This window comes from Oryza sativa, chromosome 3 (assembly GCF_034140825.1).
Source record: "Oryza sativa Japonica Group chromosome 3, ASM3414082v1".
Taxonomy (NCBI): Eukaryota; Viridiplantae; Streptophyta; class Magnoliopsida; order Poales; family Poaceae; genus Oryza; species Oryza sativa.
In genome coordinates this window covers 35544119-35679009 of record NC_089037.1, presented here as the reverse complement: position 1 = coordinate 35679009, position 134891 = coordinate 35544119, and the positions used below count along the sequence as shown (strand labels likewise).

The following is a 134891-nucleotide window of genomic DNA, read 5'->3' as shown; positions in this document are numbered from 1 at the left end:
TTTTTATTGGCCACTTTGGTTTAGCCCCGCTATAATTTTATTCTGGCTCCGCCACAGTCAACAAGCCATGTAAGATGAAACTGCCTCCAAAACTCCTTTTGCACCAGTTTCACTAATTGGAAGCATGAAATACCTGGTTTTATGGTTGGGGAACATTAATCTTACCCGGGCTATAGTTAAGGGAGACAAAATATACTTTCTGGAATGGTATTCTAAGGCCCATCTTGTCTTCCTAGTTCCTACCCTTCTGCCAGAAAGGAAAATGATGAATTTATTTTTACCCATTAATGCAATTGGGCAGCTACTGGTACGAGTGCTACCACCAAATCCCGTCCGTAATTATGAGTGATCACGGCCTGAATCATTAATTTTTTCAGACCGTAATTGAATGAATACCGGGACCGCCAACAACACTCACTCACTACTCCCCTCTCCTCCCCTCCCGACTCGACGAGGATCCTCCCGTCCCCACGTCGGCTGGCGATTTTGACTCGCCCGCCGCCGCCTGCGCCGATCTCCCTCCGACGACTGGCGGCGGCATCTTCTTCCGCCGCTGCATTGAGCACCCACGCGTGAGGCATCCTCTTTCTCATCTCTCTTTCTACACGGTCCTAACCTTTTTTTTCCCTGTTTAAATTAACCTCTGCATCTCCTCTGGATCTGGAAGCTTTTTTCTTTTTTCCTCCTTTGCCTTAACCTGTCTAGGAATAGTAGCACTTTGTTTCCCAAAAGATATAATAATCATAATAATAATAATATTGGGGAGCCCCACGTTAGGTCCGTCCCTGGCCTTTTGATGCGTATTGCGTAGAAAGTGCGTTTAAATGCAATAGTTGGGTGGGTCTATGTGTATCTTGAGGACTTTGTTATGGTATGCATTATCCATTATGGGATATTATTATTATTTTGATGATATTATTATTATTTTTTTTGTTCTAGTACTACTGATTTAATTGAATTGCTTTAGGCAAGAAATATTGGCGTTGTACTTGGAGATCTAGTGCGCTCTATGTTCTTGGGACAGTTTGTTGTGTTGTGATTTGTGATGTTCAGTTCAGCACAAGATGCTCTCTGCGAGCATTCATTAGTTAAGGGAAAATTTATGCGCATTTATTAGTTTTCTCTCTGTATAGAAGTATAGAACCCCCATAACTTTATAAATGTTCCATGAATATGTGTAGGCAGAAGTTCTCTTCACCTGTGGGATGATGTAGCAACATTTTATCTCAACTGATCCTCCATACAGTAATCTCCAAGATGGAACAGATTTCAGTGAGTTAATTCTTTCTCTTTCATTGTATTGCTCTTGCGATGAAATGTCAAAAGTAAAGATTGAGAAATATGTATCCTTTTTTGTTTTTAATAACTTTTGTAGCTTGAGCATCGGTACAAGGAGTGCAGGCCACGAAGAAATAACAGCTGTCCAACCAAAACACTTGTCGGGAAGGATCAGTTGAAGGAATTGGAGCACAGGAGACCATCACCTAGTGTGATTGCAAAACTGATGGGACTTGATGTGTTGCCACCTGCTTATGTAGCCCACAATCAGCACCAGGAATTCAAGGATGTATTCGAAGTGTCAGAGGAACCACAAGAGGCCGTCACGAAAGAGAGATCACATAATTTCCCTAAAGGGTTGCCAAGCTTGAAGCGAAGTGCATTAAAGCTAAGAAAGCTTATGCCATCAAAGTCTCCCTACGGCGATGAAACATTTGATAACAATGTAGTGAACCAAGATGGTTTTGATCGCTTGAACTCGCTAGAGATAAATAATCCTTTGTTTGAGAAGCACCCCTATGATGTGAATTGTTCCCCAAATTATCGATATGAGAAAGATAGTACTTCAAGTACTTTCAGGAAGTACCCTGTTGGTTTAGGTAACTCTTCACTTAAAGAAATTGTTGTTCTGGAGCTAGGCTTAGGGGAAGTCCAACATTCAGGTAATGCCTTTTCTACACCAGAACCCTCTGATGTCAATAAGAATTTCAGGAGAAAGATGAAGCAGGCTGAGTTTTCTACTACGAACAGGGGTTCGCAAAATCTTTTAGGCACTAAAGATATTAATGTGCCTAGAATAAAAGGAGAAAGACACTTGACTAGCAATGCTGTAGATTCACTGTTAAAGCGACAAGATTCATCACTTGATCAATATAACACAGTGGATACGGATAACACTGGATCATCTCAGAAGTGTGTTAGCAGTGAAGTTAACTCCAGAAAAAGCAACAGGTCATCATCAAATAGCTCACCCTGGAAAATCCGCCGCAAGTATGAGGAAGGTGCCATTGGTTCAAAAACTCTTGCAGAGATGTTTGCTTTATCTGATTCAGAGAGGTTGAAGAGGGATTCAGACTCACATGTGCAGATTCAAGACAATAAACTTAACCGGGGCAACAACAATGACAAGGAAGGATGCTTTATAGTGTTGCCAAAGCATGCACCTCGATTGCCTCCTCACAGTTTGTTGGACAAGAATTCTTCCTGTGAAAGGTCCCCTCACGATATTTTTTTCTCAAATACATCAATTAGTCACAACAGTGGTCAGTTTCACTTCGATTCTTTCTGGGATAAACCAACACGGCAGCAAATTTCAAGTCCCACCCAAGATGACTTGAGGAATGCTTCTTGTGCAAGATATCACACCTTGGAGCAACATAGATCTTCTTTCCCTTCTTATGATAATACCAGAAACAACTCATGGCATTTAACTGATGACTTTTCAACTTTTGCCTGCATAAATGAGAAAGTACTTTTCACAACAGATGAAGACTTGTTGAGAAAACCTACTGAAACAGTGCATTCTTCGTTTGGATCACGATTATCTGGGGAACAAAAGGTCAGTAGGCCCTTACATTTCAGTAATCCAAAACAGAAAGAGAGTTAGTTGGGGGAAATTTGCTTCAATCTGGCGTACTTTCATGGTATTTTTCTTATTTCAAGGATCATGAATTTTCTGAAATGACAAGAATGCTCTACTATGAAGTTATTAATAAACTTAAACATTTATTTTTACTCTAATTTTAATTTTAAAAAGGGTTCAATTGCTGTTCCTGTATCATTTCTTATTTCCTTTTTTTTGTTTAACATTAGATCGCTTCTTTCTTATGTTTTTCAAAGCAGTAAGCACTTAAGAAAGTACACTCTACTGTGAACCCAGAAACATAGACATTGCTCTTTTCTTAATTTTTCTTCTTTATCAATAGTATGGCTTCTTTGTTTAAGTTTTTCTTGAGTGCGGACATGTGCTATTCTAGTATGGTACTAAGTACTTGGTTTGTGTACATACTGCAATACCTTACTTAGCCTTCATTTTGTCCAATATAATGATGAACTGGGAGTTAACCAATTTTCATTTGTTGACATCTTTGGAGCCTTAAAACGTCTGGTGTTGTCATACTATATGCATAAATTTGTGGTTACCACTCACCCAGTGCTCCCCCTTTCAGGTTTCAGCATCGCCTTTCCATTGCGGTGTATATGAAGCCATAACTATTTCTGATCATACTTGTGCGGCAAAGTCTCGTAGAAGCTTGAAAGAGGTTGACCGACCAAGCCCAGTGTCTATTCTTGAGCCTCCAACTGATGAAGACAGTTGTTGTTCTGGATACTTAAAAAATGACTCGCAAGTCATGCCTAGTAAGTGAGACAGACCAGCACCATTTGGAACAAAGAAACATTCCCTTCTTCATAAAAGAATTTTATTGCTTCAAAGGAGAAGTCTGTACTGCGTTTATCAGCTATCCTAACAATGTTGAAGTTGATACAAATATTTATGAAATTAAGCTAAACCATTTCTGTAGTCTATAGCACATGACTGGAGCATCATTCGTGATTAACATACTCTAGAAAGGCATTTGCTATCTAGTAAATATGACTAGTTAACTAACTAATGATAAATTTCTTTTGTAGTATCACTGAGTTAAAAGTTGGAAAGTTCAAAGTTCAGCCCTTTAATTTAACTAGTTTGTAATTAGCATACACTGAAAAGGATTTTAGTTTAACTAATTTAGTTTGTAATTAACATACTCTTAAAAAGGAATTTTCTACCCAGTTGAATGTTTTACTAGTTATGAAATGTTCATTGCCTCTGATCAATGAACTTTCAGAGCACTAAATTGATTGTTGAATCTTTTATGTTGGCCTCAGGCATCGATAAACAAATATATGGCTGTGAGCTCCGATATGAGCAAGAAGTATCCTTGTCCAGCGACAATGACAATGATTCTTCTGACCAGTCTCTTGAAGCATTTGAAGTTGAGGAGGAAAAGGAATTCTCTTATCTACTTGACATACTTATAAGCTCCGGTGTGATAGTCGCGGACTCACAGCTCTTGTTCAAGTCATGGCAATCTTCTGGTTACCTTGTTGGTCCTCATGTCTTCGACAAGCTTGAGGGGAAGTACAGCAAGGTTGCTACATGGCCAAGACCACAAAGGAGGCTTCTGTTTGATCTTGCGAATTCTGTTCTTTCTGAGATCCTCGCACCATGCATCGACACGCATCCGTGGGCAAAGTTGAGTAGAAATTGCTGCCCTGTTTGGGGCCCTGAAGGACCTGTTGAGGTTGTATGGCAAACAATGGTCAGGCAGCAGGAAGAGCTTGCTGTAGCACATCCTGATGACAAGATTCTTGATCCAGAATGGCTGGAATTCGGTGAGGGCATCAACATGGTGGGATGGCATATAGCCAGGATGTTACATGGTGATCTCTTGGATGATGTCATACTGGAATTCCTCTCAGGATTTGTTGCTTCATGAGGAAAATTAATCAAATTAGTTTGTACTTCGTGTTATTCATCAATACTAGTAACAGTAGTCGAGTGCAATGACGAGCCAGGATTTTGCCTGAAGAAACTTGAACCACATTGGGTGGTGTCTGTAACAGCGTTTCAAGTGCACATATGTTGCCTTTTTTCTGGTCCATGATAGAGGCTCAGTATAACATTTCATAACTCTTTGAAGGCCGAAGATGTATGCACAACACCATAACATGTGTAGAAATGTGATTCTCTAGGATACCTTTGCTTGTTATCGGGGTTTCAAATTGTTTTTGAAAATCTTAAGGCAAATGTGCAGCACATTTTAAAGGAAACCAACATCATATGAATGCTTGTAATTTATGTTCGATACGAAATCTGCGATCACAAATAAATATTTTGATACCATTGACGATACAAACATCTCATTAATTTTTTATCGGCCATGTGCCTTATGGCAGAGGTTAGGGATGAAAACATTTTAACTATTTTAAAAAGAAAATATTTATCTAGTGCCTACTTGGTTGGGTGATAATGAATTATAGAAGTTCAATTAATATTGATTTTAAGGCTTTTTTTCAGTCATATTCGTTGTTCGCCTCTCTTTTCAAAAGAGAAACAAAAAAAAACCAAATCATTCTTTGAGAATCAAATTTTAAATTTCAAAATCGATTTCTCAAATAAAAAGGGTTAAACGGTACGTGCATTTTATGAAAAAAAAACTATACATAAGTTTTTTTAATAAATAATTCGTTCTTTAAGTTTATAATAATTAATACTCCCCGTTCCAAAATATTATTTAGATTCATAACTAAAAGTTGCTATACATAAATTCCACTATATTTTCCGTGCTACTTAGGTCCTCTTTGTTTAGGCTTATAAGCCAACTTATAAGCCAAAATGTCTAAGCCTAAACAAACAAGCAGCTTTTTCGTTTGGCTTTTTTGAAGCCATAAGCCACTCTTACACTATTAAGCCAAAAGCTAGGTTGGAGAAGTTTTTTTTGGCTTATATGAGATAGATGTATGACTCCACCACTAAACTTAGGATATTAAATTCACTGGCTTATAAATCATATAAGCCAATAAGCTGACTTAAAAGTCTAAGCCAATAAGCCTAAGCCTAAACAAAGAGGGCCTTACTAACCCAACTAAGGGCTTGTTTGGGGGAGCTTCTAACTGCTACAGCTTCACCTAGAATCAGAAGTTCCCATAAATAGTATAACTTTTGATTTAGATTCTGAGAACCTATAGTTGTACAATCCAGAAAATAAACTAAAAGTCAGAAGCTGGAAAATCCAGTTTTTCTAGATTCTCAGAAGCTGGTTATCAATCAACTGCTTCTCAAAATCTTAAGCCCGCCCCAAACATACCTTTAAGTTGCACTTGCAAATATAGCTCGAGGATGGATAAGGAGATACTCTTTTCATCCCAATTTGATCATCCTCTAAGATTTTTTTGGGTGTTACCAAATTGATCATTATATAACTTGTGTCTATAAGTTTGTATGTGTAGAAATAAAATACTATTGTTTCATGTCTATTCGTTTTGTATGTAGGAGTAAATGATATTGCTGTATGTTTGTTCGCTTATCTGTGCAGTGATAAATGGCATCATTGCATGCCTCATATTCATGTATAGAATAACACTTTGATCAATGATGTTTAATTTTAAAAGGAACAATGTTTTCTTGTCTTGGTCTTAGCGTCGTTTGTAAATATAATGATTAAATTAGGATAAAGGGAGTATGATATAAATGAAGTTATTTAAGGATGTAACATAGATTGTAGAAATGGAATCCTATATATCTGTACAAGTCATCCCCACTAAGTGCAATTTCCTGAGCTGTGGTTAAGCCACGTCATTATTTAGTTCTCAGCCGTTCGATTACATCTCGAGGATCCTCATTGCATCTCCGTAGCGCCCTCGGAGCGACCAACGCCACAGGTGGACCCCGCCTCACGGCCGCATCGCCTCCCGTGGCTCCGGCGCTGTAGTCGCCACTTCCCCTTCTCCCCGCGATGTCGCACCCCTGTGCCGCAGCTGCCTTCCCGCGCCCCCAAGCACCCGCCTCCCAACCTCTTCGCCTCCTAGGCGTGTGCATGAAGAAACGGAAGCATCAGTGGCCGCACAGGGCAAGAAACTGAATTAAACTGCCCGAAGAAATTAGTCCCGTCTATTCATCTTCAATTCTTCATGTTTTCAAACGGTCGCTTGCATTACTCCGGCCTTTCTTTCCCATCTTATTTATGTATGATGATATACACAGCAGCTGGATCGATCTTCTCAGCCAACAAGCTGGATCGATCTGCTCGACCAGCAAGAAGCTTCTCCTCCATACACAGATCCCTGGATTGATCTGCTCGGCCAACAAAGGGGTTGTTCCACTTCCACTGCTTGCTGATCTCAGATGTTCCAGCGTAAGTTCTTTCCCCATTCAGCTAAATCTTTTTATAATACATCTTGATTGATGCTAATTGAGTAGTCACACTAATTTCTTCGATTCAATTATATATCAATTTTCAACCGAATTCAGTATCCCAAATCAGTCCCTTTTTATTTTCCCTGTACAACAGTATTTGCACTACATGACTACAAATAATTTTTATCACTAAGCAACATTTAGTGAATCAATGATTTTATATACAGCTCATTTTGTAAACATGATTTATCTTGCGGACTTGAGATACTAAATGATACTTCCTCCGTTTCACAATATAAGTCATTCTAACATTTCCCACATTCATAGTGATGTTAATGAATCAAGATAGATATATATGTCTAGATTCATTAACATCAATATTAATGTAGGAATACTAGAATGACTTACATTATAAAACGGAGGGAGTAAGATAAAAAATAATTGCAGATAATTCCCAATATATCAAAAAGTATGGTGATCCTTGGTCAACTCTATGAGAATACACAGGCAACTGTATGATTCAATGAAGCAATGACCTAGATGGAGATTTTTTTTATCATATATGCAACACGGTGCTCTCATTCAGAGTTCTTTTTGTGTGATTCTTCAGGCTCTGGATTTGGAAGTTAGCTCTTATTGTTCTTCTCCTTGCCCCATAGATTTGGAAGTTAGCTTTTGATCAATAATAAACTGAGTTTCGGAATAGCAAGCTACAGTAGTTGAGAAAAAATACATAAAAAACCATTTAGGGCCCCTTTGATTTGGAGAAAAAACATAGAATTTTAGGGCCCCTTTGATTTGTAGGAAAATGTAGGATTTTTGGAGGATTTCAATCCTATGGAAAAAAAATCCAATGAAGACCTTTGAAATAAAGGATTGAATACTATCCAATCTTTTAAAATTCCTATGGAATGTGTAATCCTATGCACATTTTGGAGGAAAGTTAGCAAGAGGTCTAACCTGTTGGAACATTTCCTTTGAGTCTATCTCTCTCATCCGATTCCTGCGTTTTTCCTATGGTCCAATCAAACGGCTATTCCTGTGTTTTTCCTGTGTGTTTGTAATCCTCTGTTTTACAATTGTATTCCTGTTAGAATCCTGTGTTTTTCCTATTCCTGTGTTTTTTTCATTCCTACGATTCAAATGGGCCTTTAGAGGATTTTAATCCTATAGGAAAATTTCTTATAAAGCCCTTTGAAACAAAGGATTGAATCATATTTAATCCTTTGAAATTACTATGGAATGGACAATCCTATAGAGATTTTGGAGGAAATTTAGCAAGAGCTTCAACCTCTTGCTAACTTTCCTTTGAGTCTATATCTCTCATCCAATTCCTGTGTTTCTCCTGTGGTTCAATCAAACGGTCATTCCTGTGTTTTTCTTGCGTTTTGCAATCCTCTGTTTTACACTTACATTCCTATCAAAATCCTACGTTTTTCCTATTCATACGTTTTCTCAATCCTACGATTTAAAGGGGCCCTCAACTCTTACCTCTGCAACAGATAACAAGCTTGCTCTTTGCCATTAACCTTATCCTATTTTGTTCACCGTGCTTAAATATGATCCTATTTTCTGTCAAGCACTATGGTGGTGTTTTATATGAGATCTCAAACTCTCAATGTACTCAAAGTGAAGCATTGCTATTATTATATTCCTTGCAAAAGTTGCTACAATATCATCCAGAATTTTAGCCTCTATTTCCCTTCTTTTCTTACTTTTTTTTATCACACAAAGTGTACTTGAATTTTTAAATTTTATTTTAATACAAATATTCCGCAGCAGCGCGGTATCCTCTAATTATTTTAGAATCTCATGTCCCAAATTAAGAGATATTTAACCATTTGCCACATTTAGATGTGGCAATTAACTTTTTGACACTGGACCCACATGTCATAGACACATGTGGACCCACGTGTCATTGAGATAGGGGTGGCAAATAGTTATTTGCCAAATCTAAAAGTGGAAAATAGTTAAAAGCCCCCCAAATCAAGAACCCCACCTTAAAATGTTTCAACTAATTTCAAGCAACTATGACTGTGTTTAGTTCAGCGTAAAGTTTAGATTTTGGTTGAAATTAAAGATGATGTGACTGAAAAGTTGTGTGTATGACAGGTTGATGTGATGGAAAAGAACTGAAGTTTGGATACAAACTTTGGATCTAAAAACAGCATATTACTCCTACTACTACGTATACATAGACGCAAGAGTAACGTGATCCTCTCCCGTAAACCGCCACCCTGACATAAGAGGACAGTTGGGCCCACATGTCAGCGGCATCCACGACCTACACAAGAAAATGTGAAAGCAAGAAAGAAAGTCACGTCACGCCGTTCCCCCTCCCTAAACGTGGCCCCCACAAAACGAGCCCCACACCCCGACGAAGCAAAGCATCCCACCAAACAAACCAACATTTCGGCGGAGCAAGGAAATACCCAACCCCGAGCGCCAAAACCCTCTCCTCTCCTCGCCTTGCCGCGCCCGCGCATTCCCGCAAACACCTCGCCGGCGGAGCGCCCCCGAGATGAAGGGTTCCGACCTCCCGCCCGGCGGCTCCGGCCAGAAGCCACCGGGCGGCCCGCCGGGGAACAGGAAGGGCAAGCGCGGCGCTGAGGCGCCTCCGGCTACCTCGTCGTCGACGCCGACAACCGCGAGGCGGAGTAAGCGCCTCGCTGGTGCGCCTCCGGATCACCCCGCGGAAGCAGGGCCATCGTCGACGAACGCGAGGCGGAGCAGTCGCCTCGCTGGTGCGCCTCCTGCTACCCCCGGGGCTGCGGCGGCAGCGCCGACCTCGTCGTCGCCGACAGCCGCAAGGCGGAGCAATCGCCTCGCTGGTGCGCCTCCGGATCCCCCCGCGGCTGTGGCAGCACCGCCGACCTCGTCGTCGCCGACAACCGCGATGCGGAGCAATCGCCTCGCTGGTGCGCCTTCGGATCCCCCCGCGGCTGCGACAGCAGGGCCGACCTCGCCATCGCCGACAACTGCGAGGCGGAGCAATCGCCTCGCTGGTGCGCCTCCGGATCCCCCGGCGGCTGCGACAGCAGGGCCGACCTCGAAAACCGCGAGACGGAGCAAGCGCCTCGCTGGTGAGGCTCCGGAGACCCCCGTGGAAGCAGGGCAGACCTCGCCGTCGTCGACAACCGCGAGGCAGAGCAAGCGCAGCGCTGGTAAGTCTCCGGCTATCCCCAAGGGATCGGGGCAACCCTCGTCGGCCGAGAAGAGCAAGCGCACCGCTGATGCGTCTTCGGCTGACCCCGCGGAAGCAAGGCCGTCGTCGCTGTCGCCCACAACCGCGCCGGTCAGGACTACGGCCGTGTCGGTGTCGGTGAGGAAGGCGGCCGAGGGGCAGCGGCGGACCACCACCTCGGGGCGCGGGACCACCACCTCGGGGCGCGGGGACGCTGCGGAGCAGGAGGCGATGCGGGAGGCGGTCCTGTACGTGCGCCGAGAGCTCTCCGTCGTCGCGCCGGATGACCTCACCTCGCCGCACAACTAGCCGAGGGTGGCCGCGGCCATGGCGCTGAGTTGGGCGCGGAGCGCGGGCGCAGGGGGGCTGTGGAACACCCGGGGGCGCGCGCGCGCCCACGTGCAGCCGATGCGGGAAGTGATCCTGGGTGCGCGCCGAGAGCGCACCGTCCTCGCCGCCGATGACCCCGCCTCGCCGTACAACGAGCCGAGGGTGGCCGCGGCTACCACGCTGAGTTGGGTGCGGAGCGCGGGTGCAGGGGCGCTGTGGTACACCCCGGAGCGCGAAGACGATGCGGGAAGCGGTCCTGCAGGCGCCGGCCCATGACCCCGCCTCGCCGTACCTGGAGGTGAGCTTTTCGGCACGCGTCCAGTTCTGGTTCGGCACATTTGAGTTCTTGGGATGCTGTTGTTGATTACGCAGTTTCTTGGTGGTCTTGATCGGACCTTTTGCCTATGTTAATCTTGGATGAATCTAACGTAGAATTGAGGCAACATATTGGTGTCTCGTACTCGCCACCTTTGCATGGGTTTGCCCTGTTAGGGAATTGCAGTTGCTTATATGTTTCTTCATGTGGGATTCCTTCCTATTCATTAGTTTGCTGCTCATGTCTTGCATGCTAGGACGACCTGTCTTTGTTTCATGGGCTAAGATTTTTGTAGCTGTAGAAATCGGTGTCTCTTTTGTTAGTTTCGACAGCTTTTCGTACTTTAGTCTGTGACTTCTTGGGTACGATGTTTGTGACGATTGAGTGAGATATGCAGTTTTTAGCTTCCAATATCACCTTCCGTTGTGTCATGATTTTCTTAGGACATATTGTTGTTTATGAAAGGTTATCAACTGGAATTCCACTGATCAGTATGTTAAATTGTTGCTTGCATCTTCTGTTTTTACTGCATTGTTATATCTGTACTTTTTCACAATTTTCAGGGTCAACACTTATGATAGTGTCACGTGTATAAAGTAACGAGCTGATTGTAATTAGTATTCTAGAATGCTGCGTTGTTTAGTTTTACAGTTTTGCTGCCATTTTCATATGATGACTGCGCAGAACGGAGTCCGCCATAATTTAGGATGTTGAATGTGGTTTTGTTTTGACGGTCTTGCTGTGGTCGGTCTTCATTAGTTATGTAATAGTGGAGCTTATGCTCACGTGGACAAGGCATTGTTCCTATTGTGCTTATTTTCATTATTTATTTTCTGTCTAGCTTTCTTATGGTTGTGTAGAGATGAACTCTATGGAGTAGGGATGGACGCGAGTCACTTTATGGATAGCCGTCGATCTAGTCTAATTCAACAAGATTAACTAAAATGCAATGTTTTTCTAATGCATCCTATGTATTTTAGTTTATTTGGTTGAACTAGAGTGGATTGACGAGTATCGATAAGAATATCTGTTGTTTTTACTGCTTGTTTTGGGATATGGCTTCCACATGCTTTTTTTTTTTATCTTAGTCTAGTACTTTATTTTCTCCTTTGACATATCTGTAAGAAAAAAGTTACTCGAGCTTGCATCTAATTCACTTACTATAAACAGCAGAAGCCCTAGAAGAAGAAGAGCTCGGGATCTTTGAAAAGGTTAGAAAAAGAAAATACATTCTGAATATTGTTCTACTTGTGGTTTCTGTGACCTGTCAACAGAGGGATTCTTGGCTCCCTTGTAACAGCAATGGAATTTTAGGAAACCAATAATGTTGGGCACTGGCTATTGCTTTTAATTAATCCAAGAGTTCATAGTTTCCTTAAAAAAATATATCAAAGGGTCCATTGGTGGATGGTCACTGTAGCTATTGCTGTACCAGTACTTTTGAACTTCTTGGAAAATGACTGTCACATTTTTGCACAATGCTGGATGCGTGTGCACGTTAATTGTTAACATATGTACTTCTTGTCAGAAAGTTCTTTTAAATAGAAACAGTAGTTCATTGTGAAAGTTCAGAATTGTTCTTTTTCCGCTGCAATTTTAATCCTTGTTGATCTTTTTATTATTGCTAGTGTGATAATTATATTTTACCACTGTTTTCTTTGACAGGTCCAGGAAGTAGAAGTATCAAAAGAATTTGGATGGTGGGTCATTTTTTGTAGCAGAGGAAGTAGAAAATTCAGAGAAGAGTTTGATGTCTAATTCGACGTGGTTCTTTTCTTTTCAGTACTCAGTAGTAGTCGGCTATTGCAGATTACATATCTGACTAGATACAGTCACGGTTCTCCAGTGATCCTGGATGTAGGTTTCACCACCACCCGAGGAAAAAATACAAGCCGAGATGAATTAGTCTACTGAAGTAAATGACAGAGACCTTGTGTAGTTGCGTGATGTATTCATGAGTTTTGCTTCGCTTTTGAGAGAGAAGTGCATAATACGAAAGAGAATGAAAGATGTGGGAAATTGGTACAGAACTGGCCAGATGTATTGGTCATCATTTTGGAATCATTTTGACATAGCACTTATATCTTAAATTCAAATATTGCTGAAGCATAAGTGTCCTGGGGAATTTTCAATTTGGCTCGGTATCATTCTTGCAGGGATTGCTACCTGCATGTTGTTCCAAACTGATTTATGAAATTTTGTCCTGGTGATGGTACTTTGCGGTATTTATCATTGCTGGATTGAGGGTTATCTCATCATAAACCGTTGGCAATTTGGCATATGTCAATAACTTGTATCTCTGGTGATGTTGTATGCAAAGAGTAAAGAAACGTTGTTCTTCGAGTAATTCCTGGTTATGGATAATTCAATCCAATCAATGAACCAAACCCAAATTAAAGAAAGCTATGGCGGCCTCAAGAGGAGCGCGTCCTCACGCATGACATGCATGCGCGGGTGTGCCTATATAAGCAGCAGATCAGCCATGGAAGCAGACGGATGCAGGTTTCTGAAGAAATTTCAAAGACAAGGAAACGTCAAGTAGTACTGTACTAATACCTCTTCAGGCTCATGCAAAGCGTCCTTGTTTGATCGACTGGATATAGGAAAACAATGGATGAGCGCTACAAAAATAATCGAAGCAATCAGAAATGTCTTTTGATAAATACTTTTACGTCTCTATTCCTAACCGTTTGAATATGAAAACTGTAGTAGAAAATAAGGAAAATTAATTTTTAAATTGAAATTTCAGCAGACGAATGAACAAAAACTTCTTTTATCACAAGACCTCTTGTTACTATGTAAAAAGTTGTCGGTAGCTAGCAGAACGAACTTGGCTAGTGTTTAGTTCCACGCCAAAATTGAAAGTTTACGTCAAAATTAGAAGTTTGAAGAAATTAGAACGATGTAACGGAAAAGTTGAAAGTTTGTATGTGTAGGAAAGTTCGATGTGACGAAAAAGTTATAAGTTTGAAGAAAAAAGTTGGAATCTAAACAAGGCTTTGTTCTTGTTTCAGCTACCAAATTTTGATCTTTTATTATGGTACTCCTATAACAGTAGTACAAGGTATCATTTGGAGTTCTGCTGAGTTGTTGTCAACGACACGTAGGTACAATATTGTACTCCCTCCGTTTTTTAATAGATAACGCCGTTGACTTTTTCTCATATGTTTGACCATTCGTCTTATTCAAAAAATTTACATAATTATAATTTATTTTGTTATGAGTTATTTTATCACTCATAGTACTTTAAGTGTGATTTATATCTTATACATTTGCATAAAAATTTTGAATAAGACGAATGGTCAAACATGTGAGAAAAAGTTAATGGCGTCATCTATTAAAAAACGGAGGTAGTACTATTTATTTTTCCTTGCATCACGAAATCCAAGTCATACATTCCTATCCTAAACTGATTGATCCTAGATAACAATATTCAATTTCATCTGCATGCTCCCTCCGTCCAAAAAAAAGACAAACTCTGGTTTCCGTGTCCAACGTTTGACCGTCCGTCTTATTTGAAAAAATTATGAAAAAAAATTAAAAAGACAAGTCACGCATAAAATATTAATCATGTTTTATCATCTAACAACAATGAAAATACGAATTATAAAAAAAATTCATATAAGACGGACAATCAAAGTTGGACACGGAAACCCAGGGTTTGTCTTTTTTTGGGACGGAGCGAGTAGACCGCTAATAATCTGACCAATTCTGGCACCTAAATCTTTACCAATCACACCATGACATCACAGAAAGTCCTCCACTTCTTCCCGTCTTCCTGTATGAACTTGTGATGCCACGGACCAGATGTGAACCCTTCCAGGAACAGCAACCTAACTTCAATAGTTCAATTAAAAAGTTACAATTCTGGAACCAATATACTTTATCGTCATAATTCATACGATTACACAACTATACAGAAAACAATTATATCACTTTTTAGATAATGGAAAACAGTTATCACTATATATACCGTCCAACCAGATCAACAATTAAAGAATTGGGAAGCGACATAGTAGCGACCTGCAGGTCGTCGGAGCACACCGTTGACCTAGCTCCAGGACAGCAACATCACGCTCAGCAAAGGCTTGTGCCATTGAACGGCACCAAGTCATCGTCCCCATATTTATGCATCCAAAGGAAAAACGATGAAGCAATAATCAGACCAAGAAATTTTTCCTCTCGATCTTCTTGCCATGGAATTGCCTGCAGCCAAGAGGCAGTTCAGCACCACCAGCCAGGGCAAAGAAGTTTCAGGGATCAGTTCTTGCAAGCCTACTTACCAGAGATACCAATCATGCCCTCCTGAGGTCTACCGTCGTCAGGCTTCCTCTTACAGCGTTCCATCTTCAGAGATCAGCAGGAGCTCGGTTCGCAGCAGCGGCTCGTTCAGGGCGGCGGCGCAGAGTCTCGCCGGAGTTTTCAGTTGCTTTGTGCCCAGGAAGTCCAGAAATGAGGATGAACTTGAGATTTCTCGGACGACGATTTCTCAAGGGAGCAGAAGTACAGGTTACCAAGTCTCGATTGATCCAGGTAAGAACTATTCCTCTATCGAGGAATTTGCCCAGCAATTCTGCCTTCTGGTGCCTTCCAATTCTTCAGTTCTTGGTTGTTTTGCTGGTTAAGTAGAGTAAATTTAATTGCAGATTAACTGTACTTAGGTCACCTGTTAAAAGGGGAAATATCAAGCAGCAAACAATTAGTGTGAAAAACTGCAATTTACTTTTATTTTAGCACTAGATAAACATGAATATCCCCCACCGTGTGAAAATCAGAATGGAGAAATGACAAATTTAAGTGCAGCAGGGACAGGGTATCCCCAAGAAAGCACAGAGCTCACAGTTGCAGAGATATTTAAGGCAACCTCAAACTTCAGTGACAAGAACATAATAAAGCAGGGAAGTTATAGCAGCATCTACAGAGGGAAGCTCAGGGATGGGTCTGAAATTGCCATCAAATGTGCCAGAAAGGTATGGAAACAAAGGGAATACGCATATTCAGCAATTTTTCATGAGGTATGTAGGTTGGAGATTGGTACTTGGTAATAAGTAGTAACCATGTCTTCTGTTGCAACAGTTAAACAGTCAGTATGCATCAGCTGAGCTTCGGAGAGAGCTTGAAATTCTTCAGAAAATTGATCATAAGAATCTAGTGAGGTTCCTAGGATTCTTTGAGCGCGAAGATGAGAGCCTGACCGTCGTTGAGTATGTCAGCAATGGTTCCTTAAGGGAACACTTAGATGGTACGTTTTGCCCCTGATCGATTCATTCAGTTGCAGTAAACTACAATGCCAAGAAGATTCTAGTCTGTAATAGTACCACTGTTACTATCTATTCGAAATAATTCTAGTACCTAGTAGGAGGAATTGATCAGGATTTGTGCAAATGCAACACACTGCAGAATCCTGTGGAAATGGTTTAGAACTTGCGCAACGGCTCAACATCGCGATCGACGTAGCTCATGCTATCACATACCTGCACGAATTCAAAGGTAAGTGACATATATTCTCTGAAATTTCAGAGATATGAAGATGATATGAGAAGTGGAAGTCTGAATTCTAAACTGAAACTCGCCGTTTGCAGAGCAGCGGATCATCCACCGGAACGTCCGGTCATCGAACGTGCTCCTGACGGACACGCTGACGGCGAAGCTGGCCGGCGTCGGGCTGGCGCGGATGGCCGGCGGCGAGAGCTCGGAGTCGGAGGACACGCAGGGGAAGAGCGCCGCCGGGTACGTGGACCCGGAGTACCTGAGCACGTACGAGCTCACCGACAAGAGCGACGTCTACTCCTTCGGCGTCCTCCTCGTCGAGCTCGTCACCGGCCGCCCGCCCATCGAGCGCCGCCGCGACCTCGATCCCCGCCCCACCACGAAATGGGTAAGAAACCAAGCCAAACCAATCCAATCCAATCGCACGCGCAAGCACGAACACACCGCAAGAGATGGAAAACTCACAGCGATGCGATGAGATTGCAGGCGTTGCAGAGGTTCAGGGGAGGGGAGGTGGTGGTGGCCATGGACCCCAGGATCAGGAGGAGCCCGGCGTCGGTGGCGACGGTGGAGAAGGTGATGGAGCTCGCCGAGCAGTGCGTCGCGCCGGCGAGGAAGGAGCGGCCGTCGATGCGGCGGTGCACGGAGGCGCTGTGGTCGGTCAGGAGGGAATACCACCGCCGGCAGGACGCGCCCGCCGCCGCCGCCGCCGTCGCCGCGGCGCCGACTCAAGACAGGAGCTCCGATTGGGTTAAGGTAGTTTAGCATGCAACGATGTGATCCTAAGTTCCTACTTAGGTTGAGATTTTGAGATGAATTAATTATTGTTGGTAATTAATTTATCATCTTTAAGCTACCATGCCGCCATGCTTTGTGAATACAAAATATGAGGGGTTGGGTCTAACAATCTTTCTTATGAAAGTTAGAAAGATTGTTCTGTACTATAGGTTGATTATATTATGTAAGAACATTTGTAATTTGTAAAGTTAACTTGAAAATTCTCAGTTCTTGGAAGGCTTGCATCTATCATGTTATGTACCTATGTTCAATGATCTCAGGTTGAGTTCAATCACAATCATAGCAAGCTGATCACTGCCAATTACTCCCTCCGTCCCATTTTAAGTGCAGTTGTGGGTTTCCGTATGTAACGTTTATCCCTCCGTCCCATTTTAAGTGCAGTCGTGGGTTTCCGTATGTAACGTTTAACCGTTCATCTAATTTAAAAAATTTATAAAATAATTAAAAAAATAAGTCATGCATAAAGTACTATTCATATTTTATCATCTAACAATAGTACAAGTATTAATCATAAAAAAATCAAAAAAGATAGACGGTCAATCGTTGAACAAAGAAACCCATAACTGCACTTAAAATGGAATGAAGGGAGTAGTACATAGCAGTAGAGCATAGCATCTTCCAGGAGTCAGGATGATGGTGCAAGAAAGATTGATAGCATATCTGGGGCTAAAATTCTCAAGATGTTAAACCAGGATCAGACAGCTGCCAGTTCCTTGTGTAAATATCATAAGTTAGAAAACAATCTCAAGTGTGACAAAATTCTTTTTGCATGACTAAAAGCTGTACTTCCCGAACTAGCTAACTGATGGGATGCAGCATCGTGAGGGGTTTTTTCTGTGCAGATTGAGCTCCCCGATGCAGTATGATGTGGACAAGCTCCTTCATGGGTGATTGGATATCCTGCTAATATCTTGTTCTGCTTATCTGCTTCTATGAGGACCTGACGTTTCACTGTGCAAATCACTAATCAATATTCCTTGAAAATGATGGCAACGGAGCGCCTTCTTGTGGCCGCAGGATGACAAGAACGCTAAACATCCCAAGCATTGGAAGAAGCACGAGCCATTTCAGAAGCTTGTAATAATGCATGTGGAAGGTGAGCGAGAACTCGTCAGAGAAGTAGAACCCGTTTTTGTCAACCATTTCCACAAGCACAGTTCCTGTGGTTCTCACAGGAACTGTGGGAAGCTTCATCCGCTGCTTGCCTGGTTCATTATAAGCTGCATTAACCACAATGCGCCTTTCTCCTTGATAATTCCCAGGGACAAGTAGAGTAACCTGAAATCCAATGGTAAGCGAGGGTAGTTGGAAGTTAAATAAAAATATTTGGAATATCCATCAGACAAGCCATTGGGTTGACAAAATGTACCGTCACGTTATAAGGAGCTTGGTTCCCATAAGGAACCCTGTACTTGTCCACAATCTCAAACTCTACCCAGAAATGCTTGCCCTCTTCGTCACGGAATGTTCTGGAACCGTGTTTAACATAAATACCTTCACGGTTGTAACGATATGCAGCATTGTTTCTTCCCTGGTTTGATGATCTCCATTCCTACCATTAAATTGGAAGGAATTATATTGTTATCCTACTGTCAGCAGTACTTCCACTATCTTGTTTAAACATCCATGAATAAATAGAAGGTTTAAAGGAAATATGCAACTCTCAGCCAAACCAGATTAAACATAAGTTACGGAGGATTCACCAAAAAATCTACTGACTTGAGTTAAATTATGAGTAAATTGCACAAAATCACGTGATTTTGTTATCCTATTGTCAGCAGTACTTCCACTATCTTGTTTCAACATCCATAAAAAATATAAGGTTTAAAGGAAATATGCAACTCTCAGCCAAACCAGATTAAACATAAGTTACGGAGGATTCACAAAAAAATCTACTGACTTGAGTTAAATTATGAGTATGCACAAAATCACGTGAGTTTTGACACGTGGCACGTAACCATGGGTATTATGGTGTTAGTGTTTCACAAAACCATGCAATTGACCAATTTGACCCAAATCTGAACATGATTTGACCCAAATCTGACGTGGGATTATGAGTTCTTTCATCCACCGTGGTTCTATGAGCATATAAAAGTTTCATCCCACATGTCAAATTTAAGAAAAATTTGGCAATTGTGTGGTTTTCTGAAACATTGGTAACATAACAATAGGGGTTCTATGCCACGTGCCAAAACTCCTGTGGTTTTGTGTAACTTGGACACAATACCTATGGTTTTGTGTAATTTACTCTAAATTATTGACATAAAAAAACATGCTATGTACCTTAAGTGGATGGTGCGGAGAGGGAGTGGAGAAGCAGAAGACATTGCCATTCATGGTAGTAACAATAAGATCGAGGTCATCTCCACCATCAACATTATCAGCCAAAACCATACTGTACCTGTCAATATGCAAAGAAGTGAGCCACTTTGTTGAATCCAGAAATTGTACAGAGTACAGAATTGCAAAGCAGACAAGAAATGTCATACGAGGTCTCTCCAATGTCAACAACATCTGCACAGCCACTTGAGCCCTCAATCAAATACAAGTAACCATCAAAGGATGTAGTAGCAAGGGTGAGGCCTTTAGACTTTTCATCATGTTTGCTCATGTCAAGCAATAGAACAGGACTCATGATCCTTCCATGCGTTCTATATGGGAAAGGCTGAATTTTTGAGCCATCCTTTCCACTAAGAACATATATGTTTCCTGACACGGTTGGGACCACAACTTCAGTGCGACCATCTCCATTAACATCACCAACAGTAGGGCGCTGTCATCATATGACAATGGCAAATCAGAGGGTATGAAAAGCATAGCCCAAATAAAACTGAATGCACCAGTGAAGACAGTGAAAGCATATAGTAATACTAAACCAAGTTATGATATTCTGATTTCTGACTCGGTAAAAAGGTAATAGAACAAGATGGAAATAAATTGTGACAATCTGACAAGAAAGATTCCATAGTATTCTACCGAGCTAAACAAGCAAGCAGCTTCAGGACATATAGCAATTTGCAGTCCATAGACTGCCAAAGGTAAGGGTATGTTTAGATATAGATAGACAACCAAAAATATATACACAATCAGTTAGAACCCACAAAAGAAACGGGTTTGAACTTGCCTGTGGGATAAGACTCTTAAGATGAACCTCCCAGATTTCTTCTCCCTCTGCAGTCCATGCTGCTACATTGCCATGGACATCAGCAGTGACCATCTCGATTTTCCCATCATCATTGATATCTGCTGCAATGACTGGTGCATGAATCTCCGCCATCTCAAGTGGGAACTTGTTCCTAACCTTACCTAGATTGATAAAATCAACAGCACTTATGGTGAGAATATATTGTATTTGTGAGGATTTTCAGTGAACATGTCCTAATTATCCAAACGAAGCAAAGAGAAGCATGCTGAAACATATTGATGAAAGCAACAGAACTGAAAGTGAGATTTTATTGTATTTGTGAGGATTTTCAGTGAACATGTCCTTATTGTCCAAACAAAGCAAAGAAAAGCATGCTGAAACATACTGTTACTTCTACACTAACATATTCTGTTGTTCTAGAAAAAAAAAACTTTATGCTACGGGAGCTAGATATACACAGCATAGAAAACAATAAGTCAGCTTAAAGCTGTTTATGGATTCAGAATTGATATTATGAGGTTAAGAATTTACCACGATGATCGATAACATAAAACAAGCCAAAGGAAGTTCCAACAAGAATATCCAAATTTCCATCACCATCCAAATCAACCACGGTCGGCGAAGAATATGCATGGGCAGTAAAATTTCCACTATCTGTACTCAAATCAAGTTCTGCAGTCCATTTGACTTGTCTTGTGTCAAGGTTAAAAACAACTATACTGCTTGCAATATATTTGCCAATGTCAATCCCTCCTAACTCCTTTAGATGTTCTGGTTTATCATAATACCTGTCAGTAAAAGACAAGTTACTAGTGACTGTCTGAAACACCAACACAACAACACAGGAATTAGGCAAGAAATCATTAAGTCATATTATGGTCACAAGTTTTGCATTGAGAGAGTATTTCAATCATAACCAATAGACAGAAGGGAAATTACAAGCAAACACCTTAGGTCGGCATATTTTGATTCATTGTTGGAACCTAACTGAGAAGTGAAAACTGTCATAAAGCACCACCACATACCAACCGACCCAAAATCAGGGAGAATAAAAGGATTCTGGTTTTAAAAAAGTAACCTAAACTACATAACAACAAATGTCATCACATGATAACATAAATAACCAGTATATTTTGTTATGTTATCAAAATGCACTTGTAGCAGAGAAAGCAGCCTTACTCGTGGTCAAAGAAGTAAGATACAGAAATCACCATTTCTTGTATGCCATCTCTGTCAATATCTGCAATCACCTGTAGTGGAAAATAATTCATGAATATTTATAGAATGAACAAGCAGAAATAGCCAAAACGAAACAGAAGGTACACTCACTGGGGTGGACAAGATGTGAGCATCTATGCTCACATAATCTTCTGCCTTTTCATGTTGTTGTTCTTTCCAGTCCTCGTCTCCCCACATGGTTTCATCAACGTAGTCATCATAATCGTAATTGTACTCATCAGGCAGATCTTCTACATCCCGAAACAAATTAAATGATGCATCAGCATCAGCCTCTAGAGGCTCGCTATTTTCAACAGTAGCTGCTTTTGCTGTTCCGGTATCACTTGCATCAGTTTCTGAGCTTCCTGCTTGATTACTTTTCTCATCTGTTTGAAGCAACCTTCTCTGAACATGTGATGCATTCTCTGTTGTAGTACTTAAACTAGAGTTGTTCCCAGCATCTGTGCTGTTTAGATTGTTTAACACATCCATATTCTCCTGTCCTCGGGTAGAATTAGGTTTACTTTCAACTGGCTCTTCCTTAGACGCATGTTTCATGGAATCAACTCCTCGTGTTGTTGAGTCATTTGTGCTCCCTACAGTGATAAACAAATAAAACTATAATGCATCTCTTGTAAATGATCTTATAGACTACACACGGAGTGTGGATTCTCTGTTACTAAAATCAGAGTACTGGAGTAGCATAATCGTTACTACGTGCATGCACCACTCTCTTTAGAGCATTTTCCATCCTCTGGTTGGTAACATCACATAATCTAGTTATAATATCCAGGCTCCACTGTATTATCTATATATCTAAGGACAGCCTACAAATATGTTCAACAAACATCAATATTGAACTAATGATCCTAAAGTACCATTTAACCTAAACAGCGCGCAGAGCCACAGACTTTCAAGGTAGAGCATGTAAAATACTAGTGACTAGAGAATAAGCATTGCAGCCAAACTACTAAAGCAACAGATGAAAAGAAGGGATTCTTATGATTGACCAGTGAATAGTGTGATTATAGCTTATAAGATAACTTACGTGACTGGGATTCCTTAGAAGATTCATTCACAACTGGCTTGTCCTGAATATTTGGGTGAGATTCTTCAGAAGCAGCTTTCTTTGCAATTGAGCTGTCATGAACATCTGGATGGGAGCGGTCAACGGGATCTGTATTCAGCCCAACATACCAGTCTTTGTGTACCTTCCTACGAGGTACTTCTAGCTTGTCCATCATCATATAACCTGATACCCTACATAACAAACAAATAAATTACCATGTCAAACAAACTCAACAAATAATTTTACATGTTCAGTGAAAACATAAGAAGATATGCACCAAGTTCCTTACCTGAAGAAATTCACTACACCATTGTAAGTTGCCAAAACTATTTCCCGTGTCCCGTCCTTGTCAATATCATATAGAAGTGGACTTGAATGAACATTTGACTGGTGAAATGCAGGCCATCCTGGAATCAATTTCACAACAATATATATTAATAAATAAACAACATTAAACCAATTCTTTTGTTAATTATAGCACAAACTTTCAGGACCTTTAAAATGTGGTAGAACATCTTAGACCTATTCATTCAATTGATGGTTTTCCAGAATTTATAGCAAAGAGCTAATGATGACCACTATAACATGCTAATCGGTAATGTGAAACCACACACCTGGCAATTTGTCCCCATCAGAGCCTTCAAGAACTTCCAGGTAATGAACAAATGATGGCACCACTACTTCCAACTTTCCATCGCTAATACACCAAAAGATTATCATTAAAGTGTGCCCAGAGCAGACTAAAGAAGAAATTAAGACAATAACTAGAAAAAAGTCATCCACGTTTAAAAATCCAAAGCAAACATGCATATGATATTTCACAGTGTCCATAGTTTGAAGCACAAAATCATACAGAGGAAAAAAAATTCAGTTTATGGCAATGATGTACTTATTTGATTTTGAACATAATCTATAGTAACTAACAGAAGGTTTATTCAGAAGTGGATGCTGTTCCAGAGCATAGAACAATAGATTTATCTTTATACAAGCAAATAATGATGGAAACATGAAGTCAAATAGAAGAAGATAATGAGAAGGATATCTGACAAAGATTAACATGTCCTAAAGCCAAAAAAAAGCCAAATCATTTCCCAGGATATTTTACCTGTTGATATCAGCGATCAACGGAGTTGCATAAATGCTGGAACTAACTTCAGTCTGCCATCTCAGCTCTACATGTTTTGGACACTTGGTCTTCAATAAAGCATCTTCATCACTGCGGAGAATATATAGTTATTACATCGATGAATGCATCTATCCGTACAGATGATCAACATTATTTGTCTAGGTAACTTTCAAAGATGTAGTGTCCACAATAGTAAAATCTTTCATATGTCCCCCTGAACAAATTGAAAACACGGGGATCATGGTAGCTAACTGAATTAATAAACTTGCTCCATAAGTTGTGGCATTTTGCAGGTGCTCAGTTGAAATTAGTGGTATGGATAAATGCATTATGCTTTAGGCTGTGATTTTTCTCTGAGAAACTACAATACTACAGTATAACAATTTGATGATCCACATGTTGTAACAGCCAATCTTACTCTTAATCTCTTAATCCTTTTTGCAGATGAAAACATCAATAAGAATTTATATTTAACAGGAATGCTTTTTTGCCCCCTGTATGGCTGACTAATATATCATATATATTTGTGCAGATATTTTAAGAATTAGCACGCCAATGAAATTCAGGTTGACAGTGAAATGGTATCAAAGATTCAAGTAATGATTGATCATATACCTGCTTTTAGATTGAAATTGAGGATTTACCCTTCAGTCTACATGTCAGTGACCTTAGATGACCCTATATGTCAGTGGCACAGGAGGTTTAATACTCTTTTTTTTTATCTAAAGAGAGGATATATGATCAAATCTATTTCAAAGGACACTAAGATTAACTCTGAAGGGAACACATCTGAAGAGCTGTTTGCGCTTTTACAGCACTCGCAAAAACAACAGAACTACAATAACTGATCTAGAAACCTCAAGCGATGTACAGATTTTACATCCATTTTTACCTACAGAACCAATTATAAATGTAGATTTTATTGTATGTGGGTGGTGGAGGGGATCAGTGAGTACTAATTCTTTTAAGATACAAGAGAATATAATAATAATTTCACACTACAAAGAATCAACTGAATGAACAAATCTGCCAGGCATAGTATGGTTGGTCACAAATACGCTAATCCCAATAAGGCCTATTACTTAATGCAGGGTATCAATCACCACATGTATCATATGTGCCCATTAAATGGAACAAAAATTAAGCGATCCAAGTTTTTTAAAAAGAAGAGTAAATCTTCACACTCTAGAAATTGCATATATTCTTCTTTTTTGTGACATTAGCCTGCATGACAGTTGAAACAAATCCAGATTATGAAACACAAGCCTGCATAACAGTTGAAACAAATCCAGATTATGAAACACTAGATTGGGTGACCTAAATGAAAAGAAGGACGAAATCACCATTTCCATATTCAAATTAACTATTCCATAAAATGAGTTAATTGCTTTGTGTAATCCCTGATACATCAATGCTCGAATGAAGTAGAAGTATTTTCCAATGCAAAAAAAAAAGTGTAGAGGTTTTAACAGATTCTGCACATCGTGTCATTCTGAGCATAAATTGAACACTCCTACAGAAATAATAAGGTGATTAAGGTCGTTAACTACTAAGAAATTACGAGGAGCCACAGAAAACAACCAACCATCTAAGATCGCTTCCAGTCCCAAGGATCTAGCAGCAGTTCAGTTCCAAATCGAAAGCGACAGGAGAACCCATGTGAAGGAGAGAGGCAAGCGGTGACTCACAGGTGGGGGTATCCAAGCATGTCGTCGGTGGCCTCGCGCTGCCGGAACTTGTTCGCCTTCTCCTCCTCCGCGGCCGCCGGCGCTGCGGCAGCCACGAGAAGGGCGCATACCGCCGCGAAGGCGAGGAGGGGACGCATCTGAGTACAAAACCCTAGACCCCGAGGGCCTCGCCGCGCCGCGGCGGTCGCCGGCGGTGGAGAGGGAAGGAGATCTCGGCGTGGAGGCGCCGGTGTGGGAAGTGGTCGGAGACTCGTCGGGTGGGGAATCCGAAATGGCGAAAGAGACGAGGGGTTTTCTGTGAAACTGCGGGTCAGATCGTCTCAGCGCTCGCTGACGAGTGGGTTCAGGATGGGATGGATGGCGTGCTTGCTTACATGTGGGGCCCGCATGTCGGATCGAACGCCAGCGGGGCAGGCAGACGAGGGTGACGTGGACTCTCTGTAGCATCAATGGGACTCATCTTTTCGTCTAGACGTTTATGTTTATCAACTAAATTTAAATTTTTAACTTTAGATTTGAAGTTGATTTTGAGGTTTTTTTTTCAGAGTTTATTTTTTAGTGTTTTCTTTTAGATCATTAAAAACACGTATATAAAAATTTTATTTATAAATTATTTTTCACTTGCAAATATGCCGTTTCGCACGGTGGCTCCGAAAATCATCAACGATTTAGATAGCTCGTTGTGATTTTCAAACTTGTATTTTTCAGATTAAAACAACTGCAAAGATCTCATAATATGGAACAACAAATCGTTGCAGCAGTAATGCCAGATTTTTCTTTTCTTTCTGGAATCAGGGTAGTTCGGGACCCGGGATCGTGCACAGTCTCGGCATCGCGTGGGTGTTGTGCCGGGCAACGCCGCGATAGTCTGATTCCAAAAACAAAAGATCGGTACGTGTCCTATCTACTTGTCCTCTTTTCTTCTACTCCAAGTTGAATTCGAAAAATCGAAAACTATATTTGTGCTCAATATATAAATTCTGCCTCACCGAAGGACGAGTGCCGTCTCAACCTCGATCCTCGCTCTTGCTCTGCCAACTCGTCCCTCAGGAGCCTTCGTCTACGCCTCCCAGTGATCTACCGTATCCAGGATTTTACGTACGTATACGTATCTTGATTCCTAATTTCTTTTTCCGGATTATGATGTTTTTCCCGTACAGAGGTTGATATATAATTAATCAATCTAAGAAAGACATATATAATCAATCAACCAAGCTGAGTTTATTCAATTCTAATTTTTGTCGTTCTACTAATCAGGTTGGTCTAGCTATAGCTGTTGCACATATATAACTGATGCCTCGAGTAGGGGATCAGCACGCATACTCTGGAGATAGAGTCGGAACCGAGCTGGTATATCTTTCCTGCGTCATCGGAGGATGCTATCTTCATCGAGTGAGACGATCATGGGGGCTTCTTACTTATGGAGCGGCGATTGGACAGTACGCAATAGTGTTCTATTGTTATCAGATTAGCTTTTATCAATTAGTACTTGATACAATCAATTCGCCTAATGCACGGCCTGACCGGAGGGATCCTGATAGGATCCCCCTAGAATTTTTATTTAAAATACCCGTGCGTTGCAACGGGTGAAGTTATTTTAATCCTATTATTGTTATATGGTTTAGTTATGGTGAAATTCACTGTCTTAAATTCGCTTGGATATATACCTTGTTAGAAAATCATGAGATGTAATTAGGAGTCCGATCATCTCAAATTAACATGCGAGTTTTTTTTAAAGAGATTTCTTATACGACTCCTTCTGTATTTGCAAAAGCAAACGAACTTAAAAACCGACTCAAACACTGATCTATATTTTCAAAAGCAAATGAACTTAAAAACCGACTTAAATATGGAGGACGTACCAAAATACCGGTAAAAACATCTTTAATTTTTATAATAGTAGAGATGGTAAATATCAAATACTATTGTTTCTCTCCGATTCTTTTTGTTGTTGTTCGTGGCTCTCATCTTCTTATTATTCTATTGGATCTACTACTCGTTGGTGCTGCCATCTGATTGGCATGGATGACGATCCAGAGATGTGCTGTTTGTGACGCTCCAATCGCAAGAGGCGAGACCGCGAGAGCAACAAGTACACCATGCGCCGGCGCTCTTCTCTTCTCATCCTGTGTTACTCCAGCCCAGATGTGAGCATGTGGCCCGTGCAGAAAAAGAAAAACAGATGAAAGGCCACGCTAGGGCCGTGCCGGTGAAGGAAAGGAGAGATGGGCTGAGCCAGCTGGTTCGCTAGGGCCGAAAAAGGAGAGAGGAAAAGCGGGCCGTCGAAGAAAGAGATGATTCAGCACATCATTTGTATTTTCTACTAGTGTGCTTTTTTTTTTTGGAAAATATCTGAACGTATTTGGATTTGAATTCAAAAAATTAGTTGGAACTAAGGAAAGATTTTAACGAAAATATCAGGAAATCTATTTTTGTACTTTAACCCCTCTCTCCATCTATTTCTTCTCCTCCTATGGCGTTAGGTGTTGCTACTCGCCATTGTCTCATCACGCTCCGCCTTATCTATGGGGCCTTCCTCGCTGGTACGGTGCTCTATCTGCCGGTGCCCATCATCACCATACTGGGTGAAAACCTACATTCATTCGCATCTGGCTGGTCTGCATGTTTCGCAGAGCAAATGGTCTCGATTAGTACATTACAACAAGTGCTTTTCACGGTTGGAAAGGTCAAAAGAGGTTAAGCTATCCACTTGCCCAGACCAAGCAGGCGTCTGGTAGATGAATGCATTGATCACATGCTCAGCCGCATAATCCGGGCTACCATAACACTAAAGAAAAGAAAGTCATACCACATTATCACAGCTCGTAACATAAAACTTCGGTTGACTCGCACTTTGATCATGGAGACATATGATCAAACTTACAGTGTAGCCTACATATTTACTGCAGTAGTTTGCATCAAGGAAACCGAAGCAATGCCCCTTGCTAACACACTATTCCATTCGTCCCATAAAAAATCAACCTAGTAAAGTGGCACATTCTAGTACAACAAAAAGACATACGTCTGTTTAGATTTGTTATACTGGAATATGTCACATCTAGTCCTAGATTCTTTTTTTTTAAGAACGGAGGGAGTACACTACTACTCCTATGCTGATGTGTGTTGGTACTAGAATGCTGGTTTTAAAGTGGAGATTAGTGGCTCATTAGCATCGTTTGAATGGTGGTTGTTTAGCCGAGGGAATTGGTGGTGAGGTTAAATAGTATTGAGCCTGAGCTTCCCAGCTCACTGCCTTGTCTGCATCTGGCTGACCTCCATGTTTGCGCAGAGCATCTGTCTCCCATTTTGTTCGGGTGTTTGGCTTGGCCTCCCCTCCTCTTAAATTCACACACGCCCCACCTCGTCACTCGTCTCGTCTCGCACAGTCGCAGCTGCTGCGGCTGTTTGCCCATCAATCAAGAAATGGCGAACAAGGCTGTCACCATTGGCGATCTGATCCACCGCGTCGCCACCTCCTGCCTCTCCAACCGCCTCCCCGGCAGCTACGCGGTCAGCGACTCCGGCGACACCGACTTCGACGACGACGACGACGACGACCCCTTCGCTGACGCCATCTCGGGGGCCGGTGGCGAGCGGCGGCGCACTCCCTCTTCTTCCGAGGAGGCGGAGGCGGAGGCGGAGGCTGATGATGAGGGGGAGGATGGTGGTGAGGGTGGGGAGGAGGAGGATGAGGAGAATCTGAAGATCTGGGAGGAGAAGAGGAAGGTGAAGGCGGCGGCGGCGGTGGCGGCGAGTGGGGCTGAGCGGGCGAGGGAGGCGGAGACGCTCATGGCGGAGGTGTTCGACGCGGTCTCCGGCGTGCGCCGCGCGTACTCTGACCTCCAGGGGGCACACTGCCCCTGGGACCCCGACAAGATGCGGAGCGCCGACGCCGCCGTCGTCGCCAAGCTCCGCCACCTCGCGCGGCTCCGCGACCGCTTCCGCCGCTCCGTCGCCACGGGGGGGCACATCCCCGGCCCCATCCCCACCGCGCCGCCGCTCCGCGAGGCCGTCGCGCCGTACGAGGCCGCGCTCGACGACCTCCGCCGCCAGCTCCAAGCCAAGCAGGCCGAGGTCGATGGCCTCAAGGAGAAGCTCGCCGTCGCGAGCAACCGCCGCAACTCACGCCACCACCCCTCCAAGCACAATGCCTCCGGCGGCGGCGGCGGCGCCCCGACCGCGGAGCTGTTCGCCGCCTGCGCCGAGCAGGCCCGCGCCGCGATCCGGGCGTTCGCGGGGCACCTCCTCCAGCTGATGCGCGCGGCGGGGCTTGACCTCGCGGCGGCGACCCGGTCCCTCACCAAGATCCCGGTGTCCTCGCCGCAGCTGGCCAAGCACGCGCTCGAGGCGCACGTCACCCGCGTCCTCCTCGTCGGCTTCGAGCACGAATCCTTCTACCTCGACGGCTCCCTCTCCTCGCTGCTCGACCCCGCCGCGTTCCGGCGGGAGCGGTACACGCAGTTCCGCGACATGCGGGGCATGGAGCCCGCCGAGCTCCTGGGCCTCCTCCCGACCTGCCCCTTCGGCCGCTACGCCGCGAGCAAGTTCGCGGCGCTCCTCCCGCCGCGCGTGGAGCAGGCCGTCCTCGGCGACGGCGAGCACCGGAGGGCGGTGGAGGGCGGCGCGCACCCGCGGACGCCATTCTACGGGGAGTTCCTGCGCGCCGCGAAGGCGGTGTGGATGCTGCACCTGCTGGCGTTCGCGCTCGAGACGCCGCCCAGCCACTTCGAGGCCGGCCGCGGCGCCGAGTTCCACCCGGATTACATGGAGAGCGTCGCCGGCGGGCGCGGCGGCGGCGCCGCCGGCATGGTCGTCGGGTTCGCCGTGGCGCCCGGCTTCCGGCTGGGCAATGGCGCCGTGGTGCGAGCCCGGGTCTACCTCGTGCCGCGCGGTGGCCGACCGTGACAGGATACGCAATGCACGGATCGCCTCTTCCTTAGCTGGAGTAGTTGATTGGTGGAAGCAAGTGTTGTAGTAGTAGCTGCTTAATTACATGTGTAATAGACTTGGATTACTCCAGAAATGAAGGATGAACCATTTAGTCTACTTACTGTTCTATTTAGCATTTTAGCAACCTCTTATCTGAAGTAATCCATGGGTAAGAGAATTGGGTGTATGATCATGTTGTACTATTACTATTATTTAGTCAAAGTAGGGGTTGGTACTGGAGTATTAGCTGGGTCATGTGTACTATCAGTATGATCATCGCAAGATGTGGGCTTGAGTATGATGGATAATTAAGAAGGCACTCTATCATTCAGAAGATGTGGTAGTAGTTGTCACATGACATCAAAGAAGTACTATCCTTAATTGGCATTTATGATGTGTTGCTATTAGTCTGTTAATTGAAGAAGTTGAAGGCTACTAGATCATTCTTGCTGGGCAGAGGACAGGCTAGATCTGTTTAGATAGATTTTCTGCAATTTAAAAACATTAGGCATGGTACACAAGGAAAGAACAGTATGTTGCTCAATGTATATTCATCAAAAGAATGAATTTGTATCTTGTTCAGATCAAGGTATTGTGCCTTTTAAAAGCATGAAAACATGTTGCATGATAGAGCTGTTCAGGTGAAGAAATGCACAGTTTGTCTTTCGCAAACAGATCTCCAGAAACTACAGTAAAAGAAAAGGGGAAGAAGCAGATCCCTTTGTTCTCAGAAGCTTTTGCCTAAACAATTTAATAAAAGATGAATTGGGTCTTTCTCCAAAGTGATCTCGTAGCTAAGGAATCAACAAAGAAAGAAGCAAAGTGGAACACGAAGATAGCCTAATACACATGGTGAAGTGACACTGGGGATCTAAATGCTCATAAGAACAAAACCCTTGTGCAAAGAATTGTTCTTCTTTTATTGAATTTATTGATAAATGTAGGTACGAACCAAAATTTTGAAATGAATAGCCTATGCATCTAAAAATACCAACCTAAAAAGTTTGAACCTTGTTTTCTACATGACTTTCCTTGTCCGACAAATCTAGCCCTCATGTGGTCATGTAACTCCTGTAAAACATTATAAATATTCTTTCATCAGAAATGGAAACGTCAAAACCCGGTCGCCTAGTATGAAATACTATACTTGTTAGTGAAAAGAAAACTTACAGGTCAGTTCTTGAGGTAGCCCGTATGCTAACAGTTTTGTCACGGTAGTTACTCAAAGTTAAATGGATTCAATCTTAGCTATTTCCTCCAGGCCCCAGCTGTATTGATCAAAGCTAATGATCCGCAAGACTTCTGCTCAGACAAGAAACACAAACTTATGGAAGGAGGATATAAACCCATAAAATCAGAAACAACCTCTCCTGCGGCTATAGTGTGGGGGAGCTAAACAGTTATCAAAATATTCTTTTTGAATGGCTGTTAAGAAAAAAGGCAAAATATTATGCCAAGAAGCAATGTCCTATATGATGGAAATTGGAGATGTCCTAACATTTTCTAGAGCAGTAAATTTATGTATTGTTAGTATCGTAACTAAACTTGATTTACTTAGATTGGGTTGCATGAATAATTGCAGCACAATAATAGAACATAAGTTCTATCCTATAACCTGGGGACTCTGGAGTCTGTCACAGAAATGATAAAATCACATACTGTGCATGTAAATCATTTCTTTCTCAGCCCATTCGTACATGAAACATATGAAAATCTAACTTGTATGCTAACTTCCTGCTTGCTATAGAAGTACTACTAGTACTTCCTAAGTTATTGCTTTCCTGACCACCTGATGCAACCAGAATGGCAGACGCTTAGGCATGCTCATTACTCAGGAGCCATGATTCTTGGAAAGTATTAGTTCATAATGCTATTGCTAGGAAAACCAGAATTCATTGGGTCAGTGATCATACTTTTTTTCACCATCAAGTATCAACTGCCTCAATTTGATCAAAATCTAGATCCACAAAGCTCTCCTTCCCAAAAAGTGTCAACTGAAGAGTGGCCTGTGGGAGGTACATATATAACATGTTCTTAGATAATCAAGCAATATTGGAAGAATAGGTAATGGAAAATTACCATACAATTAATTCACTGATTTTTGCGATGTTCTTAGATGGAATTATCATCAGCCTAACCTTCTTATTTTTGCGATTCACTTCCAGGAGTGAACCAGTGAAGCCTTCAAAAGGCCCAGATAGAACATGAACACTAGCACCAGGCGTAAAAGCATTGTGGTTGCTGCCACCTTTTGAGATTGGTTTCTTAAACTGTCTCTTGATCTTATTCATTAGCATGAGTTCAGAATCTTCAACGGGTTTGTTGAAAGACTCGACAATTCCTCCATTTTCCATTTCTTCAAACTCTCTGTCAACTCTCTCTTGCTCCTCCTTTTCTTCCCTAATAATCGATTCAACTTCTTCAACTGGAATAGGTTTAGGCTTTTTAATCTGCCTTTTGCTGCATTACAAAAATATAGCGTGAAGGTAGGCACAAATGAAAAGATGATATTAGAAAGAAGGAAATGGATAATGTACTTTGCTATATTCTGATCTTAGACTTTCCATCTTCTATAATTTGCACTTTTACAACTACAGTCAGTTATTGCCTTTGAACGAAGATTGCTACTTTCACTCTGATGAAATCCAGATAATAACTAACCAAGTAGCTTATGGTTTTGAGGAAACATGGTGTGATGCATGTCAGTCACCTTGTGGGGTTAAAGGATGACTCTCAACTTATAGATGGCAAGTAATATTTGCTTTGACATATCTGCAACCTAAAATTTCAACTTTCAAGTTAACCTAAAGAAATCCAGGATGAGATATTGAGGTAGTTTTTCCAAAAAAAAAAAAAACAGCCATAAAATCAAAGCTAATTTCAACAAGAATAGGAACATCTAAAAAAATATAAATGCTAATTCAGAAGCTATCAAATGAAGAATACCCACATAGAGCCAACTGTAGCTCCAATAAAACCATAACAACCTTCAGTGTCCCTAATGAAGTCATGAACTTCCTTGTTCAAGGTGCAATACAGAAAGACCAACCCGGGATGCAAAGGCTTTGATTTGGTACTGATTGAACCATTTTTCAGTCTCTTCTTGACTTGGATGGATGGATTATAAATCTGCAAATATTTTGTCAGACATATAGTACTGAAAGCAAGGCATGCAAATAAATCCATTCAGTAGCACAACACTGCACATTGGGGGTACTAAGTTACCGAACTAACCACAGCTACAGTTTTACATTAACAGGAACCGGAAAAGGTTAAATGGATATAACAAACGACTAATTTTCACTACCAACAGATTAAGTTTATCATATGCATTTCAGCAGGCATCTTATGACCAATCACCTACAACACATGATAGTGTAACGATAAGATTTTTCATGTTAAATCTAACATTTCTAACAATGCCAGTAATTTGCGTCCTAATGTTGCTCATAATCTAATATAATTGGCACATCTGACATCTAACAACATATTGCACAGACCAACAAGCAGATATAATTCGAATGTACAATGTTCAGCGGAATGCTTCCGCTGCACAGAAGCAAATAATTTGTTAACTTCTGAGAGGAGAAGAGGATAGACGAGAGACCTTGAACGAGAGCTCCGGGTACCGTCGTGAGATCGCCTTGGTGAGGAGGTCGACGTAGTCGGTGCCGGGCGCCATGGAGACGCGCACGAGCCACCACTGCGGGCCGTGCTCGGCGAGGAAGTCGAGGTTGAGGTTCTCCCTCCACGTCCTCTTGGGTGGCTTCTTCCGCCGCCGCGCCGGCTCGTGGATGAGCCGCTCCTGCACCTCCTCCTTCCAGTCCCGCGCCCGCAGCTCCCGCCTCTCCCCCCGCTGCTTCCGCCTCTCCCTCCCCGTCAGCTCCCCCTCACCCCCATCCACGGACATAGACACCGATATAGTAGGCCCAGGCGACGCCCTCGGCGGCGCCGGCACCGCCGCCGCCGCCAGCGAGCAGCGGCATGGGAGGCGGAGGAGCGGATAAGCCAAGCTCATGGCCTCCTCCGCGACGAGACGAGAGAGAAGAGTTTGGATTTTTTTTTTTTTTTTGACACGAGAAGAGTTTGGATTTCTGAAAAAAACTTAAAAAACATTACCCGGTGCTCACAGGTGGGCCCAAGTTGTCGGTGAGTATCATTCGGGCCGTGAGGCCCATGAGGATGCGGCCCATAAAAACGTGGCTGTTTTGGTTCCTCCGCTTGAGAACAAAACCCTAGAATTGGGGGAAGGGTTCATCAGGTCTTCTTCTCTTCTGGAGGCGCGCTGCTCTTCGCGGCATCTCAATTCCCACCGCCGCATCGCGAGATCTCCGGCCTTTTCTCCTTCCGGGTAAGCTTCCCTCCTCTTCTCCTTCCTCGAGCGGTTCGTTTGCCTGCAATTTGGGGGTATGGGTTCCTTAGGTTTCCTGCTTTGCAGTTGAGGAGCAAAGAGCAGCAATTATGGCGGCGAAACCCGAGCCGACCCAGTTGGAGAAGGAGCAGGTGTGTGTGCGTCCATCTTTCCTCTGCATTTTGTTTTTCTTTTTTTTTTGTCGATATAAAGTTCGTGGTGCGATTGAAGTCGTGGTTCTGTGGCTGGGCAGATGTTCGGGATGATGGAGAAGGAGATGGAGTACCGGGTCGATCTTTTCAACCGGTGAGTGATACACTCCTTGTATGCTTTGCTAATTGCTACTATCTGGGACTTCTGATATCACGAATCTTTCAAGAAGTAAAGCATTAAACAAACTTAGTTTCTGTCAATCTAATTACAGTGAGAGTGAGATATCTTTATTTTTTTTAAGAACTAGAGTGAGATATTATTATCTGGCCAACGATGTTAACACTGGGCTATTAGTTTTCATCCTTGTACTGGCAGCGTAATATAGAACTTCCGTGGTTTATATATCGCATATCTGTAGTTACTGGCAAGTTGTACTTCCTATACTATCTGTTAGCACCCAATATTTTCGGTGATAAATAGAAGTGATCAATTAGGTTGGCATTAGCAATGTTAAGTTTCTGCGGGCAGGTAGTTAATATATTTTTAGGCCCAGGTATATTTTAGCAACGTTCTCCCTTGTTTGTACTGAGATGCTTTGTGCGATTCTAGTATTTAAGTATCTTATTGAGTGGTAATTTTGATTGGCCCAGTAGCCCACATCACTCCTGGTCATCTTTTTGGCACTAATTTGACGCCTTTGTGTCCTTTTCCTTTATGCAGACTTACACAGACTTGTTTTGACAAGTGCATTGAGAAAAGGTACATATCGTCTGGTTAAGTTTCACATAGCTGAGTTATCCGTTTCATGCTGTTATTTTCTCATCCTTCTGTTTGGTTTCAATTAGCATTCTCATACATGGTTGTGGGATGATAGACTAAAATATTGCTGGTAAAGAATATATCTATATCAATATATTTCAACTAAGGTGACCAATATTGGGCATTTCTATTCATCATGTGTCTTGTTCTCTAGTAACTATCATCTGTTGAATTAACTGTGCATTTTCCCCTGGGATTTGTTCTATTTCAACAGGTATAAAGAAGCTGAGCTCAATATGGGTGAGAACAGTTGCATTGATCGATGTGTTTCGAAGTACTGGCAGGCAAGTTAACTGATAATTATATATTTGCTGTCATGCTTGATGCTGATTCAGATGTCTGGAGTTTTTATAGCAATAGTTAGCTTGGTGGTAACATGCTGAATATGTATCATGACTGTCTTTCCTACTTTGTGTTGTGAAGAAAGTCATCTTTTTAGTGCATCTGATCTCCATCCAGAGAATTTAGATCATCTTACTAAATCATAGGGTTCATCCTTGAACAAATGTCATTGAATATGAGTTCCATAGATCTTCACGCCTTGTATAGTTGGACATATAGGCAGTGGTTGAAATCCATGCAGAGCACATGTTTTTCTATTTCGAGTTTTCCCCTCGTCTGAACACTGAATACTATTTTCCCGATTCATTTGAAATGACTGTTGGGTTAATTTTGCTCTATTTGTATCAATTTATTTCTATTTGTATCAATTTATTTCCATTTGTACCAAATTACCAACGCCACTAAGTCTAACTTTGGGTTAAAATCTTTTTCAGGTAACTAATATGGTAGGTCAGATGCTCGGTAACCGGCCTCAGATGTGAGGCGAGAAGCAGTAGAAGCATTAGGCCAGACCATTGTCGCTATGTTTCTCCACATTGGTTTTAGAATGTTACCGATTGCCAGAAGTACACAGCACGAGTGAGTGTGACCGACTAATGGATTGCCCGAAAAGAAATTGCAATGTTCCTTTCCAATGGTGTACCTTCTCCCTGAATCATGAACAGGCCACATGCCTATAATAATTTGGTACAGCTAGACGACGATTTTTGCTGCGAAATGATGCTCTCTTTTGTTATACTTGCCTGTCTGAATATCTGTCCGTTGAGACAATTTATTCTGGACTGTTCTAACCTTTTGCTTTGTTTAAGTCATGTTTAAAGCGAACTGGAGGACCCAGTGTTAGTCTTTGCAATCCAAATGCAGCCATGTGTGGTTTTCTGGAAAAATCGCAAGAAAATTTTCTTACAAACAGATAAATAATCCTATATATACTAAGTGTAGTTAATGTTAATTCACTCTACTTATGAAGCCACATCATCTTAATTGTTTTTAGCCTTTGAATGATTCATCTAGAATGTAAATTGCATCTCTTTCTCCAAAAGACACTATACAGCCTAATCATTAACCTTTGGGTAATTGATAACAGTATAAAAATATATAAACACATGAAAAAAATAGTAATTGATAAAGGTATAAAAATATATTAACACATGGAAAAAATAGTATAGTAGGTAAGAAAGAAAATTGTAGAACTTGTATCTACTATCTACTATACTATAACATAATTCTTCTGTATCAACGCCTGGGTAACCATCTAGTTTAATACTGTTTGAACTCCTGTTTTAAAGAAAATTGGTACCATATATGACTCCCCTACTTTTCTCAGCCATTAATTGGCTAAAATAATGATAGCATTAAGCCATAGAATGATTATTTACCGGTGCTATAGCATCAAGAATACGTTATACGTGTTCTACTAATCAGAAAAAGAACATCGGGTATTTGCACAGTTGCACTGGAACACGCATGAAAAATGGCTGATTACTCACAACAGTCTTTAACTCTTGACGCCTCAGAAAAGTCTGCAAGTTGTGTATATACATGAATTGTGACGAAATAACATTAAAGCTTTACAATCTCACATCCACGGTTTGCTATTTGAATGCTAGTTGCCCATTTTTTGTACTTATGAATATATTGGAGGTGTCATAACAGCCAACCTAGGAGTTGTAAAACCACTGGAAATACCAATACAAGTTAGGGAAGACCAAAAAACAGCCCTATTGGTGGCAAAGCACTGGAGGACACCCAAAATGCAGGCGATCTAGGTACAGAAGAGAGGAGGCATCACATCATGTTTGAGGGCTATACAGTTCATCTCTATCTAGCATTCCTTTCAGCTTCCAAAGCGGCGCCTTGCTTGAGTTCTTCATGCCCTTCAGGCTCCATTCCCATGGCGAGATATGCCATCCCTTGAAGGTAGTGTGCAGTAGGCCACTCAGGAGATATGTCTGCTGCTTTCTTTGCATCCGCAAGGCCTTCTTGCAGCTTGCCGAGCACCATGTATACGAAACTTCGTCGTGCCAGCATAGTCGGAGACACCATTACACCAGTGTCAATGAACTGCAAAATGTTTAAAAACACAGCTTAGCAACCTGAAAATCAATCAGGAACACAGTTTTTTTAACCATAATCTTAATTTGAGGAAAAGTAATTGTTAATGTACAAGCAGCGAGGCTATCGAAAACAGAGTATAGATACAGGAAAGTGAATTAGATTCATGGACAACATTTGATACTCTAATACATACCCTTGAGTAGCACTCAACTGCAGTCGCAAAATCCTTGGATTGAAAAGCACTGTCTCCATGTTTCTTGACAAGAATACTATCAGATACTTGTTGGCCAGTCCAGGAATGGAAAGATACCTGTTATATACACCAAATTTTTAAGGTATGGGTCAGATATGAACGGGAGCAGTGCGAAAACATGGAAAACCTTCACGTTAAAAAAACTTGGACCAGCCAACATGGTGAGAAGTTAAGTTTTGTATGGGATATATTACAGGTCAACTGATGGATGTATAATATATCTTCAAAAGATACATAAATGTTCTATTGTACTTTCAGACCTATAGAGCAATAAAAATAAGCATGGTCAAACTAGTTAAAAGTTTAGCCTCGAGCTCAAAAGAATGGCACTTAAAACATGAGCTAACCATTAGGTTTCATTGGTCGAAGAGCATGGGCATCAACATAGACCATCTACTTTCTTCCTATCCTATGCCACAAAATGTGTGGGCTTTCAACATATTTTGTTTCATCTACACAATTGAAATATTCCAAGATGACAATAATGTAGTAATAAGTTCCGGCAGTTTATTCCTTTTTAGGGAAATGGCAGCAATGAGTTAGGGAAGGATCTATGGTACCAACAAGAATATTTCATTATGATAAGCTTAACTGACAAAAAGTTAATACCTCGAATGTTGCTCTTTCATCCTCACAATATCCATCATTCTCCAGCATCTCATGAACCTCATCAAGGTCTGCTCTGGCATAAACTTTCGCTATAGCAGATAACGAAATTCGCTCTGTATTTTCCTTATCATGTTGTATGCCTAGTAAAGCATGTGAAGGAGCCTGCACAGACAATTAAACATCGAGTAAGAAATATTAAGCTGGCAGGCGCGACACATTAATAAGGAGAAAGATGAGTTGGCGCATACTTCAAAAAACCATTTATGCTAACATAATATCAAATGAAAAGCAAAGGTAGCACGTTGACAGAAGACAAAATAGTTATCAAACGATTGTGTGGAGTTTTTTTCCTGCAGCTTTTTCAATATTACACAATACTGTTACTAGTCTAGAAAGTAGCAAGAAAAAGAAACATTACAGAAGCATCTTTCTGGAGGTTTCCAAGAGCAGACACCACCGATTTCAGGTTTGGCCGGTCACGACCTTCATACTGCAAGCAACGGGATGCTAATCGTATCAACTCAGTTCCATCAGAGCTGGAGACATGGCCTTCTAAGCAAGAGTCCATCAACACCAGGTAATTTTTTCCTCTTATAAGGTCAAGCGCCTACAGCAAAACCAAGCAAAGTGAATACTTATCTTGGGTAAGCAGAAAAGCAGGAAGGATAGATAACTTACATGGCTTGGTGGGATATGTTTTCCACTTAGGAGATCAAGCAAGATAGTACCAAAACTGTACACCACACTCTCTGGAATTACTCTGCCTGCAGAAAATGTAGTGGTTAGTAAAGAAATAGAGACTGTGTCTTTGATGGACAAAGTCATAAGAAAACGAGGTAGATTTTGCAACACAGAATTCTGTTGCTTCACTATGAGAGAGGTCGAATGCTAAATACTATCCCTTCATGAAAAACAAGTCCGTGCAGCTTACGTTGTTGCCTAATGTCTGTGGTTCATAACCATGGTACCATAGCTAAAAATAAACAAGGTGTGAATAGCTAAAAATAAACAATGGAAACCCAGCAATAACATTTGCATAGAATGATTTACCCCACTGGGGAAAATAACTAGCAAAGAACATGGACATACTCAACAAGTGTCTAAGAGTTAGCTCATATTACGCTCATATTACAAGTCCTTACTTCATGATCAAACATTAACAAATAAAATTCATGAAATGCATAACTCACAGAAAAAAACTTGCTTGTATGCACAACACATACCAGTCTTAAGGTACTCAGGAGGCGTGAAAGCCAAATTGGTACTATAGCTCTTCCCATCCCTGCTGTTCTTCATCAGACCGAAGCACGACAGTCTGGGGTTACCATCCTATGATTTATCATCAAAACATTACATGCCTTATTACTGGAAGCCCAAGCTAAGAAGTTACTAAGTAGCACAGGTACTGACTCACCACATCAAAGAGAACCCTGTATGCATGCAGATCATGGTAGAGAGCTCTCCCTTTGCTACTGCAGTACTCCAATGCCTGAGCCACATAGAATGCAGCTCGTACCCTCATTGCCCAGCTCAATGGCTTTGTCTCCCCTGCCAAGGATAACCACCATGAGCGCAAAATGTAGATAATCCAAATGCAAAGTGTCTACTCCTACTGAAAACGTTAAATGCAACAGGAGGCAAAAGCTCTCCAATTTACCATAACCCATACTAAGAACCTTAGATGCAATTGAGTTGGATATATATTCTAGAAAGGCAATAAATAATGAAAACATCTTGATGCCAACTACTAGTGTAGTACTCCAAACAGAACACTAATAACAAGCATTTATAGAAGAATAAATGCATTAATTTCTAGTTAACCCAGAAGAACAAATGTAGGACCAGACAAAAGAAACAGCAAAAAGAGTTTGTTGAAGGAATTACTTCAACCGTCTCCAACTGAAAGCAACAATTCAACATTAGATTCAGGTGACAAAAACACATCCATCCTTAAATAAGGGGCCCAATCTTATCATCTTTGATGCCTACATTTGTACTACCAAATCGGAAACAACATTTGCCAAAGCCCAATATGTAGCTGCAGCTAGTATAGAACAAGAAGAAAAAAAAGGTGAGCACCAAACACATACAGTGGAAGAGATGCTTTGCCAAGGTCTCGTGCGGCATGAACTCCGCGACGAGCAGCCGCTCGCCATTCTCGCAGCAGCAGCCGATCAGGTTGGCCAGCCGGACACTCCGCAGCTGCCCGACAGCCCTCGCCTCCTCCTGCACACACACACACGCAAGAACGGAGCCATTCAATCGAAGCGGCGAAGGCAAGGCAAGCACTGATGCAGATGGAGCAAAGCTGCACGAACCAAGAACTGGCGGGAGTCGGGCCAGGCAGAGCGGCCGAAGCGCTTGATGGCCACGGTGCGGCCGGTGCTGAAGAGGGTGCCGCGGTAGACGACGTTGGGCGCCTTCTCGCCGTGCTCCGACACGATGCGCTCGGGAGAGAACCCGTCGGTCGCCACCCGTAGCTCGTCGAGGCTGTACTCGGCGAACACCGGCACGCCGCTGCCGTCGTCCGCGGCGGCGCCATTCTCTGCACGTCAACAAAACCACACAGATAGCTCGGATCAGCACCAAAAAAGCACGACGCGCGCGTCGGAATCAACCACGGATTCTCGCGAAGAGGTCGCAATGCTCTCGACGCCAAGAGATTACCCCACTGAATCAAACGCAACCAACTCCAAACACTCGCAAGAGCAACCGAATTCGTCAACCCAACCGACAAAAAAAAACAAACAAAAAAAAACATCAAATCAGCAACAGGTTGCTAGAGCGAGAGAGAGAGTGAAAAAAAAAATGGGATCGTTGATGAGCGTTCACACAAAAACCACCCACTGGATCAGACCCATTTCACAGCGAATTCCAGCAGGATCAACAGCTCCACGACCGCAAACCAAAGCAGGAGAATTAGAGACGCAAACCGAGTTCCCCCCCCCCCCAAAAAAAAAAAAAAGATCCCCAGAAAAAACGCAGCAAAACCAGGCCCAAATGCAGGGCGCCACCGCAACAACCCCACTCCATCATCAACACGCGCACATCCGAAACCAGCAACCAAATCCCTCCCCCCCCCCCCCAAACCCAACCCAATGCGAGAGCGAGAGCACCATACCAAGCAGCGGCGACTTGAAGTGCGGCGGCCACCAGCACACGGAGAGCTTGGAGCAGCGAGCTCCCATGGACGCCTCCCTCCTAGATCTCGCCCTCACCTCACAGCAGCAGCAACGGCTCTCTCTCCCCGGCGTACTACTACTACCACCACCACCACCTCCTCCACCGCCACCGTCTCGGCTGCTTAGCTAGCTACTGGTAGGACTCGAATAGACTAATACTACTACTACTACTACGCGAGGAGGGGTGGGAGAGAGGAGGAGGGGGAGGGGGGTGGAGTGGCGTGTGTGGGGTGGGGGGTGGGGGTGTTTGGGTTGTGGATCCAAGGAAGGTGGTGGGCTTTCCGCTCCCTGCTTTCTGCTGTTCTTCCTCCTCTCCCTTTCTCCACCTCCTCCCCTTTATATATTGCTCCTGTTTTTTAAATCCTTCCTCTTGATCTAATAGCCTTTAGCTGTGGGTTTTTTCTTCTCCTTTTATTAATGCTTTTGAATTTGACTTAAACATGGTAAAATGATAAAAAAAGTCTGTAAGAAATCATATAAAATGCATGTCTTGTAAACCAGTATAATGGTGGGTCCGGTATATTAGAGTTAAACTATGAATGTGCACGGTATGTTTTAGTTTGAAACCGTTTTTGTTATATGTGCATCATATTTTTTTTTAGTAGAGTATTTATAGTTCATTTATAGCTCTAGAACTGCTACGGTGCTACCCGTGTTTCAATTTTTATCTACACACGACTGTTTACGTTGTCACACTTTGATTGTGTTTTTTTAACCGTGCGTAATGCTTTTGAATAACGTGGTTTCTAGTTACTGGTTTGCCATAACCATACAATGGTTTCTCAAATTTTGCTTTACATGTGTAGAAGACGACCAAGTAATATGATAATCAAATTGCTGAGGATAATCCCTAGCCCAAATTTAGATACAAAAGTAATACTAGCTTATAATATATTATCTTGACAGACGATAATTCTGATTAAAAACAACTAGTATTTGTTTAGGATAAATGAGGATGATTCTTGGCCCAATGTATAAATTGTTTGCTTTACATAGCAGAGGTAACTGCAACTTATCTATTTGAAAAAAAAAAAGCAGTCCAATGATATCTGTATATCAATGATTACTCCAAAACAAAACAAACAGTTAGTTAGGTAACTAAATTATTGATAGGATAACAAATACTCCAGCTCATAGTCACTTCAGTCACTACTCACTAACCTTTTCCAGTTTTTCAGCTAGTAACGCTAATTTTCTGTTTCAGATAGAGTACTTTCAGAAAGAATTCAGAATAGCTCGTATCTGCTGAAGCAACGGCAGGATGCTACGTAGCCCAAGCGTGATAACCTTGTATACCACTGACATGTGGCCCCGCTCGTTTGACGTGGCCCCACGTGCCTTTGGTGTCAAGATGCTTCAGCTCATGTTGGTTGTTTTTGCAGAAAATATTTGCGTTATTAGTTTTGCCAGGTAATTAATTTACTAATAATTTATAATAGTCATTGACAGTGGGACCACCTAACTTACAATTGTCACTGGTTCGTGGGACCACCAGCAGTTTGGAGCCAGTCTTGAACGGGACCACCATTTACTAATATCAAATTTAACACTAATTAAATTGGTTAGTTGTTCATACTACTAACTAAATTTCATAATTGTTTTAAAAAAAATCGAATTGGTTGTCAAAAATTGTCCTTGTTGCAAGCGGTCATATCATCAAAGTGGAGATAGCTGAATAGGCTCCATCTTTCCCCATCACAATTTGGACATGTTCATGTCAACAGTTTATATACACTGTTCTGTGAGTATTATGTGAGCAGGTAATCTATCCACTGTTTTTGTAGTAGTAGTTTTTTTTTTTGGGTAAGGTGAGAAACGGCGGCGAGTTGGGCACATGCTGCACAGATAAAGATGCATTACGAGGAAGGTCGCTGTTAAACAAAAGTTCTCGTCCTTAATTAACAGATAAACATCACATGCTGCCCTGTTAAGCAACGATCGATTTGACCAGGAGTACCAAGCAAAGACTTTAGGGACCAACGACTCTTGCATTCACAGCGCACAGAAGAAAATGGTTCCAGTTTTTTCAAATGCATGTGTTACTGAACAACGGAGTACATAAAAACATCATGAACAGTGAATATTAGAGAATGTGTTATTCTATGGCATTATCGCCCTAGGCTACAAATTATTTTTTAAGGAAATTAGGCTACAAAGGTTACCTTAGGTAGTGGACGGACAGGCTTAAAGCAGGAAAGTAGATGCATAAATGTTGACTAAACAAACAATGATTAAAGCTCTTCCAAAGGGAATCCATCCTCCATCGATCTAATTGTGATCATATAAGAAAATATAGTAAATATTAAACAGACTGAAAATAGTATTTATTACTACCTCCGTTCCAAAATGTAAGCTAAAAATGCTTACATTTTGGAACGGAGGTAATAAGTTACAAGCATGTGCTTACATTTTGGGACGGAGATAATAAGTTACAAGCATGTGCTTATATTTTGGGACGGAGGTAATAGGTTACAAGCATGCACCTACTAGTTAATTCAAATGTAAAGCCGGTAAAGAGAAAGTTCCTCTGAAACGCATGGTTTTAAAAACACATAAATAGAAAAAATGAACTATATAGGATGTCTCACCTTGTGAATTCATACGGGAATGTCGCAAAATAGTCATTTAATTGAATGAAATGCGCTCGTAGCGCAGTGGCAGGGTCGCTGGCACGCACCCCATTGGCCCGGGTTCGATCCTTGTCGAGCGCCCTTACCAGGGGAAATATTTACCTCTTCGTTCTTAAAACCATTGACACCAAGTCCTTTCTTGGTGTCCAACCTTTTTCTTTTGTCATTTAATTGAATAATGTGCATGAAAAAAATAAGCATAAAAAATCATGAGGTAAAGACCTCGGATTTGTTTTCCTACCAACTCCCTTTAGAATGGCCCATTTTATAAGATTTTCAAAGGAAATATAAAGCATTAATCTTTCGTTCCTAATCTCCATAGGAATTTTTTCGTAAGGATTCAGGGTCATTTTGGTTGATGCCGAAATATGCCATACTAAATTACTGTCACTTTAAGTAGTACATTGGCTAGCATTTGGTTTGCTAGCAAAGGATACCAATAACACATAAATTGAAAAAAAAAACATTGGTGCTACCAAAAGTTAAGTTTTGACATTATTAAAATTTTAGCACGGTAACAAACCAAACAAGCCCACAAATCCTCCTAACATCCTCTTTTTTTTTAAGGGAGCCATGTCCAGGGTTTACGATTCCGAGATGGCCTTCCATTTCGGGCTTTGGCGGAATGACGGCTTTCGTGAAATCTGGTGAAAAGCCGGTAGATTCCGAACAAATTTTATAAACCAAAATTTGAATACAAATTCTCTGAGTTTACCGATAAGTTTGCGAAAACCGGTCGGTTTTGACAAAATTCCGAGTGAAATCATCGAAATTTCAATCGGTAACTAGAAAAAGAGGTAATTAAATTGAAAGTGTTTTTCTTTTTTTTTCATTCGTTATTCTTTTCTTTTCTACTGTAAATTTCAGTAAATACACGGAATACATCTTTTTTTTCGAAATTTTATGTCCTAATAGGTTCTATGAATATCATATTGTTTATAAGATTTTATTTTATTTTTTTGTTTTTTATCAATTCAAATTTGATCATCGAAATCTCAAACGGCTTCTAGTTTCGAGCCTTGTCAAAACCTCGAAAATTCGCAGAATTCGACCGATTTCCATTGGAATTGTGAACCCTGGCCCTGTCACAGCTTGGCCCTAGTTGGGAGAAAACCGGGCATTTAGCTTGCTTGCCTGTAGAGGGGTAAATAGCATGAGTAAATATATAGGCCAATTTAACTACATGATATGTATGGTAGATATCTAAAAAGCTATCACGACTGAAAGACACTATAAAAGCCTGATAATTTGTTGGATGCCACTTTCGGCTCAATTGGAGAGAAATTTTAAAAAGACGAGAATGCTTATAGGGTCAAAAGCTTTTTAGCTGAAGCTACAATGAAGATGAAAACATGCTGTATACTAACGATGTATTTAGGCTGATGATAAATTTAGAGTTGTATGATTTCTAAATCTATTATATTATTAAAGTAATAGAAAAAGGAGCCTCCACGTTCGCTCTCATGGCCTAGAAATTCTCACATTAATCGGAGAAAAAGAAAAGGCAGAGTCCATATAGAAATACAATTTAGAAATAGCCGAAATTCGGAATTAAAAAATAAGGAATATTAGAAGAGGATACTAGAGTCCATATAGAAATACAATTAGAAAATAACTGAAATTCAGAATTAAAAATAAGGAATATTAGAAGTATAGTATAGAGTCCATATAGAAATACAATTAGGAAATAATAGAAATTTAGAATTAAAAATAAGGAATATTAGAAGTAGAGTCCATATAGAAATACAATTAAGAAAAAAATAGAAATTCGGAATTAAAAAATAAGGAATATTAGAAGTAGAGTATAGAGTCCATATAGGAATTTAAAACTAACTAAAATTTGGAATAAACATAATAAAATTAAAAGTAGATTTTTTAGAGTCCGTATAAAAATACAATTTACAAATAACTAAAATTCGAAATTAAGAAAAACATGGAAATAAGAATTTAAAGTCAATATAGGAATACAATTTAGAAGTAACTGAAATTCGAAATTAAAAATTAAAGAATATTGAAAGATGAGTTTAGAGTCCACATAGAAATACAATTAGAAATAATAAAAATTCAGAATAAAAATAAATAATATTGGAAGAAGAGCATAGAGTCTATATAGAAATACAATTTACAGAAAATTCGGAATTAAAAAAAAGAAATATTAAAAGACGAGTCTAGAGTCCATATATGAATATATATAATTTACAAATAACTAAAATTTGATATTAAAAATAATTAATAACTAACACGTATATAAAATACAATATGAATATTACACATTAGTAGTTTTGTAAAGTTATTGCAAAATTTAAAATTATGATGTCATTGTAATATATTTAAATAATATAATGAGAAAACATATATGCTATTATATGAGAGAAAATATAATGATGCTAGCCGCGCAATCTGCGCGGGCACCATGCTAGTTTTTATAATAATATTATGTTTGAAGCATGTGGTATAAAGGGCGTTCTCGTTTTTTTTAAGAATTTATCGTTCTAATTGAGACAAAAATATCCTTCAACAAATCACCAATTTTTTAACTATCTTTTGGTTGTAACACTTTCTCACGATGTCTCAAATTGTATAGATTTTGGGTGACCCGCAACAAAATTTGTCAAATATAGGAGTATATTGTGAAGAGCTTCGTCTTGCTTGCACTTGCAGAGAGTTTCAGGCGTACGTACAGTCTGCAGGTCTGCATTGCCTCCGGCAGCAACAGAAGCCGAGGAAGCGAAAGCAGCCATGGGCTGTCGCGTCGAGGAGCCCTACAAACAAACCGTGCGCCCGCGGCGGCAGGCGGCGGCAGCGGCAGAGGCCCGGCCAACACGAGCACGGGCCACCAGCCACAGCACCAGTACGTACTACTAGTACACCACCACCACCCTACCCACCCCTGCACGAACGGCGACACGCACCGCACGGCCGCACGCACGCACCGCGCGCGGCGGACAAGCAAAGCACAAGCGGCAGCACAGGGCCGGCCAGCCTCGTGAGCCCTAGCCAGTACTAGTACTCCTCCAGTAGCCAGTAGTAGTATCATGTCCGCCCATGCACCTCCGCATCTCTGATCACCTCGATCTCACCATTTGCTCGAGTGAGCCAGGCAGCAGCGTCGCACCGCACACTGGACGTCGGCACGCTCTGCACCACAAGCAGCACCAGCAGACAGATCACACAGATGGGAAGGCCGACGTGCAGATTGTGTTGTGTGAGAGAGAGCTCTTTCTTCTCCGTGCATGTGCCTGAGGAGAAATCTTTTGCTTGTCACTGCTGCTGTGCCACGGCCACGGGAGACGGGACCGACGCGTATCCGGCTTCAATTCCATCACGCACTGGTACGTGTGGATGGAGTCGTCAATCAATATCAAATCAATCAGTTCGTGCGTGCGTGCTTCCATACATCTCGTCCGTCCTGCCTCACAGGACAAACACACTGCAATACGGAGTATTCAGCTCACGAAAAAACTGTGGTTTGCTGCTGTATGAAGAACAAAATTAAATACGCCCACGTGTGTGTGAAATCCGCCGCTGCAGTAGTGCAGTACTCCCGGCCGCACCGCGTACAGTACGTACTACAGGTACGCTGCGTGTGTAAGTATCCATGAATATCCGCCATTGGATCCTGGCGCTCGTACCCAACGTACCAGATGACACGTCCCTGTGCTGCTGCGAACATGTGATTATGAAGCAATTCCATTTCCACAGTGATTATGAAAATAATCCCATTAGAAACGGAGGAGAAGTCCACATGGCACTGTGGATTTACGTCTACGGAGTACTTCAGCTAGAGGTGAGGTGAGGCGGAAAAGGAGATTCACCGAACGAAATGAATCAACCGAGGAATAACCCGGCTTACGTGCGAGCGTTCCTTGCATGCGTGCACTGGATTCGGGGATTCGGCCGATCCGCGAGCACGGCACGACTTGTTTCGTCGCGCGCGAGGCTGGCGGATTCGCGGGTCGATTCGCCGGCGCGCACAGGAGTGGAGTGGAGAGTAATGTGTCGATCGAGTGGCCTCGGAAGTTGGGGCTACAGATAGAAGAGAGGGGTAGCTTGCAGAAAACCAGGACGGATTTATGCATGCAGAGCCTCCGTCACGTCGTCGATCGGCAATGCACCATTGATGCGAGGTGAAGGTCGGGTTGGTGGCAATCATGGCCCTGTAGCAATGGGCGCCGCAGAGATCAGATGGTCGGAGTTGAGTGACAGATATTCTTTCTCCGTCGATCTCTATCCATGCTGCTGCTGCTGCCTGCACGCATGCATACAGTGTTCGTTCCTACTCTCAGCTCTCGTCTCCTCCTGCTCATGCATGATGCGCGGCTATATGGCTGGAGTAGAGTACCTAGGTATAGCACGGTGCACAGCTCTAGCTTTAGCTAGCGACATGTTGGATCGAATCTGGCCTGTTTGGTTTGCAGGGACTTACTCTCTAAGTCTCTTTCATATCGAATGTTTAGAAACTAATTTAAAGTATTAAACATACACTAATTATAAAACCTATTTCATAACCTTGGACTAATCCGCGAGATGAATCTTTTGAGTCTAATTATGCTATGATTTTGACAATGGGATGCTACATTAAACTTTTGATAATTATAGATTAATTAGGCTTAAAAAATTCGTCTTGCGGATTAACTCTCATTTATGGAATTAGTTTTTTTATTAGTATATATTTAATACTTCAAATTAGCATCCAAACATCTGATGTGACATGGGCTAAAAAGTTTTAGCCCCATCTAAACACCCTAGCTCAGCTCTGACATGGAAGATCTTCCCAACAGTTATCAACGCCAACAACAGATCGTATTCTGCGTTGCGTTGCGTGTGCATGCTACTCGATGGGAGTACTATATACTCCTATATTAAGGCTGTGTTCAGAGGCAACATATCCTATACACACCGGCCCTCACGTGTACACACGTGCACATCAACTAAAAAATGTCACCAAAAAATCTAGAAAAAATCATACACATACTTTCAATTGTATTACACCTAGGGTTAAAATCTTAACGTCAAATTCATTATATTTTAGCCGTAACAAAAAAACAAAAAATCTGACAGTTTTAAGGTTGCAATTTTGTCAGAATTTTATCTTTTTTGTTATTCTCTATGTAGAATGAATTTGAAGATGCGACTTTGCACGTAGATGTAATACTATTGAAAGTACATGTATGAATTTTCTTAGAATTTTTTGTAATAATTTTTAGTTGGTGTACACGACGCGAGGGCCTGTGTGCATAGGATACGCTCCCGTGTTTAGATTAGAGGTGTAAAGTTTTAATGTGTTATAGCAGATATACGAACGCATATTTGAAATATTAAATATAGACTAATAACAAAACAAATTACAGAATCCGTCTGTAAACTGCGAGATGAATTTATTAAGCCTAGTTAATCCGTCATTAGCAAATATTTACTGTATCACCACATTATCATATCATGGAGCAATTAGGCTTAAAAGATTCGGCTCGCAATTTACATGCAGTCTGTATAATTAATTATTATTTTTATTTATATTTAATACTCTATACATATGTCTAAACATTCGATGCGACAGTGTAAAAATTTTACCAGGAGATCTACACAGGGCCTAACCCCAGCTACTGATCTGATCAGCTAAACGAAGTTGATCTCCAGGCTGCTTAGATTAGACTGTTTTGTGTTTGTATCCCTCTAAAGTGCGGAGGAAGTGATTCCATTCCGTGGATAGCTAGGCCTTGCGCGCAAGCGACGCGAAGCCGCGAACGAACTGAAGCCAACCTGGATTAAGTTGAGGGCAGCTAGAAAGCGTCAAGGCCTGCAGCCCATCGGAGAGGCCAGCATACAGATGCTTATCAGATTACGCCGCCTTTGTTTATGTTATGCAGATGTGCTAATCAATTGCTCCCCAAAACAACGAAAGCGAAAGGGAGCGAGCGAGATGAGATGCTGCATGCTCATGCTTAATTATATACTCCTACTCCTAACAAGAGAGGGACCATGTAGGTACGTACGTACAGCTGACAGTTGTTTGTACCTGCTGGTTGCTGGATTCCTTTGAGGCTTAATCAACCAGCAGGGGGTGATTAAAAATAATCTGAAGTGTCCAAAGAGAAAGGAAAGAAACAAACATCAGTAGCTGCATAGTAGCATGTATAGCAAGGGGTAGTAGAAAGGAGGAGAGGGAGAGGCAGAAAGGAGAGGGAGGCAGGGGAAAGCGCGGTGTCCCCGTGGCGTCGCGGGCGCGGGGGGCACGGCGGCAGCAGAACGTGTGCAGCGTCGTCCCCACGGCCACATGCTGTCGTGTCGTGTCGCCTCGCATATCGCCTTCGGTCGTTCGTTCGTCCCCCACACCTCCACTTTTCGATCGACCTGCGGCTGGCGCAGGATGCAGTACGAAGCAGTCCAGTCCTTCCTATCCTACCTCGGCGTTCTACTAGTGTCGATCAAGCATCGAAATGGTATACTAATACTACTGCACATGCCCATGGGCCATGGCTTGATGGCTAGATGATGACATTTTTATCTGCGTTGCTCTCATCCACCTCAGTTTTTTGGCGTTTTTGGTGATATAATAAGGGCGAAAAGCACCTTGGTATGTATAATCGGTAATCCCAGACACCTGTGTGTTTCTTTGAACTCGACTTGTCAATTACTATGTATCTGGCTCACACCTAGTGGATTAACAGGTGATGAGTGAGTGGTACATCAAATGATACTGCGAGACATGTGCTGATCTAGAAAAATCGAAAAAAACGGAAGGAAGAAATTAAGAAGCGAGCTAGACATGACGGCTCGGTGATGATCAGGGCCAAATAGCGAGCAAGAAAGTGAACCGGAGGCATAATGGGCCGGCGGGCACTTAGCCTGCTCGGTTGCAGGCCAGTAGTAACGGGCCCCCGCGGTACACGAGAAGAGGCCCAATAACCATGGTTTGACCGTCATGGGTTGCCTTGCAGAGTAAGTTGGTGATGAACTGTTGATCGCCGCTCTCTCTCTCTATCTCAAAGAAAAGGAGAAAGGGTTGGTAGAATGGTAGTGGTCGCTGATCGAGTAGTTCGTACTGTGCACTGCATCGGCATCGCCTGCTACCATTTTTGTCGTCGCGTGACTGGAAATAGAAGCTGGAGGGCAAAGGCTGCGCAACCGCGCCGCGCGGTGAGAAAGAACACCTGTTTGGCAACTGCGCGGTGAAAAAGAAGAAAAAGAAGAAGAAGAAGCCCACATGTTTCTGTTTTGTTTTCTTTTACGTTTGAACGACGCTGCGTGTATGTGACTGGTGTGTGGGCTCCACCACGTACGAGCTGTTGCTCGTCAGTGGGATGACCAGCCAATGCAACGCAAAAGTAGAGAGAGGGGTTTGCGCTGCTACGACGTCGATCTCGTGTATATCATGCAACGCTCCCCTCCTCTTCTTCGTGCAAGGACGCAATAGCTAGAGCCACTTCTCCAGAGAACGAGAGAGAGAGAGAGAAGGCTTAGGTTAGAATGGCTCCCGTTCTCCTGGTGGTGGTCGGCTCGTCGGCGGCGGCGTGGGCCGACGTGCCCGCCGGCAGCCGGGTGCAGGTCGTGCAGGTAGCCTGCGGCGCGAGGCGTCCGGCGACGACGTCGATGGCGGTCCGCTGCGTCGGCCGCGGTGGCGGCAAGACGGGTCCGGTCCTTGGCAAGCCTTCCGACGACGACGACGACGACGTACGTGCATGTATGGATCTCCTCCTTTCCCCTCCTCCTTCTTTACAGGTTTTCGCCTGCACAAAGACGGTCTATGAAGTAGTCGAAGCGTGTTCTTTTCGTGTCTTTTCTTGTGTTCTGCTTGTGCTGTTGTGCATGTCGGCTGTCGCGCGTTTCCTGCGTCAGATCGAACCAAGTATTTGTTTCTTGGGTTCAGGCGTTAAGCAGGTGCGTTTCTTGGGGTTCTTTCTTGTTTCTCCCTGTGCATGACGCGTTCCTGAGCCAGATCGAACCAAGTATGTGTTTCTTGGGTTCAGGCGTTGAGCAGGTGCGTTTCTTGGGGTTCTTTCTTGTTTCTCCCTGTGCATGATGCGTTTGCTGCGTCAGATCGGACCAAGTGTGTGTTTCTTGGGCTCAGGCGTTAAGCAGGTGCGATTCTTGGGGTTCTTTCTCGTTTCTGCTTGTGCGTGTTGCGTTCTTGCATCAGAACGTACATCAGACGTACCGTGCGCATGACATTGTTTTGTTTGCCCCTGTTTGCGTTCTTGCACGAGATCGTGCTTTGCTATGCTCTTGTTTCTCGTTTCTGCTTGCTCGTGTTGCGTTCTTGCACCAAATCGTGCATGTACGACGTACGCACGTTGTTTGCTTCGCTCCTCTATTCCTCTTCTCTTGCCTATCACGCAGGAATCTTTGATCAGTTGATTTCTTGCACGTACACGTACTTACCACCGGTCAGACTCAGATCTGCTCGTTTAATTTTGACCTGTTTATCGACGATCCATCACCTCCGTCCTTATTTTTCCTTGCAAGTTTTGCCTGTGCAAAGTCGGTCTGAAAAGCAGAAGCAGGTGTGTTCTTTTGGAGTATTTCTATTTTCAGCTTTGCTCGTCCGCGTAGCGTCCCTGCACGCACCAGATTCAAGGAGGTGTGTTTCTTGGGGATCTTTCTTTTTGTTTCTGCAAGTGTATGGTTCTTGCACCAAGTCGTGCATGTATGTTGTTTTCTTTGCTCCTGTTCATCGATATTTGGGCCTTTCGTTTGCTGCGAAGCTTGCAGATTTCCTTCTCTTTTTACCGAAGCTGTGGTTCCTTTTTTTTTTCAGAGAAGAAATTAGAAATACAACGGATTCCAGTTGTTCTTGTGAGATATTTTTTAGGATTTTGTTTGTGACGTCCTATTCGATCTTCTGATGCACCAAATCTCTTATTAATTTCCAAGCTACTGCTTTTGTTACTGTTGAAGCTTCAGTTTTTTTCCCTTTCTGAAACGGAAGCTTCAGTTTTCTGGTTGCTTTGAAACTAGTAATAATAGTTTTGATGGCTAATTTGGTCTCTGTTTGCGGCAAATTGCAGACGAAGCTGGTCAAGATCGCCTTCAGGATGGCCGTGGTGACGGCCGTTTTCTTGAGGAGAGTTCAGGCGAATTCCAACTGCGCCGACATGTCTCTGCAGGTGTCGAGCCTGCAAGAGGAGTGCGCCCGTTTCCTGGATTCGTTCGTGGCCGGGGAGGAGATCGCGGGCCACGACGCGGTCCGCATGCTCGTCGGCTGCCATGACAAGCTGACCGTGGTTCTCTCCGCCTACGGCGGCGCCGGCCGGGACGACGTCGACGAGGGACAGGCGCCGCCGGTCGTCGTCCCGCCCGGAGGACAGATCGACACCCACCTCCTCGACTTGTTCCTCATTGGGACCTCCGAGCTACCAACCAACTGGTCTGACAGAGTAAGGACACTGATCGATGATCGATCTGTTGTAGTAGTAGCTTTTGTTGTTGGTTGAGCATTACTACATTACATGTATGGATTAACTTACTGACCGACTGTCTGTGTGCATTGATCGATCGCTTTTGCTTGTGAATTGTGATAGACCCTCGTTGCCCAGCTGACGTGCTCTCTGTACCGGGCAATTGAAGCAGTCACCAAGTTCATCGCCACCACGGAGAAGGGGGTTCCTCTCGAGCAAGCAGATGCAGAGGGGAGGTCTCCTCCACCTCCTGAAGAGGAAGGAGGGAAAGCGTAGATGTTACTCAGTCAGCAGAAAGGAGGAAGGAGTACTTTTTGGGAGGTCATTAGAACTCAGTCAGCAGTAGTAATCATCCTAAGTACGGAGAAGTAGCATTTAGTTCTTCTGATGTTTTGGAACCTTACCATGCTGTTTAGTATTCCTAATTAAGTCCTACTGCTACTATCATGTAGTAACGTGCTATCCGCCGATGGTTATCAAATAACATCATGTGAACTTTGCAACAGCTGCTTCTTTTTAGTAAGTAATAGTTCATTCCCTTTTGTTAAATCTTGATCTTCTTTCTCTGTGGCTTTGCTTAAATTTGCTCGATTTCGTTTAGAAGAAATCAGCCCAACTGATTCTTTTCCTAAATACGAGAGACAGATGATCTTATCTCTAAGCTATTTTCCTGGAGACGAATCGAAGCGAATCCTAGATCCCACGATGATAGTTAGGGCACGGCAACGATGGTATTTATAGATAGGGCACGCACGAAACGGAGGAGACCAAACCAAACCAAACCAAACCAAACCAAACCGAGGTGAAATTGAACCGGCGCTCCCTCGTCTTCCGTCGCCATCGCCGTCGCGTCGCACCCAAGGTATCTGCTTCAATTCAGCCCTGCTTGCTAGCTACCGCTTCACGATCTACACAGATCGAACTGAAACTTGATGAGATTTGTTCAATGTTCATGGCTGACAGGTGACGGGTAATGGGGGCGTGCTACTACTACCAACCCCTCCGGCCGCCGCCGTGCCCTTCCGTTCCTTGCGGCCAAAAGGCACAGCGGCAACCTCTCTTTCGCAGCAGCCATCAGAGTCTGCATGTTGCATCTAAGGCGGCCGGGCTGACCAGCAGCAGCAGTAGATCAAAAGATGTGAAGTTGAGGGCTATCTTACATGAGGACAGTGTTACTGGTGTTAGACCATGGTTTAGCCTGTTCGGAATGTCCTTTTCTGATCTTTATGATCACTTCCCTGAATCTGTCTGGGACATCTGTGAGGATTCCCCTGCCGAAGCTTTTGAGAAGAAGGTAATAGAATTTGTTTTCTCCTTTACAAACTTAAGTGTTCTTAACCATCTTCTTGATTCTTGAGTGCAAATTTCATTTTCATTATATTGTTACTGTCAGTTTTCTTGTCAATAACTCAATACTCATGTTTCAAGCTAAAGCAAAGACTTCCCTTTTTTTTTTAAAAAAAAAGATTAATTGATCATGATTGACAACAACACGGGAGATCTCTACTGTATACAGGTTTAATTTGTTTTTGGCCATATATAGGGTAATTAGGGTACATTTTTCTACTTGCGCATCTTTACTAATTCTAATTCTGAGGATCAGGAGCATAAGGGGTGGATGCAATTTCGGAGTGAAATGAACAGCAGATACAACAAAGCCGTGGACATAAGTTTTGACGATAGGTTTGCTGATTCCATTGTGTTTGACAAAACACTCTACAAGTATGCAATTTTGGGTTGCAAGGTCAATGCGGATGGGATTATGAATCAGGTATTCTCAGCATGTGCAATCACTCATACTTCTCCCTTCCGAAAATATACTGTTTAGTCACCCATTAAATTTATTTACACCAGATGCCACTGTCTTCATGCCTAATGATTTAGTATTGACCAACGATTTATGATAATTTGCCAAAATTGCTTCCTGGATGTGCTAGTTTAGGGCCCGTTGCTATAAATTTCTCTCAAGAGCAAACAAAACACAAGTTTCTTCGTTAAGAAGAAGAGAAATGACATACCATGGTGGTGAACAAACCAAGCACTTAAATAACGATGTTTTTTTTTTGAAACCCTAAATAACGATGTTTTGACAACCGCGTAGATAAAATAATGCCCCTCAACCATGGAAGATCAATATATTAGTATACCTCTATATAGTCTCGTCAATAGGCCTTTTATATATGAGATATCTTACGAAAACATCTGTTGTTGTAGGGTGTTATATCTGCCAGTGAAAGAAATAAAATTATCCATGCTCTTGAAAGGATAGAAGGTGACATTGAGATTGGAAAGTTCAAGTGGAGAGATGGCGCTGATATTCATACAAGCATTGTGGAAGCACTTGCTGATATGATTGGGGACAAAGCGAAGGATCTTGCAGTGGAAAGTAAATATGATAGTTGCCTCATGATACTGGAAACATGGTCCAAAAACTCCATTGATCATATTATGACTCAATTGAAACAACTTCAGGTTTGTTTTCTTTTATCTTTTTAGTTTCATGGTATACTCTAAAACGTTGTTTGGGAAGATATATATGCACTTGATTGTTTAATTATGACCCTTTTTCCTTTGTTCACTCGCTATATTAGATTCATGTTAGTTTTAGCATACATTCGTAGTATGTGGTTCAATTAAAGCTGTATGATGATTTTCTGTTGCAGGTTGCTCTAGTTCTGTTAGCAATAAAAAATGATGGGGTTATCCTTGGTGAGAGAGAGATTGAGGGCACCACATGCCTGGAGAGTCTTCTTCTGCGCATTGTCAAAGTGGTAATTTTCCAACATGGACTCAAGTATCCTTGGCAGCATAGAACCTTTTCTTTTCTCAAACACGCAAGAGAATTGCGTATCATTTCATCAAAGAAGCTTAAAACTGTCTGGTACGTAGATGAACATAATAACAATACTTACTTATTTGGGAGTCTTGGGACTGCACCAAAACCATAGAGATGGGAATGTGCAACCGAATGTACTTCTTAACATAACAGGCCATATCACAATGAATCTGTGTTTGCTGCTCACATAAATATTTCATTACCTATTTATTGCCCATTTCGCCTTGTATTGTATCTAAACCAGTTTTCTGCCCTTTTCATTATATAGCTAGACTATGATGCTTCCAAACTTCGTTCCTATCATGGAAGCATTTCTTGCTCAAATGATGGTGTCATGCTTCTGAGGACCAGGTTTTTGCTGCTACTAGTTTATCATTTTTACGCCCCCAATTTACATCTCCAGCTCTCCCACCCTCTTCAATATTTTGTTCACTTGCTTCTATTAATTATTTATGTGAACAGGGGCATAGTTCTGTATTTTTAATATGTACTTCTATACTCTTTTGATTGAGCCAATTTTATCTTCCATATATGTGTCTCTAAACAAAGAAATGATATCATAGGCTTGATTAATTATTGCACTTTTTGATGGGAGATTAATCTATCTATTAATTTACTAAAGTAATAGAAAAATAAGCCTCCACGTTAGCTCTCGCGACCTAGAAATTCTCATATTAATCGGAGAAAAAGAAAAACGTAATACATATACAAATACTCCTACAATTTAAAATAGCTAAAAATTCAAAACTAAAAATATAAGGAATATTGGAAGAGGAGACTAGAGTCAATACCAACATACAGTTTGGAACTAATGAAAATTAGAAATTAAAAATAAGAAAAATTAAAAGTACAGGTTAGAGTATATAGGAGTACAATTTAGAAATAACTAAAATCCGATATTAAAAATAATTAATAACTATCATGTATATACGAAATATGAATACTACATATTGGTAGTTTGGTAAAGTTAGTACAAAATTTAAAATTATGTTGTCATTTTAATATATTTTAATTAAAAAATATATACTATTTTATGATAGAAAATATATGGATGCTTGCCACGCAATCTGCATGCAGGCTACCATGCTAGTTATTATTATACTAATGGTAGTAATCGTCCTTTTTTTTGGTGTTGCGTTCTCCACTTTTAATCCGATGTTACTTCATAGGAACTTTGACTATTCTAGGGGTTTTTGAAACGCAACTATTTCTAGGTGTTATAAATATTTAACTATGTTGTGCTTGTTATGCTTCATAAACTTGCCCGCCAAGTGCAATCTAAGAAGTTACGCACTTCTAAATTTTAATATATAGCAAGTCATCATGACTAATTTCTAAAAAGAGGGAAAATGTCACATTGTTTGGTTCGTAATGTTTGCTTTAAAATTTTTAAAAAGGAAAACCTATTTTTTTAAATACTTCTAATACCCCATGAGCCCTATAATTTTTTTGCTCATCTTTTACCATCTAAACTATGCAGCTATCCAGAAAATCAGATGTTTTCCAAGCTTTCTTCCATGGCCTCGTTTGCAGAATCAATCAACAATTGCATCCCCAACCATCTAAGGCAACTGCTTGAGAAGGTTTTGTCCAGGAGGAATATACTGTTACTCACACCAAATGGTGAAACAACGATATATGACACAGTCCTATCCAAGTTTGGTTCCATTGAACAGACAAGGCATCATGGAGATGTTGCTATCTCAAAATGTCTAAATATTGGATTTCGAAATGTACGTGAATCACCTCAGACATGTGAAATCGAGGTAAAAATGATCTTAAATTTTTGCCGGGTAAAAATGATCTTAAATTAGCATATTCGTAAAGCGTGTCATCCTACATCATGGTATAGATTGGTTCTAACAAAGTGTGTTTTCTTGGGATAGGACGCTAAGCACTATTTATTTTCTAGCACTAAATCTGTGGTCGAAATTCTCGATCTATCCATACAACTTGTTCTAAGGATCTTGTTTGGCATGGAAAAGGCCCAAAATTCCCTCCCAAGAGGATATCATGATGTTATGAGGTTTACACATTTCCTGACAACGAAGGTGAGAGTTTTGCTTTTTTTTTTATAGGTAACTCCGGTATTTCATTTTATTTTTGCCGTATGCCTTAATTAGCTCGAGTTCATTTGAATCAGGCTTATCATTCTTTCTCACAAAAGAAAGCTAAACATGAGTACTCCATTATGATTTGGAGGAATAATAACGTATTAGTCTCAGCCTTTCCATGCTCTAGCAAATGGTTAATATGTTAATGGTATTTGCAATGAGCAGGGAATCGATTTGGGCACAGCTTATGCCTTGGTCCATCTGTGCTTGGATAAAAAGCTCCAACCTTCGGAGCTCATTCTAGACAAACACGAGCTAAAGCAGATCGATTTTCACTGTGAGCGTGCTCATTACCTCCTGGAATACAAAGGGAGCATCTTTGGTGATTCCACCGATCTGGATGCCTGCAAGAAGATGCTGAAATGGTGTTGCAAACTTCGCATTGATCCTGCTGCGACCATCTCTTCTTGATTCCCACGATTCAATGCACTCAATAGAGAATTAGGGATATTGTGCTATCTCGAACTCATGTTTAATTAGCAACGAATTTGGTAGTCATCACGTTTAATTAGCAAATGTATTCTCATATATCAAGATTGAGTTAGGGTCCTATTATAGTCTAATGGACTTGAAAGTGCATGAACCTGTATTCGTTGTTATGGCATTAGATTATGAATGTGCAAGTTGCCAGTCACATGATAATCTTGATCCCTGTGAAGATCATCCAATACAGCAATAATTAAGTGCACAAAAGTAACTTAAAATCTCTGCGCCCCATCATTTCGCTTATTCGTGGAATTTAAAAATAATCTGTGAAAAACTTTTATATACATATTCTTAGCGATCTAAAAGCAAAGGCTAAAAAATAAACTTCGATGAAAAAAAACCCAAAATCAACTACAAATTTAAGGTTGAAAAATTCAAATTTTAGCTGATAAGCATAAACAAAAAGATGAGGTTGCTACAACATGTACTATTTTTAAAAAGCTGAAACACAACCAAATCACCTCGTGAAACATTTTTCTATAACGTATGAAACAACAGTTTTAAAAAAAAATGGGCGTCATTTCACCCTATATAAAAACAATGTTTCAACAAATAGTGAACGAATGTTTTAATTCACTGCAACATTTGATCCATACATAGTAAAACATCACGAGTATACTTTACTAAAACATTGTTGGTGGAACAAAAAAAATAAAACGGATTTCCTTAATAGAAATGTTTTCGCAATATACGGGTGCTTTGTTGCAACGACGCGTGTGGTGGGGCGCGTGGAAGGGGGGGGGGGGACAACGTGGGAGGCGGCGGGCACCCGACTTTTTTGCCGCTGATTGGGCACCCGATCGCTTGCATTTTCCAAATAATATAGCTTGATCAGTTTTTAGAGAGATAACAGAGAAAATAGCTACAAATTGCAAAAATTGAAATTAACTATAAAATCACAGCTTGATTAAAAACCTATAAAGGCAGAGGTTACAACGGGCGGCACGGCCCAGGCCCGGCCGTGCCTGGGCCGAGGGTAGTCGGGCCGGCACAGCCCGACCTACACACCGGGCCGTGCCGTGCCAGCCCACGGGCCATACACACGGCCCAGGCACGGCCCAAGATGGCTCGGGCCGTGCCGGGCCGGCCCAAAGGCACGACGGCCCATCGTGCTTTTCCACAGAATAAATCTAATTTTTCTCCCTCCTCTTGGGCTGTGACATATATATAGCTAAAAAAAAGTCTATTCCCCCCTCTTCTTTGAGCTGACATATAAATTGCTGAATAAGTCTATTTTTAGGCCCTATATTTTGGACCGTGACATTAATATGTCTATTTTTAGTCCCTATACTTTGTGTACCGGGCCTGGCCTGCCGGCCCATCGTGCCGAGTCAGCCCAGCGTACCGGTGGGGAGGTCCAGGCACGGGCCCAACCCAAGTCGGGCCGTACCGTGCTTGGGCCGGGCCGTGGTCCGGGCCTCGGGCCTTATGGCCATCCATACCTCCGTGAAACAAATTGAAGAGGAAGCTCATCAAGATAGTAATCAGGCTTAGATGACGGCCCGTCTGCTGGAGAGAGTTCATGCGAGGCCGCTCGGGTGCACCGACAGCGACAAGCTGGAGATGTCTCTGCAGCTGACGAGCGTGCGCGAGCAGTGCGCCCGTCTCCTGGAGGCGGTGGAGGCAGGGGAGATCGCCGGCCACGCCGCCGCGGCCCGCCTCTTCGGCAGCTACCACTCCAAGCTGCGCGTGCTTCTCGCCGTCCACGGCGGCGGCCACCTCGACGCCGCCGCCGCTCGCCGTCCCGCCGCCCGGTGGACAGATCGATCGCCGCCTCCTCGCCAAGTTCGGCATCTACGCCTTCGAGCTGCCAACCAACTGGGTTGACAAGGTGATGATCCATTAATTAACTTTTGCTTGGTGGTGGAGCAAATTTTCTTTATGAATTCTTTTTTTTTGAAACGAACTTTTTTCTTTATGAATTCACTAATTACCTTACTAACAAGTGCGCAAATTTGCTTTGATTGTGATGATAGTCCCTCATTGCGTCCATGATGCGCACCCTGGAGTACGCGATGGATGAAGCAAAGGATTTCATGAGCGTCACAGATGAGCAGGATGAGGCAGAGGAAGGGGACGATGGTGATGATGGAAAGGCGTAGCTGTCAGCAAGTTCTTAACCAACTGGAAGGCAATTAGGGCTCAGTCAAGAGTAGTACTAGTTCTTTTAAGTGTTTTTGGCGCGCATTACACCTAATCTAGCTTAAGATGCTTCTGCTGCTGCTACTACTACTACTATGTTATCTATCTAGTACTAGTACTACCTGCTACTACTACCATGTAACGCCTATGGGCTATCTTGTGAACTTTGCAGCAGCTATCTTGTCTTAACTATGGCTTGATCTTTTTCACCTGTCTTGCTTATTAAACCTGCTCAATTTCGTCTAGAAATCAGCCGGTTGATTTTGTTCCTAAATAAGTTATGATCTCCCCCTGTCTCGCGTAAATTCGCTCAAATTTGTTTAGAAATCAGCCCGACTGATTTTGTTCCCAAGTAAACGAGAGACGGATATATATGATCATGATCTTATCTACCCCTTGCTATTTTCCTGGAGATGAATCGATGCGAATCCTAGGTTGGTTGGTCACGGCAGTATTTATAGATACTGCACGAAACGGAGGAGACCACCAACCAAACCGAACCGAAATAGAAGCGGTTTAGGTGAATTGGAAGCGGCCGCGCCGGCGATCTCTCGTCTTCCGCCGCCGCCGCCGCGGCGTGGTACCAAAGGTAGTATCTTCTTTAATTCCGCCATGCTTGCTAGTAGCTACTAGATCTACATACATACTGAGATTGAAGTGAAACCTGAGATTGTTCTTGAATTGCAACTCGAGATTGTTCAATTTTGATGACCTGTTTGTTGACAGTTCGACCGTAATGAGGGCGTGCTGCTACTATCAACCTCTCCGGCCACCGTGCCCTTCCATTCCTCTTGGCCATAAGCCCCAGCAGCATCATCTCTTTCTCAGCAGCAGATCAAAAGATGTCAAGTTGAGGTCTATCTTAGATGAGGACAGGCTTACTGGTGCTAGACCATGGTATAGCCTGTTCGGAATGTTCTTGAGTACGGATTAATTATCTTGTCATTATATTGCTAATCATGTTTCAAGGTACAGTAATGACTTCTTCTTTGATTGATCTTGACTGACAACAGTACGGTAGATCTGTCCTGTATATAGGTTTAGGGCTTGTTCACTTTAATGTTATTTTCAACCTTACCAAGTTTTGGTGAAGTTGCCAAAAAATTGGCTACATTTAGTTTGTTGCCAAATTTTAGTAACTATATAAGAAATTCTGCTAAAATTTTGGCAAGTTATCAAAATTTTGGCAACTATGTCAAAATTTAATTTGGTAAGGTTTATTTTGGCATCAAAGTGAACATGCCCTTAATTGTTTTTGCCCATATAAAGGGAAATTAGGATACTTTTTTCTAGTTATATATATGCACTAATAATTCTAGCTCTAAAGATCAGGAGCATAAGGGGTGGATGCAACTTCGGAACGCAATGAACAACAGATACATCAGAGCCTTGGACACAAATTTTGACGAGAGCTTTGTTGATTCCATTGTGTTTGACAAAACACTATACAAGTATGCAATTTTGGGTTGCAAGGTCAATGCAGATGGAATTATGAACGAGGTATTCTCACCATGTTCAATCACTCATACTTCCTTTCGAGAATATCCTGTTCAGTCAACCATTACATATCTTAACACCAGTTGCCTTTGAATCCAGCATCTTCATACCTTATCCTTCAAGCTAATATTTTAGTATTCATCAAGGATTTATGACAATTTGCCAAAACTGCGTCCTGTATGTTCTAGTTTAGGGTTATTTACTACATTTTCTCTAAAGAGCAAACAAAAGCACTTCCGTTAAGAAGAGAGAAATACTATAACATGGCGGCGAACAAACCAGGAACCTAGATAAAAACATCTCGACATCCCCTCAGATAAAACTAAATGAAATCAACTGCAACTAATGCCGTTATATGAAATTTTTCTATATGAAACCAGACTTCTAGATAAAAAAATCTCTATATGAAATTTCTTATAAAAAACATCCAATGGTGTAGGGTATTATATCTTCCAGTGAAAGAAATAAAATTATCCATGCTCTTGAAAGGATAGAAGATGACATTGAGATTGGAAAGTTCAAGTGGAGAGATGGTGCAGATGTTCATACAAGTATTGTGGAAGCACTTGCTGATATGATTGGGGACCAAGCAAAGGGTCTTGCCGTAGAAAGCAAATGTGACAGTTGCCTCATGATACTGGAAACATGGTCCAAGAACTCCATTGATCATATTATGACTCAATTGAAACAACTTCAGGTTCCTTTTCTGCTTTTTTTTTGTAAGTTCTCAAGATATATTCTTACTATTCAGCATTTTTTATAGTTTTGATGGTATATTGTGTTGTTCGGGAAGATATATACTCAAGCATTTCATTGTTTAATTATGACCCTTTTCCTTTGTTCACTCTTTAACATCGGATTATTGTTAATTCTAGCATACATTAATTCGTAGTATGTGGTTCAGTTAAAGTTGCATGAAAATTCTCTGTTGCAGGCTGCTCTCGTTTTGTTAGCAATAAAAAATGATGGGTTTGTTCTTCCTGGTGAGAAAGAAATTGAGGGCACCAGTCTTCTTATGCGCATTGTCAAAGCGGTAATTTTCTATATTCTACCACTGAACCAAAACATACTTATGAACATAGCCAGCCATATCACAATAAATCTGTATTTGCTTAATGGTTTACTATCCATATAATATTACATTACCCATTGCCTTGTGCTGTATCTAATACCAGTTTTCTGTCCTTTTAATTATACAGCTAGACAGTGATGCTTCAAAACTTCGTAACTGTCTTGGAGGCATTTGCTCTACCGATGGTGTCATATTTATGAGGCTCAGGTTTTTGCTGATACTTGTCCACTATTTTTAGTTTTTTTTTCACCCTCAATCTCCTGATCATCTAGCCCTCCATGTCTCCACCCTCTTCTGTATTTTTCTCTTGGCTTATTGACTATTTGTGTAAAACGGAATGTGTTTTTGTATTTTGAATATGTACTTGTATACGCTTTTGATTGAGCCAATTTTATCTTGCATAATATTGTGTGTATAAACAAAGAAATGATACCCAAGCTTTGTTTAATTGTTATACTAGCTAGTCACAGAATACTTGTTATAGTCCTTTTTCTGGTGTTAAATTCTCCATACTTTTAATTCAACATTTTATTGCTAAGTGAAAGCTAAGAAGTTACACCTAAATCCTACTTCCTCCGTTTCACAGTGTAAGACTTTCTATCATTGCCCATATTCATTTAGATGTTAATGAATCTAGACATAGTATGTGTTTAAATTCATTAACATCTATATGTATATAAGCAATGCTAGAAAGTCTTACAATATGAAACAGAGGGAATATCTTACTATAAAGTTATCCCCACTAACTCCTTAAGCTTAACATGCAAAGATGTCACATCATTATCCACTAACAAGATGCCACATCATCATCCATTAATTAACAAGATGTCACATCATTATCCACTAACAATCATCACATTTAAACATCATGCAAACATGCTATATCTTTATAGTTTTTATGATTTAAGAGCTTTTCAAATACAAACATGTTAAATTATCATTCAACATAATTCACATAATGTTTCAATGTATATCTTCATGCAAAGATGCCACATCATCATCCACTAATTAACAAGATACCACATCATCATCCACTAACAATCATCACATTTAAACATCATGCAAACATGCTATATCTTTATAGTTTTTATAATTTAAGAGCTTTTCAAACATAAACATGTTAAATTATCATCCAACATAATTCACATAATGTTTCAATGTATATCTTCATACTAAATTCCCGCAGCAATGGGCGGGGTTTCACCTAGTTTAACAAATAGCAAGTCATCATGACTATTTTTCAGAAAGTGGCAGAATGGTCCATTTTTCGGTTAGCAGTTTTGCTTTAAAATTTTTGGGAAGGATAACCTGAAATACTTCAATATATCTTGCCCCGTAAGTCTGATAAATGCTAAGTTTTTTTCCCCATCTAAATGATGCAGTTCTCCTGAAGATTACACACTTTCCAAGCTTTCTTACATTGCCTGGTTTGCAAATTCAATCAATTATCGTATTCCCAACCTTCTAAGGCAACTGCTTGAGAAGGTTTTGTCCCTGAGAAACGCTGAAACAGCCATATATGAGACAACCCTAGGAAAGTTGAGTTCTATCGAACAGATGAGGCGTCATGGAGATGTTGCTATCTCAAAATGTCTAAATCTTAGATTTGGAAAAGCATGCGGATCAGTGCAGACTTGTGAAATCGAGGTAAAAATGGTCCTATATTCTTTCTTACAGTGCGTCATGGTATAGTTTTTGGTTCTAACAAAGTGCGTTTTCCTTGATAGGATGCTAAGCACCATTTATTTTCTAGCACTAAATCAGTGGTTGAAATTCTCGACCTATCTATACAACTTGTTAAAAGCATCTCGTTTGATATGGAAAAGGCCCAAAATTGCCTCCCCAGAGGCTATGATGATATTATGAGGTTTGCGCATTTCCTGACAACAAAGGTGAGTAACTCCTGTATTTCGTTAAATCAGGTTTTGTCGTTCTTTCCCCTCTTGAAAAAGAAAAATCTTTTCTCAATGAAAGAAAGATCACGCTCTTATCATTCAAAAAGAAAATTCTTTTCTCAATGAAAGAAAGATCACGCTCTTATCAGTCAACAAGTATAGGATAAAAAGGTGTTTATATGATCACTCCAGAATGATTTGGATAATCTCAGCTTTTTCATGCTTTGGCAAATGGTTAATATGTTAATGGTATTTGCAATAAGCAGGGAATCGATTCGGTAACAGCTTATGCCTTGGTCCATCTGTGCTTGGATAAACAGCTCCAACCTTCGGAGCTCACTCTAGAAAAACGCGAGCTAAAGCAGATCGATTTTCACTGTGAGCGTGCTCATTATCTCCTGGAATACAAAGGGGGCATCTTTGGTGATTCCACTGATCTGGATGCCTGCAAGCAGATGCTGAAATGGTGTAGCAAACTTCGGATTGATCCTGCTGCAACCATCTGTTCTTGATTCCCATGATTCAATGCACTCATAGAGAATTAGGGATATTGTGCTATCTTGAACTGCCAAAACAACTACTACGTAGGAATTTGGTAGTCATGTTTACATTAGCAACTTGGTAGTCATGTTTAAATTAGCAACTAGGAATTCTCTTATGACTTGAAGTGCATCAGCCTGTGTATTCTTTGTTATGGCGTTAGATTCTGTAACATGCAATTTGCCAGTCACATGATAGCCTTGAACTTAATTTCTAGTTGTACGGTTTGTTCTGGCGATCAAGCAGCCCACAGTATGTCAAGCATCCAAGCACATGATAACCTTTGATCCCTTCGTAAGTTATCGTCTGCTGCAGCAATAATTAAGCAAATGAAAGCAACTTGTAGCTTAATTTCCTCTGTTTCACAATGTAAGACTTTCTAGCATTGTCCATATTTATTTAGATGTTAATAAATCTAGATATATGTATGTGTTTAGATTCATTAACAACTATATGTATGTGGACGATGCTAGAAAGTCTTGCATTGTGAAATGTATGTGGACAATGCTAGAAAGTTTTGCATTGTGAAATTGAGGGAGTACTACTCTAAATTACAGGGACAGCATGTGAGTGACCATTTTGACGATGGCCGTCTCCGACGAGCCGGCCTTGCCGGTGCACTCCGCCGCCGCCTTCTTCAGCTCGCGCGCCCGCGCCCTCATCTCGCCGCCGTCGCTCTCCGCCATGAGCCGCCGGATGGCCTCCTCCACCGCCCCCCTCTCGAGCTCGCCGCCGACCACCTCGAACCCGGCCTTCCACACGTGCTCCACGTACCTCGCGTTCCCCATCTGGTCGCCGAAGCTTGGCCGGCACAGCATCGGCACCCCCTCGGCGAGGCTCTCCGTCGTCGAGTTCCACCCGTTGTGAGTCCAGAACCCGCCCACGGCGCGGTGGCGCAGCACCTCCTCCTGCGGCGCCCACGCCACCACCACCCCGCGCCGCCGCGTCGCCGCCTCGAACCCCTCCGGCAGCAGCCGCGTTGGCTCGCCCGGCGCCGCGCGCCGGCCGCGGACGAGGCCTGGCCGGACCACCCAGAGGAATGGCACGCCGCTGCCGGCGATCCCCCACGCCGTCTCGACGAGCTCCCGCGCGCCCATGCTCGCCAGGCTACCGAAGCTCACGTACAGCACCGACTCCGCCGTCTGCGCGTCCAGCCACGCGAGGCAGCTCCGGTCCTGATGCAGCAAGCTGCCATCGGCGGCGGGGGAGAACCTGTGGAGCGGCCCGATGTCGAACACCGGCACGGCGAGGTCTCGCCGGAGCTTGGCCAGCTCGTGCGCCTCGAGCGCGTCGAACGTGTTGAGTATGAGCCCCGACGAGAGCTTCACCGCCGCCACGGCGCGGGCCAGCAGCTCGCACATCAGCTCGTGGCCGTCCCTTCCGATGTGCATCAGGTCGCGCACGCGGTACGGCGGCAGCTCGCTCACCGGCATGTCGAGCTGCGACTCTGCAACCAAACCATGTCGGATTAATCGATCGATGAGAAGCAAATCAGTTGATAGATCGATTGGATTATGGCATGCCTTGCACCGGGAGGTAGCCTCTGTCGCAGAGGAGTGGGTAGGCGAGGAAGCTGGCAAAGCAGGCGGCGCTGCCGGTGCGGAGCACGAGGGTGGGCACGGCGAGCCGCCTGGCCACCTCGACCATGCGCAGGAGGTGCGCGTCGGCGACGAGGCACGCGACAGCGTCCCTGGAATACTCGGCCAGGACGGCGGCGAGGCGGTCCCGGAACGCGGCCTCGCACGCGGCGTTGAGCGCGCGGATGTGCTTGACGACGTCGCCGACGGAGACGGGCGGCGGGCGGCCGGACATGCCGTCGGGGACGGCGACGAAGCGGTGCTCCGGGTGGCGCGCGGCGTCCGGGGCGTTGAAGTGGGTGTGGAAGACGGTGACGGCGAAGCCGCGGGCGCGGAGGACGCCGGCGAGCCGGAGCATGGGGTTGATGTGGCCCTGGTACGGGAGCGGGAACAGGAGGACGTGGCGCCGGCGTCCGCCATGGCCGGCCGCGGCCGCGCCGCCCTCCACTGCTGGCGAAGGTGGTGGCGTCATGGTTTGGCTGGGTGCAACTTGCAAGCAAATGCAAGGACGTTTCAGTGATCTAAGGGACCTCTGTGCCGTTGTGCGTATGGACGTGCCGGGTTTTGTACCCATCTCTTCTTTGCTAGTACTAATTACTTCTATTTTTTTGGCTTTTTCTTTCATAGATGATATCATATATCAATAGAAAGACATCGAGATTATGCCAACAAGTTCTGAAATTCACTTCAGTCACCTACAACAACACTAAACCAACAGCCGTTAAATATGCAAATGAGGTCATTTTAGGTCTATGAGTATTCGATGAAAAGCTCTTATAGTTATCTTTCCAAATTTTCTGACCTCATATCCATATTTCATCCGAGTCAACGGAAATCGTACAAATAAGGTGCCACATCGTCTAGAATGGTTTTTCAGGCTTGTAACTAGGTGGAGCACAACCCTAGACATCCTTAGGCTGTCCTCCCACCTCCGTAAATAGCTAGGTATATATTCTTTCAGAGATTTGGGGGTTTTGTTAGATCGAAAGTTAGCTAATGCTACTTCGATTGTAATTCCATGTATTGGCTAGACCGCCTAATTACTTGTCTTCAAAACCCCACCTTTGTGACTAATTCATATTGTTTGTTTATATTTTTGTTAGTTATCTGTTGCTTACGGGAACAAATGCCTTATGGTTGGTCGCACTTCGTCAGGATTATGACTCACGAGCAACCTTGAAATTAGTGTAACGATTGCTGAGGCACATCGTCCCTGGACAGTTATAGTCGGGTGGCCAACTTCTTCCCCATGCATGCAATTGACTTATCCCCTCTTATTGAAAGATCGAAATACCTGAGAACACATCAAATCGTTTCACCTATAGTTGATTATGGGACGCAACATTTATTAGCAACTAAAAATAATTTATGAGTAAAACTGTTACATGTGTTAAGGAAAACATTGAATCGTTTGACCTATAGCTGATTAAGGGACGCAACATTTATTAGTAACTAAAAACATTTTAGTTATGGATAGATTCTTTTATGTATTCTTAACAACTTTAGTCAATGCTGAAAAATAAACTAAAGAAAACCCATCAAAATCTATTCATTAAATTTAATTCTTAGTTTTGAGGGTTATAGGACGGATCGCAGGCTCGCAGCACCTGGTACACCTCTAACATGCAACCGTTGTTTTTGGATATTTTTGAGTTTCATTTATGGATTTTGCCTTGTACTGGGATATCTTGGAGAATGGAAACTTATTTTTTTTAATTAATAGCTGCCCATTTAATTGATGCCTTGAAAAGATATCTTCTTCAACAGTTTCCCTTTAGAAAATGTTGGTATATTCCCAGATTGTTGTAGAAAGATTTAAAATAATTTAAATTTTAATTTGGTAAGCATTGGTGAAGGCTACAAGAATCAAGTTGCCTCTAGCCCTCTACACGTGAAGAAATAATAATCAAAAATTAAATTTAAGACAAAAATAAAAAATAATTATTTACATTCATTTTTTTAAAAAATAAAGTAGTATAAAAAAGCACCGGGTCCTTGATGAACAGGGGAATTACCGAATTAGGGAGGGGTGATAAGACGAAGCAAATGATCATGGGCCCATTTGTCATGGGCCGAGCCGCTGGTTGGCCCACCAAGCAAGCGGCGCTGCTGCCTCTCTCTTCCATCAGAAGCCCACCTCCCATGGAGCCCGTGGCTTCCCGTCTCATCAGAGAAGACTACTCGTCTGCTCCGGCATCCCGGCGACGAGAGAGAGAGAGAGGGGAGAAGGCTGCGCGGCGGAGATGGCGGTGGCGGACGTGGCGTTCAAGGCGCTGACGGCGGGGCTCGGGGTGGCGACGCTCTACCTCGCCGGAACCTTCTCCGTCAACGTCTACCGCGGCCTCTCGTGGCACTCGGAGCAATCCGTAAGCAAAACCCTCGCCCGCCTCGACCACCAAACCCTTGACTTCTCCCCGCCGCTCGCTGGGGAGCCGCTGATTCGGGGTCCTTCTCCGACGATCTGGTGCTACTCGCTGCATCTCCCATGTCGAATCTCCCCCCTTCCTTTGGGCCTAGGACGAGGGTTTGGGTGGATATCCTTCGACCTTTGTTCTGTTGTTTTTTTTTTGCATCGACCCATGCCTGCCAAATTGGAACATGTTTGGCCCTTTGACTTGATGCGAGCACATATATTTTTGCGTGATGCTGCTGTACTGTGCAGGAGCTATCGGTGATTTCGTGTTGCTATCTAACTGCTGCTGCTTATTTCACTTTGATTAAGTTATCATTGGCTAATTAGCTTTGTAGACGCCAAGCTAGTGTTGATGTGAATTATAGTAGTGTAATGCAGCCACTTCTTGTTTTGTTGTGTTGTGCTTGGAAAGGTAGTCATGGTTTTAGGTTACAAACCTGTTGGATGCTCAAATACAACAAAACGAGTGATATAGCATTTTCGTGGTAGTTCTGAATTTTGACATGTTTAAATAGAAATGGTTCATAAAACTATTCATCGGCTTCAATGTGGCTGATGAGGTACTGCGTGCAAAAATGATGGTAAAGGTTAATCATTCCATCAGTTTTGTGAAAGGATTGTTGGCTTTTGGTGAATCTAAGTCAAACGAAAAATGGATCCTACAACTTTTGGCATGAATATTGCATCCCAGAACAACCAAATCAGTTTTCCTCATCAAGAAACTTAGTGCATAAGTCCATTTTTATTTCAGTAAATCATCCAGTCAACTGTTGTCTGATAGGAAATCGTTGTGATGTTAAACCCAATGGATGCTAGACTTAATCTGCTGATGTTAATTCAGATAACATGGAATCTGGTTAATGATTTCAGATAACGAGGTAAGCATGGAATCTGGGTAATGATTTTGTGGTTTATATCACTGCTTCAATTAATCATGGTGTGTGGTTGAAATATGTTTTGAAATGAACTATATGGTATCAGCTTCTTGTTATCTACAGTTTGAGGCGGTTTCCCTCTTTATCTTGCAATACGTTGTTGTGGAGCTTCTGAGTCGCATGCTGACATGTTCATTTGTGATTTTCAGAAGTTAGAAAAGGAGAAACGTGAAGACTGAAAAGCATCAGAAGCTAGTCTAGAATGTCAGACACAACAAAAGAAAACCTAAAGATAAACACTCACCTTGTGAGATGAGTTGTCTTTAGACTAGTTATGTTTCCTGGGATTGTTTTTGCAGACCTTTCAAGATCTCCAGAATGCTATTTTGATTTGATGTAAGATGCAAAGATCTCATGATTATTATTCCTCTTTATGCTTACGAAAATATTTCGACCAACATATGGGTGTCATTGATGCCATTTTATATGCCACAGTTTCCATTTAAGGTTGTGTAGGAAATTTTGTCATTGTTCCTTTTCTCTCTTGTTTGTGTCTCGCCGTTTTATTTACCGATCTGATGAACTCCAGCAGGAATGATCATCCGCCCAAATCAACTTTCCAGGGGTAACACGTCCAAACAAATGCCTGATATCCTGGTGATCTCACTGAAATCAAATAAATCTTGCTTAGTTCGTGTACGAGTCAGACCATGAGAGTCTCGTTCATCAAACCATACTCATTCAGATATTAAACTGGGCCAAGTCTCTTCTTCTTCAATGAAAACAGTTGCTCCCAGTCCTCTTTGAGGTTTACCTAAAAAAAGTGTAGAACACAAGCAACCGTACCCAAAGCTTTCTCTGCAGTTCATATATAGATGGTACAATTGTGTTCTTGCCCTTGCTCATGAAAGTGTACTTACACACCAAATACACTGTACGAGAACCCACTGGCAAGTCAGAAAATCAGTAATTCACGCAACTCAAAACTGTAGATATAACAAATTGAAGTTCCTCTATCACGAGTTGTGTCTGATACAGTTAAGCGCCTAGCGGTTTTTTCCCTATGTAGTGAGCAGCAGATAAACAAGGCCTTTCAGATACTCAACTATCTCAGATCCACCAAGTTTTGAAGTTCCAAAAACCCTATCGACAAAAGTTATTGGAACCTGAAAAATATAAATCACAATTTTCAGCATTCAAAGAAGCAGCATGCCAACAATACTACCATATAGCCAGGTACAAAAAAAAAACAATACAATCATACAAAGAGAAATGGGAATACATAATCTACCTCTTCAATGTGATAACCTTTCCTGGTAGCCCTAACAATCATTTCCATTTGGAAAACATATCCCTTGCTGACACACGAGGAGATTAAATCTTCTAGGACATTCCGTTTATATAGCCTAGGAAATCAGGTCGCAATGTTGCATCAATTTAATAGTAGTTATGTGGAGCTTACTCTATTGTAGGAAAAGGAGACACACCTGAATGATCCAGTCAAATCAGAAGCTCCAGGCTGTAGTAATGTTTGTGCTAGAACATTTGCTCCCCTGCTAGTCAACTTGCGCATGAGATTCCAACCATGGACACCACCGTTCTGAACATAACGGGTGCCAGTTACAACATCAGCACCAGTTTCCTTTTGCTTCCTGGTGATGCAAAGAGGACAATTAACCCAAAGGGCAAAGGTTCTTCTAAGTTACTTCTTATCAGTGTAGTAGCCTTGGTAAGAGTCCAACTGTAATGGACTTTGCTCTAAAGTTTCAGATATTTCTAACATCTGACACAAACAATCTTTCAGCAACACTAAAGTATTTAATACCTATACGGCTATACCAATTCCATTTAGAGTTGACAAAAGCATATTGATGAGGAAAATGAGCTATAGCAGACTATTTTTGCAAAGAAAATTCTGGATTGAATACATCTTCAAAGATAAGATGCTTACCTAATGAAGCTTGGCAAGTACTTCGGCTGTTCAGAGTAGGAAAAAAGGCGTCAACCAAAAAGGAAGAAAACACCAGCTTAAGCATGCCAAATATCAGATAGAAGAAAAACTGAGGAATTACATACATGGTGAGATAGGTCAGCATCCATGATAACAACGAAGTCCCCAGAGGCATGCTTTAGTCCATGTAAATATGCAGTACCTGCACCATTTCCAGTTGTTAGTTAACTCAAATGTGAAGACTAAATTCACCTTAGACTTGAATGGAGGATAGGAGCTCACCAAGTCCTAGCTTCCTCGGTCTAGCTCGCAGCAGCTGGTCTCATGTCAGATCAAACACATATCAGGAAGCCATGATACCAAGACAAATCATATATATATAAAGACCTAGACAAAAGGGAGCACTATACAAAAATACTTACAACACGGTTTTCACCATATATTTGCTGCAACTGCTTTACAATGTCTTGAGTTCCATCAGGGCTTCCATCATCCACAACTATGATTTCAAAGTTGACATCCCTGATGAGGAAATCTAAAGTTTGAGATACTATAACTCGAAAGAGTTCACAAAATAAATAAAACTGCCTTGTCATAAAGAGACACAGGGACAGGGCTGCAGAACACACGGGCATAATGAGTTGAATACTGATGGAACGCTAGCAGTATAAATCGATGATGAAATATATACTGTAGACTGAACATAAGCATGCTGTCTGGTGGCATTCTTAAATAATCACTCAATTCAAAGAGTTGGATGGATTTCTATCTGCCCATTTGACACAAGCAACATGCAAAGTAACATTCTTCGCAGCATTCTATTAGCACAATTGAGCAAGTTAGCTGCACTCAGGAGCACCGATGAAGGGTGTCTAGGAGAGCATAGCTAAAATCTGAAAGTGATCAAATCATCACATCGTCTCAATTGCACTGGATCAATAAGTAATCGTCTTCTATACTTTCCATATGTTCTTGTGAAATCACAAGAGGCGCGAATTGAATCTAAAAGAATGGCTAATCCGGATCTGACAACAACCTTCTCCGATCCACTGAAGAGCAACAGATCAACAGTAGATGGGGGGATAGAGATGGGAGAGATGGGGGGAGTTACGGCAGGTGCTTGAAGATGAGGTAGACGATGAGGGCGACGTTGAGGCGCTCGTTGTAGGTGGGCACGATGATGCTGTACTCGCGCCTGCCGCCGCCCGCGTCGTCCGCCATCGCCGGCGCCCCGACTCGACCTCGCACCAGATCTCTCCGCCCCCCGCTCTCTCCCGCACGCGATCCGACGCGGGCGCTCGGTGACGGTGAGGCCACTTAGCTGGGGATGAGGATGACGCGCGCGCGCCGCAGATGCCGCCGGCGACGACGAGCAGGGCGGCCGGCGTGAAGTCTCGTCGAGGAGTTGCTTCGCCACCGCAAGGTCCATTGAGATGTATAGGGCCGCAGCGTGGGCCGTATCCAGACCATGGACGTGTTTCCATGGGCCGTGTCTAGCCCATGACAAGCAAACGCTTTGTATGCGCCTGTAGAAGAGAAACGGTATGGTTTGGCAAAGACCAACCATGCAATCCAATGGAGAATGGACAGGCCAATCACAGGAAGCACCGCATTTCGTGCCAACTCCAGTCTAGACCGTTTCAGTTTACATAAGCAAGCATTCCCATTCAAACGGTCATCATCGTCATCTATATCTATACTAATATAAAAAGCACGAGTTCATCAAATACCTATCTTTACTGACCTTTAAATATATTCATCCAACGATTTATATCAAAAGTTAGATCAACCTCTGCAATTAGCCATCCCCACGTTCGATTAGCAGCGGTTATAGCGATATAGCGATCGATCACGAGAAAGAAGCAGAAAAGAAAAAAAAAACTTCTCTCCCGTGCGCTAGCCCGTCGCCGCCTCCCGGAGCCGCTCGCTGCCTCCTTGCACGCGCCCGCCGGACCGCCGGGCGCCGCCGCCAACTCCGAGCGCGCACCCGCCGCAGCCGCGCCCCCTACCCCGCCACCTCCTCGCGCGTGCCCGACGCTCGCCCTACCCCGCCGCTGCCGCCTCCTCGCGGCCGCCGGTGAGTCAGGTTCGCCGTCGGCTGGCGCCTTCTCCACCACCGCCGCCGCCTCCTCGCGCGTGGCCTCTGGAGTTTTGGGATCGCCGTCGGCCGGCTCCTCCTCGCGTGCGCCCGCCGGGGAGCTGTGGTGGGTTACGGCACTACGCAGTACAGACTCCAGGTTAAGGTGATGTCCTCTCTTCCTAAATCCTCAAACAATAAAGATTTTGTGCTTTTATTATTTTGGGGTCATAAAATTGTTTACCTAGGGTTTGGGCAGGGTTGCTTATGATACGGGGCCCCAAATGTTTAGTCAGTTGGTTCTCTCGTCTCGCTATGTTATTTGCTCTTGTTTAGGAGATAATTTTACTTGCTATGAATTCTGCTTGCTAAGCATCTCACAAGTATCATATCAGTCATGCTTCCTCAGGAAATGTCTAAAAACATGGTGGACTGCCGATCACACAAATTAATTCTACAAAGCAATTATCAGTTAATTACCTAAGGACTTGGCTGACTGCCGATTACCGATTATAGTGTAAACGGTAAGCATCAGTTGTGGCAGTGCACATAATTGAATAAACAAAATGCCCAATACCCCTAATTAATCTGAAAGCAATCCATCAATTTAATAAATTAAGTTGTGGGATGCAGATTGCAATTAGTGTTTGGCCGTCAGGCATCTGGCATTAATTAGCATTCGGCCATCAGGCGTCTTGCATTCTGGTTGCTTGCTTTGCCTATTTGATTGGGTTGGATCAGGTGTCCAATGTGATTTGGTCCGGGGGTCCCACACTAAAATTATACATAGCCTATAGGTTCCACAATGTTGTTAACCAAAGCACTCGCCCTTCCCATATTCAAGTGGATCCCCATTGATCTAGGTTGGCAAATCTTACTACACTATTTCGTTACCTCGTAAGTATTAAGTTCTTTTATGGAACATATTTTTAGATTTAATTCCAATGATAGGCTTGAAGATATTTTGCACTTTTTTACTTATTGGAGTTGATGTGATGGAGCTAACATCAGCTGGAAGTCACCTTGAAAATGGCACATTTTGTGTCTTGCCCATTAACTGTCAAGTATGGCACAATTATTAGTGTGTTTTCCCCTTTCTGCGGTGCAGGGAGACGCATATTACATATGTATCCCTCTTCTCTGGATCAAAGAGTGCAGAGGTCCTTCAATTGCATTCTAAGGGGATAGGGTTCATAATTGAATTGTTTAGTGATGTTTGCAATCTCACAAACTCAAATGTCGTTAGCCTCTCTTGAAGACAAGAACCATTAGTCTCATAAATTATCAGGTTTGGATTTTAGCAGTTTTAGGTTAGATTATAATTCCAGATTAAAGTGAAAATGATGAAAGTTATACATTAAAGATTTTGAGTGAAAACATTACCAGATTTTTTTTCTCCAATGGAATGTTAATTGTTAAGTGCAATATATATTCTTAATTAAAGTTGTGTGCATAGATGACCTGCCAACAATACTATCCCGTATTGTTCAGTCTATTGATGATTGAACTGGATGTCAACTCCATGTCCTCATTGTCTTGCCAGGCACAGGGAGGCAACAATCCAATACAGGAGAGATGGGATGGGATCCTAGCTCAAGGGAGCCCTAGCGGCAGCTACGGTCGGGAGGACCTAAGCCCTACAGGCAAGTTCTATAATCAACCCCCTTTTGCTTACCGGCGATAAGTCAACCAACTTCCAGTGATGCAGGTACTGATCCTCTCCTCCCTCCCTCTCCCTCCCTCTTTATCATGACATTAGCTGATTGATCACCAGCTTTTTATTCCGATTGCTCCAGTGAACTTTGTTCACAAAATAGTGTTTTTTTCATTTTCTGATGCTTGTGCCTATCGTGTGACTCCTCCACCGACATGTACATTGATATCTGCCCAACTGATTGATGAAATGATCGTTTACATTTTTTTTTGTTCAATCAATAGTTTCTGATCAGCTTGGAGTGGTCCGTGCCATGTTGCTGTGATAATGCTACAGGTTAATCCTCCTGGCTCTCTGTACTGAAACAATTTCTCCGGATCTCTTTCCCTTTTGTTTTGGACCTTATACAACCTGCTGTTGGCTAATAATGACATTCATGAATAATAGATCATGTTAAAGCTGTTTGCATGGTCTGCTGTTGTCAAATAGTTTTATGCAGTCACAACTCTTATTAAATGATCAGGTTGACTTCAAGCATTGGGCTAAAAACTAAGATTATGTAAGTTAAATAACATATATGCCGTCATCTTCAATTTAAGTGATATTGTGTCAATCTTCTGATCAACTGTTTACATCTTCGGATTATATAGATTCATGTCACATGTGTATGTCTTCGGAATTATCTATGTTTATGTTACTGTGTATGTCTTCAGATTTATATATATTTAGGTTACCTGTGTATATCTTGAGATATTTCGTAATTGCATATTATTACAGATGGCAAAGATGTTTAATTCTATTTTTTTATTGGATATCCCTCAGCGATATGCCCTGCCCGGCCTTGTCAGCTAATATGCAATATCAGTTTTATGCCCTTGACATGGCATACATTCCTCCAGGCTGCACTCACTTACGCTTTTACTGTAGATTGATAGGTTAATGTTCCATTGTCAAGGTGAACCAATCAGCTAATGATGGTTCATATAGTTATAATTTGAGTGCAACTATGTATCCACTATGATGTAGAATTGTGGGTATTTATAGATGCAATTTAAAAGGTATGCCACTTAGGAATCGACACTCAGGCACATGCACCTAGGCTTGATGGGTAAGTCTGGCCAATTTACATATGGGGAACACAAATTAATTTAATCAGTTATTCCAATTTATTCTTCTTTGTTTCTATGCACTGCAATGCCAATTTGAGTGCGTATCTTGTCATGCTATTCAGCATAATGTCTTGGCAGGCTATGCATATGTTCATGCTTATATATGCAGCATTCATATAAGTAAGGATTAATTGGATTGCTTGCTTTGTCTAATGCAGCCTCACCATTTAATTTGTGGCGAGCACCTTAATTCCATCTTGCCATTATCGAGGGAGTATATCATATGCACCTAATTCTGTATATAGAGTATTTATTGACTAGGGTCTTGGAAATTTTTGAATTGCTGTCAGATGTAAGTTCCTCAGATTGATGATTTGATTACTTTCACAGCTAATACCATTGATCACAGCTAAACACCACTTATAGAAGTTTAATGGATTTTTATCTAAAAAAGGGAAAAAAGGAAATTAATAACTGAAACTGCATAGTAGTACTATGATCTCTGAACAAAGAAATTTGCTGAGTTTCCTAGCAGCTGCTGGGTGCATTTTCCTCTTGTTATGTGTGCCTAACCTTGCATCCATTAAATTTCAAAAGTGCAAATAGAGAACTATTGCATGCATTCCTTTTATATCAAAGATTGGGATGAAATTTCCAGCTTAATCCTGACAGCCGCAATGTGTCTTGAGCAAAAGGAAGCAAGGCTGCAACTGAAACACGGTGAATAGTAAATAAAAATCTCGCTTTTAGGAAAAAAAAGGTGAGTCGTGCACAAGTGCTGTAATCTGGTTTTGGCAAATTTTTATCAAGATATACAACTCCGTTGCTTTGTTTACACAATAAACCTGAACTCTAGGTGTAGCAGCTTGAAGCATTAAAAAAGAAGATGGCAGCAAACAGATGTTTGCTTTATTGGATTTAATACTTGGATATTCCACTGTGCTTCCCAAATTGAGCTGAATAAATAGCTTGACGAATTGTTCTCTTAACATGTCTCAGTTGTCCTTTGTATCAAATGAGCAGCATAATCCATTCATGGATTGTTCTTTTCCACTGGTGATACAGATAGTTACTTCTAATGTTTCATGGAAAAGTTCGAGCTACAAAAATTTCTTAAGCAAGCTTACGGATTGTTTCTGATGAGTTTAGCAACTCTATGGAAACAAGCATAAGTGCTTCTCATCTGACCAGTTCCAAGAGAGAAGTAGCCAAGTAGGTAGAACAATCCCAAAACTGCAAACTTCTTTTACTGTATATATATATATACTTTCCTTTTTAGCATTTTCTGTAAAGTCCCAGTTCTGTATTGCAATTGGCATGGTTGTGTTCATCAGAATATTGAATGTCAAATCGAAAGGAGGCGCCAACCTATAGCTATCAACGACATGGACACCATGGTTCAGATTCATAAATTTGGGGATCATGGATGTCTAGGTTCAGAAATTTTTGGATTTTAGGCAACAAATTTTGTAGAATTTCCAATTTAGAAAAACACATTTTGCATTTTGTTATAATGTAATAAAATACCAATTTACGTTTATTTGATGAATTATCAAAGCAACGCTTACAATACTTTTATTTTTATCGGTGCATGTGAGCTACAATGTATTTATATATATCGCTGTGCATCAACAATGGATGTGTCGTTCTCCAGTATACTTCGCTTAGTATATATATCGATGTGCCTTGCACATGCACGCTCACTAGTTAAGGGTAAAGATTGACATGAGTGTGGGAGAAAACAATCAAACTGCTGGAAGCAAAATTTTGGCAGACCATGGTGGGGCTGCGAAGTTTGTGTAAAGTTCAAAGAAACCTATTAGCCTTTTGACAAGCTAGTCCGGATCACCATGTTGTTCTTCCCACGACGATCACGCTTAATTATCCTTTGGTTTTGTTCAGACCATGCTGCAAAAACTTGGAACGATATTGCTCCACAAGCGATTTATCCACACCTCCTTCCCCAGCCGGCTCTTTCTTTGTCTTTGGAGCCTTTCCTCTCCTTTGCTCCGAATGACTATCTTTTCTGTTCTTCCTCTTCGTCGGGGTGCCTGCCTGATTATGTTTACTTGACAGAGTTTGCTGCAAAAGAAAAGGTCAGTGTTAAACAACTACTTTGCTTCATCGAAATCAATAATTTTGTAGTGCCAAAAAAACCAAAAGTCCAATATTACTTACATTCCCATCAGCAGTTGGTGGTGTTGCATCTTGTCTATCTCCATCCGACGTCTTGTTTGGCTTCCGTGCTCTTTTTGCAGGCCTTTGAGCCTTTCTTTTATCTTCAACCATACTCTCCATAATGCCACTGCCACCATCTCCAGCTGCCGAAAGATCCTCTGCAGACCCTTTACCAGAGTTCGATAACTTAGATGATCTATCATGTGTTTTTCTCTTGTGCCCTTTGTTGAAAGCCCTTGTGTTATTCGCCTGAGGGCCATCAGTTGCAGAATGATCTCCTAGAGGTCTTGCCTTATCTTGTGCACCTTCTTGCAACTTATCACGACGCTCCTTCCAAATTTTCTGGAGTCTCACTTTCTCAATATTCTCAAGTGCAAATTCCACAATTGGACGACGTTCTGCACCAAAAGTTTCTGCAAAGGACAAAAACAACAATTATAACAGGAGACAAACAGGCAAAACCAAGAAAACAATGCGGCAGCAAACAAGCAAATGCTGGTTAGAAAGGAAAGGAGGGCATTAAGAGTATGGTATGTTCTTGATGATCTTACATCGTAATAATCTGCAAATATAGAGGAAAAAAAATAAAATTACAGCTAATAGCAGCACTACGACACATCAGGCTCATGACAGGACAAGAAACAATACAGATAGGTAGCATGAAGCCACGAACATGTGATACGGTGATTCCATGCAATGTAGGGATGCAGCACAATGCAATATAACACATTAAATCTTCTTGGAGAAAGACATGTTCCACATTATAAAGTTGCAACCGAGGCAGTTACAAACCAATATTTAGAAGCATTTGGTATAGAGGCAGTACCAGGGTTATTGTTTAGGACTCTTAGAGCCACAAGAGCGTGCTCATGTTCTTGAAAATCAACGAAGGCTACACCACGGGAATGTTTCTGTGCAGTACTGTTGCTCTTCTTTTCATTTTTCAGGATATTTACCTGTTCAAGACAAGTGCACACGCATAAGCATTATAAAAGAATACCTAGAAATAGAATAAAACAGAGGTTGAATAAAGAAAACCCAAGAAACCTTTCGAATGATGGGATTTTGCTTGTGAGCACGAGAAATAACTGCTTCTCTACAAAGCTTCTTTACGTCGTTAATGGTCATAGTCTTTGGCAGGTTGTAGATGATAAGCCTTGTTCTGGACACATGAAATTTTGGAGACTGGAGCATTTCTGCTTTTCTTCTAGCTAGCCTGCACGACAAGATCAATGATTCCTTAAACATTATTCATGAGATCCTTTGACCATGATTGAGAGCATAATCAAACTCCATCTTAAGAAGAGTACTGAACGTTCAATCAGCTAAAGAAAAACTAAATACAAATTATAGAAGAATGAGATTTGAAAAATATTTGACAAAATAAAATTAATGGGAAAAGACTATGATTCAATAGTTACAGCTGCAGTACAGAGACACCTTTTCATTATAGAAAAGCCAACAAGACACCAAATGCTGGCAATGAATTCTCAAAAAGTGCATGTGTTGTCGTTTGTTCCCAGAGTAACATGAACACAACATGTAGAATGGACATTTTACAAATATAATAAAATCTTACCAACTACGTTTATTCTCGGAAATGTAGAATGCAACTATATTTCTCGGAAAAAGGAAGACGCTGGCTGAAAGAAGGAAAAAGATAAACTCTTACCAACTACGTTTATTCATGTCAGCATCGGACACACCTTCTGCAGCTGGTGTCCCAGCAAGTATTTCACCTTCCTGCCACGAAAATGAATCATGAGATAGGAAAAATGATTTAAGAGATATGAGAGAGAGAGAGAGAGAGAGAGAGAGAGAAGGGGGAACTCTGGTGAAGAGGTTACCTTTGTCAAGTATAGGTTGCGTCGATCCTCCACCTCATTCTTTGACTTCTCAAGTTCCTTTTTGTGAGCTGACTCCTTGTCCAGCGCTTTCATTATCTTAAGAGCCCTGCTCTTTATAAAGATCCCCAATCCAGGAGCAGCATTGGCAGCAGAAACGGCTGCATCAGCTGCCTCTGCTGTAGAGAACTTCAGAAAACCAGTTCCTCTAGGTCTCCTGAATAACACCAAAAAACCATGCACTAATGAGTGTATATGCAAAACTGCAAATGTCCTCTGGTTGATACAACAGGAGGAAATAAAGGGAAGATGATGAAACATACTTTGTGAGCTTGTGAAGAACTGGGAAGAAAGATTCGACCTTCCCAAATGCTGAGAAGCGCTCTGTTACCTCCTCGTTACTTAGATCAAAAGGAAGGTTGCATATGAATATTGTCCTATCCAGCCCAGCGTCTTGTTTCTTGAATTTTGAGGCAGGAAGGGTGTTTTCCTCCTCTGCCACACGTTTAGAATTTTCTAACTTATCAGCTGCAGGTACAGATGCAGGTAAATGTGTCTGCTTCTGTTTCTTTTCTGATGTATCTTGTTCTGTTTCTGTATCTGTATCAACATCAGAACCCTCATTGCCAGATGGTTCAGCCTTCTCAGATGACTTGATCAAATTTTCAAGAACCTTTCTTGAAATATCAATTTCAGTTTCAAAATCATCATCAGCAGGACGATTGGAAGCTTCCTGATCAAGTTCATAGCTATCATCTTCTCCAACAAGATTATCTTCAGACTCCTCATCACTGCCTTTGTCAGACACATTTACCAGCTCTGTAGGGACAGCAAATTCATGATATTGCATCTTCCAAAATAATAGCTCAGAAAGCACAAAGAATTGCCAGGATTAGCAGATGAGACACAGAGTATTAAAACATTTTTAATTATGAAACAAATAAGCCAGTTGATCATCTTAAACAACATGAACCACTGTTCGCCTACCATACCAAAGAAATGGCAGGTACCTTTGTCAAAAGCCAAAGGTCCATGTTAGAATAGCTGAAGCGTATCATTGAAGTAAATAAAGATATTGCAGGTCACAGAACAAACGAAGGCCAGAACTAAAATAATAGATACAAAAGGTTGTATTTACCATCATCCTTAGCGCTGGATTTTGCAGCAGCAACAGTGTATACTTTCTTTGGAACAGCCCAATCAACAGCCACAGTTCTCTTTGCAACTACTTTTCCGTTAACATTTTTTATAGCCTATTTAAGAGAAAAAAAAGCAATATTAGGACTTCCAAAGATTTTTTACTCTTACTGAACAGGGTACTGACCATACATTTTCTGCATCCTGCTTACGTGTGAAAGATACAAAAGCAAAGCCTTTTGATGTCCTGTAGAAGAATGAATGAAATAGTCATAATTTCTTGTAATTTGTTTAAACTACAGAAGAAGTAAAGGATTCAATGCAAAACATACCCGTTATCAGACTTCTGTGGAATGGACACATCCCATACAAATCCTGCTAAACTGAACATATCCATGATCTCCTTTACTGTAATCTGCAATAATGAAACAAACGCATATAACCTCTGTTATCTGTTTTAGATAACAAAGTTTGGAACAGGTGAAGTTTTGCATTTCATGAAGCACCTTGAATGGCAGATTCCGGACTATCACTCTCCATTTTCTGATCTTCGAGCCCTGCATAGCAATAAGCAAGTTTCAAACAGCTGCAGGTAAATGGGGAAATGGCCAAACAGAGAAAATGATAGTGGTTCGACAAAGTACTGTTAAACACCATGCAACCCTTGTGCAGAAGACAGACACTCATCAACCAAAAGTAAAGATTTTAAGTAATCTCATTCTATCTCCTACCCACCTATTAGCACAACAGCTCAACTAGCCATGCAAGATAGTGGTGCATTATAAGCAGAGCTAAAGCTCCAGTATATCTATTGTTCCATTCACAGAATAATATTAGGATCTTTCAAACGGAAAGTTCTTTAGGTAGAAGTCCAGAAGGCCCTGCTTTTATAGAAAGCACAGGTGACTAAATCTCTAGAGGCTTGTACATCTTTTACAGATATAAAAGAGAAGTTAGTGGTAGTTACGGTAGTATTTTAAGATGAAAAATATAGTAGTGCCTTTTGTAAACAATCAAATCATTCCGTCATCTACTTATGTGTATATGCATGTAGTCATCGAATCTAATGTGAATGAACTATGTAGGTTGGGGATACTGTTTTTTTTTCTAGTTTAAAACTTATATTACATTTAGTTTAGATCCAATGCAATGAACAGGCACCATGTGTACTTATGAGACAATGTAACTAAATATATTTGAAACTGTAGTCAGGAGACCTGTAATGTATGTGGTATTCAAGACATTTCCAGGAGGCACAGCTGCAGGAGGTTACTGTTAATTTGAGACTCCAGAACTTGAAGTTCCAACTTCCAACCCATTTTTAATTAGCACATACCCATCCGTTTTGAATTATCGTACTAAGACATGATAACCACCTTAGGTTAGAACATAAGGACAATTACATACAAGCATACAGCTTTGAGGAGCAACTAAATGTGAGCACGCACACTACTGCACTGGTAAACAAAGGTGAAAGAAAAACATAAGTATTTGAAATTTGTTTAATCACAGAATAGAAACAAGACAATCAAGCTAAAATAATGAAGTAATGGCAGCATATCAAGGTAAATATAATGCAAGAAGATACCTCCCCACCAAGTTGACGAGCCCAAACAACTGCTCCCTTGACCTCCTTACGGTGCAAGTGAACAACTGAATCCCAGGCTGATGTCACACTAGCAAAAAGTACAGCTGCTGCATCTGTTGTGCATCCATCTCGTTCAAGCCCTGTTGAGAATGATGGTCATATTCTATAATTTACACCAATTCAAGAACATGCTAGTGGTATTAAAGGAAAATAATTGTGTACTTGGAGCTTGGAAAAGCAAACGATACAGAAACTAAGGTAAAGACGTGTCCTGCAAAAGTACAGCATGAACTGGAAAACAGAAAATATGAGATATAATTCAAGACTACTACAATCAGCCTTAACTTTCATGTCAACAAAATAATTTGACTCAAAGAACTTCCACCAGAGCAATTTCGACCTAGTGACATGGTATACAATTAAAAAAAGAACTGAAAAAGGAGTAGATTAGGAAGTCATACCATGGAGCTCCATTTCCTCTTTAGGAAGTGAATAGTTGACAGATACAACTGTGCCAATCTCTCCAGCTAGACGAAAAACTTCACTTGCCATAGCAAAGTCTCGGAGACCACCGAATATCACAGTTTTTCAATCCTTCATCATAATCAATTGCATATGTTATATTGTCGCACTGGGTTAAACTGGATAAAAATAAACAATTACAGCATATATCCTTGAAAAAACTAAGAATGGTGAGGTCATGAAAAGCAAACTAGAACAGGATGGCAAAATTTCAGCATAATTACTTCAATTTTTTTTAGGTAATGCTATAATGCCTTGATGGTATAGAATATTTGAGTCCACACCTTTGCTTTTCTGAGCTTTTCACCTTATCAGTATTGAAAATACTAACTTCCTTTGATACTGTAATATCCTTTTTCAACAACTGTAGTGGTTCTGGTTCAGTAAAACATGATGCATCAGAAAATTAAAGCGTCGAGAAAATTTAAGAATGGAAACAGTGCTGGAATCTGGGTAATTTTCCTTTCAAACCTGCATCTTTTTTATGAGAGGTCTCCTTATGTTTTGCAGTAGAAGTATCATCTTCTTCATTTGTTGCATCAGCATCCTGGGCTTCATTTGTTGAATCGGCATCCTTGGCTTCATTTGTTACATCGGCATCCTTGGCTTGCATGGCTTACATGCAAAAGCAGCCAGGCGATCAGAATCTCAATCAATTGAAATTCAGAAGCAACTACCAGGAATAGAGATTTACCGTTTTCCTTCTTCTGTAAACGCTCCTTCAGTGGAGCACGATGTGTTGCTAGCTTAACTCTAATTTTTCTACCAGCAACAGAAAATCCATCCTTTTGCTGAATAGATCGCTCAGCATCTTTAACAGTTGCACTGTATTAATGTAAACAAGTCAAATATATATATATATATATATATATATATATATATATATATATATATATATATATATATATATATAAAACAGGTTACAGGCCAGTTTTGTATGCCTTGTGCCTAGATCATTTTCAGCAGAAAGATATTCCTTCATGAATGATCACACATGACACATCTGTATTTGAGAAAAAAGAATCGAGCTATATCAACCAAACTCTTATGGTTTCGCTTGTTCATTAGTGCAGTATATAATATACGGCGAAAACTTTGTGCAGTACTCCTTCTAATAAGAACTAACTATTGGTTTGGTTTATCTTCTGTTAGGGACCTGATAGTCTGATACTACACAGTAACACAGACACACCACCACTAGAGACACTGAACAATGAATTTACGCTTAGCATTGAGAAATTTGCTCACTAGACCAGTACACTCACGATCAAAAGCAGTTGTGGAATTCTGGAAATATGGTAAAGGGAAACGCATTTTCATTGAAAACACCTACAAAAGCAACCACTGATACTTACAACTGTACGAATCCAAAGCCTCGGCTCGTCTCCGACCCTGCATTAGAAACAAACATTATCGCATAAGCGAAGCCCTTAATAATAAGCACCACCAAACACCAAACAACTCTGGCTAAACAGCCATGGAATTCCTGAATTCTCTTACCTTTCGGCGCGACCATGAAGCAGCGCCTCACCGGCCCGACCTCGCTGAACACCGCCTCGAGCTACATAACAGCAATACATCACATCATACCGCGTACCACAACACTGATCCCCCCGAAATAGCACAATCCTAACCCCTTTTAAGCTTCGCAGAGGAGAAAAGGCTAGGGGGGCACACGCTTACATCGGCGGACTTGAAGGTGTACGGCAGGTTGGAGACGAACACGGTGGAGGGGCTGTGGCCTCCGCCGGCGGCCGCGTCGCCTTCCGTGGCTGCTCCCCCGCCGCCGCGCTGCTTCCGCTTACCCATCGCCGCTCGCCGGTGTCGCGGGGGAGGAGGAGGCGTGTGAAGCTCTCCAGTAACTCGACGAGGGCTTTTGTGGGCTAGGGTTTAATGATGACTAGATGGGCTGGACCGCCGCCACCCAGCTAGCTCCAGATCTCTCCGCACCTCGCTCTCGCGATCAGAAGCTCGGTGAGGCGGTGAGGCCACTAGCTTAGCTGGGGACGAGGATGAAGCGCGCTCGCCGCAGCTCCCGCCGGCGACGACGAGCAAGGCGGCCGGCGTGCGTGAAGCCTCTACGTCAGTACGTTGCGGTGCGTTGATTCGCACCGGAACTGGAAGGTCCAGGATGGATGTGTCGGGCCGTTCTGTGGGCCGCTTCCAGCCCACGGACGTGTTTGCGTTGGAAGCCCATGACAAATACAGCCCTACAGGGGAGTTCGAGATTCTGAGAACTAACATGCAAGAATGTAAAACTGGAAAACCCGGTTTCTAATCACTTTTAGTTAGTTTTTTGGATTCTATTATTGTAGATCTTAAAAATCTAGGAAAAATTTTGAAGCTACTCCCTCCGTTTCATATTGTAAGAATTTCTAGCATGCCTATATTCACATAGATGTTATAATAAATCTATACACATCATTAACATCTATATAAATGTGGGCAATGCTAGAAAGTCTTATGATATGAAAAAAATGTGGACAATGCTAGAAAGTCTTATGATATGAAACGGATGGAGTATATGTTATAGGAAAAATTGTGACTGCTAAAAGCTACTCCCTCCGGTTTCATTTTAATTGACGTTTTGGACAACGACACTGTCTATAAAATATATCTTTGACCTTATTTTTCTATTATAATATATATAATAAATAAATGCATGTTTACTTTTATTGTAGTGTTTTCAAAGACAAATTTATATATGTTGTTCTAGTTTCTTTAAACTAAATATTTTTAAAGTTATTGATGGTCAAAGTTATAAAAGTTTGACATCAATCTCGTCTAAAGCGTCAATTATTATTATTATAGAACCGAAGGGAGTATTCGAATAGTGCATCGGATCAAGCAGACGAACTCAGCTTGTTTGTGGCTGGTACATGGTCAAGTCTCATTGTTTCCTTATCAGCCACAACAAAAATGTGAATTTTGAAACGTTGATTTTGAGATTTTTTTTTTTAAAAAAAATCAGTATTGGCTTCTAAATCGCTAATACACAGCTGTAAAAGTTTTGCCTATAAATTCTTTTGGTTGATTTGTTTGTTTTTCTAACCGCTTATCAACCATTGAGCAAACGATGAGAGGCTTATTCTCATGGAATTTCCCAACATTACGTTTCATTCGATTCAACAGACACATCAGACATCATGATATTCTTGTAGTAACTACTTTGATGTAGTTATAGTTCCAGAAACTTGCTCGTACATTCTTTTCGCTGATATGGTTTACTAATCCATTCGATAATAACAGGACCCATATTACAAGTGCAGTAAGATAAGGAATCCAGACTAGCACATATACACACCAAAATAGAAGAACACCCAAAATAAAAGGGTTGGAACTTTATTGCTAATTGCTCATAGGACCATTCATAGCTAAGTCCACCAAGTCAGTCTGATTTCTGATTCTTTTACTCTTTTGAAGGGAGTCAGAGACCAACAGCAGCATCTCATTTCAGACATGTTTACAGATACTTCTGCCATCTGAAGGTTGCAAAGTACTTGTTGCTATCTTTTGGAACTGGAGATAAATCGACAAGGCTAACAGCTACTATGCATTCTTATGCCAAAGGGATCTGAAAGGCAGCTGAGAAAGCCATGAGGATTCAGAGCGTGGTGATCTAGCGGCATGAGAAGCGTTTGTGCCAGTGGAAGCGTCCTGCCAAAACTTTAGAACATAAAGGCTTTCTTCTTCAGTGCATCTCTTCAAGAGAACGCGTGATGCATAGCCCTTCTCATTCATCAAATGACAGATATCCAGAGGATCGTTATCTTCAAGAGCAATCATATACAGCCACCCTCTTTCAGATAGCAGCTCACGCACAGCAGGAAGGATCCGATCAATCACTTGGCGCCCGTTTATACCTCCAGCCCAAGATGAAGCGATGCCATTGGACTCGATTTCTTCCTCAGGTGTTGGTACATAAGGAGGGTTCACAACAACAACGTCAACCAAACCATGCAGGCGTTTCTCAAGACCTGACACAATATCAGTAGCAATCACGTCTGCATGGACGCCATGGGCTTCAAGGGTTGCTTGAGTTGTCTCCACAGCATGTTGATTGATATCAGTAGCGAGGTACTGGGTTCCTGAGCCTAACTGCCTGAGCATGATTGCTAGAGATGTGATAACATAGCCACTGCCACATCCTATCTCCATGCATAATCTTGGCTTTAGCGTCAAAAGTTGTGCTTTGTCAGAAAGAAGCGCATCGACAAGTGCAAAGGAATCATCACATGGTTCATACACCTCTGGATGGCTTGCAACGAGTTGAATCTGTGCGGTGTTTAATGTCCTTCCTGATAAAGACTGCAATAGAAAGTGTCACCATGCGGATATTAAAAGCAACATACATTACTCAAATAAATTATTCCTTACTGAAAACATGTAATTTTACTGAGATAACTTGGGCTGAAGGTGCTTGTATCTTAAAACAGTAAACGACAAGGAAACAAATCGGACAACTTGCTATGACGGAGGACAATACAAAATACTTTTTTTTATAAAGCAACAAGAGCAATTGCTCATTGTACAAATGTCACCTAGACCTCATGATTCCTCCGACTGTGTTTTTCTTGGATATTAGTTTTCTGTTCAGGACAATAATGTTGCATGTACTAGACAAGCTCCATTGCTATGCTTGGATTGATCAGGAGGGGAAAAAATACAGAAGAAACATGTATGCTCATCAATACATACAAAGAAATTTGTAGGTAGCTAAACTGAACTGTGGACAGCTCATTTAAACGTTGTGGTAAAGCACAAGTTTCCAATAGGGCCAGGAATCAAGCAATTAGTGTTGACGTAAAGCTAGCAATCAGATATATCAGAATGAAAAGAAAATGGTTCAGACTTCAGACAGGGGCACAGGGCTAGGCATCATAACCAGGTTCATCGAACAAAAAGAAGAATCTTTTGCCTTCACAGTCTTTCTTCCCATACGACTGTGCCGGCTTAGCTGATAAGCGTTCATCCCCATATCCTCTGAAAAGCTTATTGCCTAATTGAAGCCAACAGAATCTAAAGGCGGCAGTGCCGTATTTCAGCGATCTTGTTCTTTTTCCCATCCCATCTTTCACAAGAATCCAAATTCGATCGTTACAAATTATGATTAACTGCCTACAGAAGATTGGCCAAGGATTCAGATTCCAAAACCAAATCCAAGCTAAGCTTCGCCAAGGGAGATTGCTCATATGGAGATTCAATGTCGCTTACACTCATCGCCCGATCCCAAAGAGGAGAACTGACACGGGGGAGGGGAGGGACTGAAAAGGAGAGCTCACCTTGCCCCTCCTGGGGAGCCCCTTCTCGTCGCTGTTGGTGGAGAGCTCCGACAGCCTCCCCTCCACCGCCGACACCGCCGCGCTGTCGCCGCCCGCCATGGAGCAATCGGAGCAGCAAGAGGAGGAGAAAGCCGGAGCGGCGGAGAGAGAGAGAGAGGCTGCGGCGGCGCGTGCAGTTGCCTATTGGGGAAAAAGAGAAGAGAGAGAGATAGAGAGAGAAGTGGAAGGGCCAAGCTGGTCAGGCTTAGCCAACTCGAGTCCGACTCGCTCGCGTCGCACCCGCGCCTCTCGGAGTCCGACTCTATCCACTCCCGCGACGAAAAATCTCTCCCCAAAATCTACTACGCGAAGGGAGTGGAATCCTAAACCCCTCCTCTTCCTCCTCCTCGTCGTCGTCGGCGGCGGCGGATGGTGGATGCTCCCATGGCGCTCGTCTCCACCACCGCCACAGTCGCGTCGCCGTCCTACCACTACTGCGACCTGCTGTTCCCGCCCGCGAGGAGGTGGTGTTGCAGGGCGAGGAGACGCGGCGGGGGCGGGGGGCGGGTCGCGGTGGTGGCCGCGAGGGCGCCGAGGGAGGCGGCGGCGGCGGCGGTGGTGGTGGAGAATGGGGGGCACTCTTACGAGGTGGAGTCGCTGATCGACCGGCTGAGCAACCTGCCGCCGCGGGGGTCCATCGCGCGGTGCCTCGAGACGGCGCGCCACCGGCTCACGCTGCAGGACTTCGCCGCGGTGTACCGCGAGTTCTCCCGCCGCGGCGACTGGCAGCGGTCGCTCCGGCTGTTCAAGTACATGCAGCGCCAGTCGTGGTGCCGCCCCGACGAGCACATCCACGCCATCGTCATCGGCGTGCTCGGGCGCCAGGGCCCCGCCCTGCTCGACAAGTGCCTCGAGGTATTCCATGACCTCCCCTCCGAGTCGCGCACCGCGCTCTCCTACACCTCCCTCATCGCCGCCTACGCGCGCAACGCGCTGCACGAGGAGGCCCGCGAGCTGCTCGACCAGATGAAGGCCTCCGGCGTCGCGCCCACCGCCGCCACGTACAACACCGTGCTCGCCGCCTGCGCTCGCGCCACCGATCCGCCGGTCCCGTTCGACATGCTGCTCGGCCTCTTCGCTGAAATGCGCCATGACCCTTCCCCCTCCGTTCGTCCCGACCTCACCACCTACAACACCCTCCTCGCCGCTGCCGCTGTACGCGCTCTCTCCGACCAGTCCGAGATGCTGCTGCGCACCATGCTCGAGGCCGGTGTCTTGCCGGACACCGCATCTTACCGCCACATTGTTGATGCCTTCGCTGGTGCTGGTAACCTCTCCCGTGTGGCCGAGCTGTTTGCCGAGATGTCAGCAACGGGGCACACTCCAGACCCATCTGCGTATCTTGGGCTGATGGAAGCTCACACGCTGGTTGGTGCCACTGCTGAAGCGGTAGCTGTGCTGCGGCAGATGCAGGCTGATGGCTGTCCGCCGACAGCTGCGACATACCGTGTCTTGCTTGATCTGTATGGCAGACAGGGGAGGTTTGATGGCGTGCGCGAGCTCTTCCGCGAGATGAGAACAACTGTACCTCCAGACACAGCCACATACAATGTCCTGTTCCGCGTTTTTGGGGACGGTGGCTTCTTCAAGGAGGTGGTGGAGCTCTTCCAAGATATGCTTCACTCTGAAGTAGAGCCTGATATTGATACATGTGAAAACGTCATGGTTGCGTGTGGTCGTGGTGGACTCCATGAGGATGCAAGGGAAGTTCTTGACTATATCACAACAGAAGGAATGGTGCCTACTGCAAAGGCCTACACTGGCCTAGTTGAAGCGCTTGGCCATGCAGCTATGTATGAGGTCAGATGTTGTATCATATATTGATGAATTGACTCTTAAGATACCCCTTTTGTGATAAAATGTTTCATGATGTTATATTTGATTCCAGGAGGCTTATGTTGCATTCAACATGATGACTGAAATTGGAAGCTTGCCAACTATAGAGACCTACAATGCTCTTGCAAATGCATTTGCAAAGGGTGGCCTTTTCCAGGAGGCTGAGGCCATCTTTTCTCGAATGACCAACAATGCTGCTATTCAGAAAGACAAGGATTCATTCGATGCTCTCATTGAAGCGTATTGCCAGGGTGCACAGTTAGATGATGCAGTTAAGGCATACATGGAGATGCGGAAGTCCAGGTTTAATCCAGATGAACGCTCCCTTGAGGGGGTACTCAATGCCTACTGCATAGCAGGTGTTATAGATGAGAGCAAAGAGCAGTTTGAAGAACTTCAGTCCATGGTGACTGTTCCTAGCATTATTGCTTATTGCATGATGTTGTCACTCTATGCCAGGAATGACAGGTAACTATCAAAGAAACCTTCATGCTGTTTTAATTAAAACTTATGTGGTTCTGATTGTAAATGTAAAGCATTGAGAGTGATAAATAGGGAATAACTTTAATCAACTAAACTGGCTGGTTTTGGGGCTGTAGAAAAATATATTTGGACTAGCTATGTGGGGCCCAAATGTCAGCCACAAGGAATGTTTAAAGGAGTAAAGATTTGATTAATCACATAAATGACCATAAAAATATATTTAGATTTGATTAATCACTATATGGAATTTGAAATATAAATTTTATATATGACCATAAAAAAACTTCCTCTAAGTAACATGGGGCTAGGTCTAGGGGCAATCGCATGTCTGTTTTGTGAAATTCCATAAAATTTGAATGGCGGTTTGATAGATTAGGAATTCTACCCCCTTTGTTGGTCCAGTTAACTTGATATGCCATATGCGGCATGTAATGCTGTAAGTCTGTAACACACTTGTTGCTCCAATCTTGCAATTTTACTCTCATTTCATACGCTGCAGAACTTTATTACTCTACCGATTCATATTTCTAGAGACCACTTGTTTCTTTATGGTTCTTGAGGGGTTTGAATTCATATTTGTACCTTAAAATTTGAGAAAGATCTGGGCTGTGATATCTTTCCTTTTTTCCTTTGTTCTCTCTTCCTGTTATTTATCCTGCTTAAATCATTTAGAGTTTTGACCAGCATCATTCAGGTAGCATTGATAGGCACAAGGCCAAAACTTGAATACTTTGATCTAAAAGCACTTAATATTAGAACAACACAAGGTACTATAAATGATGTGGACATCAAAATTTCTAGAATCCTTAAAATGTAATGAAACTACAACATAACCGATGTACAATTTCAGGTGGACAGATGCTTATGATCTGTTGGAAGAAATGAAAACAAACCGTGCTAGTAGTACACATCAAGTGATTGCTTCCATGATCAAAGGGGAGTATGACGATGACTCCAATTGGCAAATGGTCGAATATGTTCTTGACAACAGTAACTTGGAAGGCTGTGACTACAGTTTACGATTCTTTAATGCACTCCTTGATGTCCTTTGGTGGTTTGGCCAGAAGGGTCGAGCTGCAAGGGTTTTGGATCAAGCATTAAAATATGGGCTCTTCCCTGAGTTATTTCGTGATACCAAGCTGGTCTGGTCTGCAGATGTGCATAGGTAATATTATTTATCACTCTCATCTGGTTCTGTGAGTGATCCAGTTTTTTTATTCGTCAAGCGGTGCTTAAGGTTGTTTGCATTTGCAGGATGTCAGTAGGTGGATCATTAGTGGCTGTGTCAGTGTGGCTCAATAAACTTTATGATAGACTAAAAGGCGATGAAGATCTTCCTCAGTTAGCCTCAGTTGTTGTATTGTAAGCTTTTAGCTTAAGATTTACCATGTTCTATAGTTATATCATGATATGTTCTAGCACTGTTCTGGAATCGAGTTCGTGATTCCCATGATTATTTCTTGTCTTTTCACTTGCATAAAGAAATGCAATACGTAGCTACTTATACATTTTTCCGTTTGCTCTAATTGACTGACAGTTCTCTGATTGCCAGGAGGGGACAAATGGAGAAAAGCACAGTTACAAGGGGATTGCCGATTGCAAAAGTTGTGTACTCTTTTCTGAATGATACACTATCATCATCCTTCCATTATCCAAAATGGAACAAGGGACGAATCATATGTTTGAAGTCCCAGTTGAAAAAGCTCCAGGCAGCCATAGATTCTTCCAATGGTGCTGCAATTTCTGGTTTTGTTCCCATGACAAACTCTCATTTGCCATCCCCTGGTTCCAAATTGTACACTAGGGAGTCCCAAGCTGATAATGGTTCTGCCCATTTGACTGATGAAACCTTGGTAGAAGAAAAGGAATCAGAACTCCTTGCACTGTGAGTTTTCAGGAGCTTGCTGCCTCCTTCCTTTTGCAGATGCGATGTTATCTGGCCGAACAAGGGAAGATAAGACACAGAATGTCTCACAATTTTGAAGTTTGGGCAATCAGATCGTCCTAATGTGCAATGAGATGGCCTTATGCCTTTGCAGTGCTCTCTTGCTTCACTATATGCAGTGGACGTGACTCCCAATATCCACAATCTTGCCTAGAACCCAGCACATAAGCATGAGTTCGTGATACTGGATTTGCGCTAACTTGATAGACAATGCTGGACTTCCAGTTGTGTTTCAGGATGTAGCACTTAGTAGGGAGAATCAGAGTATGCATGTTGTTGTTAGTTGCTCACTTGTTCTATATGACATTTCGTGCCTGCCCCATTCGGCAAGAACGAACCCTGTCTGGAATATATGGATTCACTCGATGCAAGTAAAACATGCTGATGAGTCAGTGGAACACATCAGTCATCGATACGTTTCTGATGGAAATAATATCGGGAGTTTGTATCACCGTATGGTTCCAGTTCCTACATGATGTATCAGTGTGCCCGATCTTTTTAATGCAAGCTGCCTTCTAAAAATATTCTTGTGTATGATGCTGCCATGCTGGTGTTTGTTTTTGAATTCGTGGTGTAAGATCTTGAAAGCTTATATAAGTAACAAATATGAAGGTTTAATTTGTGCAATGACATTAATAGACGTGTCAAGAAAATACTTTTATGTAGTTATATTTTATATAATTCGTATGAATATATGATCAGAGAAGAGTATGTAATCAAGCCTGTGCGAGCGAGTATTTTGTAGTAAACTGTAATGATATAATCAAGTTCTCCAGGCCTCCAGCTAAGTGAGTCGAAAAATAGTACTCCAGCCTGTTTTTTTTTTACCTTATAGTCTTTTTAAAAAAACTTATTTTAGGATGTATTTTTTTCGTAGCGACAACATCATTGGCGTCGTGGTCTAACATGACGGCATTAATGTCATTGACACCTCCCCCCTTGCCTCCTAACCCCACTAGTGAAAGCTAAGTCTAATCTATACTTTATATAAAATTATAACCAACTAATTCCAAAGCTTAACATGCAACCATGCCACATCATCACCCACCAACAATAATTACATATTCAACCTCATGCAAGCATGAAAGAGCATCTACAATCTATTTAATTCTACAAATTAACATGCAAGCATATTCAATCACCATCTCTCACATCATTTCCCTAATAGTTTTACAAATATCTTTATCATTTTTATATTATTTAATATATATACTTATCAACATGTTCTACATTAAAGTGTAAATTTTATTTGTTTCATGGTAAATATTGATAAGCCCAAAGATTTGATTTTTTTTTCTTTTTACTCCTAGCTGAATTATAACGAAAAATAATATTAAAATTTACTTAGTAATTTCCGAAGCAAAGCGCGGGGAATCCCCTAGTATAAAGTATATCGACGTCGAGGACATATTTGTGATTTTTTTAAAAAATGATCTATTTATAATAAATATATTTACATTTAGACCCTCGATGTGTCATCGGCATCGAAAACCTATTTGTAAATATATATTTTTTAATTGCAAATATGTCATTCGTAATATTTTTTACAAATAGTAATTGGTGCCAATGACCGACCCCCTTTATATTAGTTACTTAACTTTTACTTTTGCGGGTGATAGGGACAATGCCAACGTCGTTGACATAATCATGTTAGATCATGACGCTAATGATGTTGGCGCCATAAAAATAGTCTATTCCTGTAATAAGTTATTTCATGGGTCTATTTATAAAATAAGTTTTTTAAAAAATAATCAAAAGGTAAAAAAAATCCATGTTCTCTAGTTATGTAATTGGATCATGAGTAGATATACATGTGTGCTAGCAATAGCAAGTTTAACTTTTTGACTAAAAACCGTAAATTTTCAAGCGAGGTAAATTTTCAAGCCTCGCACGGGATAAAAGTAGATTTCGAGCGAAATTTCAAATGATTTTTAAGAGGTCATACATAAATCAATAAAATCCGACAGAAATTTAATTGAAATTTGCCAAAGTTTCATGTTACCAAGTCAGAATCAGGGTTTACTAAACTATTTTGGGTGAGTTTACCACCACCCCATAATAAGACGGTTATCCCGATAATTACACATTACCGTAAAAAACCGTACTGCTACCGTGAGATTTATCATACTGCACGTGATATCCGTGATAAGTGCGTAACCGTATGGCTTTTGCAAATGCAGGCCACAGCTCTTGATTTCTCGCTGGATCCTGGTTTTCACCAAATCACCTGCATCGCGTGATCGCGGCCGCTACCGTGCACAGTAACTCTGAACCAGAGCTACCCCCACCAACCGGAGTATCGGACTCCGGAAGCCGGAAGCGACGGCGCCGCCCGATATGGAGGCGGAGTCGGCGGCGGCGAGGCAGGCGAAGGAGTCGCTGGAGCTGGCGTTCCAGATGTCTCAGATCCTCGACACCGGCCTCGACCGCCACACGCTGTCGCTGCTCATGGCGCTCTGCGACCGCGGCGCCAACCCCGAGGCCCTCGCCGCCCTCGTCCGCGAGCTCTCCTCCGCGGCTCCTCCGACCACCGCCGCCGCCGCACCCAGCCCCGCGTCCAACGCCACCGCGGCGCCGTCCGCAAAAGCCGCGTCGCTTTTCCCCTCCGGTCTTCGCAAACCCTAGGGTTCGTGCCCCCTTCTCTCAGACGAGATCACACTATCACTTGATCCTACATTACGTTGTCTTAGAATGTAAACTAGCGGATCGTTCTGCTCTGTAGATTCGTTTTAGCCGCAACACCTTCCTGGCTTGTATCCTCAAGAGATTATGCACAATTTTTCTATCAGAACTCCTTAATTTTAGGAGATCGTGACATGGATCCGTTCAGAGATATGGGGATATCGGTATGACATGAATATTTGATTGCGGAGACACTTGTGGCATTAAGACTGAGAACTCATATTTGTTTGGGCACTTGATAATTTTGAATTCAACTTCCACTGACATGGAACGGCCTCATGAATTGCCATCTTGATGTTGCATTGTTCTAGAGAACTCCTGTTAGCTAGTTGTTCTTTGTCAGTTACAATTATGGTATAGCCATTTGTCAACAACTTATAATTTCATCAGTTATGTAGGTTGGTTGCATTTTGATCCTACCTATGTTTTCTTTGTCGCCCTGGGTTAAAGTGGTTATATACCCATCAAGTTAGTTCATTATCCTTCAATAGTTTTCCTAGATAAAAAGGTCATGCTTGAGAACTGTAGGTTATGTGGGGTTTGGTCATGTCTTTTGACCAAACGAGGCACTGAAAACACAGCCTATGCTCCCCACCAGGCACCAGCAATGTATGTGGGTTGGCTTTGCTGATGTACCAAGTAGTAACGTTGGATTCAACTGAGATCTCTGTTTATAGTCCGATAATTATAGGCTTTTGATGTTTATACTGTGCATTGCTCAGAGTAAAAAAAAAATTGAATAGAAGCCTTTCAACTGCTATGATACTTTGAAACTAACAACCTTAATACTAACTTGAGACAAGTTGCAAATGGTTCCTAACACTCGTTTTCCCTTAGCCTGACCAGACTTATTGCAGTGCTTTAAATCTCAGATTACATCCCACTGTGATCACTGCCAGCAGTAGCAATTTTTTTACAGTCATTTCAACACTACGCTACCTTAGTTTTTGGCAACATTTCAATGCTACCTTTGGTTTCACTTATCAAGCATGATAGAAATATATAATGTTCTTGTGGTTTCAAGCTTTGTTAGTGGCTTCTTATCAGGTTCAGCTAGACTTAAACTGGATTTCATTGCAAACTGTTTTTTCTTGGTATAGTTGCCGTGAGTTAACTGTTACCTGTACGCTTAAGCAGTTACTGAAGACCGAGTGGAACCGATGTGCTTGATTTTAAGGTAGAGCAGACTCGAGATTTGATTGCTGGGAGAAAGGTATTGACAATCTTAAGGGAGATGTAAAATCTTTCTTTAGAATGTATTTGTGATGTTGTGACTGGCCTGTTTCCTCAAGGAAGGTGTGGTTCATGGAACGCTGTGTGCTTTGCTTGACTTGTGGAAGATAAGTGTTCTAGTAATCATGGGAATGTTGCCTTTCCCATTTCTAATAGCCAATTGTATGTATCAGCAAGACATATGGTCTTTTGTTAATTATCCTCTCTTGACCTTGAAGTCCTTTGCTTTGCCACATGCTTATCCAAGAAGGAATGTGTCATCTCCATTGGTTGAACTCTCATTTTCAGATAACAATGAAAGCAATGTGAATGTTATCTCTGTTCCACCATCTGGTTCAAGTTCAAGTGCACTGCAGCTTTTCTTTTCTTTTTTCTTGAACTGACACTGCAGCTTTTCATTTCTGCTCCATTTGGCCCCTTTTCACCAAATTCTACTCTTGGTTTTATCCTGTCCAGATAAAAAGGATAGCATTTCAATTCCGTTCATGCAAGTGGTGAATAAACTTGATCAAGCCTTTTTAGAGAATAAACTTTATGAAGCCATGTCACTTCTGCATTCCTGCCTACAAAGTCAGGTCTTTATATGGTCAGGGTTGGTGGTTGAATCTTTATAAAAAAGGTGAAAATAACTGAATCGAATCGAACAATAATAGATGTAAAAAGTTTTTTTAGGCCGACTTGCCTTAGACTAGGCTAGTCTTTGTATTTTGTGTGGCCTAGTGGGCTGGTTCGCCCACGCAATTTCAGGTCATTTTTATGGAAAAAAAAACAATCATTTAGGTCGGGGCCAGCGAAGATGAGGGCGGAGGCGAGGTGCACAGCGGTGGCCGGAGATGTCGCAGAAGCGGCAGCTGGAGGAGAGCAGCGGTAGCAGAGCGGAGGCATGGGGGCCCCTGGCCCAGCCAAATCTGGGGCTGGGAGCTCGTCGCCGCCCCACCGCTACGGGGAGCCCAAGCATCAGATGGTCCCTGCCCTCCGCGAGTATATCCCCTCCGTTATCTTTGAGAACTCGATTGGAACCCCCATGGTTGTGTTTGTGTGGTTGGTTGTCTGATTTGGTGCCGGTGTGTGGCTTGCCTTCGTGCAGGATGATCACGGAGGTGATGCAGAAAAGCAGCATTGAAAAGTTGTTCATGGCTATTGAGCCCCTCATCCGAAGAATGGTGAGGCAGCCTATGGAACCTACTTTCTTATTTTCCATTTCTCACCCATGTGTCATGAATTTATAGGAAGATATGACTTTTTGGTATATGATGTGCATGTTTTATCTGTATCCCCTTTTGTTCTGTTGGGCTTAGGGTTATGTTTGTTGCTAACGTGGCTTTTATATTGTTCATTCATAATTTTATCGAAAGTTTCATCTGTATCTGGTGCAGCTGGCATTCTTAGATCTGTTTTGTACTTTTGAATTACACAAACCCTACTTGTAGTCTTCAACTTAATGTAAGGAACCCTGTAAATCCGTAAATTGAAACCTAACAAGTATTTAATCCCTGGAAGACTGTTAATTCCTGACCTCCATTTTTTGGTTTCATTTGTTTCTATTTAGAAGATAGTATTTTCACCCAAAGCCATTGAAAGTTTATCCTAGGCAGGATTTTCTTCAGCCATGTGTTATTTGGCTGTCCAATGATGGCCTTCAGGCCTTGATGTTTTATCCGATTGTAATTTCTAGGTGAAAGAAGAAATCGAGTCAGCGTTTGCAAATCATGCCATTATGATGGCAAGGTACGACATTGTAACACTGTCTTAAACTACTATTTGACAAGTATCAGCCACTGTATAGATTCATTAAGCTAATGCAGCTTTCTTTAAGTTTAACAACTTGATTTCTTATTTTCCCATTAGAACTGTCATGGACGTTGTTCCACCTACATCGAAAAATTTCCAGCTACAGTTCATGACTAAGCTTTCACTTCCAATTTTCACTAGCTCCAAGATTGAAGGAGAGAGCTCCTTAAGCATAACTATTGCTCTAGTTGACACTGTTACCAGAGAAGTTGTAGCATCAGGCGATGAGTCCCTGATGAAAGTTGAAATAGTAGTTTTAGAGGGGGATTTTGAAGGTGGAGAAGGCGATGACTGGACAGCTCAGGAGTTTAACAATAACATTATTAGAGCAAGGGAAGGCAAATGAACCTTGCTTCTGGGGACATTTTTGTTGGCCTTACTAACGGCATCAGTACAATGGGGGAACTATCATTCACACATAATTCCAGTTGGACATGCAGCCGTAAGTGTGGTTAAAAGCATTATTTTGTTATGTTGAGAAATATAAAACCATGAAACAATATATTTCTTAGATTTGAATGAATAAATTGTTTTTCTGTGGATGGTCATGGTAATCTGAGCTCAAAAGTTTTTTCCTCAGCAAGCAGATGTCACATTTCTATCCATATGTCTGAATTTGTCATTGTTTAATTGTGTTGTAGCATGCTTTTGCAGATGATAGTGCTATTCAGCAAAATATATGGATATATTGGCCCTCTTATTCTCAAACCATGCAGATATTGGGCAGTGGTATGTCAACAAAGATGTGGGAGGTCACAGTTGAGCATTCAAAAACTTGTATTCTCACTGACAAGGTGCATTTGTACTATCCACACAGCCTAATCAAAACAGCTGTCGTGTTCAATGTTGTTGGAGAAGTGAGAGGGCTAATATCTGAGAAGTTCGTTTGTGCTGATGATCTTATGGAAAAGGATAAGGTATTCACATTTTCTCTCTCAACCTAGTTACTTAGAGAAGATTCTTGTGTATTTCCCTCCACCAGTTAAAATCTGGACCATTTTTTTAACCCTGACTTTTGTTCTTTCTAGGCTGAAGCACATGCAGCTGTGAAGCAAGCGTATGAAAATTGGAAGAATGTATATTCACCTATAACAATGAAACAGCACTTCCATCAAATCATTCACAGCTCCTCGATGTGAGATCTCCATCATTGCTCGCAAATGAATATAACCAATTCCCAACACAGGTTTCTACTGATGGTTTTGGTTTGAGCCAGTCAAGCATACCATCAGCTGACATTGGATCCTTGTCAACTGGGAACTGCAGAAAGCAATGAAAATCAATATCAGCCCGATTTACCCCCACTTGGTGGCCATGGACCACCCGTAGTATCACAGACAATGGATAAAGTTCTCTAATTTGGTTTATGATGATTGCGCCAGTCATCCCTCATTCAGTGAAGATTACTATCGTTGTGCAGATCCATCTGTATCCTTTGACACACAAAGACCTTGAGCTGCACTGAAAGGCTTCGTTGCAACGATATCTAAGCCCAAGGCCGGGTGTAGAGAATGGAGGACATTGTCTTATGTTCTAGGGTGGATATTCTACACCAATAGGATTGTTGCTCTGAAAAGAACGAAACCTGGGAAATGACGGTTTTCCTACTTGTTTATCCCTGTGGACTGTGGTTGTTTAGTTAAACTGTGAAATATATACTATCTCCATCTCAAAATGTTTGACGCTGTTGACTTTTTTAAAAATCCCAAAATGTTTGACGCCGTTGACTTTTTTAAAAATATTTGACCTTTCGTCTTATTCAAAAAATTTAAGTAATTGTTAATTCTTTTTCTATCATTTGATTTATTGTTAAATATACATTTATATATACATATAGTTTTACACATATCACAAAAGTTTTTGAATAAAACGAACGGTCAAACATGTTTAAAAAAGTCAACGGTGTCAAACATTTAGGAAAGGAGGGAGTAGTATATAAGTGGGGAAAAGGGAAATCATGTACATATGACTATGAGCTTGGCAGTCTCGTAATCTTTTTGGGCACAGAGCTGGTACGCTTTGCTGGTTTACGAGCTACATCCAACATTTTTGTTTTTAGCAAGAGCATTCAGCATTGCCTGTAAATAATCGGATGAAGTTTTGTGAATTTAATCCGTAAACATTTGTGGATGGTGTCGACTAAACCATGTTCTCTAGCTCACCTGAGTAGCACTTCAAGGTCCTGAAATCAAATAGTATCAGATTGGGTTATTTGAGGGTTAAGTTACTTGTTTGATAGGTTGAGTTTCTAATTTAAAAATGTTGTATATATCCGGTTGGATGTAGGTACCCTTCTCTAGGTCTCCAGCTCAATTGCGGTTATCATCAGCTAGTTATATGATGTTGGCAAGAACAATGTTCCTGCAACATTAGTTCCCCTTTCACTCTTAACAGTTTGCATTGTTTTTCGCACTATTCTATTGGATTGATGAAATGTCTTGATTAGAGACAGACGTTAGAGACAGACGTTGATGAAATGTCTTGATCAAAGTGAGCATCGCTGATCACTCCATGCTGACTGGAGTAAAGAACAGTACCAAAAAAAAAACAGTGATTTGGTGTTCGCAGGTGCCAACGTCTTTATTCCCTGGTCACTGCCTGCCAAACCCTGCAAGCACTCCACGCATTATATTAGCGTGTGATTACTGATTTGCTGGCACTTGGCAGAATTATCCCAAAACCTAATCAGTACTTGCAACCATTACTTTAAACTTGATTACATTACATGATTCGGTGGTCGGTTGATTGATTGATACCTTGCGGCCGAAATCCTCATTACTACTACTGCATGTTAGGAACTGAATAAAGAAGAGGAGGTTCCCTCTAGATCCTTTACTTGCACCTTTGGCCTTTCTTTTCTCCTTAATCTACCCACATGGAGGGATCCATGTGGCCCCCAGTATCAAGTTCAGGTCTCCTTGTGGGCCCCAACGGACTCATTTACTCCTCACTCATTACCATCCAAACTCCTCTTTTAACCACTGTAAATTTATTACTCCTTGCTAATAATCCTAATAATAGTCACATTGCTTAGATTTGTAGTAGTAGTAGTAATAATTTAACAGTGTGGTTTGACTGAGAAAACCGCGAGATTGGTGGCAGCCTCCACGAAAGGAGGGCGTTTGATATGATTATATATATGCAGGAAAAAAACGAGATATCCCTGCCGTGCGTCGCGGCAACAAACCGCCGGCAAACCAAACGGGCGTGAAATCATTTCGGAAACCCCCCATCCCTCCTCCCCTTTTTCCTCGTAATAACCGGACGCCGACGCGGCCCCCCGCCTAGGCTGCCGCAGCTGAACCACGGCGCAAGCGCAACCACCACGCCGCGCGTACGCAGCGCGGCAGTAAAAGTTGCGGTAGAAAACGGCAAAAACGCCACCACCGCCATCACGGCTGCGGGCTACCACCACCACGGCACCACCGCGTGGTTTGACTCGTCGCCGACTCAGATCGCCTCGTCGGTGACACACACCCACACACGGCGAGAAAGAGTGAGAGAAAGACGAAGTGGAGGACTCCCCCCACTCTATAAATTTACTGGGGTTTGGTTGGTGCGTGTGCAGTGCAGTGTGCGTGAGTCATCGCGGAGTCGTCAGTGTTTCATCGTGTGCGCCGCGCCGCTGCGTGCAGTGCGTTGCGTTCCTCCACTCCCGCGGCGACCGCTTCAACTCGCGCATCTCGAGGAGGCCGGCTCGGCTGCTGCGCCTCACTCTCACTCTCACTCACACTGCAGTGGTGGTAGTGGTAGGCAATGGCGGCGCCGGCGCCGAAGCAGGAGGAACTGCAGCCGCACGCGGTGAAGGACCAGCTGCCGGCCATCTCCTACTGCCTCACCAGCCCTCCCCCATGGCGTCAGTGCCCATTCCCTCTCTCATCCTCTCTCTCTGCATTCCAGGAGTGGATCGATCGATCTCCATGGTTGGCTGCTTGACGGCGCCTTCGGTTTCTTTCTGCAGCGGAGGCCATCCTGCTCGGATTCCAGCACTACCTCGTCATGCTCGGCACCACGGTCATCATCCCCACCGCGCTCGTCCCCCAGATGGGCGGCGGCAATGTACGTCCCCTCCTCCCGCCGCCGCCGCGGCGTCGCACCGCTCACTTGCTTCTGTGACTCACTCATTTGGCTGCCGATGGATGCAGGAGGAGAAGGCGCGGGTGATCCAGACGCTGCTGTTCGTCGCCGGCATCAACACGCTGATCCAGAGCTTCCTCGGCACGCGCCTGCCCGCCGTCATCGGGGGCTCCTACACCTTCGTCGCGCCCACCATCTCCATCATCCTCGCCGGCCGCTACAACGGCATTGCCGATCCCCACGAGGTCGCCCTCCTCACTCCCCCCCGCACCCACGCAAAGTTTGCTCCTCTTCTGTTTGACTCCTTGCTGTATTGACACTGACAAATGTGGCGTGCTGGGTTCGGCATGGCGTTGCAGAAATTCGTGCGCATCATGCGGGGAACGCAGGGCGCACTCATAGTGGCCTCCACGCTCCAAATCATCATGGGGTTCAGTGGGCTCTGGCGGATTGTCGTCAGGTGTGCATGTCTCATCCTCAGGGTTCAGATTCCAGGTCGTTTGATCAGTGTACCTTAACTGGCCCTATCATTCTGCTAATTCATGTTTATATTCTTGTAATGTTGCAGGCTGCTGAGCCCACTGTCCGCAGCACCATTGGTTGCGCTTGTTGGATTTGGGCTCTATGAGCTTGGATTCCCAAGTGTGAGTATTTTGTACTACAATTGTACATGTACAGTCGTCTGGATGTATTTGCAACAGTGGTATGACAGCATAAATTTACTATGCAGGTTGCCAAATGTGTGGAGATTGGCCTTCCACAAATCATACTGCTGGTGGCTCTTTCCCAGGTATACATCAAGATGGCTATTGTGTGAATTCTAACGGTGGATGAATCCTTATGAATGTTGTGTAAATCTTTGTGCAGTACATACCTAAGCTGGTGCCTTTGTTGGGGACTGCGTTCGAGCGTTTCGCCATCATAATGTCTGTGGCCCTTGTCTGGCTTTACGCCTTCTTCCTGACTGTTGGTGGGGCGTACAAGAATGCTGCTCCGAAGACACAATTTCACTGTCGAACTGATCGATCTGGGCTTGTAGGGGGTGCTCCATGGTAATACCATGCATCTATTTCCATGCCATCCTAACGTCGGAAAGGCGTTACATTACATCTGTTTGCATTTATATCCTGCAATTGGCAGTTTGGCACTAAAGAAAAGATTAGCTAATATAAATAGATTTTCGTCTGCATTTTATAGGATAAGTGTACCTTACCCATTCCAGTGGGGAGCACCAACGTTTGATGCTGGTGAAGCTTTTGCAATGATGGCAGCTTCTTTTGTTGCTCTTGTGGAGGTACTGTGGATATATCTATGGTTTTTAGGGGGAGGTGCAGTATGTTAGAGGGCATTATGCATCAACCAGCTAATATTCCTTACTGTCTAATGCAGTCTACTGGTGCATTCATTGCTGTCTCACGGTACGCCAGTGCAACACCATGCCCTCCTTCTGTTATGAGTCGCGGCATTGGTTGGCAGGTACCATCTAGACTCCTTAATCTGCAAATATTTTGTCCGAGTTCTTGACAATTCAAATGGCATGCAGGCATCTTACCTACTTTATTTGTTTGTGTGTTGCCTAGGGGGTTGGTATTTTGCTGGGTGGCTTATTTGGAACAGCTAATGGATCATCTGTATCTGTGTAAGTACATTCTAGATTACTGTTGCCTATATTTTACTGTTTTATACAGTTTCATATTAATACTAGCATTTGATGTTGGTCTGAGATACTTTGTACCGTTCTGGAACAGTGAAAATGCTGGTTTGCTAGGTTTGACACGTGTTGGCAGCAGACGTGTGGTGCAGATTTCTGCTGGATTTATGATTTTCTTCTCTATTCTTGGTAAGCCTAATGCTTTGATGTAATTATGTATTTAGATGGTTTTGATCGTACTCTTCTGTCAAGTAAAGATGTATTTGTGAGTTTGTGAGAGTGGAAAAGGTGAAGTTCTATATCCAGGCTGTTATCCATGACCTGATCAAGTATTTCCTGTAATGTTCAGAGGTGGTTTGTTAATGGTTCCAACGACTGATAGCTGGATAAATAGCTAAGCTTAAAATCAGTTCATGAATAGTTTCTCAAGGAGCCGCAGTTAGCCAGAAGCTGAATATTACAGGAAATACTATTGCACAATAGCAAGGCTGACACTGACTCAGATTTAACTAAAGTTAAAGTCGTGATTACTGCATAAAAACCTATACTTGTGATGTTCTCTCAGGCTTTCATAATTTCTTTTGCTTATTTAAGCTTATCATCTTGTCATACAACTTTAAAGCATCCTTGTTATGCTCCTGCAATACTGACAATAAGCATGTACTTCATCTGGTTGTACTGATTCTGTGTTGCGTTCCTAGGGAAATTTGGAGCGGTATTTGCTTCAATTCCAGGCCCAATAATTGCAGCTATATACTGTCTTCTCTTTGCATATGTCGGTATGTACAATGAAGAGAATCTTAAATGATAAATCTAGCTTTCTTTCTATCATATTTGAATTATGAACACCTGCAATATATTTGGTTTCTGTCCACAGGTATGGCAGGAGTAGGGTTCCTTCAGTTTTGCAACCTGAACAGCTTCCGAACAAAATTCATCGTGGGATTCTCCGTGTTTATGGGTTTGTCGGTTCCACAGTATTTCAACGAGTACACCTCTGTTGCAGGCTATGGCCCAGTACACACTCACGCAAGATGGGTAAGACCCAGTAAATATACTCAAGTGTTACTACTCCTTTCATGAACCTAACAATTGATGGTTATGTTTGTTCCTGTTTGCTCTTTCCCAGTTCAATGATATGATCAATGTGGTATTCTCGTCAAAAGCATTCGTCGGAGGCGCTGTAGCATATTTGTTGGACAATACCCTCCAGAGGCATGACAGCACTGCCAGGAAGGACCGGGGGCACCATTTCTGGGACAGATTCAGGTCGTTCAGGACAGACCCACGCAGCGAGGAGTTCTACTCTCTGCCTTTCAACCTCAACAAGTTCTTCCCATCCTTCTGATTTTGCACGCCAGTGTTTTGTATCAAATTGGGATAGCATTGTAGTACGATTAGTTCTTGGGTAAGTAATTCTAGCATTGCCAGATTGTTGTTTCTCCTAGTGTTTTTATACTCCTGAGTTCTGAATCCTGCAGACCCCAGTGTAAAACTATCTGAGGAAGGAGAAATGACTCGGTATTTTTGGGTGTATATTAGTTCGGATTAACAGTTAAATCAACAAACTGAAAATGCCTAGTTTTTCTTCCCCCGAGGCTGTAATTTCAGCTGTGATTTTACTATCTTCAGTGTAAGCAGTTAAATCCTTTCAGCTGTGATTTCACTATCTTGCTGATCTTCTCGTGGTATATGGATTGCCTTTTCTTCTTCAGACGACCTAAAAAAGAAGTGGAACAGAGTGCTTCAAACTGAGCAGATGATCTACAAACTGAACCATGAGCCCATGACGAGATGGAAATCCAATTGGACCTTGAATTCGTCCAAACCAACCAGCTGATCTTGACAATGATACGTCTCTCTTCTTTTTTTCTCATGCCTCATGCATGTTCGAGACAAAACTCTCAAAAGCATTGTCAGTGGAGCCCATCTGCCGGTGACACCTTTGGATCGTTGACATGCCAGGTGTGAGAGTGTGAAACCACATGTGAAAGAGCATGGTCATATGCGCTAGTAGAATTTTCCAATTTGAATTTAACTCGTTCGGATCAACAAACCTACCAGAAAATCCGGACCATTTCAACTCGAAACAGCGAGCTGCAGCCTGCAGGTGCAGGGGGAGTCGCGTACACGACCTCGTCAAGTACCAACCACTCACATGCAATTATATGCAAAACAGAAAAAAAAAACACTTTCTAACTCTTTATTTCGTGCACATACAGCAAGTACAAATATTATACTCCCATTTAGCAACCGACGTTAAACGTGACAATACACGAGGGATACTAATTCTTTATTTGAACCGTGAAATTCGCCAGCAACCAATAGTAGATCTGATGCAACGGAACCAAACTACCAAAGGAGGACAGTTTAAATTCAAAATTCCCTGATGGCTCCCTGAAATTCCTCTGTTACAATTTATTTTTTTAATCCCCCAATAATTAGCTGCTTATAATATAATAATCAATTAAGAAATTAATTAATCCTTTGCTCCCTGATTGCCTCTCTGCCTCGCTGTACATTGCCCACTTCGCCGCCCGTTTCGGTTTCCCTTTCTTCATTCTTCTTCTTCTCATCCCAAATCTCTCCTCCTCCCATCCCGCCGCGCCCGCGAGAGATCAGCAGCTACTCGACTCGACTCGACTCGAATCGAATCCGAGGTGCGCGCCACTCGCTCGCTGCGATTCTCCTCTTCTTCTTCTGCTGGTTTCGATCGGTTGCTTGCTTCTTCTGCGGTTGCTTTGCTTGGGATCTCTGCTTACGTTGCTGTTGTTTGGGGGTTTGGATCTCGGGCTGTGCGTGTGGTGGTGCAGGGGGGCGGCGGCGAGGGGTGGTGGTGGTCGGCCATGGCGCACCGGGTGGACAACGAGTACGACTACCTCTTCAAGATCGTGCTCATCGGCGACTCCGGCGTCGGCAAGTCCAACATCCTCTCGCGATTCACCCGCAACGAGTTCTGCCTCGAGTCCAAGTCCACCATTGGCGTCGAGTTCGCCACCCGCACGCTCCAGGTCCCCCTTCCCTCGCGCGATCCATCCTCTTCTCTCGCGACTATGGTTCAGAATAGTAGTGTTGGGGATTTCGCATGTCACCATTGCGTTCGATGCATTTTTGTTTGATTGGCCTGTCGTGATGTAGGGTTTTTCTGTTTGATATGAGATGATTACTTCGCGTGTACTGAACATGAATTAAGTTCAGTTCAATTCTGTGAATCTGACGAACGAAATGGGGGGAAAAATATCTACTACTATTGATTAATGATGCACACGTTGAGCTCTGACTCTTTTTGCATGTACCACTCGTTTAATAGTAGTATGTCATTTTGTTGTGCTTCATGGGGCCCTTGGAATGATTTGAAGAAAGTAACTTTATTCTTAACTGCACTGGTATCAACATAAATCAGATCCATAGGTACAGAGCTACAGAGGTACTAAGTATCATTTATCATGTCCTTATTTAATTGATTAAGGGGATATTAAGAAAAAACTTGAATTACATGTTGCTAAAGTCAATTTGGTAGTCAATGTAGAAGATGGTGAGCTTTATGCTGTGCTAGTTGAACTTATGTTGCTAACTTATATGTGGTGCATAAATCTCTACTTTTTCTGTTGGAAGTTCTACAACTGCTTTGGCGTATTTCACTCAACTGTCTTTCAATATTGGAAGTATCTCTGAAACATGCATTTATATTGCATTGCCTTCTGATTTCGTATAAATCCAAACTTTGCAGTTTGTCATCCATTATTTTGTTTATACCTTGACTTGGGTGTATGGATTATGCGTATCATTATTTGAACAGTATATTTCACATTGCACCATATATTTTGACCAAAGTTTCACAATGGGCAAGGTCCAAACCAACCTTTTTTCACTTAACACCATATATCTTTGCACTAGTTGGCACTTTGGACTAGGGTTGAGCACATCAAAGGAAGTTGTCAGAGAAAAGCTAGTTTAAATCATCAATTTTAGTGCCACAATATTAGGATAAATATCTTTAGAAAAAGTTAGCAAATCAGAAAATAACTTTTTTCAGCAAATCACACTAAAACAATGACGTGAACATGTTTAAAAGTGGCACAAAATGATCTATACATTGGGGCAAATGAATAAATAGAAAATAGAACTAGTTAATTACCACACACTGAAAAGAAGGAAGAAAACATAAAATGTTTTGCCTTTTATAATTATCCCTATGTAAATCATATGAATTTCTCTCATATTCCCTTGTTTTGCTCACCCCTTGTCCAAACTGAAAACTTATGTAAAGATGTATGATGTTAGTGAAAACATTGATTTAACCCTAGTCCATTATGAAACCTTGGTCAAAATATGTGGCCCATTGTAAAATTTACTCTTATTTCAATAGCATGTTAAAGTATACCGTTATCTTTGTAACGTCATAAAGCTTGTATTAAGTTCATAACACCGGCGTGGTAACTATAATTCTGCAGGAATTTTTTATTTGATTTGCTCTGTTGCTGGAGCATTGCTGATGCATTTACAGAGCTTCTGAAGTCTGAGCAGTGTATTTATCATTATTCGGTATACTTGCTCAATTCAAACTGCTTGTTAAAAAATGATAGCAACTTGCACTGCATAGATTGTACAAGTGGATCCTGTCCAGAAATATTTTAGGAGAAGGGTAACATTTTGGGGAGGTCGGAAGGGGGTATGTACCATTACTCTTTTGTTTTCTTTTAGTGTTGTAGGCCTCTGAATGTACCTGACGGTTAACACACACTGTTTCTATAGATGAGTCTTTTGATTAATTTGTTGCATTTCAGAGAACTTCTGAATTTTGGGAGCTGTTTTGCCTGTATAAGGCTCTGATATAGTGAACTTGTAATAGACCTTAACAATCTAATTTCACCATACTATAGCGACTTCTTTCATGGCAAATACTCAAGTTAAATTTATCCATGATATTGGTATTTTGGCTCACCATATTAGGTATGTTGGTCTTTCTTATTTAGTGTGGTATCATGTATACAGATAGAAGGGCAGACCATCAAAGCTCAGATATGGGATACTGCTGGGCAGGAGAGGTACCGTGCAATCACAAGTGCTTACTACCGGGGAGCTGTGGGGGCACTTCTAGTCTATGACATAACAAAGAAGCAGACGTTTGAAAACATCCAGAGGTGGCTTCGTGAACTTCGTGATCATGCGGACTCCAACATTGTCATTATGATGGTAGGCAACAAATCAGACCTTAACCACCTGAGATCAGTTCCAGAGGAAGATGGTCAGGCACTAGCAGAGAAGGAAGGTCTATCATTCCTCGAGACCTCAGCTCTGGAAGCCCTTAATGTTGAGAAGGCATTTCAGACTATCCTTAAAGATATTCATCAAATCATCAGCAAGAAGGCACTTGCTGCCCAAGAGGCAGCAGGCAGTGGACCTCCCACTCAAGGAACCACCATCAATGTTACTGATTCTGCTGTTAACACAAAGAGAGGATGCTGTTCTTCCTAGGTGCAACCGAAGATTTGGTGATGCTGCAAAAGGAAATTCCCATGGATCTTACAGCACTAGGTGTTATGTAGGTCGCTTGACTCCTTTTGGCCTGTAATTCTGGTGGGGTTGTAATCACAATTTAAATCGCTAGAAAGAAATATTCCTTTTAAGGTAGATACCATGTGTAGTTGCAAAATTTTGGTAGAGACTGTTGCTGGGCAAGACTTTCTACAGTTTCATATCTATATCATGTTTTCTATCAGTATGCTTGTGTTATATATCTTGTTATAGTCTAAATTGTTGGAGCTGAGAAATACTATGATGTTTTCCATGTTGGTGTAATATCCAGCATCTTCCTGCTAGAAACTAAAAACATTTATTTTTGCCTTTTTGGTGGTATTATCCATTCCAACTTATGAACTGAACAGCTAATATATCTCCATTCTCACTTGTACTGCATTTTGCCTTTCTGCTGATCCTGTTTCTTTCTTCTCACTTGTTGCTTGAAGTATACTGCATCTGCGGTCCCTGCTCACGTGTATCACATCCTTCGATTAGTTGGTGTAACATCAGGATTTCAGTTCATTTGATTCAGCGTTTTTTACATTATTAGGCCAGTCACAATGGGGGTTTCACTGGTGTGTCATGCACATTTAATAGGGGTAAGACTGAATAAAAAATGATTATTTGCATGAAATGGGGATGAGAGAGAAGGAAAGAGTTTCATCCTGGTGAAACTCGTCAGCGTCGTTTCCAAGTCCTCGGTAACAGAGTGAAACCCCCGTTGAGGCCGATTCGTTTCATTCACCGGATCTCTTGCGTCCGCCTCCGCCGTGCGACCTCTGCATTCTCCCGCGCCGCGCCGGATTTTGGGTACAAATGATCCCAGCAACTTGTATCAATTAAATGCTTTGCTTAGTCTTGGAAACGTCAAAGTGAAACCCCTCCACTGTGGGGATTGTTTCATAAAAGATTTCATTTGAGAGAAGATGGTATAATATTTTGGGTAGCCGTGCAATGACACTAGCCATTGTGACTGGCCTTATAGAATCAGTTCTATGCTATCTGCTTTAGCATAATCTGCTTTTCCATTGGACCGGGAACAGCATACTTTGGCATCGTTGTCAGTGCTGGCCTGGCCATGCATAGACCATTTGTGTCATGAGAGACATTTGTTCTAAGACTCCTACCTTAAAACTCCATGTAACTTTGATCCACATTCGCTTCTGACTTTATATCATGAGAAAGTTAATCATTCTTCCATTTTTGGGCTGGTTCATTTCAGGACATTTTTATTTATGCTGATTCAGACATCAACTTGGTGATCATAGAACATTTGAACATTATCATGAAAAATTTTAATCATTCTTCCATTTTTGGGCTGGTTCATTTCAGGACATTTTTATTTATGCTGATTCAGACATCAACTTGGCGATCATAGAACATTTGAACAGTAATGCATGTTTGCATGCATGGAGAATCTTACAGAGATAAGGCAAGCAGGTGACAATTCCTTGTGATTTTTCATCATACCTCTTGTGGTCTTATATTGTGAGACTGATCTGATCTCACTGAAGAAGAATATGTTCTCCTGGCACAAATGTCAGTCAATCCTTTCTGCTAGGATGGAGATAGATGCCTTTTTTTCTGCATTTTTCCTTTTGCGATTACATGAAAGACGTCTACGCATACAGACCACACGGACTGCCATTCGCGAGTACACCCCTTTAACATATGCTCAAGAGTCACACTCATGTATGAATGATCGTAGATATTATGATTTGATCTTGATAAATGGAGTCATGCACCTACAACTCCGCTAACATATCCTTTTTGGGATCAGAAGCCAAAGAGGGTCCATCTTTTATAGAAAGCAAGAACTACATCAATATATCAAAGGTGTTTATCCTATTTCTTTTTTGCAAATTGGAGGACAAGAGAGTGGCAAAAAAAAATCTTGCAGGTATGTCAACTGCAGAGTCTCCTCCTCTGGATTCTTGATGGACGCAACATCTGCCGAATCGTGTTCTGTTCACTTCCAAGAATGTGCAGCCAATTAGCTGCAACGGCCTTCCCTTTCTTTCTCTCCCTTTTTCGAGGCTCAAAAGATGTTCGAGAAAACTCTAGCTCGCTTTTTGCTCGTACGTTCAAAATACGGTGCATCTCTCTAAATATAAATTTCAATCTAATGGCAGGCAGGCTTGGAGCTGATTGTGATCTGTCCTGCTGGTGATTATCACTCATGTGTTCTCTGCTAGATTCTGAATTTTGTGGCCATAACGCGTTTTCATTCTAGAAAGGATGTTTGGATGTCGAAATTTCTTTGCTTGGTGCCTTCTATTTTGAATTCAAGTTAAACTAAATTCTAAAGATTTAATTCGATATGGAGGGCAATTTGATATGGTCAAAACCTGTTGAAGCTTCATAGTACACCACAGGTGAGTTGATCCAGTTTAAGCTGAAATCAAAAGCAGCTTTAGTGCACTTTTTTCACGAAAATTTTGACTAAGAGGGTTGATTTTAGCATTCAGTAAAGATATTCTGCATACGAATACCCACGGAAATCTGAAACTTTGAATTCAAAAGATTTGAGACCATGGAAAATTGAAGCCAGAGTACAAACAACCTTTTTAGAGAAGATAGTTCAGAAAATTAAATAATGTTTAATCGATTAATAATCGAACATTCACGATGGACTGATGGTGTGCGCACTATGCTAACCAACTTCCAATTGATCGTCCAATTAGTGCGTGTCGGATACAGGAGCAATTATTATAATAAATCTTTACTCGATCACTAGAAATCTACATATATTAATCTGTAATTCTGTATGGACCATGCATAGCTAATTTTGTACTCCAGCAGAGGCACCAATAAGCATATAAATGTGAGATTTTATTCAAATTTTTAATAGCAGTCCTATTAATTAATGTTTGTAGGCACCATTTTACCTGTCATGGAAAAGAAGGTTCATCCCACAATCTATATGCATGTCCTCATCAGACTTAGACTTGCTAGAAAGAGATTAATTATGACCTGCTGGTTAATTAATAAAAGGACTCACTGGTGGCTACTGGCTAGCTAGCTAGGATGCAATCTAGTTTTGAGTATAATTAAGTTGCTATGGCTCATGTTCCTCTCTAGCTAGCTGCAGTTAAATATATATGATATACCGGTCATGTGGTTGACCAGGAGATTACCCACTAAAATTCTGGAGCTAATCATGGTCTAGTTCTCATCATGGAGTTATTGTGGCTAGAATTAATTCCATGCTAGCTCAACAACTGTCAAAAAAAGGGAAATTAAACAGATGCGTTTGAGTGTTATAGCTTTTTAATTACTTATTAAGCGTGATGATAGTATCCACCGACCACTGTAACTAGATTAGAGCTAATTTAATAAGTAGAGTTAACTATTAATTATAAGTTAATTTAAAGTAGAACTAGAGCTAAAATGTATAATTATAATAGATTATTTTTTCCTCTCTTTTTCTCTACTTGTATAATTAATGCATTTGCTTAAGAGCATTTGTAGAACTAACTCTTAAATGAGAAGTAGCACAGTAACACTCTATATTTTTATTCTCTTTCATATAGATTAATCAGTTGGCTTATAGCTTACTATTAAACTTGCTCTTTCATATAGATTAATGAGTTGGCTTATAACTTACTATTAAACTTTCATATAGATTAATCAGTTGGCTTATAGCTTAATATAAGTATTTTACATGAGTTTTAGCAGAGATTATTGTTAAAATGAAATTACTTTGATGTCCCACGATACAATAATAAATAAAGAAAATCATAACTGTTGGTTGGATAAATAGGAAATTAGTACTTATAAATGCTAGTATTTGCAGGCAAATTTCAAAAGTTAGACGTCACATTTGTGGATGGAGAGAACACTACTGTACTGTGTGCGCATCGATCATCTTGTCCCAATCGAGTACTTGTGCAACAATTATAATTATTCTTCCATTTTAAATTACTTATTGTTCTAAGTTTATTATCCCAAGTTAAACTTTTTAATCTTTAATCATCAATTTCTATAAACTCATATAGTTTTATATCATAATATTTATATTGTTATATTCACCTTAAAAATACTTTATAATATATAATTCATGTGTTATTAAACTACACTACAAATTTAATGGTAAAAATAAATATGTTTGACTTAGGATAATCTAAAATAACCAATAATTTAAAACGGAGAAAGTGTACATTAAACCATTTACAACTACTGTAAGGTAGTCTCACGCTACCAATTCTAATATATACACTACTAGTTCGGTGCACTAATTCAATAGTAGCATGTATCTCAGTCTTACCATATCTTGAACTTTATCAAAGGTTGCCACATCTTGTGTTAGATGTTTGACTTTATCCTCTTGTTTGGTTCATACTTGTGGAAAGATTCTCTCTTATTTTTTATGGTCTTATATATCTACAATTCTATTTTGTTAGTTAAGGTGTGTCTCACTTTTTGCTAGCTATATACATCTTAAACAAGTGTGGCATAAAAGTATGACAAATGGTGCAAAACTTATTAGAGGACGTTTGGATGTATATCAAAGTATGGCAAATGATGGCAAACATAGTATCCGAGCTAGCTCTTGTATGCTTGACAGTATGTGACCTATATTGTTTCTCTCTTGTCGTCAACTCAAGTTACATATCATCTTTTTTGCACCACATAGCACAATAATAGATCATAGCCTATGTACATCTCAGTTGTATAAAGGAATAATTGTGTTATCTCGATGTAATTTATGTAATTATCTACGATCAGTAAAGTTTTTTTTAATCTAAAGTAATATGGTACTATTATAAGTGGAGCATTTTGAATAGTTTTGCATGTTGCTAATTTATCAAACACCACACGGTAGGATATTCATTGCTTGACACTGAATTATTGTAATTCTGATGTGATTATTTAATAAGTCTTCCCCTGTGTATTACTCTCTCCGTTTCACAATGTAAGACTTTCTAGTATTGTCCACATTCATATACTTGTGTCTAGAATCTAGAATCATTAACATGTATATGAATATGGACAATGCTAGAAAATCTTACATTATGAAATGGAGGGTGTACTAGCAAAGTGGAATAAACTAGTGCTCAATTGCTTCAACCTGTTGGAAAATATGCAGATAGTGGTGACCTTTTTTCTTGTTTGTTAGTAAACGATATCGTCTGGCATTCAACAAAATTTGGACTGAATCCACCATAACTCATATTAATTGCTATGAAAATCCTACAGTAAATTTCACATTGAGTCACCTTTTATTACTGATGTTTTGTTTTGGACCACCCTTTAAATAAAATTTCCATTTTGAACTAGCTAATCTTGCCTTTGTTTTACTTTGTACCATTCCAATTCGTTTCTCAAGCATATAAACAACCTCGAGTACGTCAACTCCTATTCATCAATATACTCCCTCATCTATATATAAATATTTTCTTGACACATGACAAATTGGATGTAGATAGATAAAAGAGTTGAGGGTGGTCCAAAGTGCCACAAAAGTAAAATTACTTGGTCCAAATTTGAAAACATTGGTTGAAGGGTGGTTTAAAGCAAAACAACATCAAGAAAAGGTGGTTCAAAGTGAAATTTACTCAAATTTCCCATCAAATTTCTACATTCCAAAGAATTCAATAAAAAAAACTTATATGAGGACAAAATGATAGTTTATGGCCTAATATGTGAAATATTTGTCCTTTCCATTTCTCCTCTTTATTTTTGTCGTGTTCTCTCTTGCTTAACATTAATTTTGTGGGTTGGTGCTTATTTTCTAGGAGGTGAGAGTATAAGATAACTACTCTCTCTATATTAAATTACTTGTTATTTTAACTTTATCCTAAGTTAAATATTTCTAACTTTAACTAGAAAATTTCTAAAAATCCCTAGTTTAACAACAAGTGAGTTATATATTATGAAAGTACTTATCATGGTGAAAAACAAAAAATAATCTTATAATGTTAGGCTATATAAATATCTAGAAATTAATGGTCAAAGTTAGAAACATTGGACTTCAATCTAAAATGATAAGTAATTTGAAATGGGGGAGTACACGTAATCTCCCTTAAGCCACTACTCTAATTTCCAGGCATGAGTATAAAAATTATAAGTTGGACCAGTTGTCTTGTGCTGTGCATCATGCAGCTATAAACCTATATTGTGGATCTGCCCCTCCCTACCGCAACCAACTATGAGCAGGTAATAATGAACTAGAGAATGCTTCTAAGCCTTAAGAACCTTTACATCATCTCAATTTGACTTTGGATTTGCCTAATGCCAAATATTTTTTTTGCCAATGAAAGAAAAGAAGAAGAATTTTCCATGACATATACCATGAATAAGTGCGATTCAGCGCAAACATCATTTGTAAATTGTGCATTTTGATTGTGACCTGATCAACCCATCCACCCCTAGGACATTTTCGGCACATGTTGATGATCGACAAGACTAGCTACTATGGAGATGGCTCATGCTGAGTGTAGCGTGCGTTTTTTATGTAATCGAAAAACATAAATGATACTCCCTCCGTTTCAGGTTATAAGACGTTTTGACTTTAGACAAAGTTAAACTGTTTCAAATTTAACCAAGTTTGTAGAAAAAAATAGTAACATTTTCAACCCAAGACAAATTTATTATGAAAATATATTCAATTATTGATTTGATGAAACTAATTTAGTATTATAAATATTACTATATTTATATATAAACTTAGTCAAACTTAAAATAGATTGACTTTGACCAAAATTAAAACGTCTTATAATCTGAAACGGAGAGGAGAGAGTACCGTATATGTTGGATCTCATATATGCATGCATGGATGACATTTATGCTCCTAATATTTTAAGCAACCCCTAAATGGGCGACAAGTGGACTGACCACGCGCAATACGGTGACGCATCATCACTAATCTCTTCATTGTGTGATAGTCAAATCGTGGCACTGCACGTTCACGATCAGCATCATACTGTCATGTTCTCGCATGTCAAAGAGACATTAGTTCGTCGATATATGGATGATGTCGTCCATATATAATGGGGGTACATTGTGGCTAGATTGGTACACCTGATTGATTTGCTAGCTTTAATTATATTTACTCCCACAAAGCTTGGATCAATCCGTAGAAAGTTCATTCATGATAGGTCAAGGTCAGGAACACTGCTATAGGCACCCAAACAATATAGAAAAGTTAGGTAAATACAGAGTGTGAATTAATAGAAAATATCGTCGTATGTGAGAATTATACATGAGGCCTGGACAGCATGTTTAATGTTGATGTAGTGTGGTAGTTTCTAATTTCATAATAATCATAGTTGTTGCACGAAGAAAATTATGTAATACAGAGTGTGAATTAATGAAAAATGCCATAGCATGTGAAAGTGATATATGAGGCCTAGTACATCAATTCTAGGATGATAGAGGTGGTGTTTGAATCTAGAACAAGTGTTTCACGCAAAACGAGGTGGTTGTAACGTGTGATTAATTGAGTTTTAATTATTACAAACTTGAAAAATGGATTTATCTGACATTTTAGAGAAACTTTCATATAGAAAGTTTTTGCATGAAACGTACCGAAGAATCCAAACTTTCATATAGCAGTTTGAAAAGCGTGCCACGAGAATCCAAAATTTTATCCTACTCTTACCGAAGAAACGAACAGGGCCAGAGGGTGGTATTTTTCCCATTTTACAATCATCACATAAAGAAAAATGATACAATTAATCATCACAGAAAGAAAAATGTTGCTAAACCAAATATACAGCTTAGAAATCAGGTAGTTGATGAACCTATTTGTCAGTGACTGTTTCGATTACAAGGTGAGGTAACTGTGAAGTACATGTAGCTAGCCTGCATGGAATTCCAAAGTTGAAAGTGTGCATCGTTAGTGACCCTCCACTAATCACAAAATGTTGCGGCTATCTCCGTATGAGCTAGCTGTCTCAAATTTTATGCTCCATTTCTTACATGTGCTAATTTTGGTTAGTTGGAGGCAGACTAAAGCAAAAAATTAAAGTGGGAGAGCAAAGTTGTGGAGTCCATCCGTCCATCCGTCCATCCGTCCATCCATCCATCCATCGCCGATTGCATCCAACTTGATTTTGTCGGCAATGCAATCTAATGCATGCTTGCATGGTTATCGTCTCTACTGACATCTCCTAATCCAGCAAAATATTCAGTGAATATGACTGTGCAGAGACAGTGTCGCGTGCAGTGCATGCATCCATGGAATTATTGTTACTTAAAAAAAATTCAGCCAGATGTATTAAATGCGTTGGTGTTTTTGGTTCATTGACAAAACCAACCATATAAAAGAATTGGTGGTAATACTTGCATATCCATTTGGGGGTCTGTTGCCAAAAAAAAAATGAAGGGGCTAAACACAAGCTTCGGAAGTAACATTGCCAATTTTTTTGGCTTGACAAAATTTTAGTAAGGCTAAGAATAGCTATAATAATCCAAACAAACCTATTATGGCTAGGCACTAGAATTTGAATTGTTAGCACCCTGCAAAAATATTTGGGAATAGCACCCTGCAAAAATATTTGGGAATGGTGCCATATTTGTCAATAAAAATAAAATTTTAACACGTATTTACATGTAATAATCAAATATTACAATATTTAAATCTATATATTTCGAATGTAAATTTCAGAACTTACAATATAAATAGTATCAAATGTTTACAGTGTATTTTTTTTCTAATACTCAATGTATATAAGATTTGAGACTAGGAATTATTGGTTACCGGTGCTGATCAACAAATGACGTAAAAGGGGAAAATAAAAATTGGAAGAGAGAGAAGCGGAGGGATATATAGTCTGTTCGCCAAGCCAAGATTTGGGGACATATGTTGCCCACGACGGCATGAACATCTATCGCACGGTCCAAATCCGATTGAAATCAATCACAAATTGCTGGCGATAGATTTTTAGCAATACCGGAATACTCCTACTTTTACATCAGAATTGTACATGGAAGTTATGTGTGCATCGATCTGTAAACTAGTACTGGTAAATTGTTGCACAAAGCTTTTGTGCGTTTAATTTGCGGAAACAAAATAAAAGAACTTAGGTATTATCAGTGTCAAAAAAAGCAGCGGAGGTGACGGACTCATGGCACATCAGTTTATGTTGTATGTCATCCTAGAAATGCTTGTGCTAGCTGACTAGCTCCACCACTCCAGTCCTCTGATCCTCTACTGCTCCTGTATACTTCTTTTCACTGAATTTTCAGTGAATTGGTTGTTGCTTGTTAGTACTCCCTCTGTCCCAGATTATAAAAGGTTTTAAATGGATTTAACACATCATAATACTACGAATCTATACAAGCTTTCTGTCTAAATTTGTAATATTATGATATGTCAAATCCACTTAAAATTCCTTATAATCTGGACGACAGGTGCTATATTGGCATGAGGAAGAGCAATTCATCATTTACGATTCAAGACAAGAACCATCAAAAATGTATTAAACCTGCTTAGATTAGGTCATATATACAATAGATTTTTTTGAACTAGAACAAATTATTTCATTGTTCTTCAGACAAAAGAAAGAACCGGACAAATTAATCATGGCCATTAGTACACACTTTATGTAATTATTTTCCTTTAAAAATTATCTTGGTCTGATCAACGTCATCCACAGAATACTATGCAGGTTGGTAGTGCTTGTTGTAAAACAGTGTGTAACAGTGAAACCGACATTTTTTGCCCCTGATATGGGCTACACATGGGAGAGCTAGACTTTTATTTTAAGAACAAGTAAATTTCACAAAACTACTGGTATTTTGGTTAAATTATCAAAATATTATAGATTTAATATGATGTATCACAAAACGATATATTTAACACTAAATTTATCACAGAACTACAGATTTAAAGTAGAATATCGCAAAACTATATATTTAGTAGCAAAGTTATCACAAACTAAAAGTTTAATATCAATTTAATCACAAAACTTAGACATATATAACTCAAACATAGCATTGGTGCTAAGGATTTAAACCCTACAATCTGTAGCTTTATGACAATTTTATTAGTAAATTTGTAGTTTTGCGATACTTGGCCTTTATGATAATTTTATTATTAAATCTCTATTTTTGTGATATATCACTTTAAATTTATAGTTTTGGGATGATTTAGCCAAAGTATCATCACATTACATTTACTGTAAGAGAAATGATCCCCACAAGAGAGAGAGAAACGAAAGTGCAAACCATTCCTAGAATAACATTACATTTGCTGGAAATTAAAATTCATCCATCTTTGATTGCACATTATGTAGTATAAGGTGGCATCACATTTTTAGTCATAGTAATCAAACATGGTAAATTGACAAACTTCAGACCTTTGGGTTGGAGAATTTGAAATATTTTTGACAGGTTTGAATCAATTTCCATGAGAATTTAACAACCAGACGGCATGTGCCCAAAAGGTTCTAAAATACTTCCCCACTTCGGTTCAGATGTGAAATTTGTTCAAAATTTATATGAGGCTCCTATTAGAAATTTGATGAGGGCTAGAGACTTACACATGATCCCATCTCTTAAAAGTGGGTTGAAGGGTGCCAATCAATCACGGTTGTGCGTGTGGTGTGAGTGTCTAGTGGTATGTGTGCACCCTGCATGATGGAACAATCCCAAATTTAAGGAACCACCACGCACCTAACCCTGAGCATATTGATGTTCAAACTAGTCATTAATTTTTACATAGACACGATAATCTCAAGATATATCGGTCTAGTTTTCCAGATATGCTCATAGAGATAGATGTGAGCATTTATAAGGGTGAGTGTGCGTGTGTTGTGATCGTCCGCAGTTATACCTGTTTCTCGAAAGAAAAAAAAAGATGATCAAAATATTTCAATTGACAATTAGTAAATCATCGAGTTACACATTGTGAACATTTTAGTCACTAAAACATATGAAAGAAATATGAAACATGTAAATACCATTTGAAATATTTCTCTATTTTCTTAGAAAAAGTGTTCCTTTCTTATATGAAATATCAAATTTTAACGGTTAAGACATACTCCGTATATTTTCTTACGCATAAAATATTTTAAGGGAAAAAAATTAAAGCTTGCTAAGGAGCTTTATTCTTTGTATGAAACATGCAGCCATCAATACTAGGTATCTAGAGAGAGGAGGGAAAATGAGCATGCAGAGCGTCCTATGAGCACCCTCGAGGCATATCTTATATTGATAAAATCACTATAGGTGTCTTGCTTTCTATGAGTGCTGTCAGGGTTATAGATACCGCATACCCAATAGTAATCGACTAAGCTCGGCGGGCCCACTACATACCAAGTCTTATACGGAATCATACCTTGTATATAGAAGGGGTTCCAGATAAGTAAGGACAAGTAAAGTTCTATATGAAAACGACAAGGACTAGATTGTATCCATATTGGTCTTCCTAGTCTTATTTGGACAAGGAAACATCTATGGGTATAAATACAAGCCCCTAGGAGGAGAGGGGACACGCCACAAAGCCACAAGATCAACACACAATACACAAGCCAACACACGCCAAGACATGCCGTCGGGTATCAACATCAGAGATTAGCCTAGACAAACCCCGTCCGGTTTCTACGGAGGCCGGCAATAGGGATCTAGCAGCATATCTGATCTCGGCGAGTGCGGATTCGAGGAGGAAGACTACCCTGTCGTAGTCGGTTATCTAGCCGCCAAGTCAACGACAACAAGATAAGTTATCCCAAATATTATACTTGTGTAATTCAAATGAATAAAGGAGCAACACCGGCTTCAGCCAACAGGATGTAGGGGTATTACCTGTCAGATAAGGGGCCCGAACCTATATAAAAATCCTTGTCTCTGTCTCTTTTACTCCAATCTCGCATATACCCTAGTACCAATGATCCCCATACCATCTAAATACCGTAGTCGCGATCTCAAACGTCGACAAGTGCGTTGCCTACCACTAAAAAAATAATTAACCTTAAATACAATTGCTTATGTGAAGTGTAGGACTTGGACCTGAATGGGCCAATTCCAGCTAAAGGAATCTATTGAGCTACTCTCACTTTGATTGAACTCTAATTTCACGAAGAGATGTCCTCTCGTTTATTATATGTTATCTAAATAATTATAAACAAACTGATAAGATAGATTAAATAATTCCTTGAGGCAAGATAAAAATATTTTTGCCTTCTGAAACAGATGTTGAGTGATATATCATGTATAAAACTATCTTTTTTTTATAAATGTTTAGATGGTATATATGAAAATAGTTTCCCAAAAGAAGCCTGTGGGCGTAAATTAGGACTCGGATCCTCTACATTAAAGGAAAAAAAATGCAAAGAATCTACAGTACACTTGCATTAGGCATGGTTTTTACCGTTGGATCTTCATCAAACGGCTAGAAACGGATGTTACACTGAACTCGAATAGTAGAAGGGGAATAATAATATTTTGTCAACCGGTCAAACCCACACTGTGCAAGCAGTTTTTGCTACAGTACTACTATACTGTTCTAACAGTGGCCCTTGCATTACAGGAGAGGATCCACGTCCCGTAAATTATTTCGTCCTTTTTGGATATCACTGAATTATTTGCTTCATGTTTTCTAAAATATACTCCCTCCGTCTCCAAATATTTGACATCGTTGACTTTTTTAAATATATTTGATCGTTCGTCTTATTAAAAAACTTTTATGAAATATGTAAAACTATATGTATACGTAAAAGTATATTTAACAATAAATCAAATGATAGGAAAAGAATTAATAATTACTTAAATTTTTTAAATAAGACGAACGGTCAAACATGTTTAAAAAAGTTAACAACGTCAAATATTTAGAGACGGATGGAGTATTTGCTTAGAAAAAACTTTCCAGTAGTACTCATTGCTTTTTTTTTTTTTTGAACATTGTACTCATTGCTTGAAAACTTATTTCAAACTATTGACTCCATGAAAAGTATATGTCATCGAGTTGCAACTTGCGACGTCGTACAACTCCATTTGGGAATTTTGCAGGAGCGTTTACACATGGCGAAGAACACGACGAGCGGTTGGCAGTTAGCCGCTGACTGAAACGCATGCAGAGACAAGCATTTCCTGCGAAAAATCAACGCCGATTCCGGTGGGCGATCGATCGATCGACGGCTGCATCTGCGCATCCAACTTGCTTAGCTTGTATCTTCGTAAAACGGCCACGCGTGAGTGAGCCCGTCACCCTGCGAGAGATGTAAGGAGGGCATGTACAAAAGATAGTTCGACACGACACGATCTCTTAGTTAATACTTCTGCAATAGTTAAAAAAATATAACCTCTTAACTATTACTACATCAAAATAAATTTTTATTACCCTTATTTTCTTTTCTTCTCTCCATCTCCATGTAACAATATTTCAGTTAATAAATGCTACCAAGAGTTGAAATCTAAACCGTTGTCATACGTAGCAACGCTGTTTTTTTTTCTTTTTTTTTCTTTTCACGTCACTAAATTTATATGCATATCAATCGAAAATCAAAAGAGTACGTTAATAAATATCATTGTACATGTCTAAGAAAAACGGACGTGAAAACGTGCACGCTTTAATTTACTGGCCCTGCATCTCGGCTAGTTTCCATGCAGAACAGCGGCGCTAGAGACGGCGTATGCATGATAGATGTATGTATCTCTTGGATTGATGACGTTTGCTGGAAATTTGGGAGTCAATGCAAATTTTTATGTTTTCAATGTATTATATCTTTGTGATGCATACAATATCTTCTCAGTGGACTATTTAATCTCCAGGATTTGATACTTCATAGATTTCACTCAAATTAATGAGTGCTGGAGCTATTGTGTATGCATGGCAAACATTAATTAGAAGATCAAGGAAAAAAAATATAGTGTGAGGTATTAGCTATGTGTTCAATACTCCACCACTAAATAAGGGAGACAGATTTTGACTCCAAATTTGAACGTTGTGGATAGCTATGATCCCACCACCACATATGTGATGCTTCCCTTCTTTTCGGAGGATATGCAACATGATAATCTATACTCCCTCCGTCCAAAAATAAGTGTAGTTTTGCACTATTCACATTCAAGGCAAATTTTCAAATTTTTCACAATTTTTTCAAGGCAAATTTTGCTACAGGACATCGCAATTGTGTGGTTTTAACTCAGGGACACCGCGAAAGTGAAGTTTTGGGGGAAGACATCCCATAATCGTGGATATTAGCCGATGGACACCGTGCCATTTAAATTAGCTCAGGGACACCGTGAAAGTGAAGTTTTGGGGGAAGACATCCCATAATCGTGAATATTAGCCGATGGACACCGTGCCGTCTAAAGGAATCTTGCCATGCTGACGTGACGGACGGATGCCCTTTTTTGACGCGGTTGGACCTAAATGCCCCTGCGCCTTATCTCCTTAATGTTTGGCCCCACATGTCATCCTCCATGTCTGGCCCCACATGTCATCCTCAATCTCTCTCTCTCTCATCTACAAGGAGAAGACTAGAGCAAGGCAGGCGACGACCAGAGCTGGGCAGGCGGCTGACGGCGGCCGGAGCTGGCCGCGAAGCTGAGCAGAGCAGTAGCTCAGCGGGGAGCAAAGCAGAGCAGCAGCACGCACGCCCTGGATCCCCCGAAGCAGGAGGTGGTCAAGCCGTCGCCGCCGGGCCGCATCCGCAACAGCACGCCCTCCTCCCCCAACCTCCTCGTCTCGAGCGCCGACGCCGATGCCAAGAACATGTGCTGCTACTCCGCGCTGCCGAGCGCCTGCCCCTCTTCCCCTCTCTTTCCAATCCTCTCCAGCGGCTCCCACGCGCGTGCGCTCCTGAGCAAGATACGGCAGGCGCGCGACGGCACGGGCCGAGGCGACGGCGGCGGCCTAAAGGGAGCCTGGCGGCGTTGAGTGGATGGGGATAAAAGGCTGGCTCAGCGAGGAGGTGCCAGGGCAGCGCCGAGCAGAGGAGGCGGAGGTGGAGGCGCTGGGTGATCGCGGAGGCGGCGCCCGTGTGGGCCGGCTTGGCCGTGCGCGGGGGCGGTGCTCGCAGCGTGGTGGTGGCCCCGAGCAAGACGAAGACAGCGGGTGGTGGCGAAGCAGCAGTGGCGCGCGGGTGGTGCTCGCACGGGAGATGTGGCCGCGCGCAGTGGCAGCGGCCGAGCGTGGCGACGACTTGGTGCGGCGGCGGAGAGGGGAGAGAGGTAGCTAGCGGCGGTGGGGAATGGCCTGACGGGAAGGCCTTTTTTTGCTGACGTGGTGCAGGGGTATTTACGTCCGATCGCGTCAAAAAACGGCCTCCCATCCGCCACGTCAGCACGGCAAGATTCCTTTAGACGACACGATGTCCATCGGCAAATATCCACGATTATGGGATGTCTTCCCCTAAAACTTCACTTTCGCGGTGTCCCTGAGCTAAAACCACACAATTACAATGTCCTGTAGCAAAATTTGTCTTTTTTCAAATGAGACGGACGGTCAAACGTTGGGCACGGATATCCACGGCTGCACTTATTTTGGGACGGAGGTAATATTTTCTTTCTTTCTTATATAAAAAAACAAACCACATAAAGGAAGTCGTGGGCTTAAAAATCCACATCAGTAACACACTACATACCTTGTCCACGAATACAAAAAATGATTGGAGGTGTGAGGTGAGAAAATTAAATAAAGAGCGGTGGCTAGGAGAAATAGTTTTTGTGAATACTTATATTTGTATGGCAAATAAATATTAAATGCTAAAATTCTTTATATATAGTCTATGAATCTTTATATGTGTAAATAAATTCCAATTATTAGGTATCCTTATATATACATATGATGTATTTCAACTTTTTTAAATGGGAGGTGTATTTCTACTTTGAACATGATGAATTGAGAAAGTTGCAATAGGGGTCAAATCTCTTAGATATTTGTCATCCCTTAATTATTTTCCAAGGATAGTAGTTGGCGATATTTGGTCCAACGTTTGTTTGTAGTAAAAAGTAACGGCAGGAGTACAAAAATTAATTAAGTATGGTTGGTAAAAGCTCATTGAATTGCATGCGGCTGATGAAAAAAACGTCAATTTTGTCACAGATATTTTCACACCTTAATTACTACTAGTATTTTACTTAAGCAAGTCATCTCTAAAGCAGTGAAAGACTGAAAGTAGTGAGCACTAGCCACTAGCTTGAAGATAAACACGCCAAGTTAGGCCACAGATTATTTTTTTTTAAAAAAAAACACGCCAATAATTAGTGTAGCAAAAAAAATCCTTGAATTCCCATTAATGCGTCGCCTTCAAAGATTTTTTTTGGTTAGCTAGACTAATTATTTCCATTTTTTCACAAGATTAGACTAATTCAACTAATTCTTTTCATCGATTCGCCTTTCACCCAAAATCGATCGAGCTCTCCTTTCCCTGATTCGATTCGTTATAGGCCCATCGATCTTACTAATAAAATGATTACAAATCTAATCAACAGCGACCACTGACTGAAGCCGCAGTAATCCGGTCAGTCTGCGAGTGAGCTCACACCTCGATCCTCGTCCTCTTCTTCGATTCCTCCTCTGTTCTCGCTGGCCGTACGTGTCAAGCGTATCCAGCACACACGGCTATATAAAGGCTGCACCTCGAGCCCCTTTTCCTCCCAACCAACCAACCTCAAATCAAATCAAGAACAGCTCGTGCTTAGATCGCTCTCTCGCTTGCTGTTCTTCCAATCCACTCCTCTTGTTTGTGGCAAAGATCTGGGTTCTTTTTTTTTCTTTTTTTGCCGGGTTTTTTTGGAGAGGTTTTGTGAGCATGGAGGGTTTAAGGGGCGGCGGCCATGGCGAGGCGGCGGTGGACGGCGGCGACGAGAGGTGGGTGGAGGACTCGTCGGTGGATTACCAAGGGCGGCCTCCTCTCCGCGCCGCCACCGGATCATGGAAGGCCGCAATGTTCATCATCTGTAAGCCACTTTAATTTCTCGATGAATCTTTGTCCGTACGTGTTCATGTGATTTCTTACTGATCGACTGAGTGACGTGTTCGTCGTCTTCCTCCTCGATCTCGGCGTGAATTCGATCGATTGGTTAAATGAAGTGATTGAGTTCAGCGAGAGGCTGAGCTACTTCGGGCTAGCGACGAGCTTGATGATCTACCTGACCAAGGTTCTCCAGGAGGAGATGAAGTTCGCCGCCAAGAATGTCAACTACTGGACCAGCGTCACCACCCTCATGCCCCTCGTCGGCGGCTTCCTCGCCGACGGCTACCTCGGCCGCTTCTCCACTGTCCTCTTCTCCACTCTCATCTACCTCTCGGTCAGCTCTCTCACTAGCTCTAATGGCGTTCCTCGCCGGCAGCGAGCGATCTCTGATGATGATTTTTGTTTTGTTTTCTGTCATTGCAGGGGTTGATTCTGCTGGCGATATCGCAGCTGTCGCCGAGGCTGAAACCCGAGCGCAACCTGCACCTCCACGAGACGCTCTTCTTCGTGGCGATCTACCTGGTGTCGGTCGGCACCGGCGGGCACAAGCCGGCGCTGGAGAGCTTCGGCGCCGACCAGTTCGACGACGGCCACGCGGCGGAGCGGGTGCAGAAGATGTCCTACTTCAACTGGTGGAACTGCGCGCTCTGCGCCGGCGTCCTGCTCGGCGTCACCGTCATCGTCTACCTCCAGGAGAAGGTCGGCTGGGGCGCCGCCGCCGTCGTGCTCGCCGCCGTCATGGCCGCCTCCCTCGCCGTCTTCCTCGCCGGCTGGCGCCACTACCGGTACAGGGTCCCCGAGGGCAGCCCGCTCACGCCGCTCGTCCGCGTCCTCGTCGCCGCCGCGAGGAAGAGGCACCTCCACCTCCCCGCCGACGCCAACGAGCTCTACGAGGTGAAGCCGCAGAATATCAAGAGGCGGCTGCTCTGCCATACCGATCAACTTAGGTGACCACTTCATTTCAACTCACGTTACTTTCCTTGCCCCTTCTTTTCTCGCAAAAAGACACTAATCATTGACGCACGTACACTGCACCACGGCTCAACCACCAGTCGACCCAAAAACTTAAGCTGACGAGAGAAAAAAATTATCGATAGTGAAAATGATAACAATATTTGATCACGTTGTAAAGTTATACATAAGGACTTACCTTGTTTATCCAAAAGCTTAAACTGACGAGGAAAAATGCAATTGTGATTGTAATCATGGAATGTGTGGATGACATGGCATGGCAGGTTTCTTGACAAGGCGGCCGTAGTGGAGCACGACGGCGGCGAGGAGCGGCGCGGGGCGTGGCGGTTGGCGACGGTGACGCAGGTGGAGGAGACGAAGCTGGTGCTGGCGATGGTGCCCATCTGGGTGGCGACGCTGCCGTTCGGCATCACGGCGGCGCAGGTGTCCACCTTCTTCATCAAGCAGGGCAGCGTGATGGACCGCCGCATGGGCCCGCACTTCACGCTGCCGCCGGCGTCCACCTTCGCCATGGCCGCCATCGGCATGATCGTCGCCGTGGCCGTGTACGACAAGGTCCTGGAGCCGTACCTGCGCCGCCTGACCGGCGGCGAGCGCGGGCTCAGCATCCTGAAGCGCATCGGCGTCGGCATCGCGTTCACCATCGTGGCCATGGCGGTGGCGGCGACAGTGGAGAGGCAGCGCCTCCGCAGCGCCTCGCCGGCGTCCATGTCGGTGTTCTGGCTGGTGCCGCAGTTCTTGCTGATGGGCATCGGCGACGGGTTCGCGCTGGTCGGTCTCCAAGAATACTTCTACGACCAGGTGCCGGACAGCATGCGCAGCCTCGGCATCGGCCTCTACCTCAGCGTCATCGGCGCCGGCAGCTTCCTGAGCAGCCAGCTGATCACGGCGGTGGACCGCGTCACCTCGCACGGCGGCGCCGCCGCCGGCTGGTTCGGCAAGGACCTGAACAGCAGCAGGCTGGACCTCTTCTACTGGCTTCTCGCCTGCATCGGCGTCGCCAACCTCGTCTTCTACGTGGTCATCGCCACCAGGTACTCGTACAAGACCGTCATGGCCGGCGGCAAGGTCGTCGACGACAAGGCCGGCGACATCGAGTGCGCCGCCGCCGCAGCTGCTGCTGCCTACTGATCAATATCAAGCAGTAGCTGATCGATTAGCTAGCTAGCTAGAAAATCATGGTAAGAAAGAAAATGGCATCATCATGTATTATGATCTGCTTTCGTGGTACGTGACAACAACAAAAAAATTGTAAGGATTATGTCGTTCGTCCATGTATATGCTTAATCTGCTTGTGATTGCCATCTGATCGTGTGATCTACTGCTACTGCTGATGTTGCCAAGTCCTGAACTGATTCAGTGTAGCAGTGATTAGTAAGTTACGCGTGTGCTTAGTGCAAGAGGCGAAGTGCTGAGTAGATGGATTACGTGCACTTGGAGTTAAGAGTGCGAGATTGAGATGGCCCGAAAGCCTGCTTAATTCGGACCCATGGGCGGAGCCACTACGATTCCTGCGTATTCCGAGGAATATACTTCAGTATACGCACATGTACACATATTAGTTAGCCAAGTACTCTTCCTAACTGAGATGCGTATAGATGAAAGGTTTAGAAAAGTGAAAAATCTTCTTAATCTTTCCATTATGATTGTTGAAACAAAGTTGCACAATAGACATGAGATTGTTTACAAGCTTCTCAAATTGGTTATAGTACTTTCAGTAGTAACAGCTAGTGTTCAAATAATCTTTTATGCCATGAATAATGTGAAGAATAAATTGATAAACAGGCTGGGGGATCAATACTTAAATCATTGCTTGGTCACATTTATTGAGTGTGAGATGTTTTTGAAAGTCAAGGACTGTGATATTATAAACCGCTTTCAAGCTATGAAGGAACCAAAATAGAAAATTAGAGGTACCATGTAATATTTGTAGTTTTATTTCTTCGATTATCGGTATTGACATACTGTGAACCATTGATTTTTTTTTACTATGAACTTTTTTTTTGTTAAACGGGAATACCCAACTTCGAAATCCTGGCTCCGCCACTTCGGACCGAGTTTGCAGCCTTGCGCTGTGAGGAAAAAGTCCAATGTATGTCCCTCTAATGATTGAGTTTCGATCACGTCCCTCAATCACAGAAACAGGTACAACGCATTCCTAGTCTTCCAAAAGCCAGTGCAAATATAGTCCAAAGGCAGCACTGAGGTCGTTTTTAGCTGACGTGGTGCAGTGGTGCTTATGTAGCGTATTGACTAGGTTTTCGTCTTACAAGACATCTACGTAACACTTACATTCAAGAACAAAAAAATTTTAGGACCTATGTGGGGCCAACATGTTAGGGGTTCTTCTTCCTCCAAAACCTCCCTTCTTTCCTCTCTTCCCCATCTCTCTCCACCTCTATCCTCTCTTCCTACCTTGTCGGTAGGGTGGTGGCAAGTAGAGGCCGAGATGATGGCCCAACACAGGTAGACAAGATGGTCACATACAATGAGATGGCTACCATCACTATCGAGTGTCGCCTGCCTTAGTTATTATGACGTACCACTTTCATTCATTTCAGCGAGTCGCGTGTATTAGATCGATTCAATCGGTTTCTAGTGCATATCGAGATGACATGGCATCCATGGAGATGGATATTACAATGATACGACAAGAAGAGCAAGTCACACCGCCCTGGTGTGATACTGTGGCTTTATGGATGACTACGAGCAAATGGAGGACGATGAACCACCCTCACCGTGAGTCAACAAGCCCGGGTTTTTTTTTCCTTATGCCACTGCCGGAGCAGAAGGTGTCCGTAGCATATCATGCGTAGCTTTGGCGTACGAATGCCCGAATAAACAACAAGTATGGGTCTCGTCGGCCCAATGAAAAGAGGAGGAAGAAGAAGAAGTCCAAGCATTATGTGTCGCCGTTGTCGTCTTCACCATAGTCGAGGTCGCCTTCGCCAGCCTACGAGATACTCCCTCCGTACTCGTAAAGGAAGTCGTTTAGGATAATGTTTAAGTCAAACCTTAGGAATATAAATCATGAATAACTCTCAGGTTGTTGAGTTTGAAAATATAAAAATTATATAAATAGATTTGTCTTGAAAAATACTTTCATAAAAGTATACATATATCACTTTTCAATAAATATTTTTATAGAAACAAGAAGTCAAAGTTTTGTTTTTAGAGACCGTGTCGCTATCCAAAACGACTTCCTTTATGAGTATGGAGGGAGTATCTCCAACCCTCGAACCCAACGACCCATACTAGATACCAAGAAGAGGGGGGAGAGGTAGAGATAGATGGGGAAGAGAGGAGACAGGGTGAGGTTGGAGGAAGAAGAACCGCTGACATGTCGGCTCTACATGAGCCCCATCGGGTTTTTTTATTAATGTAAGTGTCTTGTGGGATGAAGACCTAATCACTACACAACGTGAGAGCCACATTACCTAGTCCCTACACAACGTCAGTAAAAACCGGCTTCAGTACTATCTCAGGATTACATTTTCACTGATTTTAGAAGATACAGATGTGTTGTAGCCAATTTTATGGTTGAGCGACAGGATAAAATGGCCGTTAATTAGATAGAGACGTAAAAGTAGACTTTTCCTGCGCATCAACGGCTGAAACAGCCCAAAGAGTAGTTACGGTGCTTTGGTTGGGTTGGACTCGCTGAGTCCTGGTATTGGGCCATCAAGTCGCAATGGGGAATAAGTTCAGTTTAGACCCCTCACTGTTGTCCAGTCTAAAATTGATACCGAAATGGATACAACGTGTCCATCAACTCCCAAAACCACCCCAAATAAGATCACAAGATGGTTTGGATGACGATTTCAACTGATGTGGCACCTACATGAATGGTTTGATTATCGCCATGTCACGCCACGCCAAGTGCAGTGCGGGTAATAGTTAAGGGAGTCGAAAGCCCAATAAAAAGTTGGATTTTGGCCCAATAGTAACAACAGGTTGGATTTAGGCCCATTGTGTATGTAAGCTACAGTAATAAGTACTCCCTCACCAAACTGCGTGACGTGTTCAAGATACAGTCTCTCAGTTGACCCGTGACCGTATGCTCACCAAACTTTTTTCTTAAAAAAATCGCCCTGTTCTGTAAGACTGTAACGGCGAGTTCTGTTTTTTTAAATAAAGAAAAAACTGCCGACCAGCTTGGCTAGGCTCGTTACTAGAATCAAAATATTGCATTATAATACTCGTATTCTGAATCTGAGAATACACAGCCGTGCTACACGTTTGTCTTAAGGACGTGTCATTAAAATTCTGATTCGATTCCTCGTGTGTTTGGTTTGGATAGGTCATATGTTAAGAAAAAAGAAAGGCTTTATTACCATGTGGGACACATGTCGCAGTTGTTTTAAAACGGTTGGGAGTTTTGGCTTCGGACTGGCTTTCACACGGCCGTGAATGGACACCACCAACCAAACGATGCCGCGGAATATTCCTTGCAACGATTTTCATCAGGGTCAAGTCAATTAAATTTGTTTATCATCTGGGAAAAGTAAGCTAAAGCGAAGCAAGAGCAAAGGAGATTACTGCTAATTTTTCTGCTCTCTTCATCCAAATATATACTCCAACAGTCTAGAACATATTTAGTAGAGCTCTGACTTCTAAATTTGACTCCAAGAGTTATGAGTAGAGTTGTAGAGCCGCCGAAAACCGTCGAAACTAAGCTCTATCTCTTTAGTTCATTAGAGTGTTCCACTCAGTTTCACTTCTATTTTAGATGGAACTAAA

General features: G+C 41.9%; 20 protein-coding genes, 4 long non-coding RNA genes and 1 pseudogene across 30 annotated transcripts; 17 read left to right on the top strand and 8 right to left on the bottom strand.

The window, feature by feature from the left end:
* Positions 1-420: 420 nt before the first annotated feature.
* LOC4334637 (uncharacterized) lies at positions 421-5030 on the top strand. Of its 2 annotated transcripts, none has more exons than XM_015773594.3 (5): positions 421-572; positions 1186-1272; positions 1376-2836; positions 3447-3636; positions 4147-5030. In XM_015773594.3, the coding sequence occupies exons 2-5, from the start codon at positions 1258-1260 to the stop codon at positions 4755-4757; spliced, it is 2277 nt and encodes a 758-aa protein (XP_015629080.1). In that variant the 5' UTR covers positions 421-572; positions 1186-1257; the 3' UTR covers positions 4758-5030. The 2 variants fall into 2 exon arrangements, with proteins under 2 accessions (XP_015629080.1, XP_015629079.1); XM_015773593.3 differs by having other exon boundaries at positions 1182-1272.
* A 1670-nt stretch (positions 5031-6700) lies between these two features.
* LOC4334636 (predicted GPI-anchored protein 58) lies at positions 6701-12975 on the top strand. Of its 2 annotated transcripts, XM_015774531.3 has the most exons (4): positions 6701-7175; positions 9290-10989; positions 12181-12218; positions 12673-12975. In XM_015774531.3, the coding sequence occupies exon 2, from the start codon at positions 9699-9701 to the stop codon at positions 10668-10670; it is 972 nt and encodes a 323-aa protein (XP_015630017.1). In that variant the 5' UTR covers positions 6701-7175; positions 9290-9698; the 3' UTR covers positions 10671-10989; positions 12181-12218; positions 12673-12975. The 2 variants fall into 2 exon arrangements, with proteins under 2 accessions (XP_015630017.1, XP_025879592.1); XM_026023807.2 differs by lacking the exon at positions 6701-7175 and having other exon boundaries at positions 9554-10989; positions 12178-12218.
* A 1369-nt stretch (positions 12976-14344) lies between these two features.
* Positions 14345-17273, bottom strand: LOC9266800 (uncharacterized). The gene is made up of 5 exons (XR_001544605.3): positions 16571-17273; positions 16360-16481; positions 15291-15673; positions 15031-15213; positions 14345-14844 (listed from the first exon to the last, which is right to left on the bottom strand). It is a non-coding gene; the product is annotated as an uncharacterized lncRNA (long non-coding RNA).
* LOC9269222 (calmodulin-binding receptor-like cytoplasmic kinase 2) lies at positions 15033-17511 on the top strand. Of its 2 annotated transcripts, none has more exons than XM_015775751.2 (6): positions 15033-15540; positions 15814-15977; positions 16084-16249; positions 16408-16497; positions 16590-16885; positions 16984-17511. In XM_015775751.2, exons 1-6 carry the CDS (start codon positions 15204-15206, stop codon positions 17260-17262), a joined length of 1332 nt encoding a protein of 443 aa, XP_015631237.1. In that variant the 5' UTR covers positions 15033-15203; the 3' UTR covers positions 17263-17511. The 2 variants fall into 2 exon arrangements, with proteins under 2 accessions (XP_015631237.1, XP_015631236.1); XM_015775750.2 differs by having other exon boundaries at positions 15811-15977.
* Positions 17512-17838: 327 nt separating this feature from the next.
* Positions 17839-25826, bottom strand: LOC4334634 (protein DEFECTIVE IN EXINE FORMATION 1). Its single transcript, XM_015775749.3, has 13 exons — positions 25542-25826; positions 23833-23943; positions 23342-23424; positions 23017-23134; positions 22707-22918; positions 21770-22254; positions 21620-21690; positions 20972-21228; positions 20420-20601; positions 19785-20068; positions 19579-19696; positions 18665-18847; positions 17839-18573 (listed from the first exon to the last, which is right to left on the bottom strand). The coding sequence occupies exons 1-13, from the start codon at positions 25676-25678 to the stop codon at positions 18259-18261; spliced, it is 2556 nt and encodes an 851-aa protein (XP_015631235.1). The 5' UTR covers positions 25679-25826; the 3' UTR covers positions 17839-18258.
* A 3085-nt stretch (positions 25827-28911) lies between these two features.
* Positions 28912-30657, top strand: LOC4334633 (protein GRAVITROPIC IN THE LIGHT 1). The gene has a single exon (XM_015772470.3). It carries the CDS (start codon positions 28965-28967, stop codon positions 30444-30446), a length of 1482 nt encoding a protein of 493 aa, XP_015627956.1. The 5' UTR covers positions 28912-28964; the 3' UTR covers positions 30447-30657.
* Positions 30658-31366: 709 nt separating this feature from the next.
* LOC4334632 (uncharacterized) lies at positions 31367-34547 on the bottom strand. Its single transcript, XM_015772471.3, has 6 exons — positions 34078-34547; positions 33421-33599; positions 32609-32930; positions 32384-32476; positions 31641-31772; positions 31367-31541 (listed from the first exon to the last, which is right to left on the bottom strand). The coding sequence occupies exons 1-4, from the start codon at positions 34486-34488 to the stop codon at positions 32396-32398; spliced, it is 993 nt and encodes a 330-aa protein (XP_015627957.1). The 5' UTR covers positions 34489-34547; the 3' UTR covers positions 31367-31541; positions 31641-31772; positions 32384-32395.
* Positions 34548-34729: 182 nt separating this feature from the next.
* Positions 34730-36853, top strand: LOC4334631 (mitochondrial import inner membrane translocase subunit TIM10). Its single transcript, XM_015773381.3, has 6 exons — positions 34730-34821; positions 34909-34973; positions 35075-35127; positions 35695-35733; positions 36008-36077; positions 36570-36853. The coding sequence occupies exons 2-6, from the start codon at positions 34932-34934 to the stop codon at positions 36615-36617; spliced, it is 252 nt and encodes an 83-aa protein (XP_015628867.1). The 5' UTR covers positions 34730-34821; positions 34909-34931; the 3' UTR covers positions 36618-36853.
* Positions 36854-37617: 764 nt separating this feature from the next.
* Positions 37618-42548, bottom strand: LOC4334630 (serine/threonine-protein kinase BSK5). Its single transcript, XM_015773004.3, has 10 exons — positions 42177-42548; positions 41374-41600; positions 41146-41281; positions 40470-40603; positions 40279-40384; positions 39734-39819; positions 39474-39662; positions 39056-39217; positions 38387-38503; positions 37618-38199 (listed from the first exon to the last, which is right to left on the bottom strand). The coding sequence occupies exons 1-10, from the start codon at positions 42241-42243 to the stop codon at positions 37957-37959; spliced, it is 1467 nt and encodes a 488-aa protein (XP_015628490.1). The 5' UTR covers positions 42244-42548; the 3' UTR covers positions 37618-37956.
* Positions 42549-52247: 9699 nt separating this feature from the next.
* Positions 52248-59853, top strand: LOC107275838 (argininosuccinate lyase, chloroplastic). The gene is made up of 11 exons (XM_015774729.3): positions 52248-52548; positions 53873-54241; positions 54386-55124; positions 55226-55556; positions 55866-56033; positions 56477-56734; positions 56926-57033; positions 57367-57449; positions 58579-58864; positions 58985-59149; positions 59378-59853. The coding sequence occupies exons 4-11, from the start codon at positions 55236-55238 to the stop codon at positions 59621-59623; spliced, it is 1635 nt and encodes a 544-aa protein (XP_015630215.1). The 5' UTR covers positions 52248-52548; positions 53873-54241; positions 54386-55124; positions 55226-55235; the 3' UTR covers positions 59624-59853.
* A 1396-nt stretch (positions 59854-61249) lies between these two features.
* Positions 61250-62051, top strand: LOC112938336 (uncharacterized). Its single transcript, XR_003241525.2, has 2 exons — positions 61250-61529; positions 61675-62051. It is a non-coding gene; the product is annotated as an uncharacterized lncRNA (long non-coding RNA).
* A 513-nt stretch (positions 62052-62564) lies between these two features.
* Positions 62565-67034, top strand: LOC136355822 (argininosuccinate lyase, chloroplastic-like). Its single transcript, XM_066308958.1, has 8 exons — positions 62565-62852; positions 63173-63340; positions 63777-64034; positions 64272-64370; positions 64537-64616; positions 65792-66056; positions 66137-66301; positions 66571-67034. The coding sequence occupies exons 2-8, from the start codon at positions 63188-63190 to the stop codon at positions 66814-66816; spliced, it is 1266 nt and encodes a 421-aa protein (XP_066165055.1). The 5' UTR covers positions 62565-62852; positions 63173-63187; the 3' UTR covers positions 66817-67034.
* Positions 67035-67176: 142 nt separating this feature from the next.
* Positions 67177-68954, bottom strand: LOC4334628 (DIMBOA UDP-glucosyltransferase BX8). Its single transcript, XM_015774474.3, has 2 exons — positions 68368-68954; positions 67177-68291 (listed from the first exon to the last, which is right to left on the bottom strand). Exons 1-2 carry the CDS (start codon positions 68891-68893, stop codon positions 67396-67398), a joined length of 1422 nt encoding a protein of 473 aa, XP_015629960.3. The 5' UTR covers positions 68894-68954; the 3' UTR covers positions 67177-67395.
* Positions 68955-70582: 1628 nt separating this feature from the next.
* On the top strand, positions 70583-72167 carry LOC112938275 (uncharacterized). Its single transcript, XM_026024055.2, has 2 exons — positions 70583-70787; positions 71919-72167. The coding sequence occupies exons 1-2, from the start codon at positions 70665-70667 to the stop codon at positions 71946-71948; spliced, it is 153 nt and encodes a 50-aa protein (XP_025879840.1). The 5' UTR covers positions 70583-70664; the 3' UTR covers positions 71949-72167.
* Positions 72168-72552: 385 nt separating this feature from the next.
* LOC4334626 (dolichol-phosphate mannosyltransferase subunit 1) lies at positions 72553-75067 on the bottom strand. The gene is made up of 8 exons (XM_015777565.3): positions 74772-75067; positions 74083-74182; positions 73943-73976; positions 73786-73862; positions 73661-73686; positions 73197-73361; positions 73001-73115; positions 72553-72875 (listed from the first exon to the last, which is right to left on the bottom strand). Exons 1-8 carry the CDS (start codon positions 74879-74881, stop codon positions 72771-72773), a joined length of 732 nt encoding a protein of 243 aa, XP_015633051.1. The 5' UTR covers positions 74882-75067; the 3' UTR covers positions 72553-72770.
* Positions 75068-75524: 457 nt separating this feature from the next.
* Positions 75525-77857, top strand: LOC136355821 (uncharacterized). Its single transcript, XR_010740289.1, has 3 exons — positions 75525-75903; positions 77281-77445; positions 77676-77857. It is a non-coding gene; the product is annotated as an uncharacterized lncRNA (long non-coding RNA).
* Positions 77858-77908: 51 nt separating this feature from the next.
* LOC9267750 (uncharacterized) lies at positions 77909-80040 on the top strand. The gene is made up of 2 exons (XR_001544696.3): positions 77909-79260; positions 79357-80040. It is a non-coding gene; the product is annotated as an uncharacterized lncRNA (long non-coding RNA).
* Positions 80022-87634, bottom strand: LOC4334625 (uncharacterized). Its single transcript, XM_015776462.3, has 19 exons — positions 87453-87634; positions 87270-87330; positions 87125-87161; positions 86464-86594; positions 86241-86384; positions 86049-86144; positions 85709-85837; positions 85248-85387; positions 84166-84216; positions 83992-84074; positions 83852-83906; positions 83661-83775; positions 82846-83341; positions 82526-82739; positions 82351-82421; positions 81726-81894; positions 81505-81634; positions 80679-81091; positions 80022-80582 (listed from the first exon to the last, which is right to left on the bottom strand). The coding sequence occupies exons 1-19, from the start codon at positions 87576-87578 to the stop codon at positions 80382-80384; spliced, it is 2862 nt and encodes a 953-aa protein (XP_015631948.1). The 5' UTR covers positions 87579-87634; the 3' UTR covers positions 80022-80381.
* Positions 87635-88921: 1287 nt separating this feature from the next.
* Positions 88922-91233, bottom strand: LOC4334624 (uncharacterized). The gene is made up of 2 exons (XM_015775929.3): positions 91052-91233; positions 88922-90077 (listed from the first exon to the last, which is right to left on the bottom strand). The coding sequence occupies exons 1-2, from the start codon at positions 91148-91150 to the stop codon at positions 89319-89321; spliced, it is 858 nt and encodes a 285-aa protein (XP_015631415.1). The 5' UTR covers positions 91151-91233; the 3' UTR covers positions 88922-89318.
* Positions 91234-91384: 151 nt separating this feature from the next.
* On the top strand, positions 91385-95805 carry LOC4334623 (pentatricopeptide repeat-containing protein At1g74850, chloroplastic). Of its 2 annotated transcripts, none has more exons than XM_015775928.3 (5): positions 91385-92890; positions 92979-93394; positions 94260-94574; positions 94664-94771; positions 94962-95805. In XM_015775928.3, exons 1-5 carry the CDS (start codon positions 91460-91462, stop codon positions 95296-95298), a joined length of 2607 nt encoding a protein of 868 aa, XP_015631414.1. In that variant the 5' UTR covers positions 91385-91459; the 3' UTR covers positions 95299-95805. The 2 variants fall into 2 exon arrangements, with proteins under 2 accessions (XP_015631414.1, XP_015631413.1); XM_015775927.3 differs by having other exon boundaries at positions 94947-95805.
* A 1800-nt stretch (positions 95806-97605) lies between these two features.
* Positions 97606-99741, top strand: LOC4334622 (mitotic-spindle organizing protein 1B). 2 transcript variants are annotated; one of them, XM_066308653.1, is made up of 2 exons: positions 97606-97980; positions 99726-99741. In XM_066308653.1, exon 1 carries the CDS (start codon positions 97692-97694, stop codon positions 97977-97979), a length of 288 nt encoding a protein of 95 aa, XP_066164750.1. In that variant the 5' UTR covers positions 97606-97691; the 3' UTR covers position 97980; positions 99726-99741. The 2 variants fall into 2 exon arrangements, with proteins under 2 accessions (XP_066164750.1, XP_015632866.1); XM_015777380.3 differs by lacking the exon at positions 99726-99741 and adding an exon at positions 99174-99593.
* Positions 99740-102735, top strand: LOC4334621 (calmodulin-binding protein 60 D-like; annotated as a pseudogene).
* A 1887-nt stretch (positions 102736-104622) lies between these two features.
* Positions 104623-108457, top strand: LOC4334620 (nucleobase-ascorbate transporter 6). 2 transcript variants are annotated; one of them, XR_003241380.2, is made up of 15 exons: positions 104623-104916; positions 105022-105119; positions 105206-105382; positions 105497-105597; positions 105706-105781; positions 105868-105927; positions 106005-106189; positions 106335-106431; positions 106527-106613; positions 106718-106776; positions 106886-106977; positions 107490-107567; positions 107666-107826; positions 107918-108196; positions 108270-108457. XR_003241380.2 is itself a non-coding variant. In XM_015776742.3 (14 exons), the coding sequence occupies exons 1-14, from the start codon at positions 104817-104819 to the stop codon at positions 108134-108136; spliced, it is 1590 nt and encodes a 529-aa protein (XP_015632228.1). In that variant the 5' UTR covers positions 104623-104816; the 3' UTR covers positions 108137-108457. The 2 variants fall into 2 exon arrangements, 1 of the variants encoding a protein (XP_015632228.1); XM_015776742.3 differs by having other exon boundaries at positions 107918-108457.
* An 890-nt stretch (positions 108458-109347) lies between these two features.
* Positions 109348-112510, top strand: LOC4334619 (ras-related protein Rab11C). The gene is made up of 3 exons (XM_015776743.3): positions 109348-109448; positions 109602-109799; positions 111784-112510. Exons 2-3 carry the CDS (start codon positions 109635-109637, stop codon positions 112264-112266), a joined length of 648 nt encoding a protein of 215 aa, XP_015632229.1. The 5' UTR covers positions 109348-109448; positions 109602-109634; the 3' UTR covers positions 112267-112510.
* A 16205-nt stretch (positions 112511-128715) lies between these two features.
* On the top strand, positions 128716-131455 carry LOC4334618 (protein NRT1/ PTR FAMILY 5.6). Its single transcript, XM_015776908.3, has 4 exons — positions 128716-129162; positions 129296-129513; positions 129603-130126; positions 130415-131455. The coding sequence occupies exons 1-4, from the start codon at positions 129015-129017 to the stop codon at positions 131280-131282; spliced, it is 1758 nt and encodes a 585-aa protein (XP_015632394.1). The 5' UTR covers positions 128716-129014; the 3' UTR covers positions 131283-131455.
* The last annotated feature ends 3436 nt before the right edge of the window (positions 131456-134891 follow it).

Excerpts from the sequence above, each read along its gene's own strand:
- LOC4334637 (XM_015773594.3), top strand. Across the intron at positions 2,837-3,446 it reads GATTATCTGGGGAACAAAAG|GTTTCAGCATCGCCTTTCCA; the intron begins GTCAGTAGGCCC and ends TCCCCCTTTCAG. Across the intron at positions 3,637-4,146 it reads TGACTCGCAAGTCATGCCTA|GCATCGATAAACAAATATAT; the intron begins GTAAGTGAGACA and ends TGTTGGCCTCAG.
- LOC4334636 (XM_015774531.3), top strand. The coding sequence starts at position 9,699 with ATGAAGGGTTCCGACCTCCCGCCCGGCGGCTCCGGCCAGAAGCCACCG.
- LOC9269222 (XM_015775750.2), top strand. The coding sequence starts at position 15,204 with ATGGAATTGCCTGCAGCCAAGAGGCAGTTCAGCACCACCAGCCAGGGC. Across the intron at positions 15,978-16,083 it reads CCATCAAATGTGCCAGAAAG|TTAAACAGTCAGTATGCATC; the intron begins GTATGGAAACAA and ends CTGTTGCAACAG. Across the intron at positions 16,886-16,983 it reads CCCGCCCCACCACGAAATGG|GCGTTGCAGAGGTTCAGGGG; the intron begins GTAAGAAACCAA and ends ATGAGATTGCAG.
- LOC4334634 (XM_015775749.3), bottom strand. The coding sequence starts at position 25,678 with ATGCGTCCCCTCCTCGCCTTCGCGGCGGTATGCGCCCTTCTCGTGGCT. Across the intron at positions 22,919-23,016 it reads GGTGTAGTGAATTTCTTCAG|GGTATCAGGTTATATGATGA; the intron begins GTAAGGAACTTG and ends TTTGTTATGTAG. Across the intron at positions 20,602-20,971 it reads TTATGTTATCGATCATCGTG|GTAAGGTTAGGAACAAGTTC; the intron begins GTAAATTCTTAA and ends TTATCAATCTAG.
- LOC4334633 (XM_015772470.3), top strand. The coding sequence starts at position 28,965 with ATGGCGAACAAGGCTGTCACCATTGGCGATCTGATCCACCGCGTCGCC.
- LOC4334632 (XM_015772471.3), bottom strand. The coding sequence starts at position 34,488 with ATGAGCTTGGCTTATCCGCTCCTCCGCCTCCCATGCCGCTGCTCGCTG. Across the intron at positions 32,931-33,420 it reads GGAGCTACAGTTGGCTCTAT|CAAAAGGCAGATTAAAAAGC; the intron begins GTGGGTATTCTT and ends TTTGTAATGCAG. Across the intron at positions 32,477-32,608 it reads TGAATCGCAAAAATAAGAAG|GCCACTCTTCAGTTGACACT; the intron begins GTTAGGCTGATG and ends TACCTCCCACAG.
- LOC4334631 (XM_015773381.3), top strand. The coding sequence starts at position 34,932 with ATGGCGGCGAAACCCGAGCCGACCCAGTTGGAGAAGGAGCAG. Across the intron at positions 34,974-35,074 it reads CCCAGTTGGAGAAGGAGCAG|ATGTTCGGGATGATGGAGAA; the intron begins GTGTGTGTGCGT and ends GTGGCTGGGCAG. Across the intron at positions 36,078-36,569 it reads GTGTTTCGAAGTACTGGCAG|GTAACTAATATGGTAGGTCA; the intron begins GCAAGTTAACTG and ends AATCTTTTTCAG.
- LOC4334630 (XM_015773004.3), bottom strand. The coding sequence starts at position 42,243 with ATGGGAGCTCGCTGCTCCAAGCTCTCCGTGTGCTGGTGGCCGCCGCAC. Across the intron at positions 39,820-40,278 it reads TCCTGAGTACCTTAAGACTG|GCAGAGTAATTCCAGAGAGT; the intron begins GTATGTGTTGTG and ends CATTTTCTGCAG. Across the intron at positions 38,200-38,386 it reads CAGTTGAGTGCTACTCAAGG|TTCATTGACACTGGTGTAAT; the intron begins GTATGTATTAGA and ends AACATTTTGCAG.
- LOC107275838 (XM_015774729.3), top strand. The coding sequence starts at position 55,236 with ATGGGGGCGTGCTACTACTACCAACCCCTCCGGCCGCCGCCGTGCCCT. Across the intron at positions 57,034-57,366 it reads TTCTGCGCATTGTCAAAGTG|CTAGACTATGATGCTTCCAA; the intron begins GTAATTTTCCAA and ends TTCATTATATAG. Across the intron at positions 59,150-59,377 it reads CACATTTCCTGACAACGAAG|GGAATCGATTTGGGCACAGC; the intron begins GTGAGAGTTTTG and ends TGCAATGAGCAG.
- LOC136355822 (XM_066308958.1), top strand. The coding sequence starts at position 63,188 with ATGCAACTTCGGAACGCAATGAACAACAGATACATCAGAGCCTTGGAC. Across the intron at positions 64,035-64,271 it reads CTCAATTGAAACAACTTCAG|GCTGCTCTCGTTTTGTTAGC; the intron begins GTTCCTTTTCTG and ends TCTCTGTTGCAG. Across the intron at positions 64,617-65,791 it reads GTCATATTTATGAGGCTCAG|TTCTCCTGAAGATTACACAC; the intron begins GTTTTTGCTGAT and ends TAAATGATGCAG.
- LOC4334628 (XM_015774474.3), bottom strand. The coding sequence starts at position 68,893 with ATGACGCCACCACCTTCGCCAGCAGTGGAGGGCGGCGCGGCCGCGGCC. Across the intron at positions 68,292-68,367 it reads AGGCTACCTCCCGGTGCAAG|AGTCGCAGCTCGACATGCCG; the intron begins GCATGCCATAAT and ends GTTTGGTTGCAG.
- LOC112938275 (XM_026024055.2), top strand. The coding sequence starts at position 70,665 with ATGGCGGTGGCGGACGTGGCGTTCAAGGCGCTGACGGCGGGGCTCGGG. Across the intron at positions 70,788-71,918 it reads CGTGGCACTCGGAGCAATCC|AAGTTAGAAAAGGAGAAACG; the intron begins GTAAGCAAAACC and ends TGTGATTTTCAG.
- LOC4334626 (XM_015777565.3), bottom strand. The coding sequence starts at position 74,881 with ATGGCGGACGACGCGGGCGGCGGCAGGCGCGAGTACAGCATCATCGTG. Across the intron at positions 74,183-74,771 it reads CTCATCTTCAAGCACCTGCC|GGATGTCAACTTTGAAATCA; the intron begins GTAACTCCCCCC and ends TTTCCTCATCAG. Across the intron at positions 73,116-73,196 it reads GATTTGACTGGATCATTCAG|GCTATATAAACGGAATGTCC; the intron begins GTGTGTCTCCTT and ends CTGATTTCCTAG.
- LOC4334625 (XM_015776462.3), bottom strand. The coding sequence starts at position 87,578 with ATGGGTAAGCGGAAGCAGCGCGGCGGCGGGGGAGCAGCCACGGAAGGC. Across the intron at positions 81,092-81,504 it reads AGTCCTAAACAATAACCCTG|AAACTTTTGGTGCAGAACGT; the intron begins GTACTGCCTCTA and ends TGTCCTTTGCAG. Across the intron at positions 80,583-80,678 it reads CACCAACTGCTGATGGGAAT|CAAACTCTGTCAAGTAAACA; the intron begins GTAAGTAATATT and ends TTTCTTTTGCAG.
- LOC4334624 (XM_015775929.3), bottom strand. The coding sequence starts at position 91,150 with ATGGCGGGCGGCGACAGCGCGGCGGTGTCGGCGGTGGAGGGGAGGCTG. Across the intron at positions 90,078-91,051 it reads GGCTCCCCAGGAGGGGCAAG|TCTTTATCAGGAAGGACATT; the intron begins GTGAGCTCTCCT and ends TTTCTATTGCAG.
- LOC4334623 (XM_015775927.3), top strand. The coding sequence starts at position 91,460 with ATGGTGGATGCTCCCATGGCGCTCGTCTCCACCACCGCCACAGTCGCG. Across the intron at positions 94,575-94,663 it reads TGGTCTGCAGATGTGCATAG|GATGTCAGTAGGTGGATCAT; the intron begins GTAATATTATTT and ends TTGCATTTGCAG. Across the intron at positions 94,772-94,946 it reads TTAGCCTCAGTTGTTGTATT|TTCTCTGATTGCCAGGAGGG; the intron begins GTAAGCTTTTAG and ends ATTGACTGACAG.
- LOC4334622 (XM_066308653.1), top strand. The coding sequence starts at position 97,692 with ATGGAGGCGGAGTCGGCGGCGGCGAGGCAGGCGAAGGAGTCGCTGGAG.
- LOC4334620 (XM_015776742.3), top strand. The coding sequence starts at position 104,817 with ATGGCGGCGCCGGCGCCGAAGCAGGAGGAACTGCAGCCGCACGCGGTG. Across the intron at positions 105,383-105,496 it reads GCATTGCCGATCCCCACGAG|AAATTCGTGCGCATCATGCG; the intron begins GTCGCCCTCCTC and ends ATGGCGTTGCAG. Across the intron at positions 105,598-105,705 it reads CTCTGGCGGATTGTCGTCAG|GCTGCTGAGCCCACTGTCCG; the intron begins GTGTGCATGTCT and ends GTAATGTTGCAG.
- LOC4334619 (XM_015776743.3), top strand. The coding sequence starts at position 109,635 with ATGGCGCACCGGGTGGACAACGAGTACGACTACCTCTTCAAGATCGTG. Across the intron at positions 109,800-111,783 it reads TCGCCACCCGCACGCTCCAG|ATAGAAGGGCAGACCATCAA; the intron begins GTCCCCCTTCCC and ends TCATGTATACAG.
- LOC4334618 (XM_015776908.3), top strand. The coding sequence starts at position 129,015 with ATGGAGGGTTTAAGGGGCGGCGGCCATGGCGAGGCGGCGGTGGACGGC. Across the intron at positions 129,514-129,602 it reads CCACTCTCATCTACCTCTCG|GGGTTGATTCTGCTGGCGAT; the intron begins GTCAGCTCTCTC and ends CTGTCATTGCAG. Across the intron at positions 130,127-130,414 it reads TGCCATACCGATCAACTTAG|GTTTCTTGACAAGGCGGCCG; the intron begins GTGACCACTTCA and ends ATGGCATGGCAG.